Below are 137,632 nucleotides of genomic sequence, written 5' to 3'. Positions count from 1 at the left end.
TTCTCCTATTGGCGCACAAATGCCTGTCTATCCACCTTTCTTTCAAATTTCTATAAAATAAATTCTCTCTAGTTTTCATTCCGCCGCACATGCCATTAAAATTATAGTCATTAAAAATCACGGCGATTAAAATCATATAACATAAATTTCCTTTTGAAAATTTATAAAATTCCAGAGAAGAAAGGAAAATCGTGCTGTTTCCCAGAAAAAATTAAAATTTTCTCATACAAATCTTTAAGTTTAGTTTTACTCATAAAAACGTTACCTGAGTTTTCAATCAAAGCAAGGTTGTTGAAAACTCAGGTTGACCTCAGGACATGAAAAATTTCAACGACCCAAAGTCGATACAGTTTAGATACGGATCGTAGATCTTAAAAGATTAATTATCTTTTTTATTGGCAAACTAAAATTCAACCAGCTGGTTTAGCAGGTTAGAGAACACATAGCATTGTGTCAATCTGAGAGTGGCTCCAGAGAGCATTTTATTTTCGGCTTCTCAGAGCTCTTTTGCAGACCTTTGAAAAGTATTGCATGGTACATATTTCAAGAGTATCATTTCACTAATGTTTTAAATGTCTTGATCCTGTTGCAGAGCAGTGGTTATTAAAACGACTTCAAAGATGACGTCGCTTCGAGATAGGTGGTATTTGACTCACAAAACTGCTCGAAAATAGCAAAAGCTAGAGGTTTATTCATATCAGCCAATAAAGAAGGCTTTGCCACAAACAATCATTTTACTAAGGACTGTATTCGAAAAAAAATGCAACATTTAGTTTTGTGAATAACTTTCGAAAGCATAAATTGAAATTGATGAAATTTTCTAAGAAACAATGCAGCAGTGGAATGTTTACATGTGCAAAATTTTGTGACGATCTGTCAAGTGCTTTTTGAGATAGCGTGCGATGAATATGTTCATAGACAAAAATGTTTGAGCAGGTTCGTGAAAAACTCAGGAAAGTTCTTTTGAGAGACCCTAAAACTGCTGGAAATCAACTATTCGACCAAATTTCATGTTATGTATTGTTCTTAGAGCCTTAGGGAATCTAATGGTGAGCTAAAATTTGAATAAAAGTGAGGATGACTGATTAAATCAAAGTAAAGAGTATGATTTTACCTTTGAAGGTTTAATCAAGAGCAATCCGAACATTTCGATTGTATAAGTGGTAAAAACGGCCAATTCTTCTTTCTGGCTCTTCCAACAGAATAAAAACAGGTCAAAATTCATGTTAACTAGTTGAAAAAGTTGTCCACCGATTAAATAAACAAAGAAGGAGGGTCAAACCGTGCGTCAAACAATTGGATATCTAGCGGGGTGAAATTTTGAAAAAAAATCGAAAAAGATTGAAAAACCATTTTAAACGAGCACCTGGAAGGTTTCCAGACAAAAAATGTTAGAGGAGATAAAAAAGAAAAAAAAAGAAAAAAAATTGATAACTAGTTTTTGATAAGGCTGGCAATTCGTCGAAGCTGTAAATCCGTAAGTGGTAAAGAATGATCGTCACAATAAAATGCTAAATATACAAGAACAATGCCTCTAATCTCGACCGTTTGGGTAATCAGATAGTTACTTAGGTACTTCATCGAGAACAACAAACTTCTGATTTGGAATTCAGTTTAGCTGATAAAATCTGATGGTGGCTCCAGAGAGTAGTTAGTTGAATTCTTCTAAAGGGAACCAACATCTAACCAACAATTTTCTGATAAGTCCGACATAATAAACCAAATATGCGAAGATCTTTTAAAACTTATTTGGAAAATTCATCGTTCAAGGTTCTCAATATTGATATTTTTTAACAGATAATCATCGATAATCACTTGAATTCTAACCTTATGATGAAACATGAATTTTAACTTTTGTTGCGGAAAGAATGATGTGATGATGTATCTGTATCTTTATGCACATTATCTGTGCCACTGTTATACCACAGACAAACAGACAGGACACTCTTAAGAAAATCTGGTCATTTCTTCGCAAAGCGATTACATTGCCATCTGTTGGCGACATTGCCTACCATTATCGACATAGTAGAATAAACCATTGAAGGTAGCCATGAAATCTTGACATTCATTACTGATAACGTAAACAATCAGTTTGGATTTTTTCTTCACTAAGCTGTTGCAATAAGAAGGTTTCTGAAGAAAGTTTTATCAGTTTCATACTTTTCATTGGGATTAGGTTTCCAGAAGTGATTAAAACGACCTTATCCTTCCTGCAGGTGGGAAGCATTCAGAGGGAAGAAATCTGTTTGTGTATGTTAATCAGTTGTGTGTAAAAACAGATTGCCGACTGGAAATATGCAGGAACAATTAAACCAAGAAAACCAACAACTTACCAGTTCAGAACTTGAAATATTATTACCTCAAATGTTCCGGATTTATTGAAAATAAATAAAGTGTTAAAAATACAAAACTCCTTTGAAAAAAGTTAGTGTTTATTTTAAAAATTTAGTTTATTCCACAGTAATTTTCGCAATTTTTCGTTAGTTTCAAAACAATAAAGTCCAGTGATAATTTCTAACACAAAATTCCAAAAATTTATTTTTGACAAAGAATATTTCCATACTAAGCACCGTAATGTGAGAGTATTCGTGTTATTTGAAGTTAGGTTTTGTTTTAAGATTATTTAGAAGATAATTTTGTATTTTGATGCGGGCTTCTTCCTTGAAAACAAATCTCTTCATACATATTTTTTCAGAAAGGTTGGACACGTTTCCCGTGACTTTGACTTTCGGCATCGTTTCAAATGGCCGCAATTTATAAATCGTATGTTCCGAACAAATTCAAACGAAATAACTGGGAAGGTCCTTTTCCTATAGAGGGGGTCTTCAACAAACAGTTTTCATTTTGCTCCAGTTGCGCTATCCACAAGCAGGGTATTTTCCAAATCTCCATCCTTCAAAACGAGATGTGACTAGCTAATCTGCATCATAACCATCGCGTGTAGTAATTCCTGAAATGAAAATAGGACAATTGGTCCAACTTGCTACATTTGAATTTCAGTACATTGTCCGGAAAAAACGGAAAGATTCAAAGGATTGCCTTACACACACTGGTTCAAACAGCTCCTGTTGCTCGGTTCGGTTGGTTTGTCTTCCAACAGGGCCAGATCGTTGAAACTAATTACCAAAATCTTGAACACAAAGCTTTCCGAATTAGAACTGAATGAAAACAAACGATAACCATAACATTAGCACCATGGAGATGCCAAAATACACAGCTACCATGATGACAAATTGGGGTTTTTTTCATTTTAATGATAACAGCGCCTCTGCTGTCGACATTGCCTAGCTTCATCAAATTTGAAGCAGTTTTGCGAAGAATGGAAACGGAGTGTCCTGTCTGTTTGTCTGTGGTTATACCTTACCTTGATATACTGTGACATTGGTCATTATAATAAACAGACTAGAAAAGTGAACCAGGCGTTATTTGTACCTGAAGATATTATTACAAATTGGCGACGAAATTGGGATTTTTTCTAAGTGAAAAGGCTTTGATTGAGTGCTAGGAACGGGTATCCAATTAAATCAGGTGAAGGTAAGTGGAAATTTGGGAACAAATGGACAGAATTGAGAAAAATGTTCTGCTTTGTTGCTTAGCAGAGAACAAAAAGAGAGGTTATGTTTTGATAGGAAAATCTATCAAGATTCAAGAATATTTGCTGAACGAGCAAAATTTCTTTTCAGAAAATAATCAAGATTGGCGCAAGTAGCCTGACGATTGGCGCGAGTTGCCAGAATATCGGCGCGAGTAGCCGGAAGATTGGCGCGAGTTGCCGGAAGATCGGCGCGAGTTGCCGGAAGATTGGCACGAGTTGCCGGAAGATTGGCGCGAGTTGCCGGAAGATAGGCGCAGGTAGCCTGGTGATTTTTTTGGTCAGGGCACGACCCGAATTTTCCGAAGCTTGAATGCGTAACTCAGATTGCTGCAGATTGCATAAACAACAACAAATAGAGTGACCAGCTGTACCAAATAAGAAAACAGTGTTGGTGGACATTTGGAGGTAAATGTTATTTTTTTGTTTTGGTCCTTCAAGTATTTGTAGCACATATTCTTCTTATTAGGATGGATTCTGGAAAAGCTTTTGCGGGTTTCCCCCCGTTTGTTTTCAATGAAGTGCCAATGGCAGAACGCCGGGGAAAGTGGCACATTTGGAAGCGGGGATTCGAAATTTGTCTCAGAGCAGCGAAAATATTCGATGCTACTGAAAAGAAGGATCAGCTGTTGGCTCATGGAGGTTTCGAGCTGCAGGAGGTGTTTTTCGGTATACCGGGCGCCGATGTTGCACATAGCGATGAAGTAAACGCGTATGATGTGGCAATAGACAAATTGGACGAATATTTCGCACCTTTGCGTCACGAAGCCCACGAGCGGTATTTGTTTTGGGACATGAAGCCAGAACCTGAGGAATCTCTTGGGAACTTTTTGATGCGTACCCAAATGTATGCGGGTAAATGTAATTTCGGAAAATCGGCGGTAGAGAGCTCTGGTATTGCGGTGGTGGACAAAATCCTTCAGTTTGTTCCATCACATTTGAGGGAAAAATTACTGCAGGAGAAAGAGTTAACCATTCAAGAAGTCATTCGCCAAGTTAATGCTTATGAGACTACCCGGCGGGCAAGTGAGCAAATTAGTGGTCAAGCTGCAGCACAGTTGGCCACTCATCAGGTATTGAAGCCGACGGAGAATTTACAAGAGATCGATGCAGTTTGTAAATACTGTGCGGGGTCTCACCAACCTGATCAACAGTGTCCTGCATGGAACAAGACCTGCGGTAATTGCGGGAGGAGAGGCCACTATCGCAAAGCTTGTTTTAGCCGTACGTCAGTTACAAGAGGTTCCACATCCAGAATCAATTCCAACAATGTGATTCAACGCTTTGGGAAACGCAGATTTGTTCCCTCGAATGCAGGGCAATCGCAGTCGAAACGTTTCCATGCAAACCGTCAGGTAAATGCTATTGATGATGTGGACGAGCAGAGGGAAAATTTCGAGTTGGTTGACATGGTTTCTACAACGAACGACAACGATGAGCTGATTTGGGCAAAGGTTGGAAATGTGTTGATCGAGATGCAAATAGATTCGGGCGTCCAGTGGAATATTATCGACGATCGAACTTGGAGTTACATGCAGCAGAATGGAGTAAAATTGATAGGTAGCTGTTCACATCCGGATAGGAAATTCAAAGCGTATGCTCAGACAGATTGTCTGGCAGTGACGCTGATGCTTGACGCGGAGATCGTTATCACTGATGGTGAAAAGCAGCTAAAAACAATAGCCCGATTCTATGTCGTTAAAGATGGCCCTCAGCCACTTTTGGGGAAGAGGACAGCTAAAGAGTTGGGTGTCCTCAAGGTTGGACTTCCAAGCAAGCACGAGTCGAACCATCATTTGGACATTGTGCAGCGATTCCCTAGTATTCGGGGCATAAAGATCCACATACCCATGGATCATTCGGTTCTGCCAGTCGCGCAGCCTCTAAGGAGACTACCGTTTGCGACGTTGACCCGAGTTGAAGAAAAAATGAATGAGTTACTCAATAAAGACATCATCGAAAAGGTTACAGGACCTAGCCGTTGGGTATCGCCAATGGTGGTTGTGGTCAAAGACAACGGAGACATCCGTTTGTGTTTGGACATGAGACAGTTGAATAAAGCAGTAATCCGCGAAACACATCCATTGCCCACAATAGAAGACATCCGGTGGAAACTTAACGGCGCGGTCTTCTTCACCCGCCTTGATATCAAGGATGCGTTTCACCAGCTCGAGTTAGATGAAGTGAGCAAACCGTTGACGACTTTCATTACACACAAAGGTGAGTTATCTTTGATTATTCCTTATTTTATTTGATCGTCATTAATTACTAGCCTGAATCTGTTACTGATGATGTATATACTTGTTTAAGGCCTATTCCGATACAAACGTCTTTTGTTCGGAATTTCATGTGCTCCGGAAATTTTCCAGAAAACTATCGAGCAAATCCTTTCCGATTGTGAATGTTGCACAAATTTTATTGATGACATTATCGTGTTCGGGAAAACTGAGCGTGAGCACGATGGAGCTCTTCAGCGGATCTTAAATAGATTCAAAGACTACGGAATCCTTTTAAATCAAGCAAAATGTGTTTTCAAGTTAAAGGAAATTGATTTCTTGGGGCACCATTTCAACGTAGCAGGGATGTCGCCGTCAAAAGACAAAATAGAAGCAATCCGTAACTGCCGTGCTCCAAATAACTGCGAGGAGGTCAGGAGTTTTCTCGGCCTCGTTAACTATGTAGGTTCTTTTATACCAGATTTGACTACAGTATCATTTCCGCTTCGGGAGCTTCTCAAGGATAAGGCGTCTTTCAAATGGGGCACCGACGAACAGCAGGCATTCGATCTTATTATCTCATACATAGGTAATGCAGACAGTTTAGCACACTTCGATCCAAAATTGAAAACCCGTCTAGTAGCAGATGCTTCTCCCGTAGGGTTAGGGGCCGTTCTATTGCAATTCTTTGAAGGAGCACCGAGAGCTGTCGCTTACGCTAGTAAAAGCCTTACAGAAACTGAACGACGTTATGCCCAAACGGAGAAAGAAGCTCTTGCCCTTGTTTGGGGGGTGGAACGTTTCAGGATCTACCTTCTGGGAATACGTTTCGAGTTGGAGACAGATCATAAACCTCTTGAGGCTATATTTTCGAGAAACTCAAACCCCTGCCTCCGTATAGAACGTTGGGTATTACGCCTTCAAGCATTCAGTTATGTGGTGGTATATAGGAAAGGAAAATCGAATATTGCAGATTCTTTGTCTCGATTGAGTCGATCGAATACGGTTAGACCTTTTGATCCGGAGTCAGAAATGTATATACGTAGCGTCATAGAAACGGCAGCAGTCGATATCGATGAAGTGGAGGCAAAATCGGAATCCGATCTCGAGCTTAGCGAACTCCGAGAATGTTTGAATAGAGGCATTTGGAACTATACATCGAATTTAATCAAACCATACCATGCATTCAGGAATGAGTTGGGCACCGTCGGGAAGCTTATTGTTAGAGGCTCTAAACTTGTCATCCCGAAAGAACTCAGACAACGCATGGTACAGTTGGGTCACGAAGGGCATCCAGGAAAAACTAAAATGCAACAACGCTTGAGCAGCACCTGTTGGTGGCCTGGAATGGATGAGTCAATTGCTAAAGCTGTTGATTATTGTGAAGGATGTAGAATGGTTGGTAATCCAGAACGCCCTGAGCCAATGCAACGTCGAAAATTACCCGAAGCACCGTGGATAGACCTCGCTATCGACTTCTTAGGACCTTTACCATCAGGAGATTATCTTTTAGTCATTATCGATTATTTCAGTCGATATAAGGAGGTTGAGATCATGCGTAAAATTACAGCGGGAGAGACAGTTGAACGATTAGAGAAAATCTTTACCAGGTTGGGATATCCAAAAACACTTACGCTGGATAACGGACGGCAGTTTGTAAGTACTGAATTCGACAATTACTGCAAAGTAAGAGGCATCACAGTTAACAGAACAACGCCGTACTGGCCGCAAGAAAACGGTTTGGTTGAGCGCCAAAATCGTTCTCTGGTAAAGCGTTTAAAAATAAGCCAAGCATTGAATAGAGATTGGAAACACGATTTGTTGACTTACCTATCTATGTACTACTCTACGCCCCATAGTACGACTGGTAAAACTCCATCCGAACTCATGTACGGCAGAAATGTAAGAACGAAGATTCCAGCCTTAACCGACTTAAGTTCTGCGGTGCCGTGTACTGACTACAGAGATCGAGACCAACTAGCTAAACAGAAAGGGAAGGAACATGAGGATCGGCGTAGGCGTGCCAAGCTGTCTGAGTTAGTTGTTGGAGATAAGGTCTACATGAAAAACGTTCTTCCGGGAAATAAGCTCACTCCCACTTTTGATAACAAAGTCCTGACGGTCAAGTCCAAACAAGGGCCTAGAGTAACGGTACAGAACGATGAAACGGGTAAGCTGTACGAAAGGAATTCAACCCATCTTAAAAAGATTTTAATTGATAACTCTCCAGCCAAAGGTATAGTAAAACATAGCTTGTCACTTTCAATTCTCATTTTAACTTATTTCAGATAATCCCGGAGATGATGATGGCAGCGATACCGAGGATTTCAGAGGGTTTCCAGATGAGTCAGGGAACAATGACGCATCGCCGTCACCCTCGACTGCCGTCGTAGATATTGGGAAGCGTAATAAGAGACAGCGGAAAATCACTATGCCTAAACGGTTTGACGATTGTTTGATGAAATTCTAAACGTTGTTATCTTATATTGAAGGGGAGATGTGATGATGTATCTGTATCTTTATGCACATTATCTGTGCCACTGTTATACCTTACCTTGATATACTGTGACATTGGTCATTATAATAAACAGACTAGAAAAGTGAACCAGGCGTTATTTGTACCTGAAGATATTATTACAAATGATATTAAACATTTTTTTCGTAAAGTTCGGAATTAAGATTCAAAACCAGAAATAACTAGAATTTGAGTTATTAGTTGAATCAAAATTATAAAATCAGAAACAACTTACAATGCAGGAGTAAGAAATTATCCTAAAAATACAGGGTTTGAATCCATGATTAAATTTCAGAAACTGGTTTCAAATCCAGTATATGATCCAATATTATTTTCTGAATACCGGCAACCCGAAAACACCGTATCACCACCGCCAAACAACTTTAACCATACCGAAGAACCATGCAAAAATCCCTTTCCGCCTGAAGTCGAGTGTATTGGCCTCGATTGGTTTTTCATGCTCACTCTATATAGGTAAGCAGCTTCTTTAGCTAGGTACCAACCCTCCTTCATTGCTAGAGCTCCGATGTTTGCCGGAAGCCGAGACGGCGGCGAAGCGACGGTGGGAAAATGGTGAATATGACGACCATGATGATAGGATACCAATCATGGCAATAATACAATATAGTACCACCTGTTCTAGTTTGTTTTGCGTATCGATGGGGGGCGTCCGAGTTTCATGTTTTCATGTTTCCTCCTTTCCACACGACGGCGGAAAATCCTAACCCCGGGCACAAGGAATGGAAAATACCTTCATCGTTGTGAACTCTTGACGGCGTGCGGCGCGACTGCCTATTTCCCTGTTCTAGAGTTTGCCTTTTCGTGTTGCAGTTTTTTTTTACATATCTAGGCTGATTGCGGCATTTCGTTAGAATGCCGTTTGGCAAATGAGCTGGGCGCTCCGCCCGCCAAACCGGAAAAGGGTGCAATTATTCCGAACCCATGCCACGATAAATCATCATACAGTTGATACATGCAAATATGTAAGCATTGCCAAAATTCCGTTGCAGTGCTAATGGTTCCAAAATGGTTCTACGTAAAGTTCCCTTTAACAATTTTGGTGAACAATACAGCCAGTATAAGAGACTTTTTCTAAATGATTGAAATTTATTTTTAGTCCTTAATAAATATAGGCACTCCTGGCTGGGAAATCTGAACTTTCAAGGTAATGCTCGGATGATTGCCAAACTTAAGATCTGTTAAGTAGTATTCCATAAGAAAAATGCAATACAACATTCGAACCAGCTAAATCTTAGATTCGAATGACATTAATGCTTTGGCATACTTGTTGGACATAAGCTCGTTAAATTTATTTGAGAAGGATAAACTAAGTTACAAATATTTCAACTAGAAAAAATCGCTATCTATTTATTTTTTTTTACCAACGACTTGTTAGCTTCTTAAGTGATCGAAAACCATTGCTTAAGAGCAATTGGAATAATAATTCTCCGAGTGTTTTCGAAATCCAATTTTTATTCTCTCACCGATAACCCTTCAAAAAATACGCAATATCCATGGAAACTAATCGTATATGAATATCCATGCAATAATTTTTTTTTTTTTAATTTTAAACCTATTTTTGAATCATATAGGAAACATACGACTTTAACAAACATAAACCGTTCAAACCACTCTATTCATGCATAAATCATCTCTCATTAGCTGATTTTTTATAGCACCTATTTCATATAGAGTTGTTTTCGACATTTGTCCTCAAAAACTCTCTGCTACAAAAAACGAGCAGCTAGTCGACAGACATCCAAACATGGTCATTTTTTAGGTTGGTTTTTACCAAAACTGAAAAATGGTGGTGAAAAATTAGCATAATATCACGAACACTAGCAGCGGCAAATAGGACTATTTTTTTCTAAGGTTTTCATCCTGTTGGATGATTCATCCCTCAAATAGGACTATTCAAGCGTAACCCGATTAGTCAGCAATTACTAAATAGGGTCATTGATTCGGTATAGGGTGATTCGTAGCTAGACTAAATCACAGAGAACAGACGTACAAGCTAGCCCACGAAACTTGTGTAAAAATCCCAACACCCTTTTTGAACTATTTTTGGTTTTTTGGCTACGATTACGCCTTTTTGAAAACTGGGCACTTTAAAGTTGATTTGTAACTCTTGAACGGCTCAATAGATGGCACTGTTTTGTAAGACTGGCTGTTAGCCAATCGGCAGATTTGCGATGAACCCCTAATAATCCCTAGGGTCGGCAAGCTTACACAAAACTAAGTTGCAGGGAAGTTCGGGAGAGCTAAGAAAAACTCCTCGGATCAAGTTTAGGTACCGTTTAATTTACTGCAGTTTTTTGTTCACCCACCACTTTCTTAAACTAGTTATCTGACCTTGTTTCCACTGGCAAGTTTTCCGTTTCTCCCTTGACGTCGAGCTCGGGTTCGATGAGGTCGGCTTTGGGCTGGCTGGCTCTCGCTGGTCGTGTTGTTGTACCCGGTCCCACCTTGGGTGCTGAACCGGGCACTGATAGTCCTTTGGCGGCAAGCAAGCGGCGTGGATGCTGAGTACCTGACCCCACCTTGGGTGCTGAATCAGGTACGAGGGTAAGTAGCACCGGCGGCGGTCGGTCGATGCTATCGGTGGCGCACTAGGTCCTTCGATGGCGAACGAAGCGCGTGGCGACGTCGTACCTGGCCCCACCTTGGGTGCTGAACCAGGTACCGAAATGAGTAACACCGACGGGTGTGGTTGTCGGTTAAAGTCGTAGAGCGCTGTGGCGCTCTCGGGGTTTGGTTGATTTAAAATCAAACCGAAACAGCGGGGTCCTGGTAAAATTCAGGAGCATATTAGGGACACAATTTGGGCAGGGGCAAAATGGCGTGGGGTTACCTGGAGTTCCAATCTATTCCCGCTTAAGACTGGATTTTCCTTTCTGTGGAATCCTTCAATGGCGATGATTCCTGTTCCGTTTTTATATGAATGGAACAAAGCACCAAACTTTGGCAAACGATCGTTTAATTTTGGGATCGCTATGATACGTTCGCGAACTAATGGCAGAGTAAAATGGTCATTTTCTTTACAACCTTCTCTGACCCTATTGCCGTTCATTGCCCCCGTCCCGCGCTCGTTTTCGCCTCGCCTTATCGCACGCCTCGCCTCTTCGCTTGAAGACAACGGCTCACATCTCTGCACTGCGCTCTGGTGGTGGGTTGTTGAACGACCATCTTTCGCCCGGTCGTTCGCCTGGTTAGCGTGGCTTGGTGAACTGCTTCATCAAGGAGAACCCCTTAACCCCCACAAACAACACTGCAACATTTATTTAATTTACGACAACAAGATCAACGCGGCCTCCTTCGACTGACTAGCAACGCTTACACTCTCCCACTGCTCGGGGAAAAATATTTACAAAGTAAATATTTTCCTTTTAAACCATCACTAGTCTAGAGCGAACACACCGAGAACACATAGCTCTGAACCTGTTTCCACTAACTAATAATCGCACGGTTGAATTGACAGAACTTTACGGTTGCTGGAGAAATATTTCACACCGAACGTACTAGATTCCGAAAAACATTTTACTAGAGGAAAACGCATAAAATCTTCGAGTATTGTGGTTTGAGTATCGGGGTCATAAGTTATCATCATCGGTTACCCGACTCCTCTCAGTTTCGGGACACTTGGTCCTGTACTGACCATCAACGTCTTTCGACTCCGGTCTCCAGCGATCAAAATATCAAAGCCACATGGACTTGATAACCTCACACAATACTACCCGATTCTATTTAGATTGCTTAAAAATATTTTACAAATTCCAATATAAATTTCAAGTGTTTTTACAAATTCCAAAAAATTTTACAATAGTACGAATTAAAATAAATAAATAAATAACATGAAACAAATTAAAAATTATGAGCTAAATCTAAATTAAAACAATAAATTATATTTATTAGGAGCATTTACAAACAAAAATATCACAGTCATGCTATGCTTGATCATGATCAATGAAACATTTCACGCGATCTGTCGGAGTTGCGATTTTGTATTAAATTTACCATTTTCAACTGTATATGTGATCACATGGATCTTATTGATCTGTCAAACTGATGGCAAACATAAACAACGAAAACTGGATAGCATGCGGATGGAAGGTAAAGTTTTATTAGGCAATATTTCTCGGCAAGCTCGATGAGAATATCCCTAATTTTATTGTTTTTGGTGGGCAGTGGCCTTAAGCTCCCCTTAAACATTAAGGTTATGGATAATTCCTGGTACTTCCTTGAAAATTGCCTAATAAAACTTAGCTGCATCATGGGTAAGTAAAGCAGCATGGTTTTTTTTTATATAAATTACGAAAGCTCGTTTGAACACTAGTGTGCGTAAGACCGTTGGACTATTCTTACGACTGCTTAAGACAATCGATTGGGTGCAGTTCGGAAGAATAAGTGCCTACGCAAATGCATCACTTAAGTTCATACTTGCTTTCTATTTACACTACCGATTGAAATGTTTGAGACATACAATAAGTTAAACCAAACTTTTTTTTTGTTTTCAATTTTCAGATGGATGTGTGATGATGATGACCATAATGATGGACATGTATGAAGGCTACTTCACTGATGGTAGGCATGAGTGCACCCACTGTGCCACTTCTTTGATAACGATCGCTTTACGATGATGTTTGCTTTACGACGATGAGCTGCGATGATGTATTTGAACGCAGGGTTGCTCGTGACGCGTCGAACGGTGTTGCGATGTTATGCTCTTGCGATGCGATGTTATGCTTATGATTATACAGAAATCGTTCCTATTTTTGCGTACGAACCCGAATATTTGCGAAGTTTTCAAGGTTTATACTTTTAGATCCGCGGCCGAGAAAACCCCTAACGGTTTACCGTTCAGGTCCGCAAGCTCGTATGAACTAGTGCCCCGTTTGCTGAGGACTATGCAAGGGAGGTATTGAGGCCCAAGTTTGGCGTTATATTTTTGCCCAGCTGATGACTGTCGGAAGTTGCGTTTAAACACTCGCTGGCCCGGTTGGAATGAGGGTGAGTAACGCTTGTGGCGTAAGTCGTATCGTCTTTTTGTTTCGTCGTGGGTTTTTTTGAGCTGACCTACCACAAGACTTTTTATGTTTTTGCTTATTCCCCTCCATTTTTCCATCCGTTGCTCTTCCGATAGATCATCAACTGACTCTAAACGGTGATCAGAGCCTTTGGTCACTATTTCGTGGCCAAATATTACACAGTGTGGACTGAACTTTGTGGATGCATGGACTGTGTTATTGATTACGTACTCAATTTCAGAGATACGTGTATCCCACAAAGTTTGATCAGTTTTAACGTACGATCTGATCATTGAGTTGATTGTGCGGTTTAATCGTTCAGCAGGATTAGCTTGGCTGCGGTGGCGCGAGTTAGTCCAATGTTGTATCTCATATTTCGCAACAAAGTTATTAAATTCTTTGGACAAGAACGTGCTTGCGTTGTCCGATATGATGATTTGGGGAGCAGAGAAACGTCTGATCCATTGCTCTTCCAACACTTTACACAGATTTACATTCGAAATTTTCCGAACGGGGACAAGCAAGGAATATTTTGAAAAAATATCCATGACAACTAATAAATGACTATTGCCTTGCTTGCTCCGCGGTAAAGATTGGATGTAATCCATGCAAATGAGTTGAAAGGGCCGGCTGGCGATTCTCTGCTTCCCCATTTCAGGTACGCTGGAGGTTGTTGCGTGTTTATTTTGTTTGCACGGAACGCATTTTGCAACGTGCTTGCGTATGTCGCTGCACATGCGTGGCCAATAAAATCGACGCTTGATTTTTTCTACACACTTATCGTAGCCAATATGTAGACTCTTATCGTGTTCATCTTCAAGAATGTGGGTTCGCAGCGAGGCAGGGACACACTGTTTCCATTCGAAACGGTAGTCCAGTGTGTCTGCCTTTGCTGCTACGAATTTATAAAGTTTCCCATTATCAATTTTGAAGTCGATGTAATTTTCTGGGCTTTTTTCAACTTCTGCGAACAGCTTCTTATACCACCCATCTTCCGGTTCCGAATCTAGTGTCTCAATAGATCGAGAAAGAGCATCGGCGACCACATTTTCCTTTCCTTTTCTGTGACGAATTTCCATTTGGAATTGCTGAAGCGTGATACTCCACCGGCTTAAACGGGAGGACGACCTCCACTTCGCACGCATTATAAAAGTCAGAGCAGACGAATCGGTAACCAAAATAAATTTGGTTCCCTCAATGTAGCCTCTGAATTTTTCAATGCAGCGAAGTGCAGCTAGTCCTTCCTTTTCAGCCGCGTGGTAGTTCAGCTCAGCCCCTTTTAATTTTTCGGAATGGTATGCGATAACTCTTTCCTCTCCATTTTGCACCTGAGTGAGGACACCTGCAATAGCCGAATCACTAGCGTCAGTTTGAACAGTAAACTGAAGTGCAAAATTAGGATTGGCCATTACAGGCGCCGATATGAGGCGATCTTTAATTGTCCTGAATGCATCATCTGCTGCCGTGGTCCACTGCACCCTCTTTGGCTTGTTTCTCAACAAGTCAGTGAGAGGTGCCGTAATCTCACTAAAGTTTTCGATAAACCTACGGTAGTAATTGGTCATACCGAGGAATCGCCTGAGCTGTCTTACCGATTTCGGAACCTGATATCCAACGATCGCTTGAACGCGATCGGGATTAGGCCGTAAACCATCTTGGGACAAGACGTACCCAAGATACGGCAATTGTTGACAGCAGAACTTAGACTTTTTCAAGTTAATGCATAAATTCGCTTTCTTCAAGCGTTCAGCCAAATCTTTCAGGCGCTGAATATGCTCCTCAAATGTTTGAGATGCTACCACAATGTCGTCCAGATACACGAATATTGACGGCTCGAGAGCACCATGGTCCAGAATTCTATCCATACACTTGCTCAAAGTGGCTGGCGAGTTACATAACCCCATTACGCAACGTGTCCACTGGAAGAGTCCTCTTCCAGGGATCGAAAATGCCGTGTATTTCCGGGACTCGGGGTGTAATGGAATTTGAAAAAAAAGCCTGAGACAAGTCGATAGTAGAAAGGTACTTCACTGGACCTAGATGACTCAGAATTCGGTTCTGGTGCGGCAAAGGGTAGGCATCTCCTTTTGTGCGCTCATTGAGCTTTCGCGCATCGAGACAAATTCTCACTTCGGAGGTGTCTTTTTTTGCGACCGGTATGATGGGCAGCGACCAATCCGAATTGGATGGTTCCACTATATTGTCTTTTAATAATTTGTCCAGAGCTTCGTAAATTTTTTTCTGGATTTGCGGACTCCACGGGTAAGGATTCTGTCTGATTGGAGCCGCATCTTTGAACTCATTTTTGAATTCGATGACGTGCTCTAGGACGTTCGTTTTTCCAAATTTTCCCTCCTCGGCATGAAAAAACATCCTTTTTGTCTTTTCCAATTCGTGTAATTGGGATTCGGAAAGAGTTTCTTGCATTTCGGTAATTTCACAAGCTTCACATTCTGCTAAATTTTCTGGCGGATTTTGAATCGAAGGAATGATACCAAATTTTTGCCAAAATCATACCCCAAAATGCACATCCGTTTGAGGTTTGGGGCGAATATTAAATTTAATATTTTTGTCGTGTTATTAACCTTCCAAAGCCGTTCGCTAAATATCTGTTTCGGGGAAATTTTAGTTGAGGTTTGATTTTGTTCTCGTGGCTGTAAATGTTAACCGATATTGATAATATTATATTCATTGTAAAGGTAATTTATTCTAATTACTCAAGATTTAAAAATAAAATCGATATGTATTAACAGGTTATCAGAAACTGGTTCAGAATTTATAAAGTCCGAAAAATCAATTTTATTTTTAAAATACTCATAACTTTTGACAGAAAAGCTGTATTTAAGTGTTTCTTTGACGTTTGAAATTGTCAAGAATCCATTTTTCCAAAAATGTATAGATACGTTGGAGTCCAATGAAAGTTTTGACCGCTATATCCGATCTTTCGGAAGAAAAAAATCTTACTTTAAAAAAACTACATCCAATTTTGTCTTTGCTTAGCTGTATTTCATTTCCCAATGAACCGATTTTCAAAACTCAAATTTTAATTTATTGTCGTTAATTTGATCATAATTTTCATAGAACATACATGATCTTTTAAAATTCCCAGTTCTTCAGTATATTGGAATGATGATAGAGATGTTTGAAATATGCGCTTCGGGTCATATTGACCCGAACAGCTTTGGAGGGTTAAATGTTACGGGAACGTCGGCACACCCTAGGATTTCTATATTTTCCCCAGAGGCTGTTTTCAAATTGACGAAAGCTGGATCAAGGTTTAAATTTAATAACTGAATTATTTTTCTCGCCCCAACACCCACAACCGTTCGTGCAGCTCCACTATCCAAGAGACCGATCAGTTCAATCCCCAACAGCTGGATTTTCGCGAAAGGTCTTGAGTCATTGCTAAGATTTACGAGCAACGTAGCAATCTCGTCATCTTTAGCACGATTCATTACTTTCGTATAACCCAATTGCTGGAGAATGTCTGTTGGCTCTTTTGAATTAGGAACCTGAGGCCTTACAGAATTTGGTTGACTGCTCTGCCTCATTGAACAGCCTTTTTCGCGTTTTTTGCGTCACAGTAAGGGCATTCCGAAGTGGCGAAGCCTGGAAAGCCACAAGCCCAGCAGAACATGTTCCGGGGTTTTTCGCAGACTTTGAAATCATGGCCCTGCTCGTGGCAATTAAAACAGCAGCCGTATTTAACCGGGATATAAGCTTTAACGATTCTTTGGAATGGATCAGTTCCACTTGTGCTGGGGTTTTGATTCCAGCCCGCAAAATTTTCTGTAGTTTTAGCTTTATGTTTTTGTGAAAATTTTTGAGTTTCGCCCGATCTTTGATTTTCTAACGGTTTGTTACGGTAATTAGGATATTGAATTTGTTTATAATTGTTGTTACTGTTTTTCGTATATTGATCTGTATTTCGTTTATATCTATGTTCATTTTCAAAACTGTTTGCAAAACGATTTCTTTGATCGTATACTTCTTCGATTTCCGCATTCGATCTCCCCGGAAAACGATTTTCTTTTTTGAAATAAATTTGCCAATTGATTGCATCAAATCGCTTACCGAACTCCCTCATTTTAGGAATTGAATCAATGCCGGCAGCTAGCATCGCAGTCCTGCAATCTTCCCTGGTATTGCGGAACAAAGCTTCGAATTTTCTATGGTCATCCCACTGTTTGGACATACAACGGAAAATACGGACGACATCAAGGTAAAAATCTTGGAATTTTTCACGCGGTCCCTGTCTTCGCGAGTTGACTAACCTTTCGTATTGGTAGTCCATATCAATGGGCATAAATTCGCTTTTAAGCTCTTTGACGAGATTGTCCCATGAACCCAATTCGTTGGAGCCGTTAATCTCCATAAACCAGGCACGTGCCTTACGCGTGAAAAGGTGATGCGCAGACGCAAACAATTCTGCTTTAGAGAAACCTTCCGATCTTGCATTGAACTCGACTTCTTTTAAAAATTCGTTAATCATTCTACCATTATCCATGCCATCATATCGAACGGTCCACTTGTGAATGGGTAGGCGGTCACGACGTGATCTTATTTCCGTGTTGTTTTCGTTAATTTCACAGATAGACGGTGGTTTAATTTTCTCGACCAAACTTGGTAACGAAGCACCTTTGATTTTCAACCACTCATCAAAGTTAGTCGGTTTTTTTGTGCTGCCAGTTTCTGAACGGACGGAACTGCTCGACTTTTTTCCGGTTGCATACGCCACGGGCTCATTTTTGTCGCGAAAACGTTCCAAAGCCGAAATGCGTTCGAGCAATTGGCTCACCGTTGATTTCAGCTTATTGTTTTCGCCTACCAGTTCGAGGATAGCTTTGTCTTTCTCGTCTAATAAACCCGAAGCATTTTCCCGATCCGCATCAAATGAATTATTTCCGAATTCATCGTGCTCTTCTTCCGCATTAGAAATCTGGTCAACGTAACCGTCTTGCTCATTCATAGCCTGTTCATTTTCGTGTACACCTTGTTCATCCACATTCTGTTCGATATTCATGGCAGATTGCATACTTTCGTTTATTGCGCTCAATTCAGCCTGCCTAATTTCTTGTAGTGGAGAAACGATTGAAAAGAACATGCTCAGAAGTTTGGTGCACTCAACAGCAATGATAGCAATGCTGTTAGCGTCATCTTCGTTCTTAGCATGTAACTTTAATCGTTGCATCCTGAAATATACATGTAAGAGTTTGGTTTTGTATAAACGATCTGGAACTTTTTTTGCTTTTTTGCCCTTCAATGCATTCCTAATCTCATCTAACTTGACTCCACATTCATTAATTTCGTCTTCTGCCTTTTCCCATAGTAGTTCATAATCATTTGTTTCTTTTTCTCTTTCAGTTTTCAACAGCTCTCGTAGAGCGCGTTCCTGGCTGCTGCGCCTCAAATCAGACACCTCTATGTGGCGGATACGCAACTCATGATCAAGTTCTTGATCGGAAAGATGAGCTGGGTTAATCGTTAAATACTGTTCTTTTAGTTGTGATTCCATTTTCGCGCAGAGAATTTCAGAGCTAAACGATAGATGAAAATCCACAAGAACAGCAAAAGAAAAGTTATATAGAACTACCAAAATAATGAATGCAATGTCAATGAGATAAAATCATGAATCAAATTAACACCAAGGGAATAAATTAAACACATACGATTAAAAAATAATAATTTAAAAAAATAGATTAAAATGTTAGATTACAGTAGGTACATTCACATAAGAGGCCACTTTAAAATGTAATTGTACGAAACTAATTAGGTTAAAATAAAGAAATTTTTGATTTTGTTGTTTTACTTTTCAATATCACAGTTCATCACACCAAATCATCACAACATACAGTTAAAAATCGCTCCAATTTAAAGATAAATTCTAAATTCAACTTCACTCCGATTAAATTTTTAAACAATCGTGTTTTCCCCGTTCATTTGAACTTCAGAACCCCTCTGTTAAATATGAAATAAATTTCAAAAGCGGTTGAAAGTTTTGTAATTCAACCAATTACTGCAAAAATTATTTAAAGGAAACCTGGATGTTTTCCCAGAGAATTCTGCAACGGATACCGGTGGAACCCCTACAACTAGTAACAGTAAGGCAGTTTTAGTTGGGCGCCAAAGTGTAAGACTGGCTGTTAGCCAATCGGCAGATTTGCGATGAACCCCTAATAATCCCTAGGGTCGGCAAGCTTACACAAAACTAAGTTGCAGGGAAGTTCGGGAGAGCTAAGAAAAACTCCTCGGATCAAGTTTAGGTACCGTTTAATTTACTGCAGTTTTTTGTTCACCCACCACTTTCTTAAACTAGTTATCTGACCTTGTTTCCACTGGCAAGTTTTCCGTTTCTCCCTTGACGTCGAGCTCGGGTTCGATGAGGTCGGCTTTGGGCTGGCTGGCTCTCGCTGGTCGTGTTGTTGTACCCGGTCCCACCTTGGGTGCTGAACCGGGCACTGATAGTCCTTTGGCGGCAAGCAAGCGGCGTGGATGCTGAGTACCTGACCCCACCTTGGGTGCTGAATCAGGTACGAGGGTAAGTAGCACCGGCGGCGGTCGGTCGATGCTATCGGTGGCGCACTAGGTCCTTCGATGGCGAACGAAGCGCGTGGCGACGTCGTACCTGGCCCCACCTTGGGTGCTGAACCAGGTACCGAAATGAGTAACACCGACGGGTGTGGTTGTCGGTTAAAGTCGTAGAGCGCTGTGGCGCTCTCGGGGTTTGGTTGATTTAAAATCAAACCGAAACAGCGGGGTCCTGGTAAAATTCAGGAGCATATTAGGGACACAATTTGGGCAGGGGCAAAATGGCGTGGGGTTACCTGGAGTTCCAATCTATTCCCGCTTAAGACTGGATTTTCCTTTCTGTGGAATCCTTCAATGGCGATGATTCCTGTTCCGTTTTTATATGAATGGAACAAAGCACCAAACTTTGGCAAACGATCGTTTAATTTTGGGATCGCTATGATACGTTCGCGAACTAATGGCAGAGTAAAATGGTCATTTTCTTTACAACCTTCTCTGACCCTATTGCCGTTCATTGCCCCCGTCCCGCGCTCGTTTTCGCCTCGCCTTATCGCACGCCTCGCCTCTTCGCTTGAAGACAACGGCTCACATCTCTGCACTGCGCTCTGGTGCATCACCGAACTCTACGGGCAAATGAAGGCCGTCGGATTGAAGCAAACAGAAAGATTTCAGCATACACAAATCGAGACGAGCAGAGTGTTTGCATCCTTCAGCAGGCCAAAGCAACTAAATCAAGCGCAAAATGTGCTACTTTCAAGGTCGTCCACATCACAGTCATCAACACAAAAAAACGGAAAATCGAGGCTGCAAAAGGTAAGAGCAAAACAATTGCCGAAACTGCTCCTAATACCACTTGAAAGAAGAGCGTATACGCAGATTCTAATGCTTCCAATATTCCAGAAAATCACAGAAACCTAAGTCCGGATATCGCCGCTCTGATGATGAACAAGCCACTCCTAGCATAGAGGCGATTGGTACAGAGCCAAACAAATCAGGGAGCCAGGAACCACAACATTTCCCATGCTCGCGGAATACCACTTGCCACAAACCACTTATATCCCGCTTGAATCGACGTACCATAGAAACAATTCTTTATATTCAGCAGTTCCGTCACTATCAATACTATTCTTTGCTCCAGAAACCGATTCGATGTCGCAAAAATGAGTCTTATTAATCAAAACTTCGTCGATTGGGCCATCATTACCAACTTGCCATTGTTACGAGCCCTTTTCAGACTGTCGACAACAACTCCATGACAATGTCGTCACTACGTACCGAAACATGAGCAATTTGAATCATCATGAATAAAGCACAAACCGACTTCTTAGCTGCTGGCTCCAATTAGATGCAAGACAATCCGATTTTGAGTACAGATACCACTTTCAACTTTGACAAAATACAGCATCACCAACAAACTGAGAATCAGCATAAGAAGAAAACTGCAACTATTCAAACATTAGAAATGACATAATACTCCTTTCAACGGCTCCTTCTCACCTTATTGAACATTTCAAGCTTTTTACAGGTGTGTACAATCTATAATCTATGTCTTGAAAATCCAGCAATCCTTTGTGACGTTAATGAAGAATCTTTAAGAATCTATCACAATAGCTATATAATGTAAAAGTAGATGTCTCACTAGTTCTGAAATGTATTCATTTCACATGCTATTCAATATTATGATATTCAATATATTCCTTCACAATAGCTTAGTTTTGACGCTTTGCGATCGAGAATCAGCAAAAAGAATTTGTTTCAACAGATTTGATGTTTAAGGTTTTATCTTTAATTTTGAATGTCATACAGTATCACCAACACGCTGAGAATCAGCTTTGGAAGACAATTGTATTCGAAACATTCATCATAATTTAATCCAATTAGGTTCCTTATGAAGATAATTATAATCAGTTCACTATTGTACAACTAGCGAATAGAGTTAAAGGAACTTTTCCTGCTCTGGTTATTAAGTGAAGTTCACGTAATCTTTTCTATTTAAGTTTTCAAGATGAATTTTATAAAATCTCAATTTATCAGAAACGCCATGGAATTACAAATTATGACTTTTGAACAAACAAACTAAAACTGATCGCTCTTTAGCTTTGATAGTTGTTACTAAAAAAATCGTCCTAATTAAAATATTTTGAAAGGGACGAATAACCATTTGTTTTTCTATATGAACATCTCTGTAGATTGTCAATGATAACTTCAATTAAATTCTCAATCAAACCATTGTTGCAAAAAAACTGTGATGTGTTATCCATGCTTCTGAAATATGGAATATAAACTTAAAAGTGCTTTAACTATTTTATCTACTCACATGAATTTCACATTTATCCAACCTTATGAGCCCAATCAGTTCAGTGTTATTCAACAAGAAAATGAGTTGAAAAATCTAGTTCTAGTTCTTTCCCCCTTTAACAAATTGTTTACCGTCTATTTGAATACATAAAATGTTATCCAATGTCATCATCATTTCTGCATTTATGGCATTTCAAATTTCAAACTTTTTGAATATTCATCTACACATTTCTTTTTATTCAGATATATAAAATGTTACTCAAAGAAAATCTCAATTTATACAAAATGCCGTGGCATTTCAGATTGTCCAAAATTAAACAATTTCACTTAAACGAAACTGGTTACATGTAGTCTTTGATTTTTGTTTGACCGTATGATTGTTTTCAATTATTTCTCTTGTAGCTAAGCGTCCCTTCTTTTTCGTTGTAAGATTCACGGAAATCAATATCCCAATGTTTACCATCCTTTTATCAATAAGATATTTATTTACTAAGAAATAACAAAAAAATTTAACTTGAGTAATTAAATTACTATTCTTCCACAAACCATGCTATACTTATGCAAACAATCATCTTTCTCATATTTGAATAATATAACCTATCAGTATTGCAACTCCTTAAGTTTGTGACCTCTCCCGCAACTGAATCATTATATTGTGTCTTCTCGCACAACTTTATTTTACTTAACCTGTAACAAGCCTTCTCTAATCGATCATTTTCACATTCCAAATCATTCAACCGTTTTAAATTTCATCTCGTTTAGTTTGTGACCTGTCGCACGAACTAAACGGGACTTGAACTCTCGCAAGTCGTTTTTTGATGAATCATTGTATTGTGTCCTCTCGCACAACTTTATTTGGACTTGACCTGTCGCAAGCCATCTTTTATCGATCGTCATTTCAACATTGCAAATCATTTTTCAAAATTTTGAATTTCATCTCATTTAGTATGTGACCTCTCGCACAAACTGAACGGGACTTGACCTCTCGCAAGTCATCTTTTGATGAATCATTGTATTGTGTCTTCTCGCACAACTTTACTCGGACTTGACCTGTCACAAGCCACCTTTTATCGATCGTCATTTTCACATTGCAAATCATTTTTCAACATTCTGAATTTCATCTCATTCAGCTTGTGACCTCTCGCACAAACTGAACGGGACCTGACCTCTCGCAAGTCGTCTTTTGATGAATCATTGTATTGTGTCCTCTCGCACAACTTTATCTGGACTTGACCTGTCGCAAGCCATCTTTTATCGATCGTCATTTTCACATTGCAAATCATTTTTCAACATTCTGAATTTCATCTCATTTAGTTTGAGACCTCTCGCACAAACTAAACAGGACTTGACCTCTCGCAAGTCGTCTTTTGATGAATCATTGTATTGTATCCTCTCGCACAACTTTATTCGGACTTGACCTGTCGCAAGCCATCTTTTATTGATCGTTATTTTCACATTCAAATTCATAATTCAATGTTCCGAATTCCATCTCATTTAGCTTATGGCCTATTGCAACCCGTCTTCTGATGAATCAATATATTGTTACCTCTCTTAAATCTTCCTTGAACTTTCGCAAATACAACTTTAGATATATTTTTAACATAAATTTTCATTTTTTTATGCTTCTTCAAGCATGCCTTCATATTTCATATTAATTAACAGTCATCAATTTCGACAACTGGCGTAAATTAGTTAACTTGTGACTCATCAGAACAAAACCAAAATTGAACATTTTAGGAAAGTGATATTGTGCTCAAATTACCTATAAATTGTCGCTATCACAAAAGTGGTTATTTTCCATTAGAAAACAAGATAATTATTTGATTACTCACTCATCCAGTGTACCAATTTATGTTTCAAAGTGTTGTGTAATTTTTTTTTAAATTCATTTACCTTCAAAATTCTTCCAACTTTTGATTCAGTATGATAAAGAGAATCCAACTAAGCGGAGCTTTCTTTTTTTAAAAGTAAGAATAAAGGAAACATTTAAGTTAGTGACAACCACTTTAACCAGATTTCGAACCTTTGGACATCCAGTCTATATTGTAGAACCAGGAACAACTCCGTGCATGATAGTTAAATTTTGTTATAATATTGACAAATTTCTGAAAATACTAGATATTTAATATCAATTGCCTGTGAGAAACTTACTGAAGCCATGTTACGAAGAGCTCACGATCGTCAATGATTAAACTTTTCGTCAACAAGTAGTGCTTTAAAAATTTCTCTCTCTTATCATTTCTTTATTTTTATTAATGCTTAATGATTTTTTTTTTCTAATCATATTAAGAAATCTTTCACGGTTCAAGTATTCACTTCATAGTCAACTAGTCTAAGTGATGACTAACTGTACATCAAACCATTCAATGTAAGTCAGCACACAAATTGCATTCAAAGTTCTTTAATGAATTATATTTTGAATTTCTTTGAACATTTCCATTTTACGAAAAGGGTTACCGTCACAAAAGAAACAATTACGTTATGGATCAAGATTGATAAGGTCACTACGGTACTAATAAAATTTCACTTATTCGTAATTGCATTCCCTTTTAAATGGCTAAGTTCAAGATTAATATCGAATAATAAGTATCATTACAGAACTATAAATTTCTCGTAAATATAATTTTATAGCGTTTTAAAAGTCCAACAAACCCAGTAGCACTCGAATTTTTGACATCCCAGCAAATCAATCATAACCCAAGATTTATCAAGTTTCAAGTTCGACGCCATTTTGCTAATTTCAAATTTGAATCAAATAAAAACCATACATACTCACGATACGGGAGCGTAAATGCGCCATTGTGGTAACTTTCCTTCAATATTACATTTTATTTTTCAGATTCCACCTTTTTGTTTTAAATTTTACACTTTTTCGACCACACAAAATCTTTAGCAACATTCTTCGAACTGTCGTCATCAAAATCCGAATCTAGAATGACTTTCCATCGTTCATCCGCGAACTTCTTCGCTCAGTCATCTAGTTCACTCACTTGCGTTCATTCATCTATGTTTTTCTTTCACAGACGCCACTCAAATAGCGTGAATAATGTGATTGAATTTTCCACTGATAACTTTAAACAATCAGCTTCTTTAAAATAACTTAATTTACGGATGCGATCGAACAAGTCGAATGACTTCAATAAATAATATCTCAATTATCTGAGGTTGTTCTAATCAATGTAATTCTAGTATATAAATCATTTGATATTTCATATTTGTTTTTACTGTCAGGACATATCTACCACAGGTTGTTGAACGACCATCTTTCGCCCGGTCGTTCGCCTGGTTAGCGTGGCTTGGTGAACTGCTTCATCAAGGAGAACCCCTTAACCCCCACAAACAACACTGCAACATTTATTTAATTTACGACAACAAGATCAACGCGGCCTCCTTCGACTGACTAGCAACGCTTACAGTTTGCAGTCAGTTTCTAACGTATTTTTTTGGTGATAGCATTTGAAATTTTACACACTTTTTTTTACGGTTTTTTGTTCGAGCTTGTGCGTCTGTTTTCTGTGACTAAATCGGTACCCTATAACTAAATATGTGAATGGTGAAATTTTTCATCTGTCAAATTTCCTATCGGGAGAGCTGAATAAATATTTTCCGCCCATCTCTCTCGGTAAATTTTACCTTTTTTTCATTCACCTTGCAAAAAGGTGAATCTAAAATAAAGTGGTAAAATTTATGAAATCTGTTAGAATTTTCCAGGATGAAAAACGTAAACTGTAACTTTGACATATCTTACTCAACATCTCAATGCAATGATTTCATAGGGAACTTCAAATTAAAAAAAAATTCACCATTTATAGATAAAAAATTGAGGCTTCTCGACAAAATTTAAATAAATTGTGAAAAAACTTTACGAAAATGGGCACAGAAAAAAAATTACCATGGTTAAGCTCCATTAAAAATTTAATTCTGTTCGAACAAAAAAGGGATTTTCTCAGAAAACGGTTCAAAACTTTTTACGAACCATAGAAATACCTTCAAAATATTTCGTTAATAATAGATAAAAGAAAGCAAATGTTTTTTTTGTACAAAATAATATTCTTTTTACATTTGAAATCAATTAAAACAATTAAATCATTGAAGAATGATCAAGAGTGAATGACGCTTATTCAATTTCGGCTGGTTTATTCACCCTAAATTAAAAAAAAATGTGTATGCAAGTACATGAATTCGTTTTCATTATCCTTTTCCAGTTTTGATTTTGTCAATTATATGTCATTATATAAAAAATATTATTACCTAAATTACCCCTGTTCTAGATGAATTGTATACAGATTTGCTAAGCTCAATCCAGATCAATTTCACCTTGCTACGAAGTAAACTTCACCTCGTCACAAAGTAAGTTTTACCTCAAGGTAGAAAGTAACTCATTTGGATCTTTTTTCTCGGTGAATTGTACTTTTTTATTCTGCTCAATTTAGGTAATCTTCACCTTACTACGAGGTAAGCTTTACCTTATTTGGATTTAATTTTTTTTTTTCTAGGTGAATTCTACCTTTTATGTCAGCTCGATTCAGGTACCTCGTTGTGACCTTTTTGGATTTCACGAGCATTCACCTTTTAATCTCAGTAAATTTTACTTGTTTATTATTTTCCGTGTAGAACAAAATTTGTTAGTTCATGGCTCACGTATAGATGTCGCACTCATGCAAATTCGATACTTTCGAACATGCATGCATCACGCTCTTTTTTTTTAACTCAAAATTAAGTAGTTTTGGTTCAAAACAGCACTTCAGTGGCATCCCTCAACTTTGAGTTTGTCTGGGGAATAGCAAAATTAAGTTCTGATATGCATACTCAATACTAAGTTCGGCAGCCGAACTCGAATTTATCCTTTTTTTTTCGAGGGTAGCTTTTTTTCAGGGAATTAAAGGATGATTAAAATTTGTTGTACCCGGATGTTGCTGTCCCGGTACATTGCATTGCAATTGCAGAGCGGTGGAAAGTTTTGACACTCCCGGTCAAAGAAAACTTCCGGATGCCTACGGGAAGTAAACAACATCCGGAAGTTTCCGGACATTCCAAGCCGCTCACCGTATGATGACAATGACGGACAGAATTTTACGCTGACACGGTGAACATGCATTCCTTCATAATCTTCCGGTAATTGTCCCGGAACGACAAAATTTCGCGGCGTGTTCGTTGGTTGCTGTTCCGGTTCGAACTGAACTCGCTAAGTGTTTTCAGTCCAACAAAGAGAGTTCAATTTTTAGTTCATAAGGTCGAACTCAGCTTTGCTCCCTCGCCGAAGGAAAAAAAAGGATCAATTTTGAGTTCGCAGTTCGAACTCCATTTTGAACCATCGCAAGAAGGAAAAATGGTACTTAACTTTAAGTTCATAGAATCGAACTATGTTTTGAACCTCGGTCGTACTTAATTTTGAGTTAAAATAAAAGAGCGTGATGCATGCGCAAAAAATAAACATTGCTGTTTGGAAGTAAATTTTACATAACCGCACTGCCGACAGGATGGCCACTGTTAAATATATCGGCCGCACTACGGATTTCCGTGGAAAAACGCTATGGGAAATCGTTGGTAATCTGAAAAATTTCGGGGTCGGCCGTGTGGTGGTGCGCAGCATGATGGAGCGCTATCCCGAACCGAGTTTTATGCGGATAGTCAAGGTGGAAACCTTGCCCGATGAGGTGAGCGATTTTAAAATATTTTCAGAGGAATTGTTGAATATCGTAACTTTTTTCATAAGGAAATACGCAAGGTGAAGGTAACCGTAGAAAAGACGTTCCGGGGACGAAAGTACCCCAAGTTGATAGAAATAAGCAGTGTCTCGTACAAAGCCGACTACCGATTGCTGCATAAACACGAAGAGGAAGCGTACTGCCGCGGAATTGAGCAACCGGTAAAGATTGTCCCCCGGGACATCGAAATGCCTCCTTTGTTGAGACAGTTTGTACAAAGAGAAACGGGAAAGGCCGAACCAAGAATACCGGTAAGATTGCGGGAAAGCATTTACAATAATTATCGAATAGCTCGGGAAGGCGAAAACCCTACAGTGGAAATAAGTATGGGCCTTGGAAAACCTGCCAGTCCAAATCTTTATGCCGGTTGTGAGCTATAAAGTCCGAAAGGAATTTTGTTAAATATAGTTTAATTTAAAGATACTGTTTGAATACCCGCTGAATATCACCCACCTGGAAGGACTTTTGACTAACGAAAATGGAGTCATTTTCAAGAAAGTTATCTTTAATTGTTTTTAATTTAATTTATAATCGTCAAAAATGAACTTTCAAAAATATTCCACTGAAAATTATCTCAATCGTCCCTCCATGTAACTTCCACTTCATCGGTACGATAACGCTGTGTAATAGTGGCTTCATCCCATTTCATCCGCGTACCACTGCGGAACATTTCCCAACCAGCATGGGCTATCATTACGCCGTTGTCGATACAAAAACGTTCATCTGTTGCGAACAACTTGGCGCCTCGCTCTTCACACATAATGCCCATCATTTGCTGTAGCCTCTCGTTGCAGCCAACTCCTCCCACGATCAACACCTCGTTACTTCCACAGTGAGCCATGGCCCTTTCCGTCGTTTCTATCAGCATAGCAAAAAGTGTCTCCTGCAGGGAAAAACATAAATCCTCGTCGGACCATCGTGCATCATCCTTTTCAGCCTTCTTTTTTTGTTGTTTGCCTTTTGGTCTAGCTTTCTGTTCTATAAATGATAGGATTCCGGAAAAGCTAACGTCCATTCCTTTGACGGAATAAGGCAAGGCCAAATATTTGGAACCCTTTTTGGCCAACTGCTCGATGTTATATCCTGGACTAGGGTCATTAGATAGCTTAATAATTCGTGCGAACCGATCCAAACAATTTCCGATTGCGATGTCGATGGTTTCGCCGAAAATTCGATAACGCTTGCAGGCGTACGAGATAACCTGGGTGTTTCCACCGCTAACATACAATACCGTTGGGTTTTGAGCCTTGGTTATCAGCCGACCCATCTCTATATGACCGATGCAGTGATTGACTCCTAAAATCGGTTTGTTCCAAATTTGGGCAACCGTTCTGGCCACGATAGCGACCGCTAAGAGTGGCGGTGCCATACCCGGGCCTTTGGTGTAACATACAACGTCGATGTCACCCGGACTCACACCTGATGCTTCCAGCGCCCTTTTCAGTATATCGTGAATTTTCGACCGGTGATGTTGAGCGGTTTCTTTAGGGAGGAAACCTGAGGAGTATTTTTTGTTTCAATATAATGCTAGGCAAAGTATTTTGTAAATTTTGGTTCTTTTTACCTTCTCCGGGTGGTGTGATGTACGTTTCGCGCACGTTGGCAAGAACTTCTCCATCGCGGACTATTCCAACCCCGATTTTATTGGCACTACCTTCAAAGCCGATAGCGATTACCATTTTTAAAACTAAATCAATGTGCTAAAGTGCACTGAACCATGGACCTGGCAAAAAAGTTGACTTCAGCAGTGTTGTTTATGCACTTTTGTGCTGTTTCGTTTCTGTTTTGATTCGGACGACCTCATGTTTCGAGCAAAAGCAGGTACCGCTATCTGTGAGTGAAGTATCGTACTATCTATGTTCACTGCTTTTCATGTCCTGTTCAATAACTTTAAATTTTTCAAAATCGCGAAAATTCGATAAAGTTCTATTTAATACTTGAATGTTTGAAATATAACTTTTTTTTATTTACAAATTGGTTTTGGCATTTTACTCAAACAGTTTTTCATATCACTTTTGTGTACGGTTGCTCTCGAAAACAGATTTCCGTCTTAGTCTTGGGTCGGTGCCGGCTTACTGTAGCGTGGTTTCATTAGCTACCTCAGGTGTTGTCTTACTGGCCAGCCTTCTTTCCGGTGCCCCTAAGAACTGTTGAGGTAAATTTAAAAAAAAAACTTATTCGGTAATGTTGGGGTAGTTTCAGGAACCTTTTTGAGCAATCAAACACACGATGGTTGTTTGTGAATGTATAGCTAAAACTATGACAATTTTATTAGTGGGTGGTAAATGTCTTATGTACTTGCAACTTACAATTTATGGTTTCCTGCCTAATAGGTTCTAACCTCCAAACTAAGTTGACACCTAAGTGCTCGAATATCGGGAAAAATCTATTTGTGGGATCTTGTATTAGTCCAACTAAATTTCCGTTAATATTCATCGGAAGTACTTACGGTGTTATGCAAACGCATATATGTGTTTCCCAAAAAAGTAATAATAAAGCACAAATGCTTATAAAAGTTGCCCACAATTTAGGATGATGACTTTCAATCTTTATCTTCTTCACAATTCTTTATTCTTCCTCTCCATCTAAATCTGTCAAAAAAGGAGCAGTAACGTCGTCAGTTTCTGCCCATTGGTGGGGTCGGAAGACCGGGCGTAGTTGCCGTAACATCCCCCCGCCCGTAAGAAAGGTCGGTGGACGCACTCGACGATCTTGGCTTACCACATTCCATGTCTAAACGCGCCAACTTAGCTACTGGTCTTTTTAAAACACCATGGGTCGTCTGTATAATCGCCTGTCGCCGCCTACCGTCCTTCGCTTCGATGACTTCCAATACACGTCCACGCAGCCAACAATTCCTTTCCGCTTCGCTAATAACAATCACCAGGTCTCCTTGTTCAATGGGCGCTACATCGATAAACCATTTTGTTCGACGAGCAATAGTCGGAAGATATTCTCTGACCCATCTCCTCCAAAACTGGTCTACCATCGTGTTGAGCTGATTCCAATTATTGCGATGCGCCATGCTGTCGTCGGCCAACGGTTTTGGGTTTTGAGTTACTCCGTTGGAACTTAGTAAAATGAAGTGGTTAGGTGTTAAGGCCTCTTGAGATTCACTTTCAATCGGGATGAAGGTAAGAGGACGTGAATTTACCACACCCTGAGCTTCCCTAACTATCGTCGCTAGGGTTTCATCATCCGGATTCCGCAACGTCTGCATCGCTGCCATCGCCACTTTTACGGAGCGCACCAAGCGTTCCCAGGCGCCGCCCATATGTGGTGCTGCCGGTGGGTTGAAGATCCATTTTGTATAAGCGTTTGTGAAGCATTCTGCTAGCTGTTTCGAATCGACTGCGTTTTTAAGTTCATTGCTTGCTCCTACGAAATTTGTTCCGTTGTCACTATATATTTCTAGCGGCGAGCCATGGCAAACAATGAATCGCCGTATAGCCATTTTGCAAGATTCGGTCGTCAAGGAATGAACAATCTCAAGATGGACGGCACGAATCGTTAAGCATGTAAAGAGTGCCACCCATCTTTTCACCACACTTCTTCCTACGCGCACGTTCAGTGGCCCAAAGTAGTCCAAGCCAATGTGGGTGAAAGGTCGGACGAAAGCTTGTAATCTTGCTTCTGGAAGCGCAGCCATTCTCGGGGTCGTGGGTTTCGCTTTTTTTATTTTGCACTGCGGACATGATCTAGACACCTTTCGAACAAGACTTCGAAGGTTCGGAATGTGAAAACGCTGCCTACATTCGTTAACCACGGTTTCTCCGTTTGCGTGAAGGTAACGTTTGTGAAGCGCCTCTAACATCAGCCGGGTGACAACATGTTCCTTAGGTAAAATTATCGGAAACTTGGTATCGAACGATACATAGGACGCAGCAATAATGCGGCTCTCTAATCGTATAATTCCGCGTTCGTCTAGGAATGGTGAGAGCCTAAACAACTTGCTGTTTCTGTTCAGTGTGCTCTGGGTGCGTGTTTTACTTCCTGATTGGCTCTTCTCTAACAGTGCCGACAATTCTTGAAAATACACTTCTTTTTGAACTAATTTAAAAATTATATCTTCCGCTCTAGTCAGTTCCTCACTCGTTACAGGTCCCATGACGTACGATACCTTCTTAGCCTTCGCGCGCAACATGTCGAAAAATTTGAGAATAGTTGCCACAGACCGCCACAGCGTCTGCCAAGAAGAAAAGCGCTCCCATCGAATCAGCTGAAAGAAGCTCCGCGCGGAAAAGTGATGCAAGCACTCTGCTAATTCCTCCGTAGTTTCTATGCTAATCTTACAGTCGGTTGGCCACTCGCCCTCTGGGTGATATAAAAACTGTGGGCCTCGAAACCATCTAGATTCGTTCGAAAAGTTTGGACCTTGTCCCCACTTCGTAGCATCGTCAGCCACATTCTCCTTCGACGGTATCCATCTCCAATCGTCTACACTAGATTCGGTCAAAATTTCCCCAATTCTACACGCCACGTACTGTCGATAACGCCTATGGTCTGATTTTATCCACGATAGCACAGTTTGCGAGTCGCTCCAGTATACGGTTCTGCTGATTGACAGTCTGTGAAACTCTTTGATCAATTTTTGCAACCGAACTCCCAGTACCGCTGCTTGAAGCTCCAGTCGTGGTATAGACACGGTTTTCAATGGCGCAACCTTCGATTTTCCGCTAACGAGAGCGCAGTGTATGGAACCTTCGATTTGAGCTCGCAGAAAAGCTACACTGGCATAAGCTTGTTCACTCGCATCGCAGAAAATATGAAGCTGTATATCTTTGACACTGTCTTTCGGGTAATTCGGAAAGTAACAGCGTGGTATCTTTGCCTCCGACAATTTCTCAAACTGTTCCGTCCACTGTATCCAACGATCTCTCAGCTCTTCCGTAATTTTCTCATCCCAGTTCGTTTTGGTCTTCCAAATATCTTGGATAATAATCTTGCCGTGAACGATGAAGAACGCAAGTAGCCCGAGTGGATCAAAAACCGACATAACAGCTCTCAAAACCTCTCTTTTAGTGGGGTGCACGACGCTTAGAGTATGGTGGGGTAAAAGTACGACCTTAGTGCTATCTTATTTTTAGAAAATTTTGCAGTTGTTTTTCCAAAAAAACAAGAACAGCATTGGATTTCTTAGACTTTTATCTCTCTTCTAAAAAATTATGAAGATAATCGATCCGTGCATTTGATGGCAGTAGTGAAAATGCCTAACTGCTATCGAAACGTACTCTTACCCCACCTCTGGGGCAAAAGTCCGAATGATGTAGGGTAAAAGTACGACCATTCAAAATTCCACAATTCTGCATGAAGTCAAAAGGAAAATTATTTTATATCAATCTTTGCTTACAGCAGTAACTTCTGTGTTCGCTTTTGATACCAATCCTATACATGGGCGAACAACCTGCGCGAATTTGGAGTTTTTCACTAGTTGTCCATTTTCAACAGGTTTACGAAATCAATTTTTCATCGCAATTGAGCAATTTTTCTCGAGAGCAAGTCTTTTTAGAAACAAAAATATGCGCTGATGTTCCAAGTGAATTTTAGAAAGAAGTGAAAACTTTCCGTTCAGATTTACTTCAGTAGACCCTGTATATCATTCGTACTTTTGCCCCATTTGCAGTCCGTACTTTTGCCCCTTCAAGGTTTCTTGTGATTCACAGTTTATTGTGCAAAACAGAGACGTATTAATTGAATTCTTTCTTCGGCATCTGCTAGTGGATAAAAACAACTAAACAGACACATTAAGACTTTTATTGAAAGCCAGAGTTTTGATTGCTCAAACGTGTTTGCCGTTATTTTAAATATTACATCATTTGGACAAAAAAGTTACTTTACCTCATTTTTCGGAGTATTTTCAATTGTTCCGAATAAAAATTATGTCTGGATGTAGGCAGTCCAAATCACTACCAATCCACGCCAGAGTTTTAAATTTTACTGTTCTCGGTTTGTGATAATTTCAAAACGTACTTTTACCCGACTCGTACTTTTACCCCACCTTACTCTAAGTTATTGTTCAGAGAAAAGATGAATACATCATCCGACCGACGCCACATCATGCCCAAAACACGTTCCGTACTTCTGTCCAAATTTAAATTTTTAGTGTCCGCCAAATCTCGTTCTCCTATTTGTTCAAAAAACTGTGGAGAATTGGAAAGCCAATTATGTATCTTGAAGCCCCCTTGAGACTGGACATATTCAACGTCGGCCGCCAGCTTGCATGCCTCTTGTACGGTGTCTACGCTGTCCAACCAATCGTCCACATAATGGTGTTTGATGATGGCTTCAGCTGCATCAGGAAACTCCTCAGCGAATTCCATTGCGTTCCGGTTCTTGACGAACTGCGCTGAGCTCGGAGAACACGAGGATCCGAATGTCGCCACATCCATGAAGTATGTTTCAATAGGTTCGTCTGTATTGTTCCGCCACAAGAGGCGCTGCGAATTACGATCCTCTTCCCGAATCATCACCTGGTGGAACATCTCGCGAATGTCCGCGCAGATTCCAATCGACCGCTCTCGAAAACCGAATAGTACACCTGGTAATGAGTTCAACAAATCGGGACCTTTTAACAGCATCGTATTCAGCGAAACTCCTTGCACCTTTGCCGCTGCGTCACAAAATATGCGAATCTTTGAAGGCTTCTTGGGGTTTAGGGCTACTCCTAGCGGTAAATACCACGTTCGTTTGGCATCGGCCGCAGCCAATTCTTCCGGGGTGGCCTTATGGATGTATCCCTTCCTGAGATAGTCCATCATCTGCTTCCTCACACTATCTCCGATGACTGGGTTGCTCCTCATTCGACGCTCCAAGCATCGATGTCGACGTTCGGCCATTTTTCGACTTTCGGGAAATTCAAAGTCGTCATATTTCCAGAGAAGACCGGTTTCAAACCTCTGACCTCGACGTTTCGTAGTTTGCTCCATAATTTTGTTCGCTCGTAGATTTTCTTTAGACTGTGGTTCGGGGCTGTTCCATATTCCACTAATTTCCATCGAAAAAAAGTTCTCCACCATGTTATGAAGTTCTCCATCGCACTTGCATTCGCTAATATGGAAACTGCCTGCTCTCCTGGTACCTTCCCCGATGGCTCCGTAAACTGACCAACCCAATCGACATTTTGCAGCAATAGGCTCGCCTGGTTCTCCTTCTCGTATTCTCAACGTCGCTCCAATGTGAGAATTATCGTTTCCGATCAACACCCGAGGCTTAACATTCTGGTAATCCTGGATAGGTAATCCTTGGAGATGATGATACTTTTCAAGCAACTTTGCGTAACACATCGACTGGTTAGGCAACTCTAGACCACACACTGTCCGCACTTCGATCGGGAACTTCTGTGACTTCCGTGTACCTCTTATCTCCAGGCTAACTCGTTGAGATTTCGCTTCGCTGCGTGTAACGTTGCCGGTCCACTGAAGACACAATGGGGCCGGCTCTCCTCGGATCTCCAGTTGCGATGCAATATCCTCATCCAGTAGCGTCATGGAAGAACCATCATCGATGAACGCCAAAACTTCGACTGATCTACCGTTTCCATATAACGTGACCGGCAGCATCCTGAAGAGCGTAGATTGTTCCGATTGGTGGAGATTTATTACTGCTGTTGATGTTGTTGGTGTGTTCTCGGAATTCACGTTCGCGATATGTAACATAGAATGATGTTTTTCCTGACAACCATTAACTTCGCACGTTCTTGAAGACTTGCAAGGTCTTCGTCCATGGTAGCCCAGACAAACTTTGCAAACTCCCAGTTCCCGAATTTTCGTCCAGCGATTTTCAACAGTCAGTCTCTTGAACTCCGAACAATCCCGTACGCGGTGATCTGGATTTTTACATATGAAGCATGATGGCCCAGCTTGGGACTCGCTTTTCACAAAAGGCCTATTCCCAGTAGAAATATGGTTCCGTTCTCCAAAACCTGATTCTGCGTCCTCCGGGAACGAATCCAGTTCCGTATGCACGCCGAGAAAATGTCTAGTGTTAAGCTTTTCTGCCTTACTGCCCCGTTGAATCGAATTAGCACCTGGCATTTGGATCCTCAAAGTGACTCTCGAAGCTGCTGTGACGAGTTGTGACATAAATGAAGAAAACGTGCTTAAATCGTAGAATTCGAAACGCATTGTGTACAGAGCCCAATCTAGCTGCAAGTTCGTCGGAAGCTTTTCCATAAGCTCGAACAGAAGTGTGGGGTTATTAAGATGAGCAGTTTGTTGAGCGGCTTCCAGATGAGTACACAAATTTTTGACCGCCATTCCAAAGGTAATTAGGTCGGATAACCGATCAGATTTGGGTGCAGGAATTTGTCGTATTTTTTGCAGCAATGAGTGTACTAGTACTTCCGGTCTTCCGTAAAGGGTACGCAGTGTTTCAATGATGCTAGGTACTGCAGACGGCATCATTAGTTGGCTCTGAACCATTTGTCTCGCTGGTCCTTTCAAACATTTTTGTAACCTTAGCAAATTTTCATCATCAGAGTAACCACATGCGGCCGAGGTATTTTGAAACGTACAAATAAATAAAGGCCAATCTTCCGGTGTACCATCGAACTCAGGTAATTCCTTCGATCCCAGTTGCCGAGCTGATAGCTGCTGGTGTGTAGGATTATAATCCCTTACTCCACGATGTCTGCTTCCTGTACGTTGGTATTGAAAATCACCTTCTCCGTCTCCACATATCACACTGGCTTCGTCTCCACACGAACCGCCACGTTGAATCTTCATCGGTTTCGTGGCATTCGCTAAACGTTCTTCGTCTTCACGTGCTTTCGTCGCACCAAAAGCTGGTTCATCATACCACCTCGGAGGATTACGTACCAGGTCTCCCAACACTTTCGATTCGCAATAGATTTGATCGCGAGATAAACGATTCGTTGGAAGTTGAGTACTTTCGCGCATGTCGTGGGGAAAAGGCGGAGTATGTTTATCGACCGCGTGAAAGGGTTTCGGGTCTATAACGTTACTTGTCCTGATAGGAGAAATATCAAGAGAATAATCTCGATGTCGATGTATCGGTACCGCTTGATATCCTAGCTTTTCCTCTACAATATTTACTACCTGTCTAGAAGCTTTCGGAATCGCACCTAATTTACGGGAGCCTATCTCTACGCTTTCACCAACTGCGCCCTGTTGGCGTCGTTCGTCCCTCGTCGCTAACAATTTGACTTGTTGTGGCCTACCTTGCGTTTTTGGTATATTATCTAATTCTATCGGATTCGATACTATTTTCAGCTCACTCAGTTTCTTCTGCGTCGTAGCTTCGGTTCGAATATGCCACTGTTGAACCTTCCGGATACTGCTCAGGATCGACTTTTGGCTCTTAGCATCGTTCTCAGCATTTTCTTCCTCTTCGAGACGTTTAAATTTCTCCCGGTGAAAGGCCTGGTCCAATTCCAGTTGTCGTCGTTCGAATTCCATCTCGTTTTCCGATTGTTTTGCTCGACGTTCCAAGTCGAGTTGCTTCTGCAGCAAAACTCGTTCGGCCTCAAGCTTCTTCATATTCAATCGCAGACGGGATCGTGCGGTAGATACCGAGGAACCTATTCTCGAACTAGTCGAACTGCTTACCGAAAGAGGTGGTTGTTCCTTTCGAGTCTTCTCCGTAAGCGTGGGTACGGCAACAAGTTTGCATTTGGGGCAAACGAAACTCTTGTCGCTAACACTATCTCCTACGCCGACGCAATGGTAATGGTACCAAGCGTCACAAGCATCGCACATCACCATCCTATCCGTGTCCGCTTCCTCACAGGCTTGACAGCTACTGGTGGTTCCAGCCTGGGTGCCCAACACCGTGTCATCTTCCTGAGGGAGCTTCTCAACTATCTTACTTCCAGACGGCATCTTGGACATAAATTTTTTAGAATGTTGGGGTAGTTTCAGGAACCTTTTTGAGCAATCAAACACACGATGGTTGTTTGCGAATGTATAGCTAAAACTATGACAATTTTATTAGTGGGTGGTAAATGTCTTATGTACTTGCAACTTACAATTTATGGTTTCCTGCCTAATAGGTTCTAACCTCCAAACTAAGTTGACACCTAAGTGCTCGAATATCGGGAAAAATCTATTTGTGGGATCTTGTATTAGTCCAACTAAATTTCCGTTAATATTCATCGGAAGTACTTACGGTGTTATGCAAACGCATATATGTGTTTCCCAAAAAAGTAATAATAAAGCACAAATGCTTATAAAAGTTGCCCACAATTTAGGATGATGACTTTCAATCTTTATCTTCTTCACAATTCTTTATTCTTCCTCTCCATCTAAATCTGTCAAAAAAGGAGCAGTAACGTCGTCAGTTTCTGCCCATTGGTGGGGTCGGAAGACCGGGCGTAGTTGCCGTAACAGGTAATCTTAAGACAGTAAGCCTGAATATATAAGCAGAAAACTAAAAATTTACAATTTTTACAATTTTTTGGAAAATTTCTTTCAAACAAATGAAAAAACCTTTTAACACACTTAAAATTTATCTAAATGTTTCCTTTATTTATTCCTTCCATACTTGCCAGTTTTCATAATAGGTTTGATTGGGAGATTTTAGGGCTGAGGGATGATTATACATTATAGGTAGGCTAAATCTTAATTAATATAGCAGATTTTTTTTAGCAATAGAAGATGATACAAGGCTTACAGATATGAATTTTGGTCATAAATTAAAAAGACAGGAAATTCCGGTAGATGCACATTTGGGAACATTTGGAAGGATTGTTTGGTATGGAACGAGAAAAGATTCACCTTTTCCTCGTGGGCGTGTACCAACATGGTGTTATAAAAGCACTATGTTGTCAGTAACATTTCAGTAGTAGCAATAAGTTGTTAGGTGTGTAATGCACTATTTTTATGCTGGATTTTGATTTAGTTTATACCTTTCCCCTAGATTTAGGCGTAAGTCGTAATATCTTTTTAGTTTTATGTTTTTTTTCCTTGCAGAGAGAAGTGTCTAATGAAAATAATCATAATTTCAATTTTTTAAATCACTCAAAATAACAAAATGGTGGTGATTTTTTAAAGTTTCATGTGGCTTAGCTTTTAAGAAATATAAACTAAAAAGCTTAAACAGTAAATAGCAGTCATTTTTAAATATAAACTATTTTAATTAAATTTATTAAAATTCTGGATAAAGTTTAATGAAATTCTGGATTAAAAAAAAAAAGAATCGGGAATATTTTTAGAGTTTCATTATGTTTAACATGTTTCCGTTTTTTATTTAAGAATGGGAGAAAATCATATCAATTTCGGATTCTGCGTGTTGACCAACTGTTGAATATTTAAATCTGTATGATTCGGATAGAAAGATCAGTCGAACTGTTTATTTTGAGTTTTTTTTTCAGTAGAATAATGGTATCCATTCAGTTGAATGTTTGCTTCCGTAAAACTGTTCTTGTTGGATTTGTTAATTTCTATGTATTGTTGGATGTACCCATATGTTGGATAAGTGATGAATGTATTTTACATGAATTTAACTTTTTGAATTAACTGTTTTCTGTAAGATTTTTTAACGTTCTAAACTGCTTTTAAATGTAAGTATGTGTATGTTATGCCTTTCAACTAATGTTTAGCTAATTTTTTGCGCTACCCCACCTTCTCAGTTTTCGGTGTAACAACGCAAAACTGTTCCATTTATCACGGTTTTTTTTTTTCATAATCTGCTTCTTTTATACATAACTATTACTACGAATACAATGTTTTAAACACAAACAAAAACAAATTACCTTTACTACGATCCACTTTATCCGAGCAATTTTTATACAAGCAATTGGAACTCAGATTCAATAGTGACAATTTGTAAAAAAAAATGTAAAAATACAAATAATATTCAGAGTAAATCATAATCAGTAGCTATATATGCATGTATATCAGTGGTTTGCTTCTTTATATCTTAGTTTGCTAAATTTACATTACTCAGAGCACCGAGCAATGGATCATCATCCCATTTTCTGTAACTTCAAGTTGTTCCAATTTTTTCTTGCATATGGCTTTTGTTTGATCAAGTTTAGTTCGCTTTTCAATCACATATTTCGTTCAAATAACGGTCCTGTTAAGTCCATTCAGAACTTGACATTTCTAGTTCCTGCGCTGCAGAATTCAACCAACATGCTCGGTTTTATTTTCCTGTGAATCCATGATGGTTGTCGTTTTTTTTTTCTCTTAAGAAGGAATGTTTTTTTTTAATTTTATCTGTTGTTGCTTTCAGGTAAAAGCTGTTGTAGAACGTAGTAGCTTTTTACAATACACTAATGCTTAGATCTTGCACATTTATATGCTGTTCGGTTAGTGACCCCCAGAATAAGAAATCAACCACGCGTGTCTCCAACCGCCGACAGTTTTCCTTGCTCGAATTTGGCGGCTCTAAATGGCGATTCCGAAGTTCTCGCGAGCCTTTTAAATGGTTCCTTCAATTCTACTTACCTTGAGCGTACTGTAGTACAAGGTGTTACCGAACAGCAACAACGAAATCAGAAATAGGCTGACGTAGGCGATGAACATGCCGCTGTGATCCTGTAACAAGAAATTATTATGAAAATTACGATGAAATGCTTTCCATGGTTCTGTGATATGTAAGATGAACAAGATCTATTTACAGATCAATGATAAACATTCTGCTAAATGATATCTCTTATCAGCTAGTTTGCCTATGACTTAGTTGCTCTGATAAGAAATTTTCATTTAAATTTAATAGGTTCAAAATCTTTGTAGTACTTAGTTCAAGTTTTTTGATACCTAAGATTTGCAATCTAAAAATAGCACGTTGTTCCCTCACTTTGACTGTTTCCCACTAAATCCCACCAAATTGACCACTCACCTTAGCATATGACATCGTGCCATAGGTAACGCCGATTCCTATGGCCAAAAAGATCAAACCTCCCAGAAACAGCAGGCTGGCCCGCTTACGGCAAAAGTCTGCACCAACCGAAGAAACCTTGCGACAGTGGGGACACCGGGCTAGATTGTTTTTCAGCGTGTCGAACTGTATGTTAAAAGAGAGAAATCGATACGCACCGGCATCAGTGGAGTTTTGATAGTTCTTGTGCTACGAAATACGATACAACAACTTGACTCGTAATGCGATTTTGAGTTTTACTCACCAAAAACGTATCCAGACAGTGACCGCAAGCTACACGGCGCATGCCAGGCATCGTCAGCAACGGTGGCGTTACCGGACTCGGCGCCAGGTTGATGATTCGCTTGCAGTCTGGCCTCGGGCAGGCCACCCTTTGGGAAGAGCTTTTGCAAATTAGCAAACAATTGCACGGACATCGAACGTATTTTTTGCCCGGGGGAGCATTCCGGATGGGCTATTGATTGAGAAAACGAACTTGAATAAGCGAATTATCTCAGATTAAAGCTAAAGAAAGTCTCACCGTTGCCTCATGGCAGTTCGAACACTTGACGACGTGCTGCTCTTTCTTCCAGGAGATATCAATCAAGGCATGACAGACACGACAAGTTACGATCACACTGTGCTGTTCTTGCTGGTTTTGCTGGTACGCTGGGGGAACTTCGTCCGGTCCTATGGACGATGTCGTCACGACCGATGGGGCTGCTATAATTAATGAGAGAAGAGGATGCTCAATTATTGGTTTCAATGATCGAAAAATAAATACATGTTTTATGTTTAAGTTAAAATTTTTTATACTTTTGTTTGTTTTTGAATCTTAAAACAACTTTGGTTGAATTTGAAATCATCAAAAAAACAGTAGCCAACAACAACTGCAGTCATTTATTTTATCAGCTTGGCTTAGCTTGGCCTTGGCTTGATAGTAACAACATATCGCCTGCTCACTGCTCACCGTTGTTTGGTGTTTAGATCTGAGCGAAACCGTATCGCCTAGCTTAAACAAAAGAAAAACGCATAAACCCGGCAATCAGCAAATACATAAATGCAATTTCGTTCGTTCTGTTGCACTAGTTGCAAACGTAAGTTATTCAAGTCTAGAGAAACTTTAAAAAGTGGGGATTTCATCAGGTTTTTCAAATTCAGGTTCAAAATTCAGATTTTATATTCGGATTCAGGTTTTAGATTCAAATTTCAAATTCCGATTTCAGATTCAGATTTCAGATTCAATTTGCAGATTCAGATTCAAAATTCAGATTCAGATTTCTGATTTCAGAAACAGATTCAGATGTCAGATCAATCTGATTCGGATTTCAGATTAAGATATCAGCTTTAGATTTAAGATTCAGATTTCAAATTCAGATTTAAGATTTCAGATTCAGATTTCAGATTTAGATTTAAGATTCAGATTTCAAATTCAGATTTCAGATTCAGATTTTAGATTTCAGATTCAGATTTCAGATTCAGATTTCAGATTCAGATTTCAGATTCAGATTTTAGATTCAGATTTCAGATTCAGATTTCAGATTCAGATTTCAGATTTTAGATTTCAGATTCAGATTTCAGATTCAGATTTCAGATTCAGATTTCAGATTCAGATTTCAGATTCAGATTTCAGATTCAGATTTCAGATTCAGATTTCAGATTCAGATTTCAGATTCAGATTTCAGATTCAGATTTCAGATTCAGATTTCAGATTCAGATTTCAGATTTCAGATTTCAGATTCAGATTCAGATTTCTGATTCAGATTTCAGTTTAAGATTTCAGATTCAGATTTCAGATTTCAGATTCAGATTCCAGATTCAGATTTCAGATTCAAATTTCAGATTCAGATTTCAGATTTAGATTTCAGATTCAGATTCAGATTTTAGATTTAGATTTTAGATTCTGATTCAGATTTCAGATTCAGATTCAGATTCATTTTTTTTTTGTTTCGATTATAAATAGTTGTTTTACCATTTTGATGGCATTCGCGACTTTATCAACGTTGCAGTTGGCGGATCGTTATTGAAAAACTCATCCGGAACAACTGTGTTCGATGTTTACTCTTGGGCTTTAACTCGCGGACATCGGATCAGGAGACAACAGACTTGCCAACTGAGCCAAGTCCAGATTCAGATTCAGATTTTAGATTTAGGATTCAAAATATGGGTTTATGGAATCTAGACGTATCATCGCTATGAACATAACACGTGGAAAGTGCCTTTATTTTTCAAATCTATAAGATTTTTTTTCAATTATGCTTTGCCTATATACAGGCGTTTATATTTGCATGTTCTTCGACATTTTCGATAGAATAAATTTAGGCGCTTTCTGGCTTGAGCTCTCGGAAAGAATCTTATTTTTCAAAAAAAAAATCTTAACTGTTTCAGTTACGATCTCCAAAACGCTCTTAAAATATAAATCATCAGGAGTTTTGATTACAACAACAAGAGTTCAAAAGATTGGTTTAGTTTTTTTTTGTTCCGAACATTGTCATGAATTGAAACATAATGATAATCAAATGCAACTCCCATATTTTGAGAAAAAATCCGGAAGATAATCAACGAAACTGTTATCTACAATAGAAACACAATTTGTGACATTATTTTTGCGTTTACCGTTTATCTGGCCCCTTGTTTGCAAAGATGGAAAACGAAAAAGGAAAAAAGTGCACTTGTCGCCGAACAACTAAATGCTTAAAGGGAGGCGATGAGTCATGGGCATTGGTTTATCATTTTTCTTCCTGCTCCACTAGCTAACGAAGCAAAGCGAAAAGCGCTACTGCCGCCAAGTGGACGGGGAGGAAGAATTGGGCACTAGAGACGAAGCTACCGAAAGGAAGCCCCCTTGTTCAATGTAACAGTCTTTGAAGATTACTTTACGTTGACTGGCCGTTCCTCCGTTGGAGGGGTATACAAAAATCATTCTGGGTGCTTCTATATTAAATGGAAAAGCAAAGCCTCGGTCAGCAATATGATACGACTGTTGTATAAACTGAGAAGCCCCAAAAAATTGACCCCCTTCAGAAGGTGTGGGAATTAAACACATTTTCATTACATTTTTTAAGGAGAAACTATATCAAATATGGATGGTTGGAAATAGAAAACTGAATCATAAGGTAATTACAGATTATATACTTACAAGGCGTAGCCCCGGCTTGAGCGGAAGACTGGTTCCCCAATAGCGGTTGTTTCTCCGATTCTCCTTCCATGTTAATGTTATACCCTCTTTAGACCCTGAAGAAGGCAACAATAACTAACTCTACAAAACTTTTTCCAGGCCACAGATGAACACTGCAGAGCTGACTAAATTCTTTGCTTATCACTGCGAGGCCAATTGACGAGCATCCAACAATACCGATTTAGTCACTCTGCTTTACTCCGTAATCAATGTTTAGTTTTTTTTCCTACGCTCTGTGTTCTGATTATAAAACTTCAAACGTAAGAATGTTTCGCAATCGAAAATACATCAACCATATTTTTTTATTCCTTCCTATCGGTGCGCGTAGTTATGAAAAATTTGGCAATCACAATGCTTGCATTTCACTGCACCCTCAGATGCAATTTTTTGCCAACCAAACAATGATCATTGCTCCACCATATTAAATTTGCACTAAATTGCTTCGTAGATTTTTTTTTCTCCCCACCCAGAGGTTATCCTTTATTTTTCACTTCCTGCAGAAACTCGAGCAGCTCAAACGGCACATCCGCAAGCAGGTTCCACACCTCGGACAGAAAGGTAAGGAAATCAGAATCCGATCCCAGGAAAAATAGATTTCAACTCGCGACAAAAGACATTCGGACTCGATTATACGTGATGATGGAAATGGTGCTGCTCCACAAAAGACGAAAATGGACGCAACTTCTGCTGCTGGCACCGCGGTGATGATGAGTGGATGAGTCTGATCTGCAGCATTTTCATCGGTAGTGCAAAAGAGAACTCAACAACGAAAGATAGTGATGGCAGAAACGTCAAAGAAAATTTTCTGATAGGAGCTCGCAGGGCTGCGTTTTGAAAGCACAAAAGAAAGATGTGAGCCGCTCTTTAATAAGAATTGCATGCGAGGTAATTTTATGCAACTGTGCTATAATTTCAGTACACGGAAAAAATACTTCCACTGGAATAAACATCAATACATTAAAATTAAAAGTTAACAAAAACTGCAGAAAAGAAGAGAAATTTGCAGAAAAACAGAAACATCAGCTAAGGATTATAAACATTACTTTTGGGTAAAAGTACAGTGTCATTCGCGTATTCTTTCACATTTTCGCTTCATTCGACCCATTCATGTGTATTTTGAAAAATACGTCCTATTGGCATAATCTTTGCTTCAATTTGAGTTCAAACTGACGACTGTGTGATATAAACAAATAAACGTCAAGCTCATTTTGGAAAACATTCAGTTTAAAATTATTCTATAAATTAATTCTAAAATATCTACTTTTTCCCAGCACTATTCGGAAATAAAACCTATTAGTTGCCGTCTTTTTGAGAGCAACTATTCGGGGAACCTGTTGAAACTTCCGTTCGCGCTCCGAATACCTTACCATATTGCAACCATGTCCATGAGACCGGATGATCATCGACGGAAATGGGACCGAAAGGAGTACGAGCGTTTGGCCCAGGAGCGGCTCCTGGCCAAAACGAAAGACGAACAATCGGAAGAAGGTGATTCCTCTAAAATAGAATATATACAAATACTTAACGATTTTTCGATTTCGACTAGAACCTGTAACAAAGGAGTTGCTCAAACAGCGCGACTACAAAGTTGACCTGGATTCCAAGCTGGGGAAGAGCATGGTAATCAACAAGAGCACTCCGTCGTCGCAATCTGGTGGTTACTACTGCAATGTGTGTGATTGCGTCGTGAAAGACTCGATCAACTTCCTGGATCACATCAATGGAAAAAAGCATCAGCGAAATCTAGGTATGTCGATGAAGGTCGAGCGGAGCACACTGGACCAGGTTAAGGAACGCTTCAAGGTGAACAAAAAGAAAACCGAAGAAAAGAAAAAGGACTACGAGCTGGAGAGCCGGGTGAAGGAAGCCAAGGAAGAGGAGGAACGCTACCGGGAATATAAACGAGAGAAGAGGAAAGAACGCAAACGGAAAATTGAGGAAGTTGAAGCCGATGCTGAGTCGGGAACTTCCGAACTGGCAGCAATCATGGGCTTTGCAGGGTTTGGTGGATCCAAGAAGAATTAGATTATCTTATTCGGAGAAGCTTAAAACTTCTAACTTCGTTTCAATACTTTACTCGCTACTAACTGTTATGGTAAAATATTGGCATTAAAACAATCGTATGATAATTATTACCGATCCTCTGGCTAGCGAAAATATGAATTTTAGAGATATTCTCGATAACTGCTGAACGTCGTCGTGTCCTGTCGCCAGAAAACTGCTGACCCGACAAGCTGATCCTAACAAACATTAGGGTGTGATTGCAATCCCACCGTGTTCGCCAGAATGCCGCTGCCTGATTAGGCCACCAAACTATAAAACAAGTAACGTATTTTCTCAATTTACCTTACACCATATGGGTAGAAACATTAGAGCTAATGAAACTAATAAAAGTCGTGAAATGTTAAAATGTCTATTATTTTACAACTCGGAAAACGCCGAGCAGTTAAAATTATCTCTTCAAAGAAACTGAAGTTTCACTGAGATCCTATGTGTGTGTTCATTTTTCAATTCCAAAATAGAGCAAAATAGCAAGTCAGAAACCTAAAGGTTAAACTTCTTCGGAAACTCGAGAGCATAACTTTAGGCCATTTTCATGCAAGTGAACAAAATACCAGTCACCAGTGATCGATATTAGCTTCGTTCAATCGTAGGTAAAAATCGGTTTCAACTGGTTTTTGTCAACTGACAGTTGTTCAATGGACCAATGTTTTTGACGAAACGTTATTCAACGAAGTAACTAGTTAAAACTATAGACACTATAATTTCATATAGTCTGGCAAAGAGAATGACGGGAGCCAATCGAACTGTCATTCGCGGGAGCCAATCGAGCAAACTTTCTAAATATTGGAAAATCATGGTTGAAGTATTGTGATTCACAAACCTTTTTTGGCTTTTTGGAAACATTAACTTAAGTGTTTTAGCATAATTTCCACTAGTTTTACACCTATAGAATATACTATATTTTTCAAAAGCCATTTCTCGCGTGAGCTTTCATTACGTCGAATGAAACAAAATTTGAAAAATAGAGATATTCACTAAAAAAGCTTCATTATAACATTATCTACCTATGTGATTGATAAAACAATCAATTTAAACCCTTTTAATATATAAAATTTAAGACTTCCAAAATGACGAATGAAACAAAACCTTGATTGCCAATTTCAATGTTGCTTACGTCCGTTCTTCCAAACGGCGAATGTGCAGAGGAAAAAAACCTGGCACATTCGCTACACTCAGAAATTTAAAAAATATTAAAAATATTTTGTTTTAATTACTCTGACATTTGACTGACATTAATATCCAGAAATATTAAAAAATAACTATTTCAATTATTTAAATTTATGCACCCGAATAATTTCTTGGCGTATAATGATCCAATGCATAAAATTTAATAACCGAGATATTATTTTGTTCAAACAAACGCTTTGTGATTTGTGCGTTTGAGTCCCAACTAAACGGGTATGAGCACGTGCTATGATTCTTCAGTTGCAAAATGCCGCTCAACTTGACTGCATGCAGATTCCATTCTTTTCGAATATGTGAATAATCTTCAAAAAGGATGGAATCAGTAGCAGCAATTTATTATTAAAAGGAAAGTGCATTTGGTTTGTATGCTATGGTCAATAATGCACATTGACCATAGAACTAATACAAAAATCAAACGATTTTCGTTTGCTTTTTCTGATTATTTCTGCTTTAAGCGTTTGCTTTACGTCCCGGCTCAAACTTTTTTTTCTGACCACCAGATGTCGCTTCCATAACAATCCTCCCATTTCTCAATGCATAAATTTTAATCGCAGAAATATTTCTCAGAGAGAAATATCCCAGTAATTACACCATGAGAAATATCCTTGTGCGTAAAGAGGGAGAAACGTGAAAATACCTAAAACTTAATTGTTTGATATTTTATTTATTTCTGAGTGTATGGATTCCATGAGGAAACAAGTGTGGTAGAGGTTATCAGAATATCAACCTGGCAATGAATATTATTTCAGATTCTTCTTTTCAAGCGTTCTTAAATCGATACTCAAGCAGGCTTTCGAACGCTGTAAAATAATGCAGCAAGGAAAAGAAACCGAACAGCAGCAGTAGCAGCAAACCTACACTCAGAAATAAATAAAATATCAAACAATTAAGTTTTAGGTATTTTCACGTTTCTCCCTCTTTACGCACAAGGATATTTCTCATGGTGTAATTACTGGGATATTTCTCTCTGAGAAATATTTCTGCGATTAAAATTTATGCATTGAGAAATGGGAGGATTGTTATGGAAGCGACATCTGGTGGTCAGAAAAAAAAGTTTGAGCCGGGACGTAAAGCAAACGCTTAAAGCAGAAATAATCAGAAAAAGCAAACGAAAATCGTTTGATTTTTGTATTAGTTCTATGGTCAATGTGCATTATTGACCATAGCATACAAACCAAATGCACTTTCCTTTTAATAATAAATTGCTGCTACTGATTCCATCCTTTTTGAAGATTATTCACATATTCGAAAAGAATGGAATCTGCATGCAGTCAAGTTGAGCGGCATTTTGCAACTGAAGAATCATAGCACGTGCTCATACCCGTTTAGTTGGGACTCAAACGCACAAATCACAAAGCGTTTGTTTGAACAAAATAATATCTCGGTTATTAAATTTTATGCATTGGATCATTATACGCCAAGAAATTATTCGGGTGCATAAATTTAAATAATTGAAATAGTTATTTTTTAATATTTCTGGATATTAATGTCAGTCAAATGTCAGAGTAATTAAAACAAAATATTTTTAATATTTTTTAAATTTCTGAGTGTAACAACTAACTGCATCAGGCTGAGCGGCAGCAGCCTGCTGCTGTTAGTCACCCAATCACCCGATTCACACTTTTATTACGCATTCACTAATAAATTTACCGCTACACTCGACAACTTACTAAGTTAACGTTCACTATGCCGAGAAAATTGTAAATTTACCGGTAATTGCCTCAGAAACATTTGGGCGTAAGTGCAAGTTGAACGAATCAAAGGACGAAAGAAAAGAGACGAATGAAACAAATTTCCCCTCCAAACGACGAATGTGTTCAGACGTATGAACGATTTATGTTTGAATATGTCGTATGATCCTATATGATTAAAAAATAGCTCTAAAAATTGCAAAAAATTAAATTCATAATGTGGAATATCTCACACAATTAGTTTCCATGAATATTGCGTATTTTTTGAAGGGTTATCGGCGAAGGAATGAAAATAGGATTTGAAAAACACTCTTCAAATTTCAGAACCGTTTTTCTCGGTTCGGTGTTTCTGTTTCATTCGACGTAATGAAAGCTCACGCGAGATTTGCAGTTGAACTGACAAAAATAGTATGTAGTTTACGAATCTTATAAACTATTTTTTATTTTGCAACTGGAAAGAGTTATGAAGAGCTTGAACATTATCATAGAATGCTCGATTGGCTCCGCGCAAATGACAGTTCGATTGGCTCCCGTCATTCTCTTTGCCAGACTATATGAAATTATAGTGTCTATAGTTAAAACTATAGACACTATAATTTCATATAGTCTGGCAAAGAGAATGACGGGAGCCAATCGAACTGTCATTTGCGCGGAGCCAATCGAGCATTCTATGATAATGTTCAAGCTCTTCATAACTCTTTCCAGTTGCAAAATAAAAAATAGTTTATAAGATTCGTAAACTACATACTATTTTTGTCAGTTCAACTGCAAATCTCGCGTGAGCTTTCATTACGTCGAATGAAACAGAAACACCGAACCGAGAAAAACGGTTCTGAAATTTGAAGAGTGTTTTTCAAATCCTATTTTCATTCCTTCGCCGATAACCCTTCAAAAAATACGCAATATTCATGGAAACTAATTGTGTGAGATATTCCACATTATGAATTTAATTTTTTGCAATTTTTAGAGCTATTTTTTAATCATATAGGATCATACGACATATTCAAACATAAATCGTTCATACGTCTGAACACATTCGTCGTTTGGAGGGGAAATTTGTTTCATTCGTCTCTTTTCTTTCGTCCTTTGATTCGTTCAACTTGCACTTACGCCCAAATGTTTCTGAGGCAATTACCGGTAAATTTACAATTTTCTCGGCATAGTGAACGTTAACTTAGTAAGTTGTCGAGTGTAGCGGTAAATTTATTAGTGAATGCGTAATAAAAGTGTGAATCGGGTGATTGGGTGACTAACAGCAGCAGGCTGCTGCCGCTCAGCCTGATGCAGTTAGTTGTTACACTCAGAAATTTAAAAAATATTAAAAATATTTTGTTTTAATTACTCTGACATTTGACTGACATTAATATCCAGAAATATTAAAAAATAACTATTTCAATTATTTAAATTTATGCACCCGAATAATTTCTTGGCGTATAATGATCCAATGCATAAAATTTAATAACCGAGATATTATTTTGTTCAAACAAACGCTTTGTGATTTGTGCGTTTGAGTCCCAACTAAACGGGTATGAGCACGTGCTATGATTCTTCAGTTGCAAAATGCCGCTCAACTTGACTGCATGCAGATTCCATTCTTTTCGAATATGTGAATAATCTTCAAAAAGGATGGAATCAGTAGCAGCAATTTATTATTAAAAGGAAAGTGCATTTGGTTTGTATGCTATGGTCAATAATGCACATTGACCATAGAACTAATACAAAAATCAAACGATTTTCGTTTGCTTTTTCTGATTATTTCTGCTTTAAGCGTTTGCTTTACGTCCCGGCTCAAACTTTTTTTTCTGACCACCAGATGTCGCTTCCATAACAATCCTCCCATTTCTCAATGCATAAATTTTAATCGCAGAAATATTTCTCAGAGAGAAATATCCCAGTAATTACACCATGAGAAATATCCTTGTGCGTAAAGAGGGAGAAACGTGAAAATACCTAAAACTTAATTGTTTGATATTTTATTTATTTCTGAGTGTAGGTTTGCTGCTACTGCTGCTGTTCGGTTTCTTTTCCTTGCTGCATTATTTTACAGCGTTCGAAAGCCTGCTTGAGTATCGATTTAAGAACGCTTGAAAAGAAGAATCTGAAATAATATTCATTGCCAGGTTGATATTCTGATAACCTCTACCACACTTGTTTCCTCATGGAATCCATAGCGAATGTGCCAGGTTTTTTTCCTCTGCACATTCGCCGTTTGGAAGAACGGACGTAAGCAACATTGAAATTGGCAATCAAGGTTTTGTTTCATTCGTCATTTTGGAAGTCTTAAATTTTATATATTAAAAGGGTTTAAATTGATTGTTTTATCAATCACATAGGTAGATAATGTTATAATGAAGCTTTTTTAGTGAATATCTCTATTTTTCAAATTTTGTTTCATTCGACGTAATGAAAGCTCACGCGAGAAATGGCTTTTGAAAAATATAGTATATTCTATAGGTGTAAAACTAGTGGAAATTATGCTAAAACACTTAAGTTAATGTTTCCAAAAAGCCAAAAAAGGTTTGTGAATCACAATACTTCAACCATGATTTTCCAATATTTAGAAAGTTTGCTCGATTGGCTCCCGCGAATGACAGTTCGATTGGCTCCCGTCATTCTCTTTGCCAGACTATATGAAATTATAGTGTCTATAGTTAAAACTAACGAGCCTCTATAAACAAAAGAGACGAAATGTCACGATTGGAATTTTCGATTTCCTGTCAGTGTCATTCCAATCGAGCAAAAGACTTGTCAAACTGGAAAATTTGGAATTGCGAAAGCGGCGGTAGCGAAAGTATTATCATTCATATCTGTAAACAAAGGGTAATCAAAACACAGTTTTTGGATGCTCTATTTCAATTACAAGCTAGATTCTCAAGGACTTATTTCCTGGTACTTAATTGGTAAGTTATGATTTTATTTAATGATAAATATGTAGGATATTTTTTTTTTAATTTTGAGTTTTCATTGACTGCACAAGATGTTCCCGGATCAGCGGAGTCGAAATGGAAAGTTTACCAATGAAAGTTGCGGATTCCAGTACAGAAAGATGGCAGAATGCGAGCAATTTCTCCCGTTTTTTTTTGGCTCAGTCGGGAACCGGAAGAAAAATATATTTTTAAATCCGGGGCAGGTTTTGTTAGAACAAACACTCCATGATTGCAGTTTTTTTAATTGATGACAATACCAAAAAACAGCTTGGTAAAACAGCAGACTAGACCAAAACCCACTTCCGAAAAAAAGTAAACGCAACAAAAATTGAAGTCATGTGAAGTTTGAAGCACAGCAGTGCTGCGCTCAAATGAAAGCGGGGTTGCTAGATGATTTATTCTTAAAAGGATCAGATTGCGTCTCTTTTGTTTTTATTACAGGCTCTTTAGTTAAAGCCAATCCAGACAGGTGATCAACTGTCAATCCATTTCTACTTGTTTCGACCAAAATTCATTGGAAAGACTTATTATTGATTGACGATCGGATGTATTAGTTGGAATTCTGTTCAAACGGTTTATTTGAAAATCTCTTCATTTAACAAAGTTTCAAACTTTTATAAAACTACAACCATAGGAACATGACCACTTCTACCTTAACTTAGGGAAAAGCCAACACAACATAGCACATCAAAGGGGGATTGGTTTTCCAGTCAATGCAATTTTTTCAATTATAGTAAACTTTAGAAACCATGAAAGTCGTGATACTATAATGAAAATGCACTCTTTTGTTGATAGTTACTAAAAAATTATATTTTCTTGAAAATAAAACCAAATACAACTGTAAAGCGTTTCAATCACTGTCATCTACATCAACTTTAGCTTTAACTTTCGTCTTTTTAATCTTCAAGTTCTTCTTCCCATTTTTCATTACTTTTCCGCTCTTTTTGGATTGGGCCAATTTTTTAAGTTTCTTCATTTCTTCCTTCTTCTTCATTCGCTCATGCTGCTCCTCGATAGCAGCGCGCTCTTCTTCGGCGGCCTTCTCCTGTTCTTCCTTCTTCAGCAGCTCCTTGGCCTTTTCCTCCTCGTCACCATTCTGGAAAACATCAGCGTACTTGTCGAAATCATGAGTTACTGTCGGTGCTTCGACTTCCTGATCAATCTTTTGCCTCTGCTTGTGCAGATATGTATCCTTGGCTGCTTTCTTCAGCATTTGTCTATGCTTGGCTGGGCTCTGATAGTTATCATTTTCCCAAATAGGATCCCCGCTGAAAGCTCCATCAAATATCTTGATGGGATTCATCACGAATCGTGGTCCAACCTCGGCCAGCCCCCCATCCTCCGAGAGAATTTGGAAATGCCGATACCAGATGCGATTGTCCAAATAGGTGAAACTGATTACTCGATCCACGAATGGTTGACTTTTTGGGTGGTGATTCGGAACACCGAAAATCTGCGTCAACAGCTCCTTGATCAATGCCAGATGTGGTTGTTTGGTGAACTCCTGATCGAAGGATAAAATCGGCCGAGACCCACGTAAGCAATTTCCGGTCAATTTCATCTCTCCCATGGTATGGATGTTCTCGATAAGAAACTTCACCGATGGACCTTTCTCTGCATTGGCCAACCACATGTACAGATCTCGTTTTCGACGTCCCTCGAATAGAACCACCTTGTTGCAATGTTTCATTTCGCACATTTCGTTCACGACCGACAGGGTCTTCCAGCGTTCCATCTTCGGTTCGCTGCGATGATGCGGCATCAATGTTTTCAAATCTTTCATGAGATGCCGATCTCGATGATTTATTCCTCGGGCACAAAGCACCAACACACGTTGTTTGTTCACCCACTTAGACTGCAATGTAAAATTTATTAGTACATGCAGGATATATTACTACAATTTAACAAACCTTCTTCGGGACAGGTTCATCGGAAATCCTGCTTTCTTTCAGGTGAATCCCTTCATCCTCAGACGAGGCATCCAAATCTTCGAGCTTGCGTTTTTTAGCGGCCTTTTCCTTTAGTTTGGTTTTTTTAACTTTCATTTTTTTGCCATCGGGCTTGGTTTTGTTGGTCTGTTGCTTGACTTTCATTTTAACTCTTAACGTTTCAACTATTCCGAGTTATTTTGTGGAAATTAAAATCAACTCCTTCACCAGGCAGCACGAACACGCGGTTGATGTTTTCGAATGGAGAGCCGAGCGAGATCAAACCAAGCTGCTATAAAAACCACACGGCTCATATCTCTTTTTTTATTTTACCATAAAATAAATGCCAGGTACACTGAAACAAATTCTAATCAAGAGCGCGTTGCAATGTTGCCAAAACGGTTGAAGATTATAAAAGAATGTTCGTTGTTCCGTCTCAACTCGCAATATTATGTATTTAAAAAAACGGGAGCATTCTTCTTCTGATCAGTTTCAAGCAAAAGGTTTTTGATAAACTTTTTTAAATATCTTTTCATTTCCATATTCTGAAAGCTCTTCCAAAAATAGAAGTTATCGTTTGATCATTCTATACATCATCTACACTGATTTAAAGTTTTAAAATCGATCTTGAATAAAAGTTGCATGAGGCTGATAGTAGAGTTTTAATAATACGCAAAGTTTTTGTTTTGTGAAAAACAAAATTTATTTCATCAGATGAATGGAAATTAATCAGATTTTTTTCGCTTGATTCAATTAAAATAGTTAAATAAATAAGTCTCATTAGTCGTGGTTCGTCCTTTAGTTTTCAAATTCTTTTTTTAATGCAAGCACTTTAAGTTTATGCATGTATGTCGTGTCGATACGAATTAAATAAAAAATTGATTTTGAATGTTTTAAAATATTTTATTTCACCATGCATGCACGATACGTAAAAACGTACATTACCATATAGAAAAACAAACATCTGTGCGCCTGGCACCCCGGAATGCAATCATCATTGCCGAACGATGACGCCATCAAATCATCAAGAAAACACCCTCACCCACCCACACCCAAGCATAAATCTCCCAGACAGCATAACATAACATCACAGCTCCGAAATTCAGAACGGTTTGTGTAGTGTGTGCGAGAAGAAGCGTCGTTTTTCGGCGTTCTCGTCAAAATAAAATACTTTCAAAGCACACAAAGCAAAGTTTAGGGGCAAAGTAAAACGACGACCAAAAGAACGATATAGCGGAAGATGAAAACCGCCGTCATTTGTCAATTAGCACCGCACGCTCGTACGATTGGATAAAGCTGCTAGTCGACATTTCTGATCGGGGCATCGTCACGAAGCCACTAATCGCAATCGCATCATCCAGATGGAATTTTTCGCACAACTAGAATAATTAACATTTAACAGTCGGTGCGTGAGTGTTGAAAATTATTGCATTTAAAGGGACCAAGTGCTAGTTTTTTGCGGATCAAGAAGTGTAACAATTTTACGCGAGAAGAGAGTTACGTCGTACGCGTAGTTCCGATATGGGTTGCTTCGAGAGCAAACCGTCCGATCAGCACCAACCTACGGCCGTCCGTGGTTGTACGGACATTTTCTGGCTTGTTGTGTACGTAGTATTCTGGATAGCTTTGGTAAGTGAGCCCTTTTCTAATTTTTATTTCGTTGATGTGTTGAAAAAAAAACTAGAGGGAAAGTTTCCTTTTATCCAAAATTGGAATATATCATGCATAAATTTGCATTGCGCTGTCGGTAATGAGATCAGAATCTGCAATGAATTAAAATTAGCCACACCCGCTCGGGAGGCTCGGAAGCTTGTATTTTTGCTAGCTTGGCTGTATAGGATGGATGTCACAATGGCAATAATCATGTGGACATGAATCATTTTATCTACACAATAATTATAGAGCTATAAATCAATAAATTTTATACAGAAGTAGGTGCACGAGACAGAAAAACATTGTTCAACATTCCTTTATATACCTACTCCTCTATTGCCGGGATGGTTTCAAATGACTACCGTGACATGAACTTGTTGAATGTTGTTTCAGCTTCAGGTATTTTTGAGTGGAATGAAAACATACTAATCAATAATTCTGTATTATAGGTACAAGGTAATTTTTTCTTTAAAGTTATATTTAAAAAAAATTTTACATGATTTTAATCCTATCTTGACTCGAAGTTTCTTACTAAATCGTTTAGTTTTAAAAGGAAAGGAAAGGACGGGAAATCTACGATCGAATTTATTATTAACTATGATTCATAATAACACTTGAATTCATTAATACTGAACGTTCTAGTTTTTCAACAATTCTATTCTATCTTTTTGTCCTTTCTTTTTTTTCTATTCGATTGTGCTGGAATAACTTGTACAACATACGGACACGGTTGATCGAGTAGCTGGTGATCGCAGTTTTTTCGTTCGTGTACGGCAACCCGCTCAGGATCATCAATGGATATGATTCGTTTGGCAACACGTGCGGCGTTAAAAGTAATGAACGGTTCGCACATTTTCCGCTTTCGGGGATGAGCACGGTGGATAAGCCGTACGTATTTTTTCTGGACATTAAGGAATTACGCCAAACACTAAAGATATGCGTCAAAGAATGTCCCAAGAAGGAGATTGTTTCTGCTACCGAGTTGTATCGGTACTACGAGGATAATGGTGCCAAATATTGTCGATATGATTTTAATATGAGCCTTTTGACTTCCCCCGAAGCCAATGGACCAAAGTTTTTCGCCTTTGCCGGACCATGCCCCAAGTTACCGGTTTACGAATCTTCGCCAGTTCTACACAGATGCATACCGACCGGAAAAAATGCGCCTCTGAATAGTGTGAAGGATATGTACGCCCTGATTAATTCTTGGGGAGCAGCTCAACAAGTATTTAGTGATCTGTATAAAACATGGCCTACAATCGTTTTGATTTGCGCGCTCAGTTTGATTTTCTCCATAATTTTGATCACTATGTTACACGTGCTGACATCCATCATTTCGTGGTTGATTTGCATCTTCGTTGCCGTAGCCAGCATCGGAATCACTGCTGTGCTTTGGTGGAGCTACTACAAAGCGAAACATACTTTGGATACGGATCAAAAGCTGTCCTATTTGGAGGAGCTGGTGCGCAATGAAACAACCATCTATGTGCTAGCCATTTTGGCGACATTTATCATGATTATCTTGCTGGTGATTATTTACTACCTACGCGAAAAGCTCAGTGGCTTGGCAGCACTTTTTGAGGAAGCCGGAAAGTGTATGATCCAATTGCCAGGATTGGCTGGTCCTCCGTTCCTTGCCTTCATCGCTTTGGCAGTTTTCCTCACATTTTGGGTTGTAGTGATAGTCTGCCTAGCAACGGCCAACTATCCGAATGTACGCCCATTGCTACCGTTCACTCAGCTCAAGGAAAATCCCAACAAGACTGATACCGCTGCCAAACCGGATATGACCATCAACAACAATACCTATAAGTGTAAGTAGGGCATTAATCATATTTTTTTACTTTTTCGCTCTCCAGCGTTTACGATAGGAATGCGAGCCCTATGTGTCATGCGAGTCTAATCAAGTGTGACTTTGGCTCAACCGATACAGTTCTCTTAATATGTATTGAATTAACGTTGAGTTTGCTTCCATTGTATAACTTCTAGTAGTTAAACAAATTAATGGGTAAAATCCGCGTAGGTAGTTGCTGACCGACTTCTCGCTTTCATCAAATTTTCTCTGAATAAAACTAACTGCCTATATTGAAAAAGATTTCATGTAACATTATATAATTATTGTCTTTCCACCTTAGATTTAGAAAATTTAAAATAACGTTCTAGATGTTTCTAATTGACTCATTTATCAAAAATTCTCATCAAATTTCTTCACGGTTTTAAAAGTTTTTATTTCATTGACTTACCCGAATCACAATTTCCCCTACAGCATTCGATCTGGTCGAGTACCCGGAAGCCGACTATTTGCGCCATATGCTGTGGATCTACATCATTGGGTTGGTTTGGACCACCGAGTTCATCTTCGCCTGTCAGCAACTGGCAATTGCGGGTGCCGTCGCTTACTGGTACTTTGGCAAACAAGCCGATACGCCCGTGCTGCACGCCATCGCCAAACTGGTGAAGTATCATCTGGGCTCCGTTGCCAAGGGTTCATTCATCATCACCCTATTCAAAATTCCTCGGCTCATTTTGACCTACCTTTATACGAAGTAAGTTCTATTTTTTGGTACAGTTGTTGCTGTGTTGCAAAAATTCCATTTCCATTTTAGATTGAAACGTCACCAGCAGGAAGGTTCCGAATGCGCTAGCTGTTGTCTCAAGTGTTGCATCTGCAGTTTCTGGCTATTGGAGAAGTTTATCAGATATTTGAACCATAACGCGTACACCGTGATTGCCATCGAAAGCGTTAACTTTTGTCCGGCTGCAAAGATTGTGAGTTTTGTTGCTGGATTCATTAGACTTGAACTAATAAAATGTTTTTTAGGCATGGAATGCACTTGTTACCAATGCACTCCAAGTGGCAACGATCAACGGTATTGGTGATTTTGTACTATTCTTGGGAAAACTGGCTGTTGCCGCTCTGTGCGGGTTGATCAGTATCCTTATGCTTAGGGATAATCCAGACGTTCATTTCTACATGGCACCAGTAATTATAATAACGATTTTCTCGTTTTTCGTGGCACATATTGTCCTTTCTCTTTATGAGGTACTTAAAACATGTTTACTAAAAAATGGTTTTGTGTAATAAATGTGTAACTTTTTTCACAGATGGTGGTAGATACTCTTTTCCTGTGTGTTTGTGAAGATCGCACCATCAATGGCAACCAAGGTCGCTGGAAGGAAAGCAACTTAGCACGACTGCTCGGTGAAAACCCCGAGGAACCAGATGCGGTCGAAGCACCCATGCAGGTGGTCGAAATGACACCCATCACCAAGCAGCCGTTTTCAATTCAAAACATCCAAATGACTGAAATCGAAAACAAAGCCTAAAGCAAGCAACGATCATCGCAATACGATTGATTGATTTTACTTAAGTAGAATGTGTCATACCTCAAAAAGATGTTCAGAAAACACAATACACATTCACCTCAAAAAGACAAAAAAAACGGCACAATATTGCAAATTGCAACAAATTCAAACTGCTCTCAAAAGCAACATAGAATTTAGCCAACCAATAACTCTCCTCCGATGGCAAAGCTTATCGATATAAATGTGCTTTACTAACTACCAACAAAAAAATGCCAATACTGTGGCTACGAAGATAATCTGTAAGCTTAAAGTTATGAACATTGTGTTAACACCTCGAATGTATGACTCTGCATACGGGAGATTCATTCCATCCATTCAGAATATTTCGTAAAATATTCGTTGAAATCATTCAAGGTTTCATGCATTGTCATTTAAAGCTCAAATTTCACGTTTAACTATACGCTATTTATTATACAAAAATCTAACATTTTAAACTATCCTTCTATCCGTCATTAGAAATCCCATTTCGTCGCTATCAGAGGCAGATTTATTTGAAACAACATCTTCCATTCACTAAACAAACATGAGTTCCCATAAAACAAAAGTTAACCACACAAAAGTTAATTTGCCAATCGTGTTAAAGAGTTTATTTTTTTATCAGATTTTATATCATCATCATCATCATTGAAAAAGTTTATAGTATAGTTATTAAAGTTCAATAGATTCTAACACAAATGTGAACCAGCGAAGGAATCGTTTTGAAATTATATGTTTGCTTTATATACATAACATAGTATTTATACAACGATTTTCAATGTAAACACAATAAATTTGGAACTCAATAAATTTATATGCCAATATTCAGTTATAACGAACTAAACTGAAAAGAAATGTCCCTTGTAGAAACCCGGAAGTAAAAATCTAATTTTTAAAATTTCAAATGTCGTCCACCATTCAGTTTCTTTGACAAAAGGCTTTCTCAAACTTTCTATACAAGATAATCGGTTTCTAGAAAAAAAAACTATTTTCTTTCGATAATGGTAATGCATTACTAAATTGTTTTCTTTTTTTTATTCATTTTATTGGTTTTGTTGTTTTTCGACACGAGTTTTTGTTGGTTCGCTAGTAGGGATAGGCGATTGAATATACTTATATATTTGTTAGCATTTCTTAGGGTTTTGTTTGTAAACGGTTACTCCTTGAGGATAGATTTTTTTATGAGAACAGCAAACAAATGCTACCTGATGCTACCAAAAGTGTGAAAGTAAAACAACGGAACGAATAGATTCAAAGTGGCAAGGAAAGCCTACACATTAACAACGGAGTAAAACTAAAAGAAAAGCGCACTCAAAACGAGAGCGAAGAGTGTACAAACAATTAAACAGAAAAATATCTCCCATGACTGGTAAATTTGCAACATAAATTTTACTAGAATAAATTGTTCAATTGATTCGAAAACTTAAATAAAAAAAAAGAATAATTGAAACCTAGACATCGACATCAATTTCCTAAACTGACAAGGCTAACTAAATTGTACAATGTTTCCTTTCGCTATGATAAATTCCGTTACTTTCACGGATTTGTGGTTTATCCTATTATTGTTTAACAGTTCGGTTATACGGGATATTTCAAGTGTTGATTTTTAATGTGAATAGCGACGGTGTAATGCGATTACAGCTGGCTTTATCGTTAGTGTCGAGTCACTGTTACTGAGAAAATCGCGCCAATCTTATTCAAATTAATTGAAGATTAATATTTAAACCAAAGTAATAAGCTTTTCGTGGTTTGAATTACTTAGTATTGAATGATTAAAGCATGTTTCCTATCCGGATCGTATCGAACGCATAAGAACGTAAATTCCACGGAGAAGATAGAACGTACTAGTAAAAAATTCCCTCTGCTGCTTGGTGTTTGTATTCTTAAACATGGATCATGCGAAACTGAACGGACGAATCGAGCTAATCCTAGAGTAAATAAATTCATCAAAATATAAAATCAACGTATTTAAAAAAAAACATTTTAGAGTGTTCTGAAACATGAGCGCGGATATCCGCTCAACACAACAGGGGAAACAAAGTTTTAACGTTCTAGATAAAGCAATGAAGAATATTCAAACAGTGAACAATGTTTGGGCAACAAAAGTATAAGCGAGACTCTCTTGATTTCCGATTATCTTCTCCGGGTTCGATATTGATCATTTGATTTTTTTATCCATTCCTTGTAAAGGAATTGTTTTTGCGTTTTTTATATCAGCTTTTACAACGATCGTCGCCTCAATTTCAAATTGTGTTGCGCCCTAAATACCACTAATTTTATTTTGTTCTTTAGAATTGCGTGTATGTATCGGCTATTGAAACAGTACCGAATGAATACATGTTAGGAAGAGTATTTCCAGTTCGCGCGTATAGGGATGTATGTGTGATTTGTTATTTTATTCTACTTTTGCTGCAAAACTTTCCAAAAAATAGGAAAACCGGGAATTCATCTCTCTTTCTCTCTTTCTCCTTGTATGTTTGGTACCGTGCCGAGGGCAAGCGAATATTAACTATTTTCTCAAGAGATTGAAGAGAGTATACTTTTACACCAACTTATGAGCATTTCAGGCAGGCACCTTCTACATCAAAATCGAGTACCATGAGTTTGGTTTCTTCTGTGCCATTGCGGGAACCGACTGCACAAATCAGCTTCGTATCATTAGCTCTGTAATGGCATGGCAATAAGAGATAACGTCATGATAAAATTTCCAAAAAGTTTGTATAATTATTGTTATACTCAATGAGATATGCACATATAACAGTTGACGTTGAGTACAAATAAAAGTTATCAATTACTGGTCACTCACCTTATTCTCCACACAACTCCACCGGAGCCGCCGGATTCTAAGGCAATCAAATTGCGAATAAATTCTCCAGTTTTTACATCCCACAGCTTAACGGTACCGTCATCTGAACTGGTTATCACGAAGCGAGAATTGAACTGAAGGCAGGTAACAGCCGATTGGTGTTTGTTGGGACCTTGAGGGAAAAAAATAATGTTTATCTGAATAATGCTGATTTTGAACGAATCTATTACCTGATAAAGTCTGCAGACATTGGCCAGTAATTATATCCCACACTTTAACTGTCGAATCAGCGTTTCCGGATACCAGAATGTTCTGGCGTAGTTCCATACCAGACGTTAAACTTTGGTGACCCATCAAAGCATGCTTGCAGCTACCCGTCTCTGCGTCCCATACGCGAATGGAAGTGTCCAAAGAACCAGACACTACATGAATACCGTCAAACTAAACGTTCGTATAAAATATACATTGTTTGAAATGAGTAAAAAATGATTTATTTTAATCATACCTGAAGTGAGTATACTCGGTTGGTGTGTCCTTGTAGCGTGTGAAGACACTCCTGCCGTTCTGGGTTCCACACTTTGACCATATAATCGTAAGCACCGGAAACTACTAATCGGCCGTCGTACTGAACACATCGAACTGCTGCCAAATGCCCGACCAACACATGCAGGCAGGTGCCTTCGTTAATGTCCCACACCCGTAGCGTTGCATCTCGAGAACCACTAACAACCCTAAAAATAAGCAGACAATCGAAAATTTTTTTTTTGTTTAAAAATCCATTGCTACTAACTTTTTCCCATGTAGATGCATACAGCGAACTGTCGAAGTATGTCCGTACAATGTGTGCAGCAAAATACCCGTATCGGCATTCCAGACCTTTAACGTACGATCGGTACTGCCTGAGATGATTGTATTACCGGACATTTGCGATGACCAGACACCACCCGTGTGACCAACCAGCGTTCGAAGGCACTAGAAGATGAAATGCAACACAATTAATATTAAACCAAACTAACTTTCGTATGCTGTATAATCATACCTTTCCGGTGATGGCAGACCATACTTTGAGAGTATTGTCGTCGGAACCGGACACAATGCGGTTACCGCTGAACTGAAGGCACGTGATGACGTGATCATCGTGTCCTTTTAGAACCTTCGGGGTACGGATGGGTCTCGAGCGCCAGTTCATCTCGATAATGTGCTGTCGCATGTAGGCTGCCTTCCACGGTGAAGATATTGGCGGCATATTGCCCGCTCGCCCTCGCTTAGGTCGGTCGGCTCCGGTAGCTTCCATTAGGATATTTCCCTCTTTACACTTTTCCTTCCATAGCAGATTATCGTCGGCCAGGAAACGCCAGCTTCGACAGGTTTGTGCAGCGCGTAGCAGATCTTTCGGTTCCAAATATGACAGCACCTGTAGGGCCAGTTCTTTGGGTAGCAACGAAATGAAATCCCGCTGGAAGCGCGGCTCGATCACCTTCATCATGTGCCGAACCTGAGTGGGTTCGCAGTGCTCGATCAAAAGATCAATCGCAACCAAACGTTCAACGGGAGTCCAGCGCTGTAGAATAATCAAATATCGGTTATCATATTTGAAGCAATTTACTTGTTGTTGTTAACAGTTACCTGAAACTGCATCAGCCAATCGTTCAGCTCAGGAGGTGGGTTATCTTTGGTTGGAATAATGCTTCTGGGAGTTTTACGTTCTCCCATTGACGAGGAAGTTGGCGTTGAAGTAAGCTATACGGATAAAATGATGTAACTAGTGACAAAATGAACAAAAGAAATTAACTTACATTCGATGGGCTGAGCAGTGCTCTCGGAGAAGTTGTGCTGTCTAAGGCCAATCGTTTACGGCTGCTGAAGTTTAAGGACTCCGAATTGGGGCTTTCTATACGCATAGATTCGGAACCAGTGTCCATGTTACTACAACGACTGCCTCCACTTCCAAACAGAATTCGGTTTTCAGTAAGCTTTCGCTTCCGATGCAGTCTTGGAGTTTGTGCGTTACAATTTCCAGCATTAGCGGATGACACGTTTGCTCCACTTGAAGGATCATGCGCCAAAATATCCTCGGCGACATCCATGTGAGTATAACTCGAAAGATCGACGTCCCGCGAAGGAAGTTCGTCTTCGCTGCTTGAGTTTCCGAAGTTGATTTCGTGGTCGGTGTAATCTCGGCAGGTGCAAATTTCTTCATCGGAACCTTCTTCACAGTCAACCCAGTTGTCTTCGTCGCATTCGTGTTCGACTACGGCAACGGCTGCCGTCTCAATTTCAGGTGGCATTGACAGTTGCGATGGTTCCAGGACAGGATCTTCCAGGTGATTGCGGTCGTTATGATGTTGCGCATGTCGGAGGTTGCTAGTACGGAGTGAGGAGCTGCTGCTGGACGCTTCGACCACTTCATCGTCCACCATATTTTCGGTGAAGTTTGATGTGGTCGATGGGAATCTGGCCAAAGAAGCGGAATTACCAGCTTCACCACTGTCTTGGTCAGCACTGCCATAAGGGCAACTATAAGAGTATAGCGAAGAATTGCTAGTGCTGGTAGAAGGAATTGGATGGTGGTTAATGTGTTTACTGCATTCTCCTGTTTGTTTTATAACCGATGTTGCACATGAAGATAAGCTGCAGTCTGAGGGTGGTTTGGTGGCTCCAGTGGAAGTTGACGGTCCTGCAGAGCTAGCCGAAGAAGGTGAAGGTGATGAGGATGATGAAGACGTACTAGGTTCGTTCATTGTGCTTCCCATAGGAACGGTCGAAGTATCCTTCGAATTTGTTTTTAGCGCTTGTAGATTAGGGATGAACATAATTCGATCTGAAGATAAGCTATCGTTAGAATTACTGTTCAAGAAAGCGTCCAACTGATGCTGATGTTGTCTACGATGCGATTTTGTACCGCTACAACTGCTGGATACCGTTGAAGAGGAAGAGGACGATGCCGCCATGGAAGAGCAAGATGGCCCATCTGCCAAAGCTGCTCCACTTATTTCTGATTCTGTTGATCGACAGTAGTTTCCTAGACTAGCAGACAAGTTCATCTTAACCGCTGACTTTGTAATTATTGTTGTACTATTACTGTGTTGTTCCCTAATACTAGTGCTATTAGAACTAGACGTACTGATACTAACAATCTTCGAAGGATGTCTACTACTGGTTGGCGTTGACGTAAGCTGAATTTTGTGCTGGTCCAACGATTTTTCTGGAGCCATGTCATCGTCGCGCAATTTACTTATCCTACTTATTAAGTCTAGATTCAGTCTATGGGTATCGGGCATAAAAGCGCTATTTTTTATTATAATTCCTCCAGTCAATTTTTGTTCTTGCTCAAAGTCCCGACGTTCGATTGCATCGATAGATTGCACATCATTCAGTTCATCATCATTCAGATCATCATCATCCTCATCGTCATCCAATACTACACCAACCAATCCCGCGACATTTGCTTCTTCGGGAATTTCTTCTTGGTCCATAGCCAAAGACGGCTCATTCGCTGGCTTAGTTGGCACTGATATTTCTTCTCCATCAGTTGTCAGCTGTTGGTGAACGCTGCTGCAGGAGGAAGTTTCTTCGTTTACAAAAATCGGACCCAGATTTGACCCTTCATCCCTTATCGGTTCCGAGGCACCGTTAGTAATGCTCAAATTTTTAATCTCATTCAAACTAGCATGTGTCTCACTGTCCCCATCACCAACACTCTTGCCGCAGTCGTTTCCATCATGTCGGCTTCCACAGTCCGCAGCACTTCCGTTACCATCACCAATTCTGCCAACCATCTCGTCGTCTTCTTCCTCATCTTCGTAGTCATCGTCGGCGGAATAAAACTCATCACTGAGCCGTTTTGGTTTGGCGTTTATCCCAGGCGCATTACTGGTTTTCTGCTCCTGTTCTACCGCGGGTGTTTCCAACTGAATACCGTTGTTTTCTGCGGCACGCCCATAGAACCATCCATCGTATCCATCTTCTCCCCTAGGTTCGGTTCCATCACCATTCAGAAGTAGTAAACTTCCGGACTGCGTCGTAGGGGTGGAAGAACCAGATGCAGTGACTGTTGCTATTACTCCGGTTTGGTTCGATGTGAAAAGAGTTGCGCTGCCAATGGGAGTGCTGATAACCGATGAGGAGTCATTGATTTCTGTGGGGACCCCTAAGGGGCTTACAGGGCACTGCTGCTGCTGCTGCTGATCGTCACTAATCGAGACGATACATTGCTCTGCCATTATCTGTAACGCACGGGTTGGTTGAATCGGTGTTAACAACTGAGACTGCTTCTGCTGTTGCTGGCAGTCATTCAAAAGTTTTGGTGCACTTTCTGTCTACCCGACGAGTTCTGGAAAAGAAACAGAAAAATTAAGAGAGAACATGAGAACGGATGCTTCAAATGATAATCGGTTTTTTTTTTGTTTCTTAGTACTTTATTGCGGTGTATTTATAATGATAATCATAGAATTGTCACTGTTCCTGGGACGTTTAAGTTTTGGGGCAATTTTTGGAGGACTTACCCATTATTGTATGTCATAAAAGATCATTAGTTTCTTGACTATGCAAAATTTTCCTAATATTCCGGTATAATAAAGCAGAATCAGCTGACGTTCCCAAAACTCAAGGCGAGTATCAGTGATTGACCTCTTGTCCGGGCAACATCAGCTCGAATTCTACCGAAACGATACAACAGCATACCACCTATGAGGGTGAAATCCTTAAAGAGCACCGCACTGCAGCTGAATGGCCCGGCTTGTAAAAGAGAAGAGCGAAAATAATACCTTCCAGACAGCTGACACAGCTGATGTTTCTTGCCATTTTTTTTTTCTTTAAATTTGCCAGTTATCTCTTCTAGACTTTCGCCTTTTCAGAAAAAATAATATACCCAACACTCACATCTCCCGTTTTGGTGCCATTTTCCCTACCTCTCGAATTGACACTCGGGCGGATTCTGTTTGTCGATATAGGCTGAAATCAACGAAAAACCAAAATTTAAGACATCTTTTGGTGTGCAGAATAAAAAGATACACCAACGAGTGATCTCAACCGAATGGTTCGAAACCTATGATCACGAGTTATTGAGGGTAACATCTTTGTCGTAATCAAAATATACAGCGTTTGTGTTCTATTGAAAAAAAAAAATGCTAGAATGAAAGAATTTCAGTGTAGACGTAGAGGCCACTATTATCAGTAGTATTAAGAAAACAACCGAACAAGGCAGGTTATTGGCTTATGTAAAATATTTTACAACAAACCTTTTGGGGGCCACTCTCCTCACGCATCGGAAAGTATCGGTTTGCTTTGCTACTGACTGGAGCAGACACATCTGTTCCCTGTGTGTTTTTTATATCTTAGTTGCGTAGAGCTTTACAAAGCACAGCTTTCATGGGGCCAGGTGTTGCACAGAGGTCGAGTTCGTTTGCTGTAGTGTACAATAAGAGCAAAACGCACTTTTCTTGGGCAACGTGTGCTGTCTACTGCTTTTCGGGCACACATTATCAGGTGCAGCGTTTCGGGTTTGCTGATGTGCTGACTGGCTGGTGAAGAAACAGCAACATCACAAAGCTTTACGCGAGCAGCTGTCGGAAAATTTGCAATTTCGGTTCATAAAGATATGATTGTTGCACCTGTTGTTATGGATCTGCCGAAAAGATTGATATGAAAACATTTCTAGAGAGCGAACACCGAGAACGATATTCAAAATTAATTTTTAGCATAATTTCTTAAAAAAATGCAACAGATACACTTTTACCTACCTACCTCTTAGAGGAATTCAAGGATCCAATAGGGTAGAAGCATTTTTGGCCGCATTGATTATAGCTTATAAGTGATGGTGAGAATCGATGGTTGATATTTTTTTCAGAAAGTCAAGTACAGAAGATCCCGGGATAGAAAAATACACTGTTAACTATGGGAATTCCTGATTCCTGTTCGAACAAATGAAAAACGATAAAAGGTTCCCACCAAACAGGTTTTCAGCTTCGTTTCAGTCAAAGTAAATACTTATTCGGCGGTTGATGATGTTCAGTCAGATGGGCCCAACTCTTAAAGTCCTCATCATGCGGCGGAAGATTTTCACCCTCGCTCGCCATCCACACTATAAAGACAAGCATCAACCGAAGGCAAGATGCACAACAGATAGAACCAACTGGGAAAAAAGATTCGTGAGAACTTTTTGACTTGCGAACAAATAGGTAGAGTGCGGCGGGTAAACGGTTGGGCGCCGTCGATTCTCCCATCACAAGCAGAGCCACGCCAACTCCTCAGACACGGATTTTGTTATTGTTATTTATGTCTTGTCCAGTGTGAGCTCAAGATTCAACGCCGGCAAAGATGATCGCAAACCTGCGAGGAATGATATCTTGATCGTTTTTAATGTTCTTCCTGTGCCACTGGGTCTTAGCGTAGGTTTAGACATATTCAAATCTTCAGTAAGGTATTCTCTGGAAACGCAAATTCTACCAATCGCTTCAAGTTAAAGTAACGAAATGTTCATAAACTCAAAAGCCAAATTTCCAAACCATTTCTGCAAACACCATTCGAGCGAGATCAAGTGGAACCTTGAAAATCGTGACGAACGGGCAAGCAAGAGAGTCGGGATCAGACCAGACGGACAAAATTATAAACATCCCACACATTTGGAAATCCGCCAAGAATCCACAACTCATGTTGATGAAGTCGACAGGAAAGCGCAAAAAAAGTCGTGATTTTTAAAGCGAATATCAGGAATCAATTATGGCTTTTGTTACACTGCTGCGTGCTGGCGGCGTTTTTAGGTATTAGACCGAGTTTAATCTATCCTTTAGGATTCTAAAAAATCATTTTTTCATTCAAAATATGGAAACGTATAACAAAATCGTAAAGACAATGTAATGCAGTGAAACCGAAATCACACTTTAAAAACATTGGAGGATTCACTTAAAAGTGAAAACTTAGTGTTTTTCTTTATTCCAAGTACTTAAGTTTGAAGTGCCTCACTTGAGTTGAGCACTTGAGCACTGAATTCTACTGAATGTATTCGATGTATACTTGAAATTCACTTGACTGGTCACTTGAGTCCATTTAACTTACTTAGACTCACTTAAAATTGAAATGAATTTTTGCTTAGGGGCTGTCCATTAATGATGTCACGCAAAATTTGGAAAAAATTTACCCCCCCTCCCCCCTCCGTCACATATTGTCACAAATTCCGTGACCCCCGTTTTGTATTACGTCATGTTTTCCTAACACCCCCCCCCCCCCCTGGAGTAAAATTTTCAACTCATAGAAATTTGATTAAAAATGTTGAATTAAGAATTGAAAAAAGGTTAACAACTTTTAACAAGCCTTCAATCATTGCTTAAAAAATATTTCAATCATGAGTCCAAGGATTATGTTGATGACTTTCCATATCAATGACCAAATCTCTATCCAACCATCCAAATCTAGTTCCTCTTCTTCAATCCATTCGTAATCCAAAGCTTCTCCACAGGTTAGAATAGCCAAGCAATCCTGTTCCCGTTTTGCCACAATTTAAGTGGAAAGGACTTTCCTGAGTGTTGCAGTGAAAGTATTCTTGTGAACTTTCTTATGGTATAGTAAAAATTACCAAAATTGATTACGTGAGTATTATTATTCATTAAATGAATGGTGCAAGTATAGTTTTATTGAATTTACTATAAAATTATTTGTTATTGTTTTGCTGCGTTATTTTTTGTAATGATAAGTGATGTCACGCTCAAGCTGACCCCCCCCCCCTCCCCCCCATGTCACAAATTGTCACAAAAATCAAAACCCCCCCTCCCCCCTATCGCGTGACATCATTTATGGACGGCCCCTTAGCGAATTCTATTTATGTTGGGATTGATTGTTTCATTGTGGTATAAAAGAAAATAATCTAAATTTTCAATGAATTGGTACCAATTAGGCAAAAGCTTGCATGTAAGAAACTTATATGCAATCTACATAGCACGGAATCAATAGATCAATAAGGCCGGAACAAATTTCAAATCCTTCTTTTGTCATATGGAGTTGGAACATCGCGAGGGGGGGGGGGGGGGGGGGGCAATAAAAAATAATGCGAAAAACAAATAAATTGGAATAAATTGCACGAAAGCTTGTATGCAATCAAATTGCATACTATATTATTGCATAAAACTTATAAATCATGTGTTTTTTTATCGAAAAATTCAATAAAATCAAGAATACAGAATGTGAGTTAACCTCCATCTTCCAAAGTTTGGTTCTTGGTTTTGTAATCTTTCGAATATTTGAATTTTTATTTGAAATTTACCTAAAATACTTCAAACTTTATTTATCCCCCCCTTCGGGATTTTGGAAATTTCGAAGGGGGGGGGGTGACAAAAGAAGAAATTGATATTTGTTCCAGCCTAATTTGAAAAAAAAATCCCGATTCCAAAAGATGATACAATTCCCAACTTCTGTAGTTTGACTTTGGCTCTTTCAATAAGGCCGGAACAAATTTCAAGTTGGAAAATCGCGAAAGGGGGGGGGGGGGGTGGTGTAGAATACAAATTATATGAAAGCTATAAAGAATTCTGAAAAGGTTCTTAAGTAACCTTCTCATGATTCTAAATTTGTCGAGATACTCCGGCTGGCTTGAACCCACAATCCATTGTATATCAGTCTTCCGATCGTTTGATGTCCTGTCCAACCTCCCTCTGAACCCCATAATAGAGTTAAGCTATTTTGAACATATGAAAAAAAAACACCTTTTACATCTTACCTCTTTTTCATTTGAAAAGGATACATGTTGTAAGGGATATTTTCCGGGAATATTTAAAAGACAGGAATGGGCAAGCCTGCAGCCAAATCCGCCAGTTGCCAACAATCGCTTGCACTTACCGGGGGTTGACCAACGTGTGAAAGGGTTTGAGAAACGGCTAGTGACCAACAACACCCACCTTGCGAGCAACAGCAATTGCTCAGCAACATTTGGGACGCGTAAAAGTTCAACGAGTTCCGAAATTGAAGGTACCACCATTGCCAAACGGTTCACCACGTACGATCTTCAAGCCCCAAGACATCCCGCAGTAGCATTTCCTGTTGGCCGACCACATCTTCGGGTACACACTACACGGTATTTTGGATTTCTTGATTAGTGTCACCCCCTCGTCAAAGTCGATCCGAGGTTCTTCGTAACTGTACTCTGCTAGCCAACCAAAAAGGGCCGCATGAGGCACATCCTCACCAGAATCCCCGTGGCTTGATCAGAAATTCGAGGGCTGTTGTAGCTAGCCCTTTTGGTCAGCTAATAATAAACTGGCCTGTTGCGAAGCGTTGATGTTACTTCCCGAAGCATTGGTTACAGAGGACACTACTGTCTGTTGTTAACGTCGTGATAATCGTTCCGGACGTTCTTGAAAACAGATTGAGAATCTCTAACATTTGAACAAATTTTCAGCACAAATTACAAGAAAAAATGAAGAAATTCAGGAGTTAAAATTGGCAGCGAAAAAAATCACACCCTTCGATCACGGCCGCAGCCTACAATAAAAATTATATGAAAGCTTGTATACAAAAAAATTGCATACTATATAATTGCACAAGATCTATAAATCCAGTAATTTTTTATCGAAAAATTCAATAAAATTAAGAATATCAAAGATGAAATAACTACCATCTTCCACAATTAGTTGTTTGGTCTTGTAATCTTTCGGATATTTGAATTTTTTTTTCGAAATTAACATAAAATACTTCAAACTTTATTTATTCTCTCCTTCGGGTTTTTTTTTTCAAGTTCCGTAGGGGGAGGGGGGAGCGGGGGGGGGGGGGAGGAGTTTTACAAAAGAAGAAATTGATATTTGTTTCAGCCTAAATTGAATTTCTGAAGAATTTATAAATTTTTTCAATAAAAAACCTTAAATTTTATCTATTTCCTCTTTTGGGATTTTAGGAAAATAGACTTACAGAAAAAGAATTTGTTATTTGTTCCGGCCTTATTTCAGAAAAGAGTAAAGGAGTGTGAGGAAATGGATGATTTTTTTTCAAACAGAAATTTTTATTTGAACCCAACATATGGGAAGAAAATTATGATTTTTTTACTTTGATATTTTAAATAAAGGCAGTTTTGAATGAACAAAGTTCATTCATGATAAATATTCCGTAATTTCACCTTTGAAACCACTAGAACTGAAAGATATTAGTGACTTGAGCAAACGTTTGAGCAACCACCGGCCAAGCTGCCCGGATTTAGCAGCTGTGCATTTGTACAGGCTGTAGAAAGGCAAAAAAAAAACAGTTTCTCGTTTCCACTTCCCAATTCAATGGGAATCCATTCTTATTCCCGTTCCCTTCACAAGACGAAGAACCCCGACTGAAATTCCCGACTTTTCCCGGCATTTTACTCATGAATATCCCGAAATTTTTCCGCTATTCCTGAGAGTGGTTTACAAAGTTACTGAGAAAAAATTTCGTCATGATGAAATGAATGAATTTTAGGATTTGATAGATTTTTAAATGGGACAAAAATACTCGATAAATAATTTTCCCGGTTTTGATATGAAATTCCAGGTTTTCCCTGGTTTTCCCCGGTTTGCTGACCACCCTGAGAACGTGCTGGAGAATACTGACAAGTATTGCTTTATACTTGGATAGAATTTATTCCAGTTTTTATTTTATATGCCCGGGCTTGCTCAGAAATTTAATGTAGAATTTGAGATAAATCAAATCTGACCAGGGTCTCAGATAGCGTTGAAAACTTTCAGCATTTTGCTCAGGTTTATTCACATTATTTGTTAAATCAAATTTAAAAAAACTTAAATTCGTCTTGAAAAGTAATAGTTTCCAAAAATGATGTTATCATTAAGTTATCTAAAAAATGGACATAATTTATATTTATTTTTGATACGATTTGAACGCTGCTGAAATGCTTCAAAAAAAATCAAATAATTTTCCTTTACTTTCCTCTTGTACATTGAGCGAAATAAGAATAGTACCACTATGTGTTTTGCTTGTTAAAATATGAATGATTGAAAATCACTTCTACAGTTTGTTTTGAATTGTTTCACGGATAAATCAAGCATAGGTTCACTTTTTTTGGACGTAGCAATTGGCGTTGAGGACCAAAAATGTGAAAAAAGGGTGCGAAATAAGAATAGTACCACTTAAGTTTTTCAACAAAAACAAGATTATTTTTAAAAATTTACTGTGTAAAAGTGAATAGTAATTCTTCTAAAAAATATTTGAATAGATAACTGCATTTTAGAAGTTTTCCAGCATTCCAAAGGTTTTCAAAGGTATTAAATGGGGGTTTTAAGAGATGCTCCTCTAGAGTTAAGGAATTTGATATTTGAGCTATAAAACTTTATCAAATTACTTGATTTCTTCATTAAAATAAGTATTATGCAAAATGATGAAACATAGATTTGAGGCTGAATTTGAATCCAAAAAAACAGGTTGATATTCAAAAATACATACTAATGTTTTTTAATTGTCAAACACTGTTTTTCTAGTTTTAGGTCATAGATGGCAGCACTATCTATCTTGCAATATAACCAAATTCATGCCCATTTTCGAATATCCGAGATTAATTAGGATGTGCTGGATAATTTATAATGAATCAGAATCGATTTCAAGCTACACGTATAGAACAATTTGCTTTGGGAGCTCCCCTCCCCACCCTCCTTCAAATTTTCCTACAAGTAAGAACATCATAGAAATATCTCCCGTAACCAAATACACTCCCATTCCAAATTTGGTTCCATTTGCTTACTTAGTTTTCAAAATATGCAAACAAAATTGTGAAGAATGGGAGCTTCCCTCTCTTTTTCCAATGAGGGGTCTTAAAACACCATAAGAATCCTTTCCGATTCAAAAAATCCCACATAACAATTTTCAAGAAAAACAGAACAGTCATTTTATAGTAAGGTTGCAGATTTTTTTCGGCACGTATACGGGCCAGACAAATCCGGGCTATTTTATCTTGAAACCTGGCAAAGTCCGGGCATTTGATTTTAAAATACTCGATCAAAAATCCGGACAATATCAGGATAAATTTGGTAAAAACCGAGGAGTTTCTTAACGAAATCGAAAAATCGTTTTGGACGCATAAATAAACAAAATTTATAACACAATTTGTCTTTTCTTGTTCGATTTGGCAAATGAGGTAAATTAATAAGGACAAAATCCGGGCATTTTTATGAAATCCGGGCAACCGGGCCGGGCCGGGCTATACCCTAATTTTGTATTAAATATCCGAGCAAACCCGGATTAAACCGGGCAATCTGGCAAGCTTATTTTAGAGTCTATTACGGCACAGAGACACTGACAGAAATCCCTTTTTACATAGAAAGATACAACTTGTTTATGAAGTTTATTAGTTTTCACAACGTGAAAAATCTCCCTGAACGTCGACACCGTCTAGTGCGGCGGAATGAAGAGCTGTTTTGCTCCCACACAACAATCAACGACCGTTGTTGTTGTTGCGGCAACTGCAACATCCCGCGCGAGACAGACGTGAGTCGTTTTGATTGTTTCTTCTCCTAAAATGGGCATTTAATTGTATCAGAAAAACAAAAAAACAAGCACCAATGGCAGAAAACATGCGAAATGTGAGACGTGCTATCATGCTTGTGTTCGCACGATTATGAACAAGCGGGAGTAAAATATGAAACGCTGTGAAGCTCAGCCTATAAATGTAAGAGGTCCAGAGAATGTTTGTTGGAGTTATGAAGATAAAAAAACGACGTGGATGTGAATAGACTTAAGAAAACCATAGTAGAAGAGTTTAAGTTTGGATTTTTTAAAATTTAAATATTAAAATTTGAAATATGTTATAAAGTGCATAAAGGTTAAGAATCGAACAGCATGACCGAGCATCAAAGATTGGATCTGAACAAATAAGTCTTTGAGAATTTGGGAAAAAATGGAAAACGTGTGAACCTGGTCCAGTTCCCACAACTTTATGTACGGTAGTATTGCACAACAGTCGGGAAATTACAGCTTCCTTGATTGATTGCCCATTGAGCTGGATTCCCACGAATTGATGATGCCGGTGTGCACAATTGATCACAGGTCTGATAATGTCACTGCAACGCGAAATTCGATCGTAAAAATAATTAATCGAATGATAAATTGACTGCTCCGGTCTGGCGTATGATAACCAGTAGCATCGAAGACTCGTTTTTTTTCGATGATGAGTGCAAGTTCCCAGAAGTCCTTTTCGTAAATTTGCGACGCAGCGCGGTTGACCTAAATAGAGCTCCGCGAAGCTATCAATTTACTGGCCTATGCAATTATAGTATACGATCGGGTACTACTGTATCCCTTCGATGAAGGAAAAAAAAGAAGCTATCTCTCCGTCAATGAAACGGACAACCTCCATTGAAGCTAGTGATCATCCATTTGATTCAAGACGATGCGTATGAGAAAAAATGGGGTAGATATATTAAGAATTTCAGCCGTTGCTCGATTTCGATTCTGAAAACTCTAAAACTTTTTTTTTGGTTTATTTATGACACTTTACCACCTTGTGGAATTCGTGTCTAAATCTCAAACTGAATATGTAATTTTTCATTACTGGCGATGTAAATGGGGACTGCAAACGGAGAACAAACCGGATTTTAAATTTCACGGTCCTATTTGAGTTGGCTTAGGGTGCAATTTGAGCAGTAAATAGAAAGCAACGGAGTAGCAACCATTGGCGATGTGGAACTCGTTCTACTGAGCCGCGCCTGCGATCATGGAATTCTAAATGCGTTTAGTTGAATAACAATTCTGATCATAAAAATAAGAAAAATAAGATGAAAGTTTTGAGAAACTATTGATTTAAAACATTTATCAGGTTGCATTTCGGGTTCAATGATTCACGGTGGATGTGAGTAGTCAATCAAGCTAAGCTAATTTGAGCAGTAAATAGAAAGCAATTCAACCTTTTCGAATTTAAAAAAAAAATTAATTCGGTGATCTCAAAAGAAACATTTTAAGTTGTCAGACATTCTCACACCGATGAAGCGCCTGGAGTTTTATTATTGTGGTGATAAACATTGTTTATCGATATGTTATAGGTAAGTATGCGAAGTTCGTTTCCTGTCAATTAAGGGAGTCGCTCAGCTTTGATGGCGTCTGTATCGCAGAAAAATTGTTTGTCCTGTAAAACTTTGTCATAGAATGATTCTTTCTCTACCATGGCGACCGTCAAAAATGGTTTGTGGAAAAATAAAGAGATGTCTTCGACATCCTACAGAATCTGAAAGAATATGATGTTCCTTCTTCAGTTGGAATAACTGAGCAACATGTTAAAATGTAAACAAAATCTGTAGGATTTTTGGAATTCACTACTAAAAGACATCAATTGTTTAGGAAAATGTTCCTTATGGTTGGTCTGATGAAATTCATTCTGAGATATAACGTTCGTACTGGAAAAGTTGTCTCACAACATCAAGCTAAATATTGTTTTCTTGATTTCAACCTCATTGAACGAAAGTCAAAAAAAAACAAAACCACCCGTGAAGCTGTCTCTGTGATAATGTCTACCTCAAAAGTTCAAGTGGTGGAATGCAGTTTCCATCTGGCGTTTTCAATTTTTTTTTCAACATTTCAGAAGCAGGTTTATACGGACCATCGACAACTCGAAGGCTCACTTTACTGGAGAGACGCGATGGAAAAACAGGATACAAAAAACAGGCAGCTCCAAAAGGCAATAAAGTTACCAACACGCAAAATAAGGCCCTTCAGCACCGCAAAGGATAATGTGGCGAATTTTTTTAAGTAGGACAAGTAGGTAGGTGTTACGAACGTTCAACTGTTGTAATGACTGCCCTCTAAAATTGCTGATCTACGAAAATCATGGATCGAACTTTTCGTTCACTTTTATTATGTAAGTAGACATGAAAACGAATTTAACTCATTTTGCATAATATCAGAGAAGTTATTTTCAAGGATTACAGCTGCATTCCTTTTTGGTATGCAATAAATGTAAGAAATTAGGGCGCTCTCATCAACCCTTTTGTTATTGAGAAAGTTAAGAAAAAAACATTATTCTTATAACAAAATGAATAAATTTCCTAATCATCGATCAACGACACAAACAGCTGACTCGAGAATGGCGCCTAAATAAGGTGCCATGAAGGAATGATAGTTTTATTGACATTGCAGTAAACGATACGTTTTCCCCTTTTCTGATGACACTGGAGAAGGGTTCTCAGCAAAGGAAGAGTATTGACAGAATAAATTTTCCTAACCTGTCAAACTATCCTTGGTGCTGGATGGAGTTAATTAATCATTACCAAGTTTCGAAAGGTCTGGGACAGGCTCTAGGATCGTGTGCTTGGCAATTGCTGGGAAAATTCCCTAGCTGCTGTCGTCCGTTGCTTTGTTTCCTTTTATTAATCAGTGGTTTAGTGGATGTGAGAAAAAGGGTTTTGATTACTTGTTGCTTCCCTGAATGGAAGACGGCTAGGAATTCAAGACAATCCAGAATTGTGCAGAACACCTATTACTAACCAGAGTCAGTCTTCTCTAACCACGTGGTTCAGCGCAAAAGCTCTCCGCCGTTAAGTTCAGATTTGCGGAATGTGCTTCGGACCAAAAAGGGGAAAAGGTATAGAAGGGCTGTCTAGAAGAGAGCCCATGGGGAGCCCACATTTTCACTGATCGGACCGCCAAATCGACATTCCTAGGAATGTCAAGCGCGCTTTATGTGGCTCGAAAAACGAATAACAGCAAAACATCCGATGAACATGAAAAAGAGGAAAATCGAGAAAAAACGTAGCAAGACCAAAAAACCGGTTCTATCGTCGGCACATTGCTACGGAATACCACCGTGCCAGCTAGTCAGCCAGTAAGCCGGCTAGTACAATTCAAGAGAAATAGAAGCCCAAAAGGTACTCTTGCTCGGGTGGGATCTCTGGATGGGTCCGATACACGACATCGGTGCTGCTCGGTGGGACGTCATGTCACATCGATTTGTTGTGAAAAAGAAAACAAAATTTTCCTTCGGTTATTCTTTGTAGGTCTTTTTTTTAAGAAAAGGCGAATGTGTAGAACAAACTATATACAATATACATACGTAGGTAATTTTAAATGAACACTATTTCAAACTCACCTCTTTATAAAGGGATGATGAGAAAAGTATTTTAATTTAATTTTCCCAAAACGGTTGTGATTGAAACTTAACACAGCTGAAAATACAGCAGGTACCTATTTAAGCGAATCATAAATGCTGTCAAAAAAGACAGCAACGGTGCATCATGCCAAATAAATATTGCCAAACATGTTATCCTCCAAATATTAGATGGACACAGAGTGCATTGAAATTTTTAAAAAACCTATTCTTAATCAATAAGACCCATTCAAGCGTTGCGTCACATGATTTAAGAAAACTTTTTTTTATGATTTTTTGTAATAATTTTTGTGTGTTTAAATTTTTTTTTTTTTTTTTTGCATTTCCCTATCTTTTTACTGTTCTCTTCAAAAAGTGATGATCTAGACTAGGCAAACAATTGTTATCATAAATACAAAACGAGTTTTTGCTCCATAAAGCCTCAAGGTGTGAGCAAGGTTCCGAAATCACAGAAAAATCTGTAATTTCACTGAATTTTGAGCAAATTTTCATCACAGAATATGTGTCCCAAAACACAGAATTTTGAAATATTCACAGATTTCACCGACTTTTTGAATTTTGAATGGATGGAATGGATTTTCAAAATTATAATATTTTTGGTCAAAGTAAAATTTAGGTTTCGTACTTTGAATTAGAAAAGTATGATGAGATTGGTAATGTTAGTTGATTTTTCCCAACTAAAATGTTAAAAATACCCAATTTATCAAGAATTTTCAATGAAATTAAAGGAAATAACATCACAGAAAACCATCACATATTTTTGGGTAAAATCACAGAAAGTCAGATTTTTTTTTCTCAGAAACACAGATTTTTTTCGTCAACCTTGGGTATGAGCCGTTTCAAATAAAGGAATTACAAAAAAAAAAGATAAAGCTTATATCATGACAAGACTTCATCTAAAACTGCACCTTGATCAAAGTTATTATAAGAAGGTGTAACGTTTAGTCGATGGCCAAAGTGACCCAAGAGGAATGAACGTGTGAAGAAGAGTGTGTGAGTGTGAGCGGATTGAGTGACTGGAGACTTCGTAGAGTATACTAGAGGAAAAAACATTCAGTGTAGAATTAACAGTTGAGAAGAACGTAACTAAAATAAAAGTGCTCCGAAATATTAAGTTTATTTTTTTTCCGTTATCGAAATGAGATTCTGAAAATATTATCCGTTACAAAGGTTATAATGGTTGAAAATGTATCTAAAACTCTAAGTGTAAATTCATCTAAAGTATGCAATAGTTCATCTATACTGTTTCATTCAAAAATTATGTAAAAGTACAGAAAGTCTGCCCAAATGATGAAAGGCATAATTTTTATTGTTTTATTGGCATTATTTTGAATAAAATTAAAACATAATTCAAAAGCAAACTATATGAAATGAGAGCTGCAGCTGGAGTTTCGAATTGCAATACAAAGAGGACTTAAACTAATTTTCTGAATCTATAAGTTCTGATAATTTTAATCTGTTTCATTAAGCTACGTCCTGAAAAAGGAGGGTCTCAAATTAATCTTACGCTAACAATTTAACTTATAAAATGTGGTTGTTTTTGCTTGATATTTTCTGGATTTGTGCTAAATAACTGATAAGAAACCTTCTCCCCTGTCCTTCCCTTCACCCCCTGCTGAATGAAGGTCGTGGTCTTAATAGTCATACCCATTTTTTTCGAGCCCAAAAATCCTCTTATATCAAATATAGTTCCATTGGTGGATAAGTTTTTAAGCTTTACAACAAAATTTGTATGGAGCCCCCTCCTTTCTTCCCCTCTCTACACTGTTTAGCGTAAGGGTCTATACAGGGCCGTAGGAAGAACCGACTCATGGGGGGGGTTTTGGTGACAGATTTTTTCCTAAGATTTTTTGCCCACCAATGCACGAATACAAATAAAAATTAAAACAGATTTTGTTTGTAACTCCATGATTATTCATTTTTACGTACTTTGACATTAAAAGTTTTCGTATTAAAACGTAACTTTTAAAAATTGGCTCTAAACCTAAAAGGTGAGCTAAATTCGCTTGCTTCGATGGTTAATATTTTTGAATTTGTTCAAGAGTCTGATAGATCAAACTTAGTTGATTTGGGCATAAAATAATTTTTTTTAGGGGAGTCTTCCATTTTAAAAAAAAAATTATTTTATACTCCAAGCAAGCCTAATCTTACAAACTATTTTGCAGATTGACAGATTTTAACCTTTGATGAAAATAAATCAAATATCCAAAAAAAAAATTTAGATTTCGGATCAAATTTTCTTGATCCGAACTTGAACAAAATAATAGATTTAAGAATGAAATTTGGCTTTAAAAAACTGCAATATTGACACATTGCGGATTAAATACGAGATATCTCTTTTTTTTCCTTTTCCTCTAGTCATGCTCCATTTAAATGCATAATTCAAACGTTATGAATCTAATAATGAAATCTATTCTACAAAATTTAACACAACGCTTCCCGTTACTCAAATATTTGTGTTTAATTATGTTGAATTTTGTTCATTGATTTCTGAAACATAAAATGCCGAAGTTTGGTATCCATGATGTGGTAATAATGTTGAACAATATACTGGGAAAATATAAAATTTTGAGTAGATTTTTGAGTTGAAGATGTTTCTTTAACAGCAAATATTTTTCATAAAGAATCAGTTCCATAATAAAAATCCTGTGGGTGATTTTTTAAAATAAAATTTGGATTTTTCGGATAAAACAAAAAACTCAAATTCTACCTTTTATTTGTGATTTACGGCAGAATTGTGTTAACATACTAAATGTGTTTAAAAAATTGAAATCTGGAAACTAAATTGACAAGCTCGCTCAACAGATGAAGGACCGCGAAGAAATCTATTACGAGAAACACCGAAATTCAGCATTCTATACCTCAGAAGCTCCTGGACTCAAAATTTCTTAAATTAAGCATTTTTTAGTTACGACAAATGCTGTGTTCAATTTTTTTCGAATAAAGTTTTACACTTAAATTCATTCCATTCGAGTTATACTTCGATGTGTAGCACACTGTTGGCAAGGGAATAATGAGATATATCGTCCGCAATGTGTTAAGTTCATGATTTTCGCAACAATTTATGTTGATCGTAAAATTTATTACCAAGCTAAACCTTTTTCTGAATTTTGAATCCGCATTCTGAATCTGAATTCTGAGCTCAAAATGCACTTTGAATCTGTATCCGAATTTCCATACGATTTCGAATCGATTTCCATACGATTTTCGAATCTTATTCAAGATCAGAATTTTATAAGCCAAGTTTTAAAGACTTCATTCATAAATCTTTAATTTAAGCTCTTTAGTTCAGGTTTAAGCTAAATTTACTATTTAAATTATTGATTTTTAATCTGTATTGTGAATCAGAATTAAAATATGAATTTACAAAGATCTGAATCAGATCTTTGTAAATTCACATTGCCATTTCGAAGCTTAAAATTTTTGAATTTGGTGTAATTGTTAAGTTTAAGTACTTCGAATTTTAATTTCGAGCAAAATTTCTCTTTTTTTCATATTGGGAAAACTATTACCAAAATATTAAAAATGCATTTGATCTCGAAAAACAGGATTCAAATTTGATATGAAATTTCAAAGCAGCTTTTAATTTTGAATTTCTTATGATTATTCGAACAGAAAATCAAGAATTGGATACAGAATCCGAAATACGAAAATAGGAATACAATTTTGGTTATGAGAATTATGGAAAACCTTTGAAATGGGTTTAATTTAATTCAAAATTTAATATTCAGAGCTGAATTTCTATGTACAAATGAGAAAATTTTTAAAAACTGTAGCAGAATTTTGGACTTGGAATGGGTTTTTGAGGGTTTGGCATTAGTTTTTAGTCATGATTGTTACTCTTGATTAACCTTATTTTATCATCATAGTTTGGTTCTGAATTTAAAATTTTAAGTGTAGAGTAGAATATCTCGCCTGCAGTTTTGGATCCTCATGGGGGGGGGGGTTAACCACCAACCCCCCCCCCCCCCCGTTCCTACGGCCATGGGTCTATAACAATCGTAGAAACATATCTCGTAACCAAGTACTTTTCCATGCCATATTTGTTTCCATGTATTGGCTAGCATCAACTGAGAACTTATGCTAACTAAATTGTATTGGGCTCACCTCCCTCCTCCTATGTATCTACTCACTGAAAGAAGGATGATGTGTTATATTATCATAGAATCATACCAAAATGATTTTCCATGTAAATTTTTGTCCATTTCTCGGATTTTGTAGAAAAAAGGTTAAATATAAGCTTTCCTCTTCCCTTCCTATATTCCCAATACTGCAAGAAAGGAATTGTTCCCTCCTTCATTTTTTCTCCTCACAGAGAAAGAGGGATCTCAAATAATCATAGAAAGATTTTTCGTATCTAAATACCCTCCCATGCCAAATTTGGTTCCATTTGCTTTAATAGTTTTTTATTTATGTGAAAAATTATAAAAGAGGCTCCCTCTACCTTTCTACTGGAAAAAGGGAGGGAATCAAATAATCATTGAAATATTTTTCATATAAAATTCCTTCCCATGCCAAATTTGGTTCCAATATCATGATTGGTTTTCGAGTTATATGAAAAATTGTAAGGTTGCCTCCTTCCCCCTTCCTATCACCCACTGAAAGAAGGGAGGGGTACCTAATATTCATAGAATTATTCCTCGTTTACAAATACTACCTCATGCCAAATTTGATACTATTTACTTGATGGGTTCTCGAGTTATGCAAAAAATTGTCTTGTTTGGGAGGAGCCTTTCATGAGAGAGGGAGGGGTCTCAAACCATAATAGGAACCTTCCCCGGCCTCCAATACCCCACCCTGCCAAGTTTCACGCAAATCGACTCAGTAGTTTCCGGGTCTATAGGGAACAGACAGACAGACTGAAATTCATTTTATATTTATAGATAGATGTAAAGTTCAGATTTTTTTTCTCTGTTTATGCAATATTGAATAAAGTCCTCCTGCTCAAGGAAAAACTTAAAGTCAATAGTTTGAAGTGGTTTAAAACAAATGCAGATGGCATCAAAAGAAACGGTCTGGTATAGATATTAATCGAAATGTCTTCCCTTTCTTCGAGAATCTAAAATTGAGACGATACTTCAAAGCATGAATGGCCAAACCATGAATGGCCAAACCATGACCAACTTTTTGTGGCCCGGGATGCTCTTTTTGGAAAAAACATGCTCTAAGAATTGAACGCTTTTCTTGGTCTGCATATACCATTTGGATAAATATACATATTTGAATCTACACTAACTAAATTCAACAAAAAATCTGAAAAACTCTATGGATAGATAAAAGTCAAATTTTTCTAATTGCTTCGCCTAGCTGACTTATAAATAGGTCTGACTTAATTTCTTCAAGGTAGAAAAGCCGCTCACCGATAAAATAAACAAAATACGGTGGTCAAATCGTGAAAAATTTTGTAATTGATAGCAACATAAACTCTTTAGCGGTCTCCTGGCAGGTTTCCAGCCAGAAGCTTTTCATTGACAAGTCTCGCCCGTATTTCTCGATTATAAAAATTAAATGTCTAGTACTTGAGGAGGCTAACGATCTGTGGAAAGTTCACATTACTCAGTCTTTCATAACGATTGACACGATGAATGGCTGAAAAATACAAAGAAGACTGCCTCCAAATGCGACAATTTTCTCTGCAAAGCACTTCAATAAGTCCTACAAAGTTCATACTCTGTTTAAATTGGATCTGAAATCGTGCCAAAAACGGTGGTGGAGTGATAAAAAGTAAAATATGTTGTTTTTGTGCCGAAGGGGGACAATCAGCTAAATTTGTTATTAATTCGACCAATTTAAAAAATTTGAGTTATTTTGAAGGTCAAGCTTCAGGAAACAGCTAACATAATCAAAAAAGTCTTGATTTAAAAACAGGTGGTTCATAGTATGCATTATAGATGGCGCACATGTTGCCCAAAAATTAAAGTCGAATAACATCTTCATTGGATGCTATCTCAACAAACCACTTAAGGGGGGGGGGGGGTTAGGGTCTAACGGGTATAAAAAAAACACCATTTTCACGATTTTTTTCTAGAGCTATCGTTCAAACAAATGTATTCAAATTTTTTGCATTATACAAAGCATTGTTAAAAGAACATTTAGGGTAAGTGAGCCTTAACTTGGCATGCTCCTTATCTTGGCATGCCAAAATGCATTTTGGTAATTTACATGTCAAACATATGCCTAAAAATATAAAATAAATCAAACATAAAAGAAAATCGCATTTGTCTACATTCTGCATAGCATTTGTCCGCAATTGAATCCAATTAACTGCGTAATATTTTTTTTTCACATGACGAACTGGAAGTAAAATTACGATTTTCGGAAAAAATCTAAAATGAACCTACCTTGCTATTGCATCTTCCACCTTCGGATCGATTTTAAAAACACACTTTCCTATGAAAAAATCACTAAAAAATACCATTGGTTACAGCAAAACGTGGCAAAAAATATAAAATTACAACCTACTCCAAACAACGTACATATTTGATCTAAAATTGAAGAAAATATAAACATTTTTTTCGCCTAATCTTGGCATGAAATTCCACTTATTGAGGTTTGTATGTATGTGTGAGAACGAAATCAGCAGGCAGACGGTAGCCGGCAGCCGGCAGCCGAATCGTCGGCCGTTAGTGCACAGTGGTCTGGAAATTTAAAACTGGTCGAAAGTAAAAAGAATGATTGAAATAACTTTAAAATACCATTAATGTATTTTGGACTATAATCAATTTATTTATCTCTCAAGCGTATTTGGCATCTTAGTTGGAATTATAATACTAAAAGTTTAGCTGCCTTTTTTTTGGTAAATTTCTAGAACTTTTCCTCTCAACTTCTGAGCACGAAATCAACAGGATTCGGATCCGAATCGATATCTTGGATCTCAACGTTGAAGTAACTTTATCCATACCCAAAAAAAATCTACAATTGGAAATAAGGTTCAACGTATTTTGATTTCATTTTATTTGTGCTGGAGATGAACATTTGCTGTACATATATGTGTCGCTTTGAAAGGAATGGTTGCAAAGTTCAAATTATGACACTCTAAATATTATGTTTATTAAAAAAAGTAGTTGCATTACAATGTTGAAAAATTATGTTATTAAGAGCTAAATTTTATTGTTTTCAATTTCATGTGAAATCAAAAATAAAAATTTGACCAAGTTTGTTTTATATTATGAATCACTGTGCATCAGCAGAGGTGACGACGTTTGTTTTCCGTAGGAAAGGAATATGCGAAAGAAGCGCTGCCGAGTTTGGATGATGATTTTGCATGAGTGCGAGTGGGATGCAGCTTGAATATCACCCAGCTTTAAATTTGTTGTTCACTTCCATTGGCTATAGTTCCCAAACGAACGAGTGAGATGCAATCTATTTCTATCAGGCTAGCTGGAGTGAGCGATAGTTTGTCTTGTTTTGCAATCCGGGTGTACGCAAACGATTGCTAGAAAATTCCTAAGGGCGACATTTTAAATATGTAGGTATGATTCAAAGAATCGTTCGCTTACTTGAGTTTTAGCTTTAGCTTGCTTCTTGCCTCGGTCATAATGGTTTTTGAAATGTCTCTCCTCCTTTTATGGGAGTGGAATATAAAAATATGAACATTCACTATCGTATGTTAACTTCAATGGAAACAGATCTATCATTATTCCATTTTAAAAAATTGAACAAACGATTTGTTTGCTCGGTTAATAAACATATTTATGTTAACCAATGCAATATTTTGGAACCTATTTGTTCTAGATTGTCATTCTGATAATAGAAATTTTAAATACACCAAAAACTGAAACAAACAAGTGCAACTTTTTTACGTAAGATTATAATTCTGCACGTAAATATAAATTCTAAAAATTGGTTGACATTTCGTACTTTCGACTTTTTGAAAACAACACAGAACATTGTTGTGCTTCCTTCCAGGATATTATCAACGAATTCGTGGGGGCTTTTGTTGTATTAGTGAGGCAAATTTCTTCTTGAGGCGGCCAATTTAAGGAACTCATAAAGGGCCACAATTCGGAACGGGGGCCACAATAAGGAGCATTTTAATCAATAGTTTGATCAGGTTTATCTCAAATTATCCACCGCTTTAAAGCTAGGATATATTTTTACCACATTTCAGGCTAGTAAGCAATCATATTTGTCGAAGGACTTTTGAAGGTTCATATTACAGGAAGACTACCATCATGGGAAATATAGTCAACCATGCCTTAGGGGCCAAGTTCGGGTACATTTACCCTAGTAATTTTTTCGTAGAAAAATATTGAAAAATGAGCCGGTGACGGAGAACTTTTCGAGGATGCCTTTTAGAAAACAGGATTTGCGGTGGACACTGTATCTCAGCACAGAATCATCTGAAGTCAAAAAATCAGAGCAAAATATTTTTAATAGATGTTTTTTCTGGACCCCAACGTTTTTATTTGACTTAAAAAATTTTAAGAAATTTTTGTGGCTGTTTGAAGTAAAAACTACGATTTTTCACGAAAAAATCCTCCATTTTTTATCTGTAAAATCTCCCCAAAGTAAAACAAAAGAAAAACGTTGAGGTCTGGTATTTTATATGTAGAAAATATGTTCCAAATTTGAAAAGAATCGGATAAGTAGTTTTCAAACGACGATGTCCACGGACTTTAAAAATGTGCTTTCGAGAAAAACGCGTTTGAAGTTTCTGCTCTTGCTTTCTTGCAGTATTAGATAGGAGGAGATAAAGGCCTATAACTTCTACAGTTTTGCTTCAATTGACTTGAAAATTTGACACAACATTCTTGAAATGTTTTACAATAAGAAAATAAAAAAATAAAAAAATCGATTTTTTGAAAGTGTTAGACCCTACCCCCCCCTTAATAATACATCACAAAAATGTGCATAAGTAAACATTACATTACCGGGCAACTTCGCTGAGAATTTCATCAATTTACAGTGTTGCATTTTCTTCGAATACACTCCTTACTCTGGCAGTTTTTGTAGAACTAAAGTAGTTAGTTGTTGAGTACTTTTATTAAGTTCAATACTTTTGGAATGATATTCAGATTCACGACATCGAATTATAGCGAAATGGAAAGAATATATCTGCTATTTTACAACAGTTTGAAGCAAACAGTTTCAAACATCTTAGAATCATCAAAATATTAACTACATCAATAATTATGGCAACAGGTTTCTAAAAAGCACAGTGTTCTTCAAGATACTGTAAGAATGACATTCCGCAAAAAAACATTTCATTTACCATGTATTTTCACCCAAACCATTGTCACGAAGAGTAGCAACAAGTCTTTCACCGAAGAAGGAAGACGTTACAAAAACCGGGAAAGAAAAGCACGATCAAAGAGGCAAAAAAGATCTCACGTTACCTATATTTTTCTCACGATCGACTGGGGACCATTGAAGGAAGCATACGAGGAGCGGGACGGTTGAACTTGTCCGCTTAAGGACGTGGCATGGCGGTTATCGGCCTTCTCAGTTCTACTGGCTCGCTGGGCTAACTGGTTGCATATTTGTCTGTCTGCTTCGCTTTTGCCACACGACGACGACGACGACGCTGGACAGCCCTATAGTTTAGAGGGAGCATCGACGTCGTTGTCGTGTTGGTTATTTTCCTCATATCGAGGCCGAGTGAAGAACAACAAGAGAAGGCCGCTTTGTACCAAGGGCCTTCGGCTACAAACGGATGGATGTGAAGAACAGAGACAGAATGGACGAGCCTCTTTCCCAGAAGACAGAATATTCAAGCAAGAAGTATATTCAGCTTCTGATGTGACTTCACTTCATAAGATCCATAAGCTTTCAACCTTTTTCTTAAATAAGAACACGGCGAATCGAACTTCTTCAACACCAAAAACAGAGTTAAATTTCTTCGTCAAACAGTTTTGAACGTGAAACATCATAAGAAAGGAGGAAAAAGATACCAGAACCAAAGCAATAGCGAATAAAAGTCATTTAAGGAGTAGACGAGACTGAACCATGGGAGAATATCCGAAAGCGTACGAAGAAACTGGTCGATGAGAACCTGCAACTTACACATACTATACATGCGTATAGGGACAAAGCAACAAATTTATAAAATGATAAATTATACTCTTCAATGGGCCACATCCTTGCGTCGTCGCCGTCGATCGTCGGCTGGAAGCACCCGATTGCGTTTCGAATGGGACATTCAAGGAACCCAGGCTGGGGTTCGTTTCTGGTCGTTATCGGGCCATATAGTAGGTAATATGAAGAGCTTTGATTCGAAAAACTCGGGTGTTGAGTGGACCGAACCCTATAATCATTGGCAGGCCGGGAACGGCTGTTAGAATCGGTAGAACGTGACCAGTGCCATCGAAATTAGGCAGCTCGTATACTTTGTTTCGAAGGCTACGTGCGGAATGCATCCCAAAGAATCTCGCTCGACGAGAACATTGCTGCTCATTACACGTGTGGGCACTTCGATGAAGTATGGAGGAAAAATTGAAAACTTAAAATGATTTCCACAAATTTGGGAAAAAGAAAGGCTTAGAAAAATTAAGAAACATTATCTTAAAGCTGTGCTGTTGAAATTGGAGGAAATTTGGTTTTCTATTTCTTTTTTATCAATACAGATGAGGACTTATGATTTTTCAATTTAATTACGATTCGGGATATAACATTTTCACCGATGAGTAATTTGAAATAAAAAGTTGTGTTTTGATCAATTTATATGTTTATTTCAATGTAGCACTTCAATTGCCGGACCCTGTATGCTCCATTGGGAAGATAACCCAGAAAAGCTGGCAGCAAGCGCTTATAATCATCTATCCAAATATTGCATCGTGTTCCGACATTTTCTGAACCATGAAAATGATAATCATAAGTTTACCCGCTTAGGAGTTCTCAAAGAAATGCTGAGAAAAGTTTGAATATTTTTTGAAAAATTTGCAAAGATTTGCTTACATTGGAAAACGAGTGGATATTCAAATCGTGAATATATTTTGCTTTGCAATTATTTTTATATTTTTTAGGCATATTTTACACCTTATCTAATAAAAATTTGTGTTTTGGAATAAAGTTGAAATTTTTGATAAGGAATCTAGTTGCAAAAAACGATAAATATTTTGAGTTTTTCAACTTCAACTAGAGATTAAAAAAAACTCCACATAACTCCACTCCAATTTTACGTTGGATAGATTCCCACATTTTTGGACTACAAATTATTGCAAATTGGGCCGCCTTTTTTGCCATTTTTGGAGTACGATTTCGAAGAGTTAAACCACTTTTTTCTTCAAATTTGAAGAAAACCTCCCAGATCACGAACTAAATTGATATTTAGTAGGATTTATAGGTTGAATGTTTTCAAAAATCCATTCATGAAACATCCTTTTCATATTTTGAAGCACTATCAGTATAAATTTCTGTGCTATTTTTTAAATTAGGAAAAACTCCCAAAACATAATTAAATTACGGTTTCTCAAATATTCTTCTCATTATTGATCAAATCATATTGCACCAGAGCGTTATCATGTCAATCTGTTTAGATTTAATTTTATATGAATTGTTTTTTTTTAGTTAATTTGAGATTCAATGAACCTTTCTAGGATGTGAGAGGTTTTGCAGTTGGAAAATTTTAATACAAGAAGCTACTTACTGAGCTGTTAATTTTTTTCTAAATGCTTACAGTTAAAACAAAAAAAATCAAAGAAAATATGAAAATTATATGTTATTTTAAGTGAAATTATGATTATTCAACAATTTTAAAAGATTTTAAAGCAAAAAATGTTGAAAACAGAGTTTTTACTAGGTTTTTGGAAATTGGACCACTGTGCGGTGGTGACATCAAATTTTATGTCCTTCCACATTCCAGCGATGAAGCATATAAACCAGAGGTGTTTTTTTTGCAGAGATGAAGTATTTCGTTACAGAAACTAATAATCCGCAACCCACTTGCGGATATTATTGTATTGTGTTAAAAAAGTTAAAATAAATGTCACCTAAGAGAAATGAACAAACCAAATCCTATTTTTTAATATGATTACCATGAGGGTTTAATATTGAAATTGAATTTAGAATCCAGAAATTTCCGGTTGTTCTTTGAAAAAGAAAAACTGATTTCCAGCTATTAAGATAGCTGGTTTCCAGCAATGGAGGTTGCTGGATTTCCAGCATTTAAGATTGCTGATCGTTTCTAGCAATTTGTATCACCAGTGGGACAAAAACCAGCAAAATTTTGCTGGTTTCAATCAATTCAACATTTGCAGTGTACACAGTAAATTTTTTCCAGCAAAAAAAAAATTACTGGAATCTAGGATTGTTCGATCTTCAGGAAAAGATCGATCTCCAAGATCGATTCAGATGAACGATTCTAGGATCGATCTATCTAAAAAATCGGAGCTTAAAGATCGATCTCCGATTAATCGATCTTTTCCATTTATAACAAGAGGGAACTGCTTTTTATTAAAATGTGCAAAAAAGACACAATATTTCAAAGTTGTATAATCCTTCTACATATGAAATGAAAAATATTTCAAGCGCTTTTATGTAAGGTAAACCGGCGTTAGTGTTTGTAAACAACACTAATCAAAATCCAAATATCTCGGAAACGCTTTGATATTTTCAAGTATGTAATGTATTGCCAAGAAATATTCTAGGAATTAAAAGAAATTAGTTCATGGTACTTTTTTAAAGTTTTTTTTAATGTAGGTATGAGAGATATCGAACAAAGTATACAGAAAAATTTCAAAAATGAAATTTAGTAATTTATTTGAAAAAAGTAGTTTTTGGAAAATCGCTGCTATTTCATAAGATTTGCAAATTGTAGCAAAACTTCTAATCTCAATCAAACACAAACACTTCCCTTCACTCAATCCAAAACTTTTGGAAATAATTGGAATCATGAATGCAAAACGAAAAAAAATCTCCTCGACCAGGAATCGAACTCGAGTTTTCTGATTATCTCTCCGATACTTTATCAATAATTAAATCGTCAGATGGAAACTAGTCAAGCTGTAACTCTATAAATCAGTTGATATTATCGTTTGAAATATGCTGCTAGATTCTACGGCAAAAAACGCTCATCGTGCCCCGATTGATATTGCTTATACTGGCTCAGGGGGGTTCTTATTATGCCCCTACAGTGACTGATTTTAATATTTCGGCAAAAAAAAACTAAAATACATTTTTAAACGTTTTTATCTACTTTCTTCAAGTTTCAGCCAGTTAGTTAATAGACTTTTTAGTGTCTGAATATGAAACAATGGTGTGTGTAACTGTGCGGTGCTCATATATCTTATATTGTCATAAGCTGAAGAACTGGCATCACCTCTCACCAGACATCCCCAGTCAGTGGTAAACTTCAGCCAAGAGCACACGTTGCAGGTAAGCATCCCGCACTCTGAGCCCAGCGCGGACAATCAGGCGATTTCCACGGATAAAGCCGGAACCGCATAGTAACTATATTATTATAGCTGTTTTAAAAGTTTTAATAAGCATCCTCCTTAAGGTGGATCTTTTATTTTCCCTAAATGAGAAAAAAAATCGAAAGATCGAATCGAAAATAAACCGATTTAATCGATTTTTTCCTGGCCGAGGAATCGATCCAGAAAATCGGAGTTGAAAAGATCGATCTTCTAAGGATCGATCCAAGATCGACCAATCCTACTGGAAACGTCCAACCATCCAAACTTTTGCAGAAAACCAGCAAACATCCTCTGTTTTGCTGATGTTTCCAATACTACAGCTGCTTTTCTTAAAAAGCCAGCAACCTGCATGTCAGACTTGAATTTGTTTTTTGGCTAGTAATTTTGCGTTGTGCGCGAAAAGTCTCTGTTTGTGTCTCGTGTATGCAACGGTGGAGACATCGAATTTTATTTCCTTCTATATTCCAGCGATGAAATATTTAAACGAAATGTAAATTATTTGAAGAGATAAAGTATTTCATTTAAGAAATCAATTATTTTATTTTAATTTCAGATGATGATGTCCAAAACTTGACGAAAATCGACCAAGCCACTGGCAGATATTATTTTATTTTGTTTTAGAAATTTAAGTAAATGTAGCTAAAGAAAAATGAACAAGCCAATTTCATAAATATGACTGCTATGGGGGTTTAATATTGATATTTAAATTTTAAATCTAATTTAGAATCTCAAAATTTGCGATAATTTTTTGAAAAAAAAAATGCTGATTTCAAGCAATTGAGATAACTAGTTTCCATCGATTGGTATTGCTGAATTTCTAGCAATTGAGTTTTCTGATCGTTTTCAGCAATTCAAATTCCTGGAGATTTTGCTTGAAAATCAGCGGGACAAAACCTGCAAAATTTTGCTGTTTTCCAGCAAAAAATGGCTCTGTTGTCACATTATTCCGATTCCGATAGTCGGTGTAAGGGAAGTGACAGAGGTTCATTCCCAAAGTTCAACTGAAGTGACGTTCCTCACCTGAAGCGACTCCTGGAATCGAGTTAATCGGGTGATTCGACTATCGTCATTTCACGCGCGGTGCAAAATAAGAGCCAATTTTCACAATTTGGACATAGTCGTTCTAGAAAAGTTGTTTTTAAGTTTATGAAGTTGGTTCTTGGTAGAGTTTCGACTAATTGAATTCATGTACAATATTTGTATCCTTTGTTATCATATCAAACATAAAAAGATGCAATGTTCTCTTCTTGTCATGGTCTCCGATTTTCATTCAATCATTCGAAACTGGTCCACTGACCACATTGAAATGACACTTAGAACAAAAATTCAACCATTTTCTGTCTAAGTTTTTGTTGTCAGATTTTGTGGGTTCGCAATACCGACGGCAGGTGGCGAACCTGAAAAATTTGACAAAAAATGCCCTGTAGGAAAAATGGTCCTGTTTAGCCCGATTTTATCGTAGAAATTACGTGTTTTATTTTTAAAGTCGGGTGGCATTTCCTAACTGGGATAGCATTTCTTCAAATCGATCGATGCGCACTCTGGAATCGACATTGCATACTGTTGGAAAAATTATCCAGAAAACGAAATCGAGTGTCCAGTCAGTATGGTCAGTGACTGCCGTGACTGGACTGCTTTGGAACAAGGTTATTAGATCACAAGGTTCTCTGACTTTGTCAGTAAGTAGGCGAGGAGAGCGCGGTGGGATTCAGTGAGTTTGTTAGTAAACATTGCTTGAGCTGAGGGCTTTGTTGGTAAACAAACTCCACGAACTCCGCAGTAACAAAATCAAAATGGCTGAATCGGGAATTTCACATATCGTTACACCTCCTATATATACACACCTTGCTTTGGAAGTTCACAATCGAATAACTTTTTTGCTACCAAAAGAAAACTTATAAGTTTCAGGTTGCTATGACAGTCAGTAGACAAAACTTTCAGACCGGTCCGCATTACAGTCAAATGTCAAATAACATAAAAAATTAATTTTCATTTTCGTTTAAAATTGAATATCTTGATTTTCATTTGAAAATCATCTGGTGCACATTGAAAATCATCAACGTCATCATCATTTGAAACACCGTCGAATTTCAACTGAAAACATTGCAAACAAACTTACAGTAGTAAGCCTTTGCCTTTCATTTGACAAACTTTTGTGATGGGTTGTGAGTGTGAAAATTGGAGACGCTGCTTCTTGTTAATAGAATTCATCCATTTCTTCATAGCTCAATATTCGGAAAATCGGAATAAATCTTTGATTGTCATCACTCCAATAATCCATTGGAAGCGGTAAATAAAAAGCGACGAAATCTGAACACCAAAACATTAGCCTGGAGTCATCAACACAACCCAAAAAAGAAGTCGCTGTAAAGAAATCGAATAACCCAAATTCCAAAAAAATAAAACATTTCTACCTGCCGAATGCATTGATCCCTTTTTTCTTCGATAGTAAATTCCTCCAAACCGACAAAAATGTTTCCCTTCTGAGGGTTGCGATTTTGTGAAGATTAAACTCGCTCGCATGTGGTCGTTCGAATTTGTGGATAGGGATTTGGCTAGGATTTATCTTTTCCTTGCTCCCTGACACCGCGAATCCTTATTTATAACCTTGAAAACAATGTTTCGATGTATAGGAATTATGAAGCAAGAAAAAATAACACATCCCAGAGAAGTCAAAGGTAGTTTTGTTCTGTCTTCCTTTCTGAAGATTTTTTATTATCATTTCTGCTTTTGAACCTTTCGCTCTTCTCCCGTAGTGTCATATTGGATGTTGTTAAATTCTCGGCGGAAACGCACTGCTTGGCTATCAAATTTCGGCATCGTGGGAAATCGATTTGTCGATCGAGTTGTTGATTGTTCAACGAGTCTCGAAGTAGACTAAATTTGTTTGATTAAACAGGTGAAGAAATCAATAAACCGATGAGAAATGTGGAACATAAATTGTCTTATCATGAAAAATTTCTTAAAACTATTTCTAAACACTTATAAGATAAAAAAGATATATTGCATCAAACAAATACAATATTAAAGAGAAGCTGCCAAAATTTATCGAACGTTTTTTTATTCTTGCTAGCCAGAATACTGCTGAGATGTTAGCTGGGAACAAAACTGGAAGATCTCCACACATCACACCACCATCAGCAGAGACAGGATGTAAGCGCATCTTTCTACTATTCTTCCATCATCAAAACGGCCCTTCAGGCACATCTCTGGGAATCGGGTGTTGTTGGTACATCATGGTGCGGAAAAAAAAGACACTTTGAAGCAAAAAAAAAAGCAACTCAAAAAAAATCGAATCCTTCTTTCCCGAGCCGAATTGGGACGGTTTTCTTCTCGCTCGATACCTATCTGGCTGGAGGATATAAGAGTGAGTACCAAGTAAAACCAAACATGAAAGCTTTGCATAATGATGAGAAGGGCTTGGCCCATGCAGAAGAAGCCCGTCTTCTGATGTGTGTTTCAGGATTTATTTTGACTGCAACCAAGTGAACCAAACATAAACAGTAGTAGCAGCCCGAGATTTAACTGAGGCACAAACGAAAGAGAAAAAACAACGAAGAATAAGTTTTTTGGATTCGTTTCCGGCGTAGCCGTCTCGGTGTAAAAATGATAATGGTATAAAACGTCCGGGATAGAAACCGGAACATATAATGAGGACAGTTCCTTTTTATGATTTGTTTCACATGGAAGCTGTTACTAGGAATGTACCGAGTGAAGCACATCGATTGTGGCTTTTTCTAGCATGGAACCAACTATTAAATTGAAACATATATGTACAATTAGAAGAAAACCACTGCCGCAGTTGCAATTTATGTTCATTTTCATATTAACATTTGAAGGGTCTGCCATTTTAGTTTTTTTTAATGAGCTGAAACAGTGAGTAATAAAAAAAATATCACAAAAAAAATTTACACAATCAACTTTTATACATATTTATTCATGTCCATCAGTCAGTAATAATGGGGAAAGTCTTATGAAAATGTATCTTACATAAGTTTGTAGTAACTGCAGGCAACTAGCAGCCATTTCGGAAAAGGCGTACGTATGTCCCCCAAAAAAATAACAAGAAAAGACAACAAAATTCAATGAGGACGCCGAATAACCAGTTTAACTTGGCAGAGCTATCCTTGCACGAAACACGTTTGCCCAATTTTTGATACCTTACGTGTATGTGAATCTCCTTCGTGGTAATTGATACTGCGAATAGGGAGGTATAGGTACTTGATTGATGTAATGTAAGAAGCGGATTAATTTATGCAAAGGTAAATTATGCTTATTCGCCTTAAATGACATGCAGGTTTTTCACGGGGAAAGTTTTATGCAAAGCTGAGAGATGTAAATATTCAGGCAGCCATCTCATGAAATATACATATCAATTGAAGATAAAAGGTTCGTTTACTGGAAGTGATCTTTACAAAAATCAAAGAAAGTTTTGAAAAGCTGGAATATAGGTATCTGTTCTTTTTCTAAGTAAAGGCGTATTGCAAAAAGTGCCGCTGTATGTATAGCCTTGAGCCGTTTGGCTCCATTCTGATAGAAGGGACAACAAAAAGATGTTGCATATACAAGGATCGAGAAAACATTGAAGAATACACCTCCTTGAAGTCCTTGGCCACTCGAAATAAGAATCCAAGACACTTCTGGGGGATTTATCGATAACGTAGTTCGTGTGTGTCTTGAAAGCCTGCGGTTTAGAATTACCCCACATCACTGATGTGATGTACGCGTTCGATGGAATCATCTCCAAGGAAGTACTCCGCGGAAAAGGCTGCTGCCTCCTTGAAAAAATTGTGACTACACATTCACTTGAACTGCACAAGAGATTGAACTGGTTTTGTAGGAAATCAATGTCACCCTGGTCGAAGTAGAATAGTTGTGTCAGCATAGCAAAGCATCGGGTCGTCGAGGAGTGAGAGAGAGAGAGCACATCGTTCAGAAAGATTGAGAAAATAACCGGTCTTAAATGACTTCCCTGAGGCACATCAGAAGAAGCAAAGGGTTGCATGGAGAAAGAGGCCCCGTGCGAACTGTCAACTTACGTCCAGTAAGGTAACTCCGGAACCAGCCTAGAGAGCCAAAGAAACCTAAGCTGCAGACAAATCGGAACGACCACTAGATAGCACAACTCAAGGTTCGTGCTTGAGCCTGTAAATAGTCTCCTTTCCATTCTAAAATCAACTAATTATCAACTCTATGCAGATGACTTGCAAATTTACATTAATGGACCATAGACTGCTCCAAATTTGTGTGGGAAATTCAAAACCTGTAAAATGTTATGCGCTACAGGCTAAAATTGATCCTAGGCCTAGTACAAGATCTCATGCCAAATTTGGGCCAGATCGGATGCTCGTATGGGATTTTGAGACATTTTGTTCGGGAGAAACATGAAAAAACGCAGTTTTTCATCAATAACTTTAGTACAATTCAGCCGATTTCTTTTAAATACGGTTTTTCTTAAAGCCAAAACTATCACAAATATTTTATGTATATGAAGATGCAAGGTGTTCGAAAAGGTGTAACTTTTTCTTCTTTTATTTCCTCGCCGATGCCATTTTTAGCACGACTCAAAACTGCCTTATCGAGCTGGTCGATTATGATCCAGTTACTGAGACTATATGACCAGCCGGTTCATACTCCGTAGAGTTTACAATCTTTTTATACTCCGTAAAGATATTTTGCATTCTTTTACAAATTTTCATTATGTTGTTACATTTCGTGGTATTAGTGTTCATTTTTACGTCCGAAGACTTACAAAATTTTCTTAACCTAGATCGGTGGCGGGATAAGCTTATAAGCCAAAGACGTTCGCCATTAGGCTAAACGACCACCCCAAGGTGTAACTTCAGATTTCTTAGAGCAAGTTCACTGGTGTTGGGAAACGTGGTAGAAATTTTGACACTAGAAGCACATTTTGAAAATTTTACCATTTTCAAGATCTTCGGGTGTTGTATTTTTTCACAGCACTGTTTCTATATCAGCCGTATGTGATAGATATACAGTGTCGGACAATAGAATAGGACCGTTCTAATGCAAAATATTCAAATCACCTTTAAACTGCCAATTCAAATATAACAATATGCGACACCTAGCGGCAAGCACTTATTGTAGTATGCCAACTTTGTATACTGCACGTTTGTTGCAATCAAAGCAACCCGTTTGTTCTACTCGACCAGAAAGCTGTCAGAGGGTGAAAAAAGTCGCGTCATAAAATAAGACCAGCTCATCGGTTCGGCTGTTCCGGCATTATCAGCGCTCTAGATTTGAAGAAAATGTGTTATTTTCGGTGTTGTTTGTCCATTTTCGTGTCCTGGTAAGTATTTCCCATACAATAATCATTTAAATCATGAAAACAAACAAAAAATAAAGATTTCCTTCCTCCTACTCTGTTTTCAGCGAAAAAGCGATGGGCAGCACTGCACGGAGGTCCAGCGAGCGATCATCCGGAATCTGTACAAGGCTGGCAAAAGCCAACGTGAGATTGCCGACTACTTAGGAAGGTCGAAAACTTTCGTTTTCAACGCGCTTCACAGCACCGGCAAACGGGAACTGACCGGCCGTCCCCGCAAAACGACGCCAAAGGACGATTCGGCAATCAAGCGGGCCTCGCAAAAGGACCCTTTCAAAGCGTCCAAGCAGATCAGAGACGAGCTGAACTTATCTATGAGTTCCCGGACGGTTTAGCGACGGTTGGCGGAGAAGGGACTAGGAGGAAAAAGTCCCCGGAAGGTGCTGATGCTGACGCCGAAGCACTTGAAGGCGCGGCTGAAGTATGCGAAGGACCACTTCGATTGGGTTGGTCCGGAAAAGGAGAAACTATGGAAAAATGTGCTGTGGTCAGATGAGACCAAAGTGAACCTCATCGGCTCGGACGGAAAGAGTTGAGTCCATCGCCTAATCGGCTGTGCGTATATGCCCCAGTATACAAATAAAACATTCAAACATGGAGGAGGTAGCTACATGGTGTGGGGGTGCTTTTCTTGGTACGGGGTGGGTCCCTTGTACTGGATCGACCGGATTATGGACCAGCATCTCTACGCCCAGATACTTCGGGAAGTAACGCTGCCACACGCCGAGTGGGAGATGCCCCTAAAGTGGCAGTTCCAGCAGGACAACGACCCCAAACATACCGCTAAAACGGTTAAAAAATGGTTCCAGGATAATAAGGTAGACGTTATGGAGTGGCCAGCACAGTCCCCTGATCTCAATCCCATAGAGAACCTATGGGAAATAGTTAAACGTAAGGTGTACACCGAAAAATCAAAAAACAAGCAGCAGCTGTGGGAGAGAATCCAGGCAGTGTGCTACGCATCTCGGTGAGAACGTGCCAAAAGCTAGTGGAGTCGATGCCGAACCGGGTGCGAGAAGTGATGCGTGACCACCATTAACCCTGCAAATCGATCACGGTATGAATTTCCTTTTTTTTAAATTTTTTTTTTTACCATGAATTCTAAAGCGGTCCTATTTTAAGTCGCGTTATTTTAATCAGTAAGTATGCTTAAAACGCATTTTTAAATAAAGGACAATTGTTTTAACTACGGATGAATTTAATCTCTTCGAAGAATGGAATTTACAATTTGTAAATGGTTTGATGCACTTAAATGGATTTTTTTTTCTCAAAGATTTGTCACTTTCTGTTTTGGATTGAGCTGTGGTCCTATTCTATTGTCCGACACTGTATTGCTATTTTTGTATCACAGCATGCGAAAAATAGAACATGTTTTTCCATGGTAAAGTTTTCAATATGAGCTTAAAGTGTCAACATTTCTACCACTTAGAAATTTTGACACCTGAGTAGTTAGTAAATATTGAAAACTTTACCATTACTTTTTCAAGATATTCATTTCAGTTCAGCCTTCAAAAATAGCTCGATTTCTATCACATACGACTGAAATAGAAACAGTGCTGTTAAAAAATACAACGCCCAAAGATCTTGAAAACATTTTTGCATGGTTAAATTTTCAAAATGTCAAAATTTCTCAAACTTTTTCCCAACCTTATTCTTGTTCTTAGGTTAGAAATGCATGTGAAGTGTGTTTTACAAAGGTTACCCCGATCTAGGTCAGCCAAATACAAATTCGCTGCAGCATTTTTTAAATTTTCGACAGAAAAATGAGCTCTTTTTGAAAAGATTTGTAATCGTTTATGCAGGGCTAGAAGCGACCAAGCGGTAAAAAAGTAGGGCAAAATAGTTACTTTGAAGTAAAATTAGGGTAAAATTAGTGACCTAAACTAAACTAAAATAAATCGCTTGAAAGACAATTCTGTTAATTGAAAAACGTTTTTTGAAAGTCTCTTGGTCTCACTAGTAGAAAAGCACTATACGTTGGACAAAAGAGGAACATTTTGAATGAGCTTAGATAATTTAAGAATTACGACCGCAAAATCCTAAAGTTCTAAGGAAACAATGGAAAGAAACCAAAAGATCGTACCCAAAGGACTAGGACAACTAAGTCCGACAAAAACTTCGAGCTTATCCATTTTCTTTATTCTTCACTCTATAGAGTATACACCCAAATCCGAATTTTTCAATGTCATTAAAACAAGTGAAAAGGTTTAAAATTATATTAAAAAAAGTTAACAATGCGGAATAAATTAAAAGAATCCAAAAATTTAAAACAAAATTGTTTTTATGTGAGAAATTTACAAATTTAAATGAAAAACCAGCACATGTTCTACAAAAAGTTTAAAGAATGTACTTGAAATTGAGTTAAGATTTACATTTACAGAATTTAAATAAATAAATAAATAATGATATAAGATTGAAAATAAAAAACGACAAAATATTGACAGAAGATTGCAACTCAAAGAAGCTTAGCGTAAAGTTGATTTAGATTCATGATAACAACACAAAAAAAAAGCTAAAAAAATTTAAGAGACTAATCTTTAAGGTAGAAATTTTTTTTTTCAAATTTAAAACTAACTCAAAAAGAATTTACATTCAAAAATGAAACATTTCCAAAAAGATTCACTGCAGACTTTATTGCATGATTCACATATCAATCATTAGAAAAATTTATTAGAAAAAAACGTAGTTCAAAAAGGAAGGAATTAAAAAAATATATTCACAAATGATTTAACACCGTGTTAAATGTTACACGACAAAAAAAAACAGATCCAAAAGACACCTCAGAAATTTCTTGGAATATTGTAGAAAATATACCAGTAAACCTCTAAAAAAGTACAGAAATTATTCAAAGTTATCGAAAACTACAAATAGGTTATGAAATCATTAATTGATATCTTTGTATAGCTACCAATCTTTCGAATGATTGCAAAATGTCTAGAAATAAAGGAACTTATAAATGAAATATCTGATATTTTCGATTCAATTGGTCTCAATCTTGATCAAACATGTAGGAGTGTCTCTTTAGGAAATATTTCATGTAATAAATTTATTAATAATACATTTTTTTCTTGACACGAATGTCACAACGTTAGTAAAGTGTCACAAATAAACAAAAAAATATATATTATTTAAGGCGAAAAACGATTTTTATTTTAATTCAAATTATCATCCAAATAATGTTTAAATGTTATACATCAAAGCAGAACAAAACAATAATATTCCTTTACTGAATCTGATCCATTGTCCCAATTTAGATCGTATGAATTCCCACAGGACTCGAAAGGGAAGAAAAGGAGAAAAAAATAAGCTAAGGAAATTATTAAAAAAATAGTGACTTTAGTGACCAAATTTCGAAAAAAGTAACTTGTGAGTGACCAGCCTGAAAAAAGTGACAAAGTTACTAAAAAGTGACCAACTTCTAGCCCTGTTTATGATAAAAATTCGTGCCGATATCATTTGAGCGCTTTTTTTTAGTTTTTTCTTCTGTTTTCCACCCCTCGACCTCGATTATTTTTTTTATTTCCAAAAAAAAAAACACGTAGGTAGGCTAGCTGTAATCTATTTATATCATGCAATGCTGGTCTTCAGGAGACCTTTGCTTTTAAATTGCTCCAAAAATGTAAAATAGATCAATTTACCTATTCTTTGTAATTCAAATGTCTATAAAGTGTGTAGTAGGTAAATGATATACCAAGAAAAACAGGAAAAAAAATCAATATAACCGTTAAATATTTTGTAGTTTATTGAGATTAAACCATTATTTTTATTCTTTCATTAGTGTTGTATAATAGTTTTCCAATTACACATTTCAAGTCATCGTAAACATGTAACTTGTGATAAGAAAAAAATAATTTTGCAATTATGTATGTATTGCGGAGTATGTAAAAATAAAATTCGATGAAAATTCTTAGTAAATACAGGAAGAATCTTAAGGCAATGAGAAGCCAAGAAAACTTACCCTGTCATAGGCAGCTGACGATCGTTGTATTCCAATGGCAACACGCGCCTTTTAGACCAAGCGTATACGAGCGGAATTTCCACACCTAGTGTACCGGTTCACTTTTTTCCGAATCCAATTATGTATCTTCAGGGGATCTGGGATACACGACTTATCCGAAAAACTTGATTGATAGGAAATAACACAAGATCATACACACGCTCTTCAACTTCCGGGTTATCCAGGGATGGTAGGAGAAACAATATTGAATCCAAGGAAAAAGTTATTAACCAATCTCAAAGTTCGATTCCTCCTTTTTTTCTTGATTTTTCAGCTGTTTCCGTCACAACGACAACCATTTAACATGATGGAGCACATTTTTCACTTTACTTCGATTTTTCCGAAAATTTTAAGAGGAAGAGATAAGCAAAAAAAAATAAATAAAATTTTTATTTAACTTTAACAGGGAACGGATTTTTTATAAGAAATTTGTATCACGGTTTCGTCCTTGGAAACTTCAATAGAGTTCTTAAAACGTTAAACCCTAACGCATTTGTGAAAATTTAATTGACATAATGCTATATCCATCATTCTGATTTTCATTTTAGGACCTCGTCATCAGACAAAACACTTGAAACGCGTAAAATCGAGACCTTTTATATACGGAATTTGCACACTACGATGCACAACTACTCAAGCTCACACACGCACATTCTGATGGGGATTGTAAATATGGAATGGGAAAACTGCTATTTTTTCAGCCAACTAATTATGCTGATTTTGTTGGAATGTACGAATAGAACCCATTGCATTTATATCATCGATTTAAAACGCATCACAATTGCGTAGTAATTGAACGCGAGCGAAAAAAACCAAGACAATAACGGAAGAGACAAGGCACGGTCGCCCATCAGTATTTTTAATACGTCCGACGCCACGCAACTTGTAGCAGAAAGAAAAAATTCTCGAGCCAATCGGGTGATGGAGCACTCCTAGTTTTTTTTTCACCCCGTACACAAATCTGGATTTCCTGCGTCGGAAACCAGCACTTTTTGGCACCACTCACCGTTGAAAGATACACTGATCACGTTGGAAACTAAATGGGTCACAAATTATGCGATTAAAGAGGTTAAATTTTGGATTTTCCAAAGACTTTTTATCTTCTCAAACACACACCACACAATTTGCGACACTCTGCTTCTGCTGATGGCTGCTGCTTTTCATCCAACTTTCTGACTGATGATGGCTGATGGACGAAAAAAATGCATTTTCGGTTCGAAAACGTCCGGGAGCTGGTGGCAAATTACGGGAATTTTTGACGTTTCCGACGCTGTCAGAAGTGACAGCTGTCTACTATTCTGAGGTTGGCACCCTTGCTAGACCCATGCAGCAGACGGTGCGTTTAGTAAACATGTTGCTTTCTATTGAAGTTTGAAACTTAAATTTTATATTAAATTCAACAAATTCAATTTACGAGATTCAATGTTGTCGTGACCTAAGCCGACTTCATTTCCGGTGATCCTTTTCGTCCTTCGAAGGGAGTCCATCCTTTAAATTCAACAGTGAACTTCACTACTTAACGATTTAACGGATTTAACCAACAGAATGACGTTTCTTTTCAATGCGAACCCGGTCCAGCAATAATTTTAACTACAATACAAGAGACCGGTAAGATCAGAAGAACTACATTCTAAGGAGCATTACATTTTATACTTTGTTTGATAAATGAATAATAGTATCGATTTTAACATGTTCATGGATGTCTTTCAAGTTGTGAACAAAAATTCTACAGTCAATAACAGGCGTGGGCTGATACGTGCACCATTTCAGCCTTTTTACTATCTTCGAAAATTCTGCGAGAGTCAGATAGCCGAAATAAAAATTGAAGGCCTAACATTGCTTTATACTATTTTTCGTTACAATGAAATGCATGGATTAAAATCCTGATTGAGATTTTAGGATAATTCTGTAACATTCAAAGTAGCAAAAAATTGTCCCATTACCCTATAAACTCCTTTTTTGGAAATTCATTCACTAATTATTCGATGTTTACGTTCAGTGTATGCATAAACTTCGTGCGAGCTGCAGCAGAAGTGTGGACGAAGCAGCGAATTTGTCAATAAATTCCAGCTGACGTAAAAAACACAATAAATTATTGCGTAAAATATCCACGATTACAGGTGATTGTAATGGCAGTATTGTGGTGAATTACCACCGATTATTACCCACGTTTCGGGAGGTGATATATTGGCTCACGATTTTCAGCGTGAAAATTCAATCACGCACGGATAAACATCGTCGTCATTCGGTAAAGCTAGAGCGTGAAAGAAAAAAATTGGGTGTTCCGGATCGGAATAGAAACAATGCCATTCCACAAGTATCTTCTTACCCCGAAGCTCTTCAAAGAGTATGACGGAACTAAGGTTAGTGCTGATGATTTAATGTTTGTAACTCAATAATTTTTTTTTAACTTGTTCATCTTTCGCAGGATGTCTACGCTCCCGGGTCATTGGAAAAATATGGAGATCAGTTACTATCCGTGGTGAGTGCATTGATGATTATTCATCTGAAAAAAATATTGTACTGTTTGTGTTTCAAAGTCGTAATTAATATGCATCCCAACACGAAATAACTATCAACATTTGTAAATTTTCAAGGTTACATAAGAAACACCTCGATATCACCGTTATGATAATTATTTATATGATCAACTGTTTTCACCTTTACTTTTTTATTACTCATCACAACGCAGCTCAATTGGATGTGGAGTTTGGGTTACTACACATCTCCTCTTCTGGTGACTTTCCTTTACCGGCGGGGATACTTCGTGGCCGATTCCGTGGGAACGCTGGCCAAATTTACCACCGGCATTGGGCTGCTGGTGGCTGTTTCGCTCTGTATGCGTGGCCTGGGCCGTTCCATGAATGTCGTCTACGTTCGATTTGCCGAGTGTCTGGAAAATGCCAAACGAGTCGGCAAATCGCCTCAATCGGAAGAAAAGAACATAATTCGTCGGTACGATTTTGAATTTGAAGCTTGGCCCGTTGATTTCACCGTTACCAGTGGAGTGTGAGTTTCTTTTCCATTTCGTTAACCTAGTTTGAGAAAAATAACCCTTCCTTAATTTCAGACAACGTGCCAATACTCAACGGAATAAGCCCTTCTGGATCTCATCCCTGCCCTGCCAGATTGCAGCCTACCTCGCGATTCACACATTCGGCATTCGAATGATTTACCCGGGATCGGTGAAACTGCTACAGAGTTACATCGGTATGAACAAATTAACATAAATTCGTCATTTTCTCAGAGATAGCGCTAGTGGGCAAATGAAGATCATTTGTATATGCATATTTTTTGCTCTGTTATAAGAAAAGCATATGATTACGTACGATGGGTTTTTATTCCACGAGTCGGGTGACGTGACTCGCCAAATTTCACTTCGTAGAACTATCCCTGTAAGCGCTTGAGCAACAAAAATAACTATTCCTATGACAATCGAAAACAGTTTTAAGATCAATCGAACTTACGGTTTTTGCTCAAAGCTCTCAATGGGTTCAAGCCTGCAATGCGTCACCAGGCTAGTAGAATATCCTACGACAATTATCAGCTTAAATCGCTGTCAATTTCGTTGTAAATATTATTCCTTTTTTACAAATACGTCCAAGTTTTTGCCTGAAGCTGATTTAGGCTAACACAACTACTTTGAACGATTAACGTATTAAATTTGAATTTTAAATCCTGTATCTAGAACCAATGCTACTGCAAGGTCGCACAAAACTTATCACCGAAGACAGAGGCAAACGGAACAAACTGCGCACCATCGATGGCAACGAGATCGACACAGTGTTTGTGGACAATCGAGAGCAAGGCAGCCCGAACGGACGTACTCTGGTCATCTGTTCCGAGGGCAATGCCGGCTTCTACGAAATCGGTATTATGTCTACACCCATTGATTTGAAGTATTCGGTACTCGGGTGGAATCATCCGGGCTTTGCTGGTAGCAGTGTGAGATAAAAGTTTTGTTGAAAATCTGTGTATTTTCTTAAAAATTTAACATTTTCTAGGGTCGACCGTATCCAGATCAGGATCAGAATGCCATCGATGCTGTTGTGCAATTTGCACTAACCGATCTAGGATTCACACCGGAAAATATCATTCTCTATGGATGGAGTATTGGCGGTTACTCTACTCTGTACGCCGCTTCTCAGTATCCTGATGTCAAGGGAGTAATTCTGGATGCTACCTTCGATGATGTTCTACAGCTGGCGCTGCCGAGGATGCCAGAAGGCCTATCAAACATAGTAAAGATTGCCATTCGGGACTATGTCAACTTGAACAACACTGAACTTATCTCGCAGTACAACGGACCAGTGATGTTGATTCGACGCGTTGATGATGAGATTATTTGCTCGGAGTATGTGTCAAGGCTTGGTAATGATAGTAGGTTCCTTTTTTCTAACTCTATCTTCGTTTACAGAGATGGCAATCTAGGCACAAACCGAGGAAATTTTTTGCTGGTTAATATGCTCAAGTATCGTTTCCCAAATATCTTCAAACCAGAACAGGAAGCACTAGCCAAAGAATTGCTAAACAGACCGATTGAATTCCTACGGAGTGGTACGCACAAAACCAATTTTAACTTATGTTTTAATTTTCGTCGAATGTGATTATGTACTTATTGCTTTTCTTTTACGCAGATTCTGATGACCTTTGTCTGTCGCTTTTAATGTCATACCTAAGTGACGGCAATGGTACGTCTACACGGAGCTATCCCCTTGAAATCGGCCAGGAATATACTAGTGAACAGCGAAATTCGATGGTGAAATTTTTGGTATATCTTCTAAACAAATGCAGTTTTAGGTTTTTTTTTAATTTCCAATCTTCAAACCCCCAGATCGGCAAACACCTGAAGGATTATAAATCAACGCACTGCACGCCGTTGCCAGGCTCCTTTTTCCAGCTACCATGGGAAATTCCCAGTGACACGGACTTTGTATTCACGTAAGCTAAGCTACCTAATAGTTACAGATTGATTGAACACCGGTCCGAGCAGTTTCGGGTTTCCGAAACTATCTTTACATCATTCATCTTTTGCTGATGGTCGATCGTTTGCCAAAATGCGCAACTTGTAAAGCGAAGACAAACAACAAAACCAAACCCTATTTTCTAGTATTGTAGTGGGTAGGCGTCCGGTAACCAATTCTGAACAGCTGCTTGGTGTGGTCCTATCAAATACGTTCCATAGGTGTCGTGCTGCTAATTTGTTTTTGAAAAATTCTGTTTTTTCCTCATAAAGTAACGTCTGAGGGTTTGTTCACAAGACTTTTACCACTCAAAAATGTTCTCAGATCACTCACCCTATGAGTATAAATGTTCAGCTTAATCAATTATTAATACTGTTTTAAAAAGGTCCAACGTACTGGATTTATAAAGATTTTATAAAGTTAAATATTGGAATTAATGTTTGGTTATGCCTCAGGTTAAAAAAAATATTGTTGTTTTAATCCACTTTCGATTCTCTCATTCCAATTATAGTAATTCGTGAACAGACCCTTCAAACTTTGGTTTTAAGGCGGTGTGTGCATTTTTTTTAGAAGGTAGCTTGTTCTTTGACATACTTAGTTTATTTTCATATGGCTAGATACTCATTCGGATGAATTGGAAAAGTAAAACAAAAAGAAAAATTATTATTATTAAAATGTAAAACATGATCCAAAGTAGAGACAGAGTACTACATAACATAGAACACATTCTCAGCTATTTATTAGTAGAAATCTAGAGATACGCAATACAAAATGCTAGAAGCTTAAGATTCAATGATTCCATTTTAGTAGTCGTCACATCGCTGCAAAGAAGTATTCAGATTTCAAACTGATTGAAAGAAGCAAACAAACCCGTACTACCGATGAGTTACCGCACTGTTACTGAACTATTAAAGTGTTCCTACAGTTACACATCAACACAGTTCAGTAATAGATTCTATGTTTCAATATTCATCAGCAGTCGCTTGTGGAAGGCGAAAAGTTTTTCCATGACAGTTTAACACGGGAAGGAGTAAACATGTAACTATTCAGTGAATGTTGGATTATACGAACGTACATATACCTTTAGCAATCTCAGCTCGTGGTTAGTGATTGGTGGAAAAGTTGAGAAATCCTTGAAAGAGTATTTAAAAGGTGATCGGTGAAGATTTATGAAACGTTCGAAAATATCTAACAGCATTGTAAAAACTTTTTAAACTGTTAAGATCTTAGATTTATTTGTCTTTTTCGCTTTTTTGAAAGCTATTTTTTAAAAGCATTGTGTGATACCTGTGTCAGATCTGGTGATTCTTTGCAGGACCACGTTGTGCAACTAACTAGAACATGCTGGGACTAGAATCCGTATTGTGAAGCTTTAACCTGTGTATAGTCGCAGCTTGATGCGACCTACAAAACGTGAGAAGCGTTGTGATTGGTGCAAATTTACTTTAACTTTGGTGGTTGTGCATAGAATAGTGGAAGTGTGATCGTCGCCCGCGATAGGTTTATTATTCCTTCTTCGGTTTCTTGTAGTACCAGGCGGCCGCAAAGATGGATGAGCTCAGCAGGGTCGAAATGGAAAAGTTAGCCAGCAGCATTTTGTCGGCCGAATCCAGCATGATGGTGTAGATACGGGCTAGAAGATGAATGTGGTGAAACGTAAATGAGGAGAAATACTGTAAAGTAGTTGTAATGCAACGCTAGCTTACTGGCATTGGTAAATGCAGAAATGCTCCAGGTTATCAAGCTGACCGATTGTGCATCTTTGGAACGGAGAATGGCCATCAGTTGCATCACTTTGCTGGTGGCGCCAACTGGAGTCGTCAGGGGCTGCAAGACATTCAATCGGGTGAGTGATTATAACATTTTTCGATTTAAATGGTATCAATATCAAAGGACCTATACCTATGTTTTTTAAATTTACAAATGGTTTTATTAAGACATTTTACTTATAAAGTTTTTATGTGCCAGGAGTGTTTTTCCTAACTTTGGGTTAGTAAGAGGGGGCCGTAATCGTAATCGGCTACTCCTGTTAATTCCAAATCTTATTATAGGAAAGGAAAGAGGATTAGCTGGGGTTATTTCCAAGAACAGTTTCAGTCAGGGTCCGGTGGTGGGATCTATACCTATAAGACTTATTTTTCTTATATTTCTAAATTTCTAAACTATCCACAATACTTTAAGCAAGATTTTTTTAATGTTAAATTAACTTTAATTATATTCACCAATCAAACATAAAAAGATCTCTAAATTTGGCATTATTAAATGTTCGGCAATGTCTTCCAAATATATAGTGGATTTTACCGTAATAATTTTAAAAAGTGGTATTTTTCAGGAATAATGTCAAAATCCCAAACCAACAACCAAGTTTTTCTGAAATGAAAGTATTCACTGTCCCATTATTACTGAAAGCACTTGTTACAATATGTCACTATTAAACGGAGGAAAATTTATGAATACATACAGATTTTGCAACGCTGGTAACTTCACAAAAGTTTTTTTTACCCAAATCGGTTTTCCCCCACTTGTAATTTTTACTAAAGTATGTGTAAAATATTTTTACTGAAAAAAACTTTGCAAAACTTGGAATTATTGCTTACCGTTTTTCCATTAATTAATTCAATCTACCAAAACCCGTGAAAAAACTTGAAAATCTGCACCAGTGCTACACATTTTACAAGTGATTCGATGATCCGGTATAATCGACTGCAATTCAAAAAGCTAATGTGTGCAGACAATCTCAAGATATACTGAATCTTTTTGGTTTTTTTTAAAGAAAAAAAAAAGATCCGGTATATCTTGAGATCATCTGCACACATTAGCTTTTTGAATTGCAGTCAATTAATGTAAGATCGTTATCAGAAAAGATCTACATTGGAGACTCTAAATGGTTTCCCCTACCTAAGGGTTTTAAGCAGGTACCTACGTCAAGTTGCTGATATCTGATTCGTTGTAAGTTCACAAATGCTCTACAGACCAAAATAAGGTGTCAACAACTCGCTGAATGCATCTTTGAGTTTTGATTTTTGCCTGAGAGCAAAATAAGGTATAAGCAAGAATTCGAAAAAATTGATAGCAAATTGAGACCAGAATAAGCTGTCAACAGCAAACTGATAGCAAAAGTAGAGTAGTTGTAGAACTTGCTTTGATAGCAAATCTAGGCATTATTGAGGTATTAAACAAAAATTATATTTTCGCTGACTTCTCATACCCACCATATTGAATCTAGAACGCGTGATATTCGTTTTAATAACTTTAAAATATTCTTTACAATTGTTGATTAAGATTCAACTTGTGGTTTTCGAATCCCTCATTCGCAGGAGACATAAAATAACTTGTAGAACATGGTTTTTCTAAACGGTATGAAATACCTATGTAACGTTGGTTTTCTAAATCACTGATATTTTTTAAATGTTTTAAAGCTCGAAGTTGTCTTTTTCTCATGAAGATTCTAAACTTTTTTCGCATGTATATTTAGGCTTCGTTATTTTTATTGCAAAAAAATCTTTTCTTCGAGAAAAAATTGCAACAAGAAGGTGTATTTTTTATATTTAACTACTAGGTATAAATTCCGGCTTAATTAATACCTATTCTGATCATTAATCTACGACATCAGATTCTCATATTCAGAAGAAAATCATGCATGGATCAATCAGCCTCAAGACAAGCAAAGGTTGACTACCTAGATATATGCAACGCGAAATAATCCGTGAATCATTTTTGTTTTACAAATCATCACATTCTACGTTATTTATCTAAAATTCACCTAAGGCTAACAAAAAAAAATCTAGGTATATTTAAAATTCAAATACTATCTTTGCAAATGTTTAAAGTTAATGAAAAAAAAAACAAAGCTTACCACTAAATACAGCAACAATCCGGCGGGCACGATTCCGGTCCCAAACCCTAGAAAGACGGCCACATAGACTCCGGCCCAAATGTAGGCAGTCTTTCCCAGCAGATTTTTGTATTTGAGCACCACGTAGATCAGCGCGTACTCCTGAGCCAGCAGAATCGGGTACTCCATGTAGGACAGGAAGGCATACTTGTTGGTGAAATTGTACAGCATCGTCACCGTGTAGCTGCATAGTTCCAGCAGCAACCCATTCAGGGACAATCCGGCGGCTGATTTGTTATGCCGAACGGTTTGAATCTGCGGCACCTTGCATACCAAACAGGAAGCAATCGTTAGTATCGAGAGAAAATCGGCCAAAAGGTGCCAGACGCTCCGGTCTTCCAGCCAATCCATCCTGATTGCGGTCAGCTATGCGTTTGTTGTGCTTGCTACTTCCAGTAAATCTCAATCGATCGATATTCGTTGTACGACGGAAATCCTCCGGTCGAAAATTCGTCAGACTTGAAGAGAAAATTCAAACTGCACTCGTTACTTTTGACATTATGTCAATCTCTGGGCAAGCCACCTTGAGGAAGATAAAAATAGCCTTTAAAGTTACACAGCGACACAGGTTGAGCATTTTTATCTTATTTTTGAAACATAAATTGTTCTTACGTGTTGTTTTTTTTCGGCAGGACAACTCGGTTGTACGCCTATCGCTCACTAACTGATGACTGCATCAAACTATGATACGCCTCAACTTTGGAAACAGAGAAAAAATTATCGATGTGCACTCGCGTGACTGTAAAAAAAAACGTATCAACACCGTACCGGGTCAAGCGTATTTTGGAAAACAAAATTTTCAAGGACACACCGGGATCGTATCAAATCATGCAATGATTTTCAGCAGCAGATTCTATGTTCTGTCAGCCGAAGACCGCAGCAGCTGACGATATCACCGCGGGGGGACCGTTTTAGAACAACATAAGAACGGCGCACTCAGTAACAACAAACCTGAACGAATGACACTCGTACTGTGTACCGAAAAGGGAAGGATCACACGCAAACATTTTCAAATGCGCATAGATATTTATTTGCCGCTGCTCTGTTGCATTCGGGCGGTCAGTTGTGGTTCCCCCCAACACAGCTGTTGCAACGCTCGCGTTTTCTAACAACCTTGTGAAAATTGGTTGCTACACGTGGCGCTTAAAACGTTGGCGCATCAAGTTATAATTCACTTTTCAATTGAACTGGGATTTGCATACACTCGACGGGTTGAAAAACACAGGAAACGTTGAATGAAACTGAACAAGCACTGAAATTTTAAATTTCATGTTTCCTTTGTAGTTCTAAGCTGTTGCGTTGAAACATGTGAAGCAATTATCACAAACGCGTTAATAAGCAGATATAATTTTGGCAATCAGATAAACTTAAATGACCATACTCAAGTCACTGAATCTTATCTTATCTTATGTTCAACGAATAAAAATGAATTATTATTATTATTATTAAAATTGGATGCCAAGTATTAATTGACTGCCTTCCACAAAATTTTTGCACAAAACATTGAACTTTTAATGTGGACGACTTTTTTTACCGTCCCATGGACCGAAATTCGATAATTGAAACCAATTTTACGACCCGCAAAACTTCCTTGTGCAATGTTTTCTATTCACGCTGAACATCTTGCAGGAAAGACCGTCGCCTTGGTGAAGCCCCCTGCGCGATTCGAATAAACACGACAATTCACCCGAAATCCGCACACAGCACTGCGTTCCATCCATCATTGCCTTAATCAGCCTCCCGGAGAAGCCGTTCTCGTCCGTAATTTTCCATAGCTCGTCTAGGTCGACTGTGTCGTATGCGGCTTTGAAGTCGTTGCATGATGGTACGTAGGGACCTGGCGTTAACGGCATTTTTGGAGGATTTTTCGTAATGTGAAGATCTGGTCCGTCGTAGACCGTCTCTCCATGAAAGAGGCCTAATGACTTCCCACGAATCTGTTTGCTTGTGGCGTTAGGCGACGGACTAGAATTCGGGACAGCACCTTGAAGGAGGTATTGAGGACAGTGAACGCTCGGTAGCTCTCACAGTCCAATTTGTCGCCTTTCTTGTAGATTGGGTTTATTAAAGGGTTATACGGTTAAAATTTGGTCAATATCAACTTGACGTATTTCTTTCAATTTCGCATTTAAAAAACCTGTACACCCCTCATTTTTAAGGTGTGTGTGTGTAGAATGTTACTCCTATTTTGATTTTGGAATTCACTCTTCAGTTGTCAAATTGCCGTCCAAGGAAGAAGAGCAGCGTATCAAAATTTTGCTCGCGCATCGCGAAAATCCGAGCTACTCGCAAAGCTGACAAAATCGCTAAAAGTTGCCAAATCAACCGCTACAAGTGTAGTTAAAGTGTTTGGGGAACGTTTGTCGACAGCCAGGAAGTCTGGATCGCGGGAAATAGAAAACCGGAAGCCGCTGAGACGACAAAGAGAGTTGCCGGTAGTTTCAAGCGAAACCCTAACCTCTCTCTCCGAGATGCCGCAAAAAAGCTGGGTGTATCGTCTACAACCGTGCATCGAGCCAAAAAACGAGCCGGACTATCGACTTACAAGAAGGTAGTGACTCCAAATCGCGATGATAAACAAAATACGACGACCAAAGCGCGATCCCGGAGGCTGTACACGACGATGCTGACGAGGTTGGACTGCGTGGTAATGGACGACGAAACCTACGTCAAAGCCGACTACAAGCAGCTTCCGGGACAGGAGTTTTATACGGCAAAAGGAAGTGGAAAGGTAGCAGATATTTTCAAGCACATGAAACTGTCAAAGTTCGCGAAGGAATATCTGGTTTGGCAAGCCATCTGTACCTGTGGCTTGAAAAGCAGCATTTTTCATAGCTTCCGGGACTGTCAACCAAGAAATGTACGTGAAAGAGTGTTTAAATAAACGTCTGCTGCCTTCCCTGGAGAAACACGGTTGTTCCGTACTGTTTTGGCCGGATTTGGCATCTTGCCATTACGGTAAAAAGGCCATGGAGTGGTACGCCGCCAACAACGTGCAGGTGGTTCCCAAGGACAAGAACCCTCCCAACACGCCAGAGCTCCGCCCAATTGAGAAATACTGGGCTCTTGTCAAGCGGAACTTAAAGAAGACCAAAAAAACTGCTAAGTACAAGCAGCAGTTCAAGGCAAACAAGCTTTCTGCGGCGAAGAAGGTGGACAAGGTGGCTGTACAAAATCTGATGGCAGGGGTTAAGCGTAAGGCCCGACAATTCAGATTTGGAAAAGCGGAAGCCTAACTGAATATTTTTCCTGAATTTTATACTAATTAAACTTGAAAAAGAAATTTAATTTGATTTTTTAAATAAACGATTTCATCGATTTACACGCGTTTTCCCTTGACCAAATTTTGACCGTATCCCATTTTTAATAAGTTCGGCTGTGATGCCATCCTTGCCAGCCGACTTGTTGCTATTCAGTTGGCTATTGGCTTCCTTAACTTCACTCATCGTTGGGAGTGGCTCCTCTGGGGATGCGTAAAACTTCTGATAGTCCTTTCATGTTTGCTGAGAACGATGCAGTTGCTCCAGCTCCGCGAACTTCTATAGGCGGCGCTTTTTCTCTTGGAAAACTCGGACTTGTTGCCTCTTCCGCTGTCGGTGATTTTTCACGATTCGACGTCTTTGTCAATTACCCTCCTACAATCCTCGTCGAACCAATCGTTCCGTCGAGTTCATTCGCTATTGATGGCTATGTTGACGGTATCCCAAAAGTCCTCGAAAGGTGCTTTGTCAAGCTCGCTTCTGCCGGCAGCGCTGCTTCGAGCTATTGCGCGTAGTCTGCTGCGACCTCAGAGGTTCCCAAGCAACCAAAAGTCGCGTTTTTACTTAAAGAAGGAACTCCGAAGTTCACATTTGGCTGAAAAAATGTTTTACGGGAACTTTAGGTGACTCTTGTCGCGTAAAAGTTACTCAGGAACTTCCATCGCCCTTTGAAAGGTTAAACTATCGATAACGCAACTTCTAGGCGCTTTCAATGGAACTTCTTTCAAGAAGGTCGATAACGTTCGCGTAACATTCTAAAGCGCACCATTAAGATACTTGAAGGTGTTTTAAAGAACCTTTATGGGAATTCTAAGCGACATGTCAAAAATGTTTTTCAAGAAGGTCGATAACGTTCGCGTAACATTCTAAGGCGCACCATTAAGATACTTGAAGGTGTTTAAAGAACCTATATGGGAATTCTAAGCGACATGTCAAAAATGTCTGTCAATTTTTTGTCATGGTATTTGTTTTGTTTATATCTGTACTGATATTTACAAATGGAATTCAAGATTTTTTCGAATTTTTCTTATAAATGTTAAATAAGATATTCGAATAAATTTTGATGATGCGAATTTTTGTTATGATTCATATTGTGTACTGAAAGTCCTTTGAACGAAATAAGGTACCTTCCATTGACCAACCCACTCAATCATCTCAAATGACATTAAGTTTAAATACTAATCATTACAGTGGCAATTAGCTATTGCTGGATTGGTCGAGAGGCTGGTGAGTTTCATTGCAACCTAGAGAGCAGCGGTTCAATTCTCTAGGCGTGTAAGCAGCTTTTGTAATCAAAACAATATAATTAAAATCAATGAGATAGACCATGATAGACCGGCAACCTAGCAATCTGACATGTGGTTGTCAGAGCAATCTGTCAATCGGATTTTTTTTTTCGGCGCGTAGAAGTTTCTTGACATTCTCTTAGAAGCTGAATAGCGTTCTCTTCAGCCACCTAAACGAACTTGAAAGTAGCTTTAAGAACTTAAATTTTGGGCTGATTAGCATTCTCTTCAGACACAAACGAGAGCTGATTAAGCTTCTATGGAACCTTTTTAAGGGAATTCTGGTTGCTTGGGTTGCTTCAGTCGTGCGATATTTAACCAAGGCGGGAGTCGGTTTTGTATTTTGTTCACTATAAAGAGTTTTGGTCACTCTTCACCATCACCAAATAGTGGTCTGACCCGATATTGGTGCCTCGACAGGATCTGACGTCGATGATGTCCGAGAAGTGCCGGTTGTCTAACAAAACGTGGCCGATCTGAGATTAAACACTTACACCCTTATTCTAGTTTTCGATCGAATGACATTCGTTCGAAAGTTAGGAAATTTTGTATTCTTGTTTTCGTTCGAACGAATCAGAGCAGTTCGATCTTTCGAACATAGCTCGTTCGAACGAAATGTTGCATTCTTGTTTTCGATCGAACGTATTTTTACTATCGGTCGTCAAACGCGAGTCTAATGCTGCGAACGGAATTCGTTTAAAGGGTTAAAAATGAAAAAAATAGAAGAAAAACGTAAAAATCAGAGGATATGAGACTAAATAATCTGAAAACATAACAATTTTCTATCCAGGTTGATTTAATGCAAAATTACGAACATTTTCGCTGACGAAATTTATTCGACCTACCAACTTTTTCTAACATCTATTTTTAATTTTCGGGCTTGTCATCGTCTTCCAATTCGGTCATCTCGGTGGAGATTAGCAGCAGCAAAAGCGGCAGCGCCATCCTCATTGAGGATACTTGTTTCTTATAGGCGACATTTGCGATGAACACTCTCCAACAGCTTTGATATCGGCATGCGTTCGTTGCTGCTGCCTAGGTTAGTTGTCGGAATCAGTCCCGGTAGCTGCTGATATTCTGCTATCGAGACTCGCCATCGTCTTCCCTTCCGGTGGGGGAACTTAACAGCAGCAGGCAGAAACAATCGCGGTGGCACCATTCTCACTATCCTTTGACTATGAGGACACTTTCTTGTACCGGAGACACATCATTTACGGCACAGCTTCGATATCGGGAGGCGTTCGTTGCTGCTGATGGTGATGGAATTATCATCGAAATCTTTCCCGGCGATATCTGATCCGTTTTTTGTTCTTCAAGTTACGAAATTAAACAAATTTCTATCACAACGATCACAACATACGTCTAGAACTGTCATTTTCACACATCAGGGCTGCCTCGAATTTTCGAAGTTAATCAGGCAACACCAAAATCAAACGTATCACATTCGTACGAAAACAAGAATACCTTTTTCGAATTCGATCGAAAGTATCCGTTCGAACGAACGGCAGATACGCCGTAAACAAGAATAAGGCCGTTAATCTTTTCTCCTGTGGTCGGGACGATTTAGTCCTGTATTTTCAACAGCTGAAATTACAGGACAATTTCAGGACAGAAAAACAGCTCAGGAAAACTACTGTCAAATGAACCTGTAAGTTCTGAATAGTTTCCTCCTGTAATTTTCAGGGAGTTCCGAAGTATTCCCTCAGGTTCGGAATTGCTTCTATCCGATATTCAAATGGAATTCAGATATTTCTACACCAAACATAACAAGATCTTTGTTTTAAAATATTTTTTTAATTTATTCACAATTAATAAAACCTAGCAATCTAACAAATAATGCACAAAATACTTCTGCTGCGTTTCCTAGAGGTTGATTAATTTTGGTTGGGTTGACCTGAAAACAAAGAACATGCAAATCTCAGCTTTCAGTCAATTTTAAATTGATTTAAATACTAACCTGCTCCAGCACCATAATTTGCTGCTGATCTCAGCAGATTTCATTTACTCGTCAGGTCCTCCGGTGGACTAATTTTGTTAAGATCTCCATCACTCAGCGGCGGCCTCACCGGTATTATCGGCATTTCCAGCAGTCAGCAGCGGATTCATTGGTATCGGTTTAGAATGATGCGAAGGTCAATTCCTCAAACTGTTGGTTCCTACCCGTCAGGCTTTCAGCAACTACTGCTATTTCAACCGAACGACTATTAATTTACTTTAAAAGGGAAAATCATTTGGAAGATTACCACCCTTATTCTAGTTTTCGATCGAATGACATTCGTTCGAAAGTTAGGAAATTTTGTATTCTTGTTTTCGTTCGAACGAATCAGAGCAGTTCGATCTTTCGAACATAGCTCGTTCGAACGAAATGTTGCATTCTTGTTTTCGATCGAACGTATTTTTACTATCGGTCGTCAAACGCGAGTCTAATGCTGCGAACGGAATTCGTTTAAAGGGTTAAAAATGAAAAAAATAGAAGAAAAACGTAAAAATCAGAGGATATGAGACTAAATAATCTGAAAACATAACAATTTTCTATCCAGGTTGATTTAATGCAAAATTACGAACATTTTCGCTGACGAAATTTATTCGACCTACCAACTTTTTCTAACATCTATTTTTAATTTTCGGGCTTGTCATCGTCTTCCAATTCGGTCATCTCGGTGGAGATTAGCAGCAGCAAAAGCGGCAGCGCCATCCTCATTGAGGATACTTGTTTCTTATAGGCGACATTTGCGATGAACACTCTCCAACAGCTTTGATATCGGCATGCGTTCGTTGCTGCTGCCTAGGTTAGTTGTCGGAATCAGTCCCGGTAGCTGCTGATATTCTGCTATCGAGACTCGCCATCGTCTTCCCTTCCGGTGGGGGAACTTAACAGCAGCAGGCAGAAACAATCGCGGTGGCACCATTCTCACTATCCTTTGACTATGAGGACACTTTCTTGTACCGGAGACACATCATTTACGGCACAGCTTCGATATCGGGAGGCGTTCGTTGCTGCTGATGGTGATGGAATTATCATCGAAATCTTTCCCGGCGATATCTGATCCGTTTTTTGTTCTTCAAGTTACGAAATTAAACAAATTTCTATCACAACGATCACAACATACGTCTAGAACTGTCATTTTCACACATCAGGGCTGCCTCGAATTTTCGAAGTTAATCAGGCAACACCAAAATCAAACGTATCACATTCGTACGAAAACAAGAATACCTTTTTCGAATTCGATCGAAAGTATCCGTTCGAACGAACGGCAGATACGCCGTAAACAAGAATAAGGCCGTACGTGTAAGATAGAAAAGGATAAACAATAAAACACGCGACAGAAAACTTTTGACAGCAGAAAATTTCCCGCGATACAGGACGATTGTTAGAGTGCCTGTGTATTCGTAGGAACTATGTCCCGGATTTCAGGAGAAACTAAGCTTTCCGAGATTCGGGAGGGTTTTCACACGAACTACGAATAAATTCAGCTATTTCCCTGTAGTTCGGAGAGTCATTATCCCGAAGGGAAAATTTTCAATCTTAGTGTGTACGTTTAGTACGGTGATCTCCAGGTGTACTTGTGTGGGAGGCGGTGCAGGAAAATGGTACTACGTACCGCCATTAATTTGGAGGTGGCAAAATCCTTTAGTGACCGTTTTCGTTGGCAGTTGAAGCGCGCTGAACATTCCTATTGTCGATTTAAATAACCCCTCCTGGTCAACCTGAGCGTTAAAATCCCCGATGACGATCTTGATGTCATGTTTTGCTCCAGATGCGCGTAGAATTCGCCATTGTCGTCACCGGTACTTCCGAGTGAGGGTTGTACACGTTGATGATGTTGATGTTGCAGAACAGGCCCTCAACCGGCACATTCGAGGGTCAATCGCTCACCACCCGATCACGCACTTCTACAGCCTCCCCATCACTACAAAAGCTGTTCCAAGCTCGTGTGTTGCCGCAGCCCTGGTGGATGGTATGACCATCTCGAAACTCACGTACCGTGGAGCTCTTCTAGCATACGCTCTGCGACGCTACGAAGTCGAATATGCGGCTCTTCAATTCGTTGGAGAGCACGTGGGTACTGCCCATGAAATTAAGAGATCGGCAGTTCCATCACTGACCATATCCATGTTCGCTGGTCTCTTTAAGTCACGTGGTTTTTTGCAGACTTACATTCGCATTGGATATCATTATTCAAAGTTTTTGATAATTTATTGTTAAACATATTTTTTATAACAGTTTAAATAGTTTATATTAGAAGACAACTTTAAATTTGAGATGACCTCAGCGTTTCATGAATGGTTCAATGTTAAGAGGTAAAGGAAAAATATTGAAAAATATGAAAAATTGTGTCTTCAAATGCCCTAAAAAAATTAAAAGCTGTAAGCCCTTTGAATCACAGCGAAGTTTCTAGTAATTGTAGAAAAGAGTGGTAGCCCATCTTAATAAACTAAGCTCGTATTGAAATTCCCTATTTCGTGATGAAGCATTACGGTTATTCAGGGTGTGCTGGTTTTCTATTACGAATGTTCAGGTGCAAAGAAGATCCCCGCAGATACGAAAGGTTGTCAACTGGCCAGAATATTATTTGTGGTTTGGAAAAAAAACTCCAGTTTGACCTTGTTTGCAGCCATATTTGATCTCGAATACCGTCACGACGTTCACCTTATGTGAAACAGTAATACCTTCTATAGTCAACGGCCATAAGAAACCATCTCGGTAATGGAAAACGTTATTGTTGAGTCTATTGCTTCTGTCTAAATAATTAACAATCTAAGCATTTTAGAATTTTTATCAAAAGCATCATGCAGCCGTTAAATCTTGAAGTGGTGTGTAAATTTCTCTTTAAAACCTGAATAGGCAAACTCTGATAATCGTTAAACTTTTAAAATCATCTGAAATCGAAAAAGATCTTCAAAGATTTTTTTAGGTTAAATGAATACAAAAAGGCCATGATAAAATTCATACAAAAATTAATTTGTCTTCAATTTACACCTTCAATTTAAAACCTACCTTATTCGGCAGCACCGATTATTATCTATAGCCATCACGATGACGAAAAAAAAGAACGTTGACTTACCTCACATAGAGAAATGAAAAAAAAAATCGTTCATTGATACGAACACCGGCTTTCAATGAGAAAAAAAGCAAACATTAACCGAATGAGATTGAGCCGCTTCATTCCCAAAAAGCTCATCAGAAGGCAGTAGAATTTCGCGCTCGTAACATTTGGAAAACATTTCGGGTATTCACGCGTTCAACATGAATTTATACAATTTGAGTACGTTCGGAGTAGAAAAAACTCGAGAAGAGCTGAGTAAGGTATGTTCAATTATGTTTAAAATGGAATTAAAGACAATTTATGGTATCACGTTTTTTTTGCTTTCACAGGAATTCCCTCCATGGTTTGTCAATTTCCAAGACCCTTGGGAGCTGTATCGAGCCCAGCCGAGTTACATCTGGTGCCAGGTGGCATTTTTCATCGGCACAATCCTTTGCCTGGTGCATGCCTTCAAGCGGGGTGGTCGATGGCCGTATCTGTTTCTAGGTGCACTACTTCACGGCTTAGTCGTAGAGCTTATCACCTATTTTGTACCGAGTATCGATAATTTTTGGCACTCGAAAACTCCTATCGATTTTTTTGGGCACCGACTGCCGCTCTATATCATTTGCCTATGTGAGTGAAAGCTGTTTTTTAACGCTCAACGTCTCTTATCTTATTGAGATTATACATAATGCTAATGATCTATGGATTTCTGATTTTCGCAGACCCTGTGTTCTACTATCAGGCTCATTGGGCGGTATCGAAATTGCACCTGAAATGTCGCTGGTCTGAGCATATCGCATCCGGACTTTTAGTGGTACTCATAGACCTCCCATATGATATCGTATCGGTTAAATTCGTGCACTGGACTTGGCACGATACGGATCCTAACATTGCTGACCGCCACTATTGGGTGCCATGGAATTCGTACTACTTCCACGCCACGTTTGCATTTGTGTTCTCCTACTTCTTCCACAATGTCCGCAAGTGGATTGATCGACGAAATTTGAAACGATGGGAGACTGGTACGGTTCGAGCGGAATTGACTGCAGTTGTGGCAGCTGCGCTGCTTGCATTCCCTGGGGGAGCGTTACTTTTCATTCCGCTGTACCATCCCTTCCATGACTTTTACAATGTTTCCGGTGAAGTTACCGCTGTTACGCTGCTGGTTGCGGTATTCACAATCTTCTGGAAGTTCGATCGCAAGAGTAATCGACGACTACCGGAAAGGTAAGTCGTTGTATTCAGGAGTATCTACTTAGAACAGCCGATGATTCTATAGGTAATTCATTAACAATTCATCAGATTGGATTCGACTGGTCGTGCGTTGATGGTCCATCTGGTTATCCACTATGTGACGTTTTTCGCGATGGTCCTTTTCCTCAATCCTGAGGATGTTGTTGCAGCAGGACTCCACGAACCGGTTGGAGATTGCTCGGCAAAGATTCCGGTGCATACGCTGCTGAAAACTCTCGAGAAGCGGACCTTTTTGTGCTTGTCCGACTATGACGAGAAATATTTCGATTTCCATTGTTTGCCACGGTTGCCCAAAGAGGGATCCTATTGGTACACGATCTGCGGGACACCCTTTGAGTAAGTTACGAATAGTGTTGCAAACAAGGCTTTCTTTTTGTAACGATCTTTTTCTATTTGCAGAAATCGTGCTGAATACGTTCTAGTGCTTTCTTTAATAAGTTTTGTAGCATTTATGGTGTTTAGAACAATCCACGTGGATTACGACATTCGGTTCGATTTATACGATTTGGTACCCAAACACAAGAGTGGCAAAAATCAACCAGAAACAAAGAAACGAAATTAAATTAAAAAGAGCATTTATTAGAATTATTACTACGTTGTTCTATGAACTTAAATAGACAAACATAAGGAACTCACTGTAAAAGAAAATAAACTACTAATGCTACCAAAACCACGCCAGCAGAAATCCCACCATAGAGAACCCAATTGGTTTCTTTAATTTCCTCCTGCTGTACCTTCTTCCTTTCCCGATGCTTCCTTCGATCGGAAAATTTCTTCTCGTACTCCTCCAAAGCCCGCCGATTTTCGGCTTCCTCCGCCTGTTTCTGGGCCATTTCCTTCTCGTTGAGCTGAAGAGCTCGCGCGGCTTGCAACTCTTGGCAACTGGCATCACATTCGAGCTTATGAGTCTGCGATTGCGCCCGCACCGATCCACAGCTGACTTCCATGCGCCGATGACGACACGGGCAAGTCACCTTTACCTTCTTGTTGCACAACTCCGAATTGGGACAGTCACCCGAATGACAGATCGAGTTACAACGGTGCCCACAGGGGAACTGCAAAAATTGATAACGATTTTAATTTTTTTTTTCAAGATTTCTAAAATTACACTTACATTTTTTATGCATTTTTGACCACAGCTCAACATTTGTTCTCTGGCCACCAACAGATCCGCATGAGCTATGTCGTCTGCATAGTACTCGCAACATTTGTAAAACATCTGTGTCAACCCGCAGTGACAAGTAGTTTTCGTTGGCGCTTGACACGGGTTGCAAGGTGGCGGATGGCAGGGCCGTTTGCAAGGATGAGTGCATCCCGCGGGGCGTGGTACGGCGCAATCTGCCGAGCACGACTGACAACGTGGATCTTCCTCTAGCATCGATGCGCCAACACGTTTCAACGAGTGACAAGGCAAAGGACATTTATGGACTCCACATTTCAACTGTCGTCCACATTCTCGGCCACACGATGCCGGTTTTGAGTTGTAGCAAGGCCACTGGGCCGTTTCGTGCTGACCGATGCATGTTACCGGGACTTTGACTTCACATTCAGGATGAGGCAGTTGTTTTATTTCTACCTAGAAGCGGAAATACGCGTTATCCAGGCAATTGATCAAAGAATGATTTTAAACTTACGATTTCAGTTGGAGCATCCCACGGGCCAGCTGGTACGAAATTTTTGTCTTTGGTTACTACCCGGACCGCATCGTGGCATTTGGCCCAGCAAGGATGTTCACATTTGGTAGTGTCGTTCGGTAAACCGCAAACTTGCTGACACGATGGACAATCGTCCTGGTGGCAGTTGTGTGGGTTTAGGTGGTGACACTTGGATGGGATCCGGCACGGTAGCTTGCATTTCGGAGTGGAGATTTTCTTCTCACGTCCACAAGGTACTTCCACCAATGTTCCGGCACAACTGTAAATATTAATATTTTGAGCTCATCAAATTTGATCTTACAATGGTTTTTTCGCAATTAGCAATTTTTCTCAATTTTCGGGAAGTGAAACGGTACCTATTCCAACATGTAAAAGAAACCACTGTAGTTGTAGATTTCACACTTATCGTTCAAGAATAGGAAATTTACTTACCGACACTTGACGGTGGCCTTCTGGTTGCACGGATAGCACGGCCCATGGTGACACATGGACGAACATTTGTGTTTTCCACAGGCCAACGTTTTGCCGCAGACTTTGTCACACGGCGGACACTGGCTATTGCAACACTTCCTATTGCAACGGTGCTTTCCGCAGCTTCTTAAGTTCTTGCACTTGTTTTCACAAGACAACTGCTTGTGGCAGGCAATTACTTTGGTTGTGAAGCCACAGCGACAGGTTTTCTTCACCAGCTCCAAACATTGACCACATTTACCCGGGTGGCATCGTTCGCTGCACAGATGTTCCCCACATTCTAGGTACTTCTGGCAGGTATCACCACAAGTGCCAATATCTTCAGAGCAAGCCGCTACCGAACTAGTCTTTCCGCAAGGACACGTCCTAGGCAACCCGAGCGGACATGCGCCACAATCACCGGCATGGCACTGCTGCTCACAGCTATGCAAACCGCATGGGTAGCTACGCCCGCAAACTTTCCCACACTGCCAGGCCGAATCGGAGCAATCCACCTCTTTGGTTTTGTTACCACATAGGCAAGGTTTCTTGCTACGACTTTTACATGGTGGACAGTTTTCGGGATCGTGACACACCCCTTCACATTCGTGAATTCCGCAGTTACGCTTGCGTTTACACTAAACATGAATGAAAATTTAAATTAATAAATAAGAAAAATCAAAAAAGTACGTTAAAAACATACCTTTTTAAGACATGTCCAACTGCGCTGAGAGCATCGTATGGTTTTCTGCCCGGACTGCTTACACAGACATGAAACGTTGATGATTTGAGGACATGGCGGACAAGGACCTGGATGACATAGCAGCACACAGCTGTGCCCACACTCTGGAACCAGAGGCTTTCGGCAGGTTTCGCCACAAGAATGTGGAATCAACCAAAGGTGGTTCTGAGGAGTCAGCTCCTTTTTGCAGAAGCATTCATAGTGTCGGGGAATATCCACCGGTTCGTACTCTTTCCGGCATTTTGGACAATCCCAATGAACGGAAAGGACCGGCTTTGGAACATATTCGCCGCGATTGTTGTAGTATCCTTCCTGCTGCTCGTGGCTGATACGCTTTAACGATATACTATCATTGGCCCACCGCTGAATACACATCAGATGGAAGAACGTGTAACAGCTTCCACATGACCAGATCGCATCGGCTCGCTTTACTGTGCCGATACAGATCAGACAAACAGCTGATCGCGATTCTAGCAGGTGCTGCAAATATTCTGATGTCTTGCCAACATCACCTCCTAGCCCATTGTAATTTTTCAATATATTCCCCAAAATCTCCTGGGAAGCCGATTCACTTCCGTCCTCTTCATCACTGGATTCATACTGTTGGGTGTACTTCCGCGCGGATTCAACATTTTTCTGATGGGCCTGCTTAAACCGTTGCTCCGATTGTTTCAGGGAGCTGGCCAAATTGTCTGCGGGCGCGACTGAAGCCGGCTTGTTGTTTTGCTTCTTACGCTCGACGTTTGAACTGGTTGTATTCGATTGACTTACCTGAGTACCGGTATTATTCCGATTCCACGGATTAGCCGGTTTTTGGCTATAGTTCCGATTACGGTTGGACATTTCCGGAATGTGGCTATTCTTCTGCACTGATAAGGACAAAAATCGGGGAGCCGATAATTCGAACGTGATGCGTGGAATGTTTTCGACTTCGCAGCGTTAGTTCTGTTCATGGATTTTTTTGAAAACCGAAGTTTTTATTGTGAATCAGCTGTTCAATTTGTCATTGAACCGACCGAATAATGCTCCAAAACTGACGTGGTGCCGTTTGCGTTGGGGCGCGTTCATAAATTTGAGACGGATTTTTAATGTGCGAGAGCGAGATGCAGCTATACGTCAAGCAGCGTCAACGTTTTCAATACACGACTGAAAAGTTTAATACCAAATTGAGAAAACGGAACATACTTAGTTTTTAATTTTGAGTCAAAATTGGCATTGTCAAAAATCAGGTTCGATTACCATTCTTGAAGATGTGTTTAAAAAAAATGTTGTTACCGTCTAAGCTTGGCGTTGGTGGTGGTTATTTTTCTCTTTCTGATTTATCGGCTACTTGGCTTACATATAAGACGAGTCAAGAGTAATTTTACTCGAGTGAGCCATTTTGGTATTACAGTAGTCGAGTCGAGTCGAATTTCGGTCGAGTAGCTCGACTGAGTCGACTGCTTGAAGGTTCGTGACTCATCTGTTTCACTCGACTACCGTAATACGACACTTCGCTAGACCCGACAGTGACTGGAGTCGAGTCGAGTTACTCGACTCGTCTTATGTAATAGGGCCCTTAGTTTTTTGCAGGTTTACAGATGTCCACTAAACAATCTTTGAAGCATGTTTTTTGTTTGTTTTTTTAAGGACTTGTTGAGCTTCATTAACTGGGCTATGCATACATTTCTTCTCAAAAGGTGTTGTTTCCTGAATAAATCTGGTTGCCAGCACCCAAAAACGAGTGAATCTATTTTTTCGTGTATTCCAAACATTAATCGTTTCACCCCTCGCAAAAGAAGACCACTTCCTTTGAACAGACAAACCACTAACTGGCATCCATTTTTAAAAGCCGTTTGAATTTTGGTTGTTGCACTGCGCACAAACTTTAGAAACCGCCATTTCACAGGTCTATTTAAACGTATTCGTACGGAATTTGTATGTACAGCTTTCAAGTAAAAGTATTTATTTTTGATAAAAAATTTCACGCTTTATTTCAGGTAATCAAAATGGGCATTTTTCATAGTAAAGTTGCCCCGAAGGAAAGCGCAAAGGAATCAGCAACAGTCGACTTTCCGGATCCTCGCTCCCCGACCGTTAACATAAATCGGAGTCCGATTGGAGTTGAGGTACGTAAATAATGTTATTTTTTCATCTTTTCTGGTCATCAGTTGATTGTGCATATCTTTTCAAAGAATGCGTTGGAAAAGCCCATCATCACCAAAGTGCGCGACCTTACATCCGACTTGACCGAGATTTTGGACCAAGCTCAAACCCCAGAACGGGTCCAGCAAACGATCGCGGCCGCTAAATTGCAATCGGTGTTCGATCCTAGGTCACCGGGTTCTTTCGTTCGTACACCGATGGTATTGGACGAAACCGATGCATCCAATATCAGCCTTAGGGGAACATCCCTCGAGTATGAGGAAATAAGCGGGACCGAAGATCAATCCTCTGAGTTGGGAGAACGGTCACTTTCTTTCCAAGATTGTGAAGATGCGATCCATTCGGAGACGGTAATAATTCAAACCCATGAAGCCGATAGTTTGTTTAGCGATGGCAGTTTCAACACTGAGCTTAAGGGCGAAATTGACAATATCATTCAAAATTTATTCGATGGCTCATCGGGTCTCGCAGCAGGTAACAAAGATCCTCGCTCCCCGTCGGTTAACATTCAAAGAACTCCAATTGTTTTCGAGGATAAGCCCAACAAAAAGGAGGATGAGGAGGAACACAAAAGCACCGAGGAACAATCACAGCCAAGAGAAATTGCTGGACTCATAATAAACTATCAGAAAAACGACGACAATCCTCTCAAGGCAAGCACACCGATTTCGTCTACCGTGATTCATATGGATGAGAACCCCGCGTCCATTGCCAATACACCAAAAAGAGAACGAGCCACAAAAGGAGATCATCAGCTCAAGAGTCTCAGTCGAACTCCTTTGGGTTGCGTTACAAATATTAAAACTCCTGGAAGCACAAACATGACCGGCCAACATAATATGCGTAAGACTGCCTTGCTGACCCAAATGAAACAAAACGCTCTGACTGTACCGATCGCGGCTGATAGTTTGGGTAGTGCCGAAGTCATTGCTAAAGGTAGAAAATCTGCCTCAGGTCCAGTACGATCCAAGATCCCGATCAAGTCCAAATGATAAACCACCGTCTGTCGAACATGTATTTGGTAAGTTGCATATTTCTGTAGTATAATTCTTTGTGACCTTACTCTGGTCTTCACACATTTCCACTGTTAATAACAGAGACGCTAATTTAGAAATGAAACTGAAAAATAATTTCTAGCTTTTAAAACCCATGTTTAGTTAAGTCTCAATAGAAACATTTCTGTTCATTTATTTTGTTTTGTTCGATTTAGTAAAATGTGTATAGATATCACAATTCCTTCTGAATTTGGACAGTTTTCCCATATGTAGGGGAGAGTGGGGTATCGTGAGCCATGGGGAAACGTGGGCCACTTTTAATATCTCATATGTGTGCTAAGATAAAAATCTCAAAACAACTGTTAACGTCGTCGCTTTGCGTGAGCATGTATTTCTATATGCTGTTGACTGAAATACGCATCATAGGCTTCTTTTATTTATCAAGCTAAAAAAAGTTAGAAAAATTAACTTACATAATTGAAAAAACACCCGCTAATTTCATCAATAAGGAACCTGAAGTGCATAACAAAAATATGCTCATACGCTTATGATCTTAGTTTTTTCATGATCTTTCACGTGGAAAAGGAATTTTTGATGAAACATCAATAAGTCACACAAACGCAACCGATTTGCAAATCATAGTTTGTGGGGAATCGTGGGCCACACATCTTGAATCACCTATATTTTTATGTTTTTATACACATTCAGAACTTCAAATATGTTTTACCTATCTGCAAAGTTTTCTTATGCCAAATGAAGAGTAATGAAATATTTTGTCCAAATGTTCAAATATTTTGTCCATCCTATATAAGAAATTTTGCCAAAACGTTCGCGAGCCAGGTTTTGGAATCTATGCAATCATACACAGCTCTTTTTTTTATTTCATCATCTGAAATTGCTCTTAAATAACGAAATGAATTAGGAAACCACAGTTTTGGGTCAACTCATAAACTTTGCATGTTATTTGGTCAATTTGGATTTGATGGCCCACAATTCCCCACCATTTTTCAAAATCCAAAAAATATTGCTTTTTTTCAAACAGTCAGAATTTGGGGAAAATAACTTATTAAAAAATTTAAAAAAATACCTTATAATAACTTGAAAATGTAGAAAACCATACCATTTTTTATTTTCATTTTATCTTTTATAATAAAGAAGTTATGGAACAACGAAAAAAAGTGGCCCATGATTCCCCACTCTCCCATACATATTTGCATATTTGGCTTGTTCAATAGCAGGTAAAAACTGGTTTCGAAACTAATCGGATCAGTGTTCAATGAAGCAAATCAGAATCGATGGAAACCAGTCAAAACCGATCCAGCACGGTAGCAAGATTCGTTTCTATTGATTTTTATCACACTTTATTCAAGCTATTATAAATATTTATCATTTTGTTATAAATGATGCGCTTAGTATTACATAGAAGGCAACAGAAAGGTAGGTAAAAAAGTGAAATGATGTTGGAAATTGATTATTTTATTTATTTACATGGTGTCCCGTCTCAAGACATAACCTGATGAACAATGTTCCTCCAATTCACTCGGTCCATGGCAACCGTTCTCCAACTTCTCGGGCATACCACTTGATCTAATTGTGGAAATTTATATTGGTTGCTAATTTTGTCATCAACTGTAAACCTGGATTTGTAGAGCAGCAAATCAGTATGGTTCTCGGAATCCTTTATCTCTCGTGCCTTGGCCGTAGAAACGGTGGGGGGGGGGGGGGGTTTGGGTGTTAACCCCCCCCCCCCCCCCATGAGAATCCAAAACAGCAAGCGAAAGATTTTACTCTACACTCAAAATTTTTAATTTAGATCGAACCAAATTTTAATAACAGAGTAAGGTTAACGAACAGTCACAATCTAGACTAAAAACTAATGCCAAAACCTCAAAACCCACACCCAAGTCCAAAATTCTGCTACACAATTTTGAAATTTCTCACTTTTACATCGAAATTCAGGTCTGAATATTGAATTTCGAATTCGGAGGTTCTGATTCCATAATTCCTATAACCAAAAGTGTATTTATGGTAAAGTTTTTCGAATTTTGGATTCTGTACCCAGTTCAGGATTGATGATTTTCAGTTCGAATAATCATAAGAAATTAGAAATGAAAAGTTGTTTTGAAATCCTGGTGCATTTTCAATATTTTGATAATAGTTTTCTGAATATGAAAAAAAGAAAAAAAAATTGTTTTATATTCCAATTCCAAATTCTTGAACATAGTTTTTACACAAAATTAAAAAAAAATAAGCTTCAAATTGGCAATCCAAAATTTAAAAGTAAGATTCAGATCTTTGTAAATTTATATTTTAATTCTGATTCACAATGCAGATTAAAAATAAATAATTTAAAAAGTTCATTTGAATTAAACCTGAACCAACCCCCCTACCCACATTTCATTTTCAGCGTCAGCTTCCCACAGCTATTTAAACGCTACAAAAAAAAATTGAATTAAACCTGAACCAAAGAATTCAAATAATAAATTCATGAATAACGGCTCTATAACTTTGATTATTAAATTCTAATAACGGCTCTATAACTTTGATCATTAAATTCTAATCTCGAAAAAGATTCGGAAATCATATGGAAATTCGGATATAAATTCAAAGCACAATTTTTGAATTCAGGTTTAGAACTCATATTCAGAATGCAGATTCAAAATACAGAAAAAGGTTTAGCTTGTAAATAAATTTTACAATCTACATAAATTGTTGAGCAATGCAAAGATCATGAACATAACATATTGCAGACCAAACGAAAAATATCGTTTTTTCACTTGCCAACAGTGCGCTACACTTCGAAGTTTAACTCGAATTGACTGAATTCAAGTGTTAAACTTTATTGGACAAAATTGAACACAACAATTGCCGTTATTTAAAAATGCTTAGTTTTTAAAACTTAGTTCAGGGGTTTCTGAGATACTGAATGCCGAATATCTGGTTTTCTCGTCTTTGCGGTCCTTACTTGATGTGTTAAGATTGCTTGTCAATTCAATTTCCAGATTTCAATTATTTATACAAAATTAGTTTATTAACTGGTTAATCGCCGCGATGAATTGTTTGATGTTATCATCGACTTTTTTCGGCGAAAATAAAAACGAAATTACTTGCCAGTTGGTCCAAACGTTTCGAGCTACTTTTGGCGTTTCGCTCCTCCTCAGTGGACCTTAAAATTAATTTTATTAATAGTATAATTTTCCATTTTACAAGAACTAATTATCTTACTTTATCTAGCGATCATCGTACTGTTATTCGCTGTCTGTTGTTTGTTTTTGATGTTATGTTTACATTGATCTGTCAGTGTCTTGATCTTTGCATGGTAAAATGAAGTTGTATGCTGATTTGAAGTTAATTGAATCTTTCTGTTTGTTAACAACGTCGTTGTCGCCCCTAATTTTAATGTGAAACATTTCTGCACAGATTCTGGTGTTGTACTTCGAGACTTTTTCTAAAATTTTGGTATTTTTAAAATCAAAAACATGACCGTACTCGATACTATGTTGTGCAAGTCCGGTTCCTCCTATTTTTTTGTTTTTAACATCGTTTTTATGTTGTTCCAATCTTTTTTGTAAGAATTGACTTGTTTCTCCAATGTAGGATTTTTCACATCCTCCACATTTTATGTTATAAACCACATTTGCTGTTTTATCTTTTGGTATTTTGTCTTTAGTTTTTGTGAAAATAGTGTTCTTAACTTTGTTTAAAGATTGGAAGGCTACATTAATATCATATTGTTTAAAATATCTGGCTAGTTTCTCACCTAGACCTGCACAGTATGGAATTGTAATAAAAATTTTTTTTTTTAATACCTGCACAGTATGGAATTGTAATAAATTTTTTTTTTTTTAGCCTTCCAATCTTTAAACAAAGTTAAGAACACTATTTTCACAAAAACTAAAGACAAAATACCAAAAGATAAAACAGCAAATGTGGTTTATAACATAAAATGTGGAGGATGTGAAAAATCCTACACTGGAGAAACACGTCAATTCTTACAAAAAAGATTGGAACAACATATAAACGATGTTAAAAACAAAAAAATAGGAGGAACCGGACTTGCACAACATAGTATCGAGTACGGTCATGTTTTTTATTTTAAAAATACCAAAATTTTAGAAAAAGTCTCGAAGTACAACACCAGAATCTGTGCAGAAATGTTTCACATTAAAATTAGGGGCGACAACGACGTTGTTAACAAACAGAAAGATTCAATTCACTTCAAATCAGCATACAACTCCATTTTACCAAAGATCAAGACACTGACAGATCAATGTAAACATAACATCAACCAGGGCCGTAGGAAGAATCGACTCATGGGGGGGGTTTTGGTGACCAATTTGTACCTATGATTTTTTGCCCAACAACACACGAATGAAATGAAATTAAAACAAATTATGTTTGCAACTATATGATAATTCATTTTTAAGTATTCATTAATAGTTTTCGTATGAAATCGTAACTTTAGAGAAGACATGAATGCCACAAGGATGAGAAGTGTCATTAACAAACCCTTAGTACAAGTAACTTTAGAAAAGTGGTCCTTAGCCTTAAAGGTGAGCTAATTTTTTTTTTATGAAACCTCTTTAAACAAATATGAAATTTGCTTTCATCGATGGTTAAATTTTTTGAATTTGTTTGAAAGTCTGGTCGATCAAAGTTATTTGATTTGAGCATAAAATAAGTTCTGTTTAGAGTAGCCTCCAATTTCTTGTTTATAAAAGCTTACTCAATACTCAAATCAAACAAGCTCAATCTTCTATACTCTTTTGCAAATTCAAAGACCTTTGATGAAAATAAATAAAATTTTCAAAAAAAAAACAGAAAGAGATAAAAAACTTTCGGATCAAATTAGCTTGATACAAACTTGACCTAAACTTATGATTTTAGTTTGCAATTTGGCTTAAAAACTGCAATATTAATAATGTTAAACAATACATCGTAAAAATGAAAAAAAAATTGTTCAGATTTTTTAAGGTGAAGAACAGGTTTATGTTTCTTTAAAAATTTCTTTAACAAATCTTTAAAAAAAATTTAAAAAGAATCAATTCCATAATAAAAATCCTCTAGATAATTTTTTTAAAAATATAACTTGGAATATTTTTCATGAACCAAAACTTGGAAAATTTACTTAAATTCTATTTTGTGCTGAATTGTGTGTACAAGCTCATTCTAATAAAAAAAAATGAAATCTGGAAATTGAATTGACAAGCCAATTTTTAAGTTAAAGATTTTTTGAATTTCTCAACATTTATGTTTAAATTTTGTGTTCAAATAAAGTTTAAGAACTACACATTTTTTTAAAACAAAATTCTTCTTTTTTTCATTTTCAGAAAACTTATATCAAAATATTGAAAGTGCGTGTGATTTTCGAAAAACATGTTTAAAATTTAATAAGAAATGCAAAACCGAATTTGAACCAGGATTTCAAAGCAAGCAGAAATACGAAAATATTAAGAAATTCAATTTTGGTTATGGGAATATGGAACAAGAACCTCCAAAATGGGTTTAATTCAAAATTTAATATTCAGACCTGAATTTCTATGATAAGGTTGCCAGGTAGCCCGGTTTTAACCGGATTCGCCCGGATATTTAGAATATAATTTGACAAAAGTCCTGTTCGACCTGGTTGCCCGGATTTCCTTGGAAAAGCCCGGATTTTGCCTGGACACAAATTGTTTTTAAATTTTTTTTATTCATGCGTCCAAAATTTTTACAGCAAGTTTAAAAAAAAATAGTGATGGAAGGTTTTTTAAAGTTTTTTTCTAGATGAGCATTTCCTGGGTTTTAACCAAAATTGCCCGGTATTGCTTGGATTTTGGTTGACAATTTTGAAATTACCCGGATTTTGCCAGGTTTTTATATAAAATAGCCCGGCTACGTGCTGCAAAAAATCTGACAACGTTATTCTATGAACAAGTGAGAAAATTTTGTAAAATTATAGCTGAATTCTGATCTTGGGATGGGTTTTTGAGGTCTTTGCATTAGTTTTTAGTCCAGATAGTTACTCTTGATTATCCATTATCATAAATTGAAAATTTTGAGTGTAGAGTAGAATACCTCGCTTGTCTTTTTGGACCCTCATGGGGGGGGGTTTAACCCCCAAAACCCCCCCCGTTCCTACGGCCATGACATCAACAACAAACAACAGACAGCGAATAACAGTACGGCGATCGCTAGATAAAGTAAGATAATTAGTTCTTGTAAAATGGAAAATTAGACTATTAATAAAATTAATTTTAAGGTCCACTGAGGAGGAGCGAAACGCCAAAAGTAGCTCGAAACGTTTAGACCAACTGGCAAGTAATTTAGTTTTTATTTTCGCCGAAAAAAGTCGATGATAACATCAAACAATATTAGTTTGTAAACACAATTCAGCTGAAAATCGCAAATAAAAGGTAGAGTTGAAGTTTTTTTATCCTCAAAACCCAAATTCAAAAAAAATCATCTACAGAATTTTCATTATCGAATCGATTCTTTACGAAAAATTTTTACTGTTAAAAAATATCTTCACCGAAAAATTCTGCAAAGAATTCTATATTTTTCCAGTGTATTGTTCAACATTTTTAACATATTAAGGACACCAAAATTTGTCATTTTAAGTTTCAGGAACCAATGAACAAAATACTGTGTTGTGTTAAATTTTGTAGAATGAGGTTTTGTTATTAGATTTATAACATTTGAATTATGTTAACAAACTAGCGGCAAGCGAAAAAACGAAATATCTCGTATTTGGTCCGCAATGTATTGAAGTTTCATACTAAAATCTTTGATTTGGTTCATTAAAATTTGATCAAAAAATCTGATAATTTTTAATCGCTAATTTTTTTTTAAATTGATTTATTTTCATCAAAAGATAAAATCTTGGAATTTGAAAAATAGTTTGGAAGATTAGGCTTGTTTGATTTGAGTATAGAATAGGTTTTTTAGAAATGAAAGACTCTCCTAAAAAAAGCTTATTTTCAGCCGAAATCAACTAAGTTTGATCTACCAGACTCTTGAACAAATTCAAAGATTTTAACCATCGATGAAAGTGAATTTAGCTCATCTTTTAGGTTTAGGACCAATTTTCTAAAGTTACAATTAATACGAAAACTTTTAAGTACTTAACAATGAACAACCATATACTGCCGTTCTAAGCAAGAATGTCCCATGCGACTTTTGGGTCATTTTCACTTTTTTGCTGGAAACGGTCTCTTTTAGTGTTAACTTTCGAATAAAAACACAAACAAGTATACTTTGTTCTGAACTTATACGAAATTTTTATCAAGGTGGTTGTCTCTATGTAGATAGTTCTACGCAAGAATGTCACACTAGAGAAAATTCTATGAAAAATGCAAATTTTATCAAAAAATTGTCTTAAGATGAGTTCAAACTGTTGAATTTAATGTTATTCACTGAAAAGAACACTAAAATAGAGGGCAGAGGAGGAGCGAGAAGCCTTGAGTGTTTTATTCAGAGAAATTTTCACTTAACACTTTTCGGTAGGCACTACTTACAAGATCCATACTCAACTATACATTTTTATAAACAAAGAGGAACGTATTTCTCAAATTACGGTTTAGCATGAGTTTTTGGAAAAAAAACTACGCATGCTCTTAAAATGATAGAAAAATTGTAGCCGTGTAACAGTTTTTCGTGAAACTAAAGCTTAGTTCTTTTAGAAATGGGACAGTTACAAATGCCTGTATCTCAAAAACCATTCGTTTGAACGAAATACTTTCTATGAAGGAAAAGTAGGCAATGTTATGATATTTCATGAAAAAATTTGAAAAAAAATATTTACCGTTTTTTGTAAAAGAAATTTCTACTTTATTCTTGGTGTCTCCCATTGGCCGGCGCACACTTTTTTCTGTCATGGTATTGATCAGTTTCTCCAACTTATACTTTGTAAAATCTATATTTTAGGTGGCTTCACCTTCCTTCTTCAATTTCTGATACTTTTTGGTCCAATACTTCTCTGGAAACTGGAAACTGGAAGCATTTTAGTGGATACAGTTGTTTCGAAATGAACAAATTTGGTTATTTTTTATCACATTTTTGAACGTTTTTTTTTCGGTACCGGTTTTACAGCTTAAGAGCTTTGGAACTATCAAAAAATGGCTGTTTGAGGTTGGATTTCAATGAGTCATCACTAGGCAACACTTTCAGCTTATCGGAGAAAATTGTTTTGGACATTTCAGCGATCTACCCTTAGCTTTTCGTTTATTGAAAATTAAAAATGCTGGTATGAGACTTGCATTCCTTGATGATCCTTAACCGTTGTTGCCGATCATCTGCTTCACTCCAATGCTTGATTTGAACTTTGTGGACATTATTGACAGTGTTTGCATACTTATCCACCACATAAACTCAGTAATTCTTTGAATAATCAACGGTTTTTTCAGCTATCAATTTGATAATGACGAATTTTAAAGGAATCTGTGCAAAAATTTTTTTTTCTTTTTCTCAAGCATCGTACATATCTCAAAAACGCGTAAATTTTAAATTTTGAAAAAAATAGGTCGAATAGTACTTTTTACAGGCAACAAAATGCTGTTCAAATTTTTAATATACAATAACTAGTTAACGAGCTATTAGCAAATGAAAGTGTCCCATTTCTAAAAGAACTAAGCTTTAGCATCGGCATGCGTTCTGATTCTACGCAAAAGTGTCACACGGAGCATTTTTGGCTCTAATTTGCTATTTTTTTTTGTAGGAAATGTAATTTTTTTTGGCAGAAAACATTGTAAAATGATTAACTTGAACTGTTCACTACGAAAAAACTGTCGGTGAATTTTTAGTTTGAGAGAAAAATTGGAAATACAGCTGATATTTCAATCGCGTTTTTCTCGTTTGCACGTTTTTCCACATGGGACAATCTTGCTTAGAACGGCAGTATAGTTACAAACATAATTTTTTTAATTTTTTTTTGTTTTCGTGCATTGTTAGGCAAAAAATCATTGATAAAAATCAGTCACCAACCCCCCCCCCCCCCCCTCCATGAGTCAGTTCTTCCTACCGCCCTGTCTCGTGCCCATTTTGAGCTGCCTTAATGACATTTAAAAGTTGCACACTATCTCGGTAGCTCGATAACTACTTTTTTCATGACCCTCGTTGCCCAGTATACGGGAAACTGAACCCGTCATTTCCCGTAATTTATTCTATCCGACTAAGTTTTTACCGAACTTTCTCACTTTATTTGGTACTACCATTTGTTTCGGAAGAATTTTCATTTAGGTATTCGGCATAAACCGCCAATAGTTCGGTAAAAATAACTGAAAGTTCAGTAAAAAACTACCGACCTGTTATTAATAAAAATGTCGAACTGAGAACAACCTTTGCAAATTGTTCAGTGAAACTTTTTAGTCGTAGAAAATCGTCACAATTAGGTACAGTCACTCGGTTAAATTTTGTTGTTGCTTAACTTCAATGTATTCCGCATGCTAATAATCCTGTAAAAACTATTGGTTTTGGTTATTCTCGTTTACTGTGTACGCGCCTTCGAAATTCCGCAACTTCACCATATTATAAGTATTCGATAAATAGCTTCCCCATAAAAAAAAATAATCGTACCCAGTCGGGCGGATCTCTATTTCACGGGCTTAAACGTCGTTAACTGAGTTTTCTTTGTATTTGAATGAAAAACAAAACTAAAATATTTTGGACATCGGTTTTCATGTTTATTTGATTTTTTCCGTACATAACACTGTAACCTACATCTAATACAATTATCCACCAGTGTTTAGTGTTGTAGCCTTCTTACGGTTAAATACATTTAAAATATCCATATCTTCTTAGGTAAAGTTTATTGTTCTTTTTGCTTATCCCTCGTGCTATTCCAAAACTTTTCGTTCCATTCATAGTTCTTCCCTCAAAACATCTTCCTCCACAATAACAGACGGATTATTGCAACGGTGTTGTTTGTTAAAATTGTTTGCTCCCTTTCTTTTGCTCAACATGGTATTTGTCTCACATGCTACAAGTTAGACGTCTAAAAACGTAAACCTTGAGTTGTTCGACAGTTAATGTTCTTTAAATTGAAAAAAAAAAAAAAATGATTCGTCGCAGTGAAACGTTTTTGCTAAAACGTTTCTCTATCTACACCATTAATAAAGTTACTTTAAGGTTGGAAAAATATCAAATAGCTAATATAATCGAAAATAAAACGTCGGTCAACTTAATTGTGTTAAATCTGGAGCTCGTGACCAGCAATTAAAGTTGGGAATTTAACACCATTTCTATTATCAAGTTGATGGAATTTTGAAACTTTGTGGTAATGATAATAAAGGCTTTTTTTTATTAGGTTTGTAAATTTGATGTGCTTACTTCGTATTTAGATGTATTATCTTAAACATTTGGAACATCACAGCTATCGAAAAGGCAATAAGTACTTATTTCAACTGAAACATGTTTATAAACAAAAAAAAATGTGCAAATGAATTGATGATTTTTTTTTCTGAATTTAAGTTCCATTTTTGAGTAATACTCCAAATGATAAATATTTAAAAAGTAAAAAGATCTTAGGCGGCATCCATAAATTACGTAACGCAAAAAATGCACTTTTTTGACCCCCTCCCCCCCGTATGTCACAAATCGTAACGCTTCGATATACCCCCCTATGAAAATTACGTAACACTGACAATTACTCCCCTCCCCCTTCCATCATGATTTTCGAAGGTAAAACAATATATAATAAATTTTTTTTAACGTTCTTTAATACGGAATTATTATCCATCCAAATCGCTTTTTAGTAC

At 38.1% G+C, this 137,632-nt stretch overlaps 14 protein-coding genes across 19 annotated transcripts; 7 read left to right on the top strand and 7 right to left on the bottom strand.

Moving 5' to 3' along the window:
• The first annotated feature begins 4,119 nt into the window (after positions 1-4,119).
• LOC129752429 (uncharacterized protein K02A2.6-like) lies at positions 4,120-8,349 on the top strand. Its single transcript, XM_055748209.1, has 4 exons — positions 4,120-4,771; positions 4,910-5,812; positions 5,903-8,044; positions 8,097-8,349. The coding sequence occupies exons 1-4, from the start codon at positions 4,120-4,122 to the stop codon at positions 8,276-8,278; spliced, it is 3,879 nt and encodes a 1,292-aa protein (XP_055604184.1). The 3' UTR covers positions 8,279-8,349.
• Positions 8,350-27,592: 19,243 nt separating this feature from the next.
• LOC129757981 (uncharacterized) lies at positions 27,593-28,300 on the top strand. Its single transcript, XM_055755401.1, has 2 exons — positions 27,593-27,830; positions 27,890-28,300. Exons 1-2 carry the CDS (start codon positions 27,654-27,656, stop codon positions 28,259-28,261), a joined length of 549 nt encoding a protein of 182 aa, XP_055611376.1. The 5' UTR covers positions 27,593-27,653; the 3' UTR covers positions 28,262-28,300.
• Positions 28,301-28,385: 85 nt separating this feature from the next.
• Positions 28,386-29,658, bottom strand: LOC129757977 (probable tRNA N6-adenosine threonylcarbamoyltransferase). The gene is made up of 2 exons (XM_055755395.1): positions 29,446-29,658; positions 28,386-29,378 (listed from the first exon to the last, which is right to left on the bottom strand). Exons 1-2 carry the CDS (start codon positions 29,558-29,560, stop codon positions 28,456-28,458), a joined length of 1,038 nt encoding a protein of 345 aa, XP_055611370.1. The 5' UTR covers positions 29,561-29,658; the 3' UTR covers positions 28,386-28,455.
• An 840-nt stretch (positions 29,659-30,498) lies between these two features.
• Positions 30,499-32,877, bottom strand: LOC129752428 (uncharacterized). Its single transcript, XM_055748208.1, has one exon. The coding sequence runs from the start codon at positions 32,875-32,877 to the stop codon at positions 30,499-30,501; it is 2,379 nt and encodes a 792-aa protein (XP_055604183.1).
• A 5,461-nt stretch (positions 32,878-38,338) lies between these two features.
• LOC129757978 (type 1 phosphatidylinositol 4,5-bisphosphate 4-phosphatase) lies at positions 38,339-44,614 on the bottom strand. Its single transcript, XM_055755396.1, has 5 exons — positions 43,840-44,614; positions 41,242-41,423; positions 40,966-41,175; positions 40,683-40,847; positions 38,339-40,378 (listed from the first exon to the last, which is right to left on the bottom strand). The coding sequence occupies exons 1-5, from the start codon at positions 43,907-43,909 to the stop codon at positions 40,262-40,264; spliced, it is 744 nt and encodes a 247-aa protein (XP_055611371.1). The 5' UTR covers positions 43,910-44,614; the 3' UTR covers positions 38,339-40,261.
• A 456-nt stretch (positions 44,615-45,070) lies between these two features.
• Positions 45,071-46,288, top strand: LOC129757980 (zinc finger matrin-type protein 2). The gene is made up of 2 exons (XM_055755400.1): positions 45,071-45,366; positions 45,425-46,288. Exons 1-2 carry the CDS (start codon positions 45,258-45,260, stop codon positions 45,901-45,903), a joined length of 588 nt encoding a protein of 195 aa, XP_055611375.1. The 5' UTR covers positions 45,071-45,257; the 3' UTR covers positions 45,904-46,288.
• Positions 46,289-52,519: 6,231 nt separating this feature from the next.
• Positions 52,520-53,937, bottom strand: LOC129757974 (ribosome biogenesis protein BRX1 homolog). Its single transcript, XM_055755393.1, has 2 exons — positions 53,656-53,937; positions 52,520-53,600 (listed from the first exon to the last, which is right to left on the bottom strand). The coding sequence occupies exons 1-2, from the start codon at positions 53,836-53,838 to the stop codon at positions 52,596-52,598; spliced, it is 1,188 nt and encodes a 395-aa protein (XP_055611368.1). The 5' UTR covers positions 53,839-53,937; the 3' UTR covers positions 52,520-52,595.
• An 804-nt stretch (positions 53,938-54,741) lies between these two features.
• On the top strand, positions 54,742-59,496 carry LOC129757970 (choline transporter-like 1). Its single transcript, XM_055755387.1, has 6 exons — positions 54,742-55,302; positions 56,069-57,140; positions 57,593-57,872; positions 57,933-58,095; positions 58,148-58,369; positions 58,432-59,496. Exons 1-6 carry the CDS (start codon positions 55,195-55,197, stop codon positions 58,651-58,653), a joined length of 2,067 nt encoding a protein of 688 aa, XP_055611362.1. The 5' UTR covers positions 54,742-55,194; the 3' UTR covers positions 58,654-59,496.
• A 542-nt stretch (positions 59,497-60,038) lies between these two features.
• On the bottom strand, positions 60,039-102,403 carry LOC129757966 (F-box/WD repeat-containing protein 7). Of its 4 annotated transcripts, none has more exons than XM_055755378.1 (10): positions 102,227-102,403; positions 101,182-101,549; positions 63,271-65,807; positions 63,101-63,214; positions 62,514-63,035; positions 62,265-62,446; positions 61,980-62,205; positions 61,705-61,915; positions 61,475-61,646; positions 60,039-61,332 (listed from the first exon to the last, which is right to left on the bottom strand). In XM_055755378.1, the coding sequence occupies exons 3-10, from the start codon at positions 65,695-65,697 to the stop codon at positions 61,221-61,223; spliced, it is 3,966 nt and encodes a 1,321-aa protein (XP_055611353.1). In that variant the 5' UTR covers positions 65,698-65,807; positions 101,182-101,549; positions 102,227-102,403; the 3' UTR covers positions 60,039-61,220. The 4 variants fall into 4 exon arrangements, with proteins under 4 accessions (XP_055611353.1, XP_055611354.1, XP_055611355.1 ...); XM_055755379.1 differs by having other exon boundaries at positions 101,182-101,544; XM_055755380.1 differs by having other exon boundaries at positions 101,182-101,344.
• An 819-nt stretch (positions 102,404-103,222) lies between these two features.
• Positions 103,223-107,279, top strand: LOC129757971 (phosphatidylserine lipase ABHD16A). The gene is made up of 9 exons (XM_055755388.1): positions 103,223-103,583; positions 103,649-103,702; positions 103,913-104,229; positions 104,291-104,430; positions 104,909-105,165; positions 105,225-105,574; positions 105,638-105,777; positions 105,858-105,991; positions 106,055-107,279. Exons 1-9 carry the CDS (start codon positions 103,524-103,526, stop codon positions 106,163-106,165), a joined length of 1,563 nt encoding a protein of 520 aa, XP_055611363.1. The 5' UTR covers positions 103,223-103,523; the 3' UTR covers positions 106,166-107,279.
• On the bottom strand, positions 106,858-111,024 carry LOC129757979 (solute carrier family 66 member 3). Of its 2 annotated transcripts, none has more exons than XM_055755397.1 (5): positions 110,848-111,024; positions 110,692-110,776; positions 110,041-110,602; positions 107,891-108,011; positions 106,858-107,817 (listed from the first exon to the last, which is right to left on the bottom strand). In XM_055755397.1, the coding sequence occupies exons 3-5, from the start codon at positions 110,428-110,430 to the stop codon at positions 107,690-107,692; spliced, it is 639 nt and encodes a 212-aa protein (XP_055611372.1). In that variant the 5' UTR covers positions 110,431-110,602; positions 110,692-110,776; positions 110,848-111,024; the 3' UTR covers positions 106,858-107,689. The 2 variants fall into 2 exon arrangements, with proteins under 2 accessions (XP_055611372.1, XP_055611374.1); XM_055755399.1 differs by having other exon boundaries at positions 110,692-110,818; positions 110,891-110,907.
• A 6,897-nt stretch (positions 111,025-117,921) lies between these two features.
• Positions 117,922-121,604, top strand: LOC129757973 (uncharacterized). 2 transcript variants are annotated; one of them, XM_055755392.1, is made up of 6 exons: positions 117,922-118,158; positions 119,637-119,933; positions 120,003-120,288; positions 120,381-120,885; positions 120,961-121,248; positions 121,312-121,604. In XM_055755392.1, the coding sequence occupies exons 2-6, from the start codon at positions 119,874-119,876 to the stop codon at positions 121,472-121,474; spliced, it is 1,302 nt and encodes a 433-aa protein (XP_055611367.1). In that variant the 5' UTR covers positions 117,922-118,158; positions 119,637-119,873; the 3' UTR covers positions 121,475-121,604. The 2 variants fall into 2 exon arrangements, with proteins under 2 accessions (XP_055611367.1, XP_055611366.1); XM_055755391.1 differs by having other exon boundaries at positions 117,922-118,927.
• Positions 121,471-124,858, bottom strand: LOC129757969 (NF-X1-type zinc finger protein NFXL1). Its single transcript, XM_055755385.1, has 5 exons — positions 123,721-124,858; positions 123,000-123,655; positions 122,547-122,826; positions 122,027-122,488; positions 121,471-121,967 (listed from the first exon to the last, which is right to left on the bottom strand). The coding sequence occupies exons 1-5, from the start codon at positions 124,600-124,602 to the stop codon at positions 121,545-121,547; spliced, it is 2,703 nt and encodes a 900-aa protein (XP_055611360.1). The 5' UTR covers positions 124,603-124,858; the 3' UTR covers positions 121,471-121,544.
• Positions 124,859-125,522: 664 nt separating this feature from the next.
• LOC129757975 (uncharacterized) lies at positions 125,523-127,094 on the top strand. The gene is made up of 3 exons (XM_055755394.1): positions 125,523-125,676; positions 125,739-125,867; positions 125,934-127,094. The coding sequence occupies exons 2-3, from the start codon at positions 125,748-125,750 to the stop codon at positions 126,894-126,896; spliced, it is 1,083 nt and encodes a 360-aa protein (XP_055611369.1). The 5' UTR covers positions 125,523-125,676; positions 125,739-125,747; the 3' UTR covers positions 126,897-127,094.
• Positions 127,095-137,632: the final 10,538 nt, after the last annotated feature.

Source organism: Uranotaenia lowii, chromosome 3 (genome assembly GCF_029784155.1).
Source record: "Uranotaenia lowii strain MFRU-FL chromosome 3, ASM2978415v1, whole genome shotgun sequence".
Lineage (NCBI taxonomy): Eukaryota > Metazoa > Arthropoda > Insecta > Diptera > Culicidae > Uranotaenia > Uranotaenia lowii.
The sequence above is the reverse complement of the archived record's forward strand: the minus strand, read 5'-3'. Positions and strand labels throughout refer to the sequence as shown.

Bases quoted from the DNA above. Each gene is read 5' to 3' on its own strand.
- LOC129757973 (XM_055755392.1), top strand. From the start codon at position 119,874: ATGAATTTATACAATTTGAGTACGTTCGGAGTAGAAAAAACTCGAGAA. The intron at 120,289-120,380 runs GTGAGTGAAAGC...TGATTTTCGCAG, and splicing joins GCTCTATATCATTTGCCTAT to ACCCTGTGTTCTACTATCAG. The intron at 121,249-121,311 runs GTAAGTTACGAA...TTCTATTTGCAG, and splicing joins ATCTGCGGGACACCCTTTGA to AAATCGTGCTGAATACGTTC.
- LOC129757980 (XM_055755400.1), top strand. From the start codon at position 45,258: ATGTCCATGAGACCGGATGATCATCGACGGAAATGGGACCGAAAGGAG. The intron at 45,367-45,424 runs GTGATTCCTCTA...GATTTCGACTAG, and splicing joins AGACGAACAATCGGAAGAAG to AACCTGTAACAAAGGAGTTG.
- LOC129757977 (XM_055755395.1), bottom strand. From the start codon at position 29,560: ATGGTAATCGCTATCGGCTTTGAAGGTAGTGCCAATAAAATCGGGGTT. The intron at 29,379-29,445 runs GTAAAAAGAACC...AATACTCCTCAG, and splicing joins CATCACACCACCCGGAGAAG to GTTTCCTCCCTAAAGAAACC.
- LOC129752429 (XM_055748209.1), top strand. From the start codon at position 4,120: ATGGCAGAACGCCGGGGAAAGTGGCACATTTGGAAGCGGGGATTCGAA. The intron at 4,772-4,909 runs GTAATTGCGGGA...CCTCGAATGCAG, and splicing joins TGCATGGAACAAGACCTGCG to GGCAATCGCAGTCGAAACGT. The intron at 5,813-5,902 runs GTGAGTTATCTT...TACTTGTTTAAG, and splicing joins GACTTTCATTACACACAAAG to GCCTATTCCGATACAAACGT.
- LOC129757971 (XM_055755388.1), top strand. From the start codon at position 103,524: ATGCCATTCCACAAGTATCTTCTTACCCCGAAGCTCTTCAAAGAGTAT. The intron at 103,703-103,912 runs GTGAGTGCATTG...ATCACAACGCAG, and splicing joins GAGATCAGTTACTATCCGTG to CTCAATTGGATGTGGAGTTT. The intron at 105,166-105,224 runs GTGAGATAAAAG...AACATTTTCTAG, and splicing joins CGGGCTTTGCTGGTAGCAGT to GGTCGACCGTATCCAGATCA.
- LOC129757975 (XM_055755394.1), top strand. From the start codon at position 125,748: ATGGGCATTTTTCATAGTAAAGTTGCCCCGAAGGAAAGCGCAAAGGAA. The intron at 125,868-125,933 runs GTACGTAAATAA...ATCTTTTCAAAG, and splicing joins GGAGTCCGATTGGAGTTGAG to AATGCGTTGGAAAAGCCCAT.
- LOC129757974 (XM_055755393.1), bottom strand. From the start codon at position 53,838: ATGAAAGTCAAGCAACAGACCAACAAAACCAAGCCCGATGGCAAAAAA. The intron at 53,601-53,655 runs GTTTGTTAAATT...TTTACATTGCAG, and splicing joins ATGAACCTGTCCCGAAGAAG to TCTAAGTGGGTGAACAAACA.
- LOC129752428 (XM_055748208.1), bottom strand. From the start codon at position 32,877: ATGTCGGTTTTTGATCCACTCGGGCTACTTGCGTTCTTCATCGTTCAC.
- LOC129757979 (XM_055755397.1), bottom strand. From the start codon at position 110,430: ATGGATTGGCTGGAAGACCGGAGCGTCTGGCACCTTTTGGCCGATTTT. The intron at 108,012-110,040 runs GTAAGCTTTGTT...AATGTCTTGCAG, and splicing joins GATTGTTGCTGTATTTAGTG to CCCCTGACGACTCCAGTTGG. The intron at 107,818-107,890 runs GTAAGCTAGCGT...TTCATCTTCTAG, and splicing joins TTCTGCATTTACCAATGCCA to CCCGTATCTACACCATCATG.
- LOC129757969 (XM_055755385.1), bottom strand. From the start codon at position 124,602: ATGTCCAACCGTAATCGGAACTATAGCCAAAAACCGGCTAATCCGTGG. The intron at 122,489-122,546 runs GTAAGTTTAAAA...TTCCGCTTCTAG, and splicing joins GGGATGCTCCAACTGAAATC to GTAGAAATAAAACAACTGCC. The intron at 121,968-122,026 runs GTAAGTGTAATT...CAATTTTTGCAG, and splicing joins GTCAAAAATGCATAAAAAAT to TTCCCCTGTGGGCACCGTTG.
- LOC129757978 (XM_055755396.1), bottom strand. From the start codon at position 43,909: ATGGAAGGAGAATCGGAGAAACAACCGCTATTGGGGAACCAGTCTTCC. The intron at 41,424-43,839 runs GTAAGTATATAA...CATTAATTATAG, and splicing joins TCAAGCCGGGGCTACGCCTT to CAGCCCCATCGGTCGTGACG. The intron at 40,848-40,965 runs GTGAGTAAAACT...TTTAACATACAG, and splicing joins ACTGTCTGGATACGTTTTTG to TTCGACACGCTGAAAAACAA.
- LOC129757970 (XM_055755387.1), top strand. From the start codon at position 55,195: ATGGGTTGCTTCGAGAGCAAACCGTCCGATCAGCACCAACCTACGGCC. The intron at 57,141-57,592 runs GTAAGTAGGGCA...TTTCCCCTACAG, and splicing joins CAACAACAATACCTATAAGT to CATTCGATCTGGTCGAGTAC. The intron at 58,370-58,431 runs GTACTTAAAACA...CTTTTTTCACAG, and splicing joins TTGTCCTTTCTCTTTATGAG to ATGGTGGTAGATACTCTTTT.
- LOC129757966 (XM_055755378.1), bottom strand. From the start codon at position 65,697: ATGGCAGAGCAATGTATCGTCTCGATTAGTGACGATCAGCAGCAGCAG. The intron at 63,215-63,270 runs GTAAGTTAATTT...TTATCCGTATAG, and splicing joins CACTGCTCAGCCCATCGAAT to CTTACTTCAACGCCAACTTC. The intron at 61,916-61,979 runs GTATGATTAAAA...ACGAACGTTTAG, and splicing joins ACCGAGTATACTCACTTCAG to TTTGACGGTATTCATGTAGT.
- LOC129757981 (XM_055755401.1), top strand. From the start codon at position 27,654: ATGGCCACTGTTAAATATATCGGCCGCACTACGGATTTCCGTGGAAAA. The intron at 27,831-27,889 runs GTGAGCGATTTT...TTTTTTCATAAG, and splicing joins TGGAAACCTTGCCCGATGAG to GAAATACGCAAGGTGAAGGT.